The sequence below is a fragment of the Mus musculus genome, chromosome 8 (genome assembly GCF_000001635.26).
Source record: "Mus musculus strain C57BL/6J chromosome 8, GRCm38.p6 C57BL/6J".
Classification (NCBI taxonomy): domain Eukaryota; kingdom Metazoa; phylum Chordata; class Mammalia; order Rodentia; family Muridae; genus Mus; species Mus musculus.
In genome coordinates, this window is record NC_000074.6 from 93,438,776 (window position 1) to 93,560,671 (window position 121,896).

The following is a 121,896-nucleotide window of genomic DNA, read 5'->3' on the forward strand; positions in this document are numbered from 1 at the left end:
CATATTGAACAACACTAACCCTGGGCAGTACAGTTCTGGGCTAGATGAAATATTACAGCATTCAAGGACTGCAGAGAGAGGAGGAATTAGTCTTCCCTAGAATGGAACTCCCTAATTGATTACTCAATATCCAATGCTTTGAGTTAGCTCTAAAAGCATATACATACAAGCAACACTAAATGGACCCAGTAGGCTTTATTTACATATTTTCATAATATGTATATATTATATGTTTACATATATAGGTATATATACATACATGTATTTTTGAGTGGATAGAAAGAGTAGGAGAGAGGAGCGGATAAAAGATGTAAGTATATTTTACTGAAAATAAAAAGTTTTTAAAAAGATAGAGTCCAAGTGACAAGCCATGGGGAGCAGGACAGCAAGCAGAGATCCTTCAGAATTTTTACTTTGGCTCCTACCTCCAGGTCCTGCCTTGGTTTCACTGAATGAGACTGTCACAAGTAACCCACATAGAAGCTCTCATTTATCAGATGCTTTTGAAAGGTCAGCATTTTATCACAGCAACAGAGGAGGAAAAAAATTAATACAACTTACTTCTGTATGCATCCCGCCATTAAAAGACAAAAGTAAACACTACAGCGTATGCAAAAGATAAGTTGTTACAATACCTGGGGAAGGCAGACAGTCACGAGTAACGGGTGCTTTTTTATTTTCAACTTCTGTGTACATACATCATGTATCAAAGCCATCAATAGAAAAGCTAAGCCACGTTTCATTTTGGGACAAGCACTCCTTACATAGCCGTTGCCTTTCTCTCATAGATGTACACTATGACCACATGAACCATTAGAATAAATCCTTTCAACACATATCTACTCTGTGGCTGAGATGTACTGTAGTGCAGTCATCCAATCCCATCTCCCTGGGGTTGAGATGAGTGTCACTCCTGTGGGGCTATTCCAAGAAGCACATGAACACCTCGTCTTAAAAGGTAAGATTCTAATGGTTCCACATCCAAAAACTTGATCCCCTCTGTTGAGGAGACTCTGGAGAAGCTTCCAGTCACAAAGCTGGAGTTCCTTGAAATGGTTGCAACAGTATCCACGTTTCTCCTGCAGAAAATGACCCAATAGAGCCGGCATAGCTCCATTTTTATACTTGTTTTGCTGAATCAAAGTAACTATAGCATTTAACATATTTTTGTTTTCAAGGAAACCCAGTGACTAGATGACCATTGAGGATGTGTAGGTTTGTGTTATTTTTTTTTCTCTTTTCACCAATTTCTTCGTGGGTAACTCATGGGCTCTTCTCCTATCTATCAATATCTTCTCTGGTTCCGTTCAGCCTTTCCTGCCTCAACTGTCACCAACTGCCTTCTCTTCTCCGTTCTCAGACCCTATTCCTCTGTCTCCTGGAACCTCTTGAATCCTACTCCTAGCTCTCAGCCTCTGCTGGTTTTTTTAGATCCTCTCCTGTTGCCAGAATTCCACAAGGCAATTGGCAAAGGACATAGGGTTCTTTAAAGGGAAAGGCACACAAAGTAAATCCTACCACATAGCCATTTGTTTTAGCTACTAATTATGCAGGTTTGAAGTGGCTTCCCCATTCTTTCCAGTATCTTCTCCAGAGTTCTCTGGTGTCTGATGTGATCTAGCCTACGCACAACTGTGATCAAAACCTAACAGTGATGTTTCTCTTTCCTGTGACTTGGATACTGCTTCTTGAACCTTTATACTCTTGGACTTTCATATGTTCTAGCATCTTGGGTTCTGGACTTATTTGTTGAAGTCTCTTTGTCTCCACTCCCAGCTAACCTTTGGCTTGCAGCTCTCACTTGAGCATGCAAGGTGCGGTATTCAGAATAGTCTGTCCTGTTTTGGGACAATCTGCATAGATGACATTTTTCAATACCTTCCCCAGAAGCATCTTCTATCTCACCCCTTACTTTAGGGATTGTCCTTGCTATTGAAATATTTGAGTTCTCCACTGCTGTAATCATCCCCATAAGTTAATGGCTGTGTCAGCCACATAAGGCCCTAACTTTCCTACTTGACCTTCTGGTCCCACTCACTTAAGTCACCACACACTTTCTTTCATCTGAGATAACTTTCCAGTCTCTAGAAATTGTGTATCAACCATTTGAAGTAGCCATTCTGAATTCCAAGCTTTTTGTGATACTAGGTTCATCTGCTCCTGTATCCACCAGACCTATTTTAATGCTGTTCACTTGCAACTTTACTTTTGACCTCTGATCATCAACAATTGTTTTCCAGAACACACATTTTCCAGTATTTCCAAACCCTCCTGGTCTTTCTACTGGAGCAGCTTTGCCTTTGATATAGGGAAACGACAACAGCTGAGCAACCCTGTCTCCTTTGTTAAACTGCATCTCTTTTTACATAAGCTACTGTTTTAATCCCTCCTTTGCAATCTTCATCTATAATTCCTGGATGCATAATGAATCCTTGGGAAGTCAAACTGTTCCTTCCCAAGATCATTCCTACTGTCCCTGTTAAAAGACCATAAACTCGAGTAGTTATTTTATAACTTTAGAATTTGGAGGACAGTATAAGATGTGTATCTATGGCCCAGTCTAGAACGGCACTGCCTGCATTAGCATGCATTAGAGCTGTAATACTTACTTGCAGCTTTGCTGCCTGCTTGTTATTTCCTAGCTGACAAGAGGGAAACAGCATGTACTTTTTGCTGCAGGGCCTCAAGCCAAGGCCCCAATTTTGCTTCACAATTGTTAGAAATTGCCTGTGATAACTCTCTTGGGCATACACTCATTCAGCCGGTGACAACTTTTACCACATCATCTGCATATCCCTGAAAGCCTAGGTCATCTTCCTGGTTTATATTTAGAAAAACCATTGCCCTTAGAGATGCCTTGTTCACAGTTTTGTTTCAAATGTCCATATTTCCCAAAATTAACAATGGGCCTTTTGATACTGGCTATAGCATGACCTCTCAGCATGGTATATGTTAGAACCTGCCAGGGACTGGGCTCAGTCGGCCCCCCTCAATCCGTGGGAATCAGGGGTTCTGGCAGGTAGACATGGAGTCGGCGAGAATTGACAGACAGACACAGACACGAGAGAGTGTGCTGGATCTGAATGCATTTTGTCCAAATGAACACCAGACTTTTAACACAGAAGAAAAACAAGAAAAGCCAAGCAAACACATCTGCCAAGTTACATTGACACAAAACAAAAAGGAATGCATACATAAAAAGATGGCGGGAACCAGGCTGAGAATGGAGCCAGGTGAATGCTCTGATGCAATGCTAGTCTATTGTTAAACCCACCACTAGGGGTTCTCAGTAAATACTTGATTATGCTATTCCTCTGGGCCTAGTGAAGAAACCTGCACCAACCCCACCTATTCCCTAGGCCATTGTGTAGTCCTGTGTTCGGGTGTGACTTAGCTATTGTCCTAAGTAATTAACTATGCAGACTAGCCCTGAGCTTTTCTAACTCTGTTTTGAGTAAATTGTAATGCCTAATTAGCTTCACAGTCTCTACTAGAAGTGAATTTGAATGTTACTCAATAGGTAACATTCTTACTGAATTCCAAGCTCTTGGTCGGCTTCAAGGACTTTCTAGGAACCATTGGAACACTGGTGGAGGCTTAGCTATATGTCAAAAATCAATCCTTAAAAGCACTTATAATAAAACAATACTGAAAAAAAGCACATGGATCCATATACCAAATTAATTCGGGGACAGGGTTTGAGTGTATGGGCTATTGAAATGCCAAGGTTCCAGGACGCTGTTTCCTTAAAATTCTTTGCCTCGGGACTGCTTTTCAGGCTTTTAGGACTACCAACCAGACTGCAGTGGAGTGGACATAGCAAGAACCAATATTGGTTGTGTTCTTTATCCATCATCCACAGATGATGCCTGCACCTTTGGTAGCCTAATAACCTTTTACATTCTGAATTTGCATTTTTGAATGCTAGGGTCTCTATTAATACCTCTCTTGCTACAAGGTCAGATATGGTTTTGTTCACTGCTGAGATCAATCTTTGTTAAAGAGAAAGAAGGAAAAGAAAGAAAGAAAGAAAGAAAGAAAGAAAGAAAGAAAGAAAGAAAGAAAGGAAGGAAGGAAGGAAGGGGAAAAGGAAAGGAAAGGAAAGAGAAGGGACAGAAGGGGAGGGGAGGGGAGGAGAGGAGAGGAGAGGAGAGAAAAGAGAAGAGAAATCAGTAAAGGCTTCCCCTAAGCCTTGTAAACAATTTTTGTAAATGCAGTAAATATTTTTTCCTGACTCAACTTTGTCCAAAGCTCTTAAAGCTACTAAATGAGGGCTAGAGAGATGGTTCAGTGGTTAAGAGCTCTGATTGCTCTTCTGAAGGTCCTGAATTCAAATCCCAGCAACCACATGGTGGCTCACAACCGTCTGTAATGAGATCTGAAACCCTCTTCTGGTGTGTTCAAAGAAAGCTGCTAAATTACATTGTTCTATGATTGTGTCTTCAAATTGAACCTGTTCTTTTACATAAGCATAACAGCCTTCACCTATCAACTGATCCCTGATTTTAATCCCCCTCACACTATTGTACTGTTCCAAACTCCTGGCTTCTCTCCACCATGACAATCATTGCAATTGAGGGGCATCCTCTAGTACAGCTGTTACCAATCCCTTCCAGTCTTGGGAGATAGTTCTATTTTTACTAGCCCTTTTTTTCAAAGTCTGTTTTTTCTACATAAGTGCCATGGACTGGACTCAGTTGGTCCTTCAACCCACAGGAGAATCAGGGTTCTGGCACTCAGGTGGGCAAGGAGTCGGCAGGGTAACAAACAGACACAAACAACAGAGAAAGTGTTGGATCTGAGTGTAAGTTCTCAAGTAAGCATCAGACTTATATACAGAAGAAAACAAGGAAGTTAAGTGATACTTTAAGGTCATCCAAGGTACATTGAGGTTACTAGATGCAAAATGACTCTTTACACAAAACAGAGAAATGCATACATAAAAGTTAAAATCAGTGTTTTAAACTCGGATAAAAAGCAGCCCCACCTAAGGTCAGCTTACTCTTAGAAGCCAGGGGCAAGGGATTCATGCCCTTGCCTCAGTTAATCCACTGTCACCCTAGGCCATTGTTAATTCTTGAGTGTGGGAATGACTCAGCTGTTATTCTAAGTATTTACTCTAGTTCCTTCTTAGACCACAACCCACCTTCTTCCTAGGCCATTGTAAAATCCTGCACATGGGAGTGACTCGGCTGTTATTCTAAGTTTACTTTGTAGAACTAGCCCTGAGATTTCTAGCTCTTTTCCAGTAAATTGTAATGCCTGATTTCTCTCACTATCTCTCTGTCAACACTGGAGGCTTTTCGCCTGAATGAGTAGCATTCTTACAAAATTCAAAGCCCAAAGTTGGCTCAACAATTTCCTAGGATCTTGGAACACTTGTGGAGGCTAATCTAACTTAGCTATATGCCAAATCATTCCTTGGCGGCACTTATAATCAAACAATATTGAAGGAGAGCACACAGACCCATTCACCAACTGACATAGGGACAAGTTTGGAGCATTCATGCTATGGGATGCCAAGGCTCCAGGAGACTAAGTTTCCATGAAACTTTTTACCTCAGGACTGTGTTCAAGCTTTTGGGCCTGCCACGTAGACTTCACTGGAGTGGGTGTGGCACATAAGGTAAATGCACCTTAAAAGATGTCATTGCCTCTTTAAAACATCTTAGGGTCATCATTTCTATGGGATGCCATCCTATTTTGTCATAACTTCATAGATCATCACCATTAGCAGGCATAGGCTGTAAAACTACTGAGAATGCTTTTGGTGGTTTTGTGACCCAGGATTGCCTGTCCTTAAAAGGTGCTGTGGGTTTAACCCTGATTCCTGTAAAACGGCTATCTTGTCCCCCTACCTCTTCACTTCTTTGACTTGGCTGCCCTTAGACACAGATATGTCCCCTCCTTCTACCTGGGGAAATCTCCCTCTTTGTGGTTCAGCCACTGGGAATGAACCTATTTGTTTTCCCATTTCTTGATTTTTTTCTTGCATTACTATTAGTAGTATTATTTCTCAAACTTCTCTAATTCCATTCATATTTTTTTTTAGTTGTCCCACTAGTCTTTCATAAGCCAAATAGCCCAAAATGAGATAAAGGAAGAAAAAAAAAACTGCCGCTAAAAACCATAAGAGAATGTCCCAACAAGAGACTCAGCAAATACCCTGCCAGCTTTTTGAAACAAAGTATCCATCCCTCCTTTTCCTGCCTCTTTCTCTATGTTACTTGAAATCAAGCTTAGGCACTTAGTGGCCACTTGCTTTTCAATGTTTCTTCTTTCTAAAAATAACCTGCCATGTTGAGCTCTAAATGGAGGTTTTCTGCTCTTTTTGTCTTTTTGCTACATTCTTTATGGGTTCTTTTCCTGTCTCCTAACAATATCGACTTCTTGGGCTCAACTTAACATCCCCCATCTCAACTGCCTTCTCTGTTCTCTGATCCTATTCTTCTGTCTCCTGGAATCTCCTAAATCCTACTCCCATGTTCTCTGCTTCTACTGGCTTTCTATATCCTCTCCTATTCCAAAAATTCTAAAAGGCAACCAACACTGAAGGATATAGTCTCCCTTAAAGGACCAGGCATATAAAATAAATTCTACTACAATGTATCTAAAACCAATTCTAATTAAACATTGAAGTCATTGTGCCATGTTTATGGAGAACTTAAGTATTGTTGATGGCATGCTGATGGTCATGGATGACAATTTTCTAACTCAAATAATGTATCTCAGAATTGATACTCCATTGCTTGTGGTTTCTGGAATAAGGAAATAATTTCAGTACAACACCTATATTCTACAGTAAAAAGTTGTTATTGCCTGTAAAAGATTATTTACTGTTTTTACAGCTATCAAAGTAAAATATAAATATAAAACAAGATTATACCAAGATGAGTATATGAACTTTAACCCAAAGTAGGGACAGTTTTTACATTTCCTAGTTTTGTTATTAGATAGACTCAGAAAACAGAATTGTTGGGTTAATTTTTGTTTGTACTATTTCTTATTTTATGAAATTTTAATTTACACACATAAAGTATGGATTCGATATCTCATTCTAGCTCAGGGGAGATGCTCAGTATGTATTTTTAATTTACATATACCTATTTAGTGTGTGCCTTTTGTGTGTGTGTGTGTGTGTGTTTGGTTGTTTTTTAAGTGTGTGAGTGAGTGTGTGAGTGTGTGTGTGTGTGTGTGTGTGTGTGTGTGTGTGTGTGTGTGTGTGTGTGGTGTCACAGAATAAAAGTACAAGTAAGGTGATTTGCTGCAAGTGGTTCTCTCGTACTTCATGGACCTTCAGAGATAAAACTCAAGTTGTTAGGCTTAGAATCAAGCAACTTCACCCACAGAAATGTAATTTTGGCCCAAGATGCCTTGTTTTGTTTTGTGTGTTTAACTTGGCACTTGCTACCCAGGCAGTTCTGGCCTCTAGAAAACGATGATTGATCCTTATATCTCAATGTGGATAGAAGGGCTAGTAGGTTATATTGGCATAAATTTTTTGCAACCTATTTTAATATGAGTTCAACTTCTCCTCTTGCCCACCACCAATGGGGGAAGTAGACCTGTTTAGCAATAGTTCTTTGGGGACAAATTCAATCTTCTTTGGCAGCAGTTCAGTCCAATAGCAAACAGCAAATACTACTCAGCAGCTGCAGACCAGTCCTCTATGCAGACACATGAACCAGCAACTTCAATCCAGTCCCTTCAGCAGGCAGATACCGGGCACACATCAGCAGCTGTAGTTCAATCCTGAAAAATACCAAAAAGCTCACCAACCCACCTGAGGTGAGGCTGCAGAAGTCTCAAGGTGCTGCAGGAACCTCACAAGCAGTACTTTGACAAGTTTCTCTCAGTGGTGGCATTATCACAAATGAAGCTCAACAACACTATGTAAGATTGACCAATACATGCATGTCATTAGCAAAGAATAGCAAGGTGGGGTAAACCAAACCAATGCTCAGTACAAATTTCCCTAATTTCTTTCTCAGCCTGTTTATCCTTTGTGTAGAGAAAGGCCACTGATTTGTTTGAGTTAATTTTATATCCAGCAACTACACTGAAGCTGTTTATCAGGTTTAGGAGTTCTCTGGTGGAATTTTTAGGCTCACTTATATATACTATCATACCATCTGCAACTAGTGATATTTTGACTTCTTCCTTTCCAATTTGTTTCCTCCTGACCTCTTTTTGTTGTCTAATTGCTCTGGCTAGGACTTCGAATACAATATTGAATAGGTAGGGAGAAAGTGGGCAGCCTTGTCTGGTCCCTGATTTTAATGGGATTGCTTCAAGTCTCTCTCCATTTACTTTGATGTTGGCTACTGGTTTGCTGCAAATTGCTTTTATTATGTTTAGGTATGTGTCTTGAATTCCTGATCTTTCCAAGACTTTTATCATGAATGAGTGTTGGATTTTGTCAAATGCTTTCTCAGCATCTAAAGAGATGATCATGTGATTTTTGTCTTTGTTTATACAGTGGATTACGTTGATGGATTTACGTTTATTTAACCATCCCTGCATCCATAGGATGAAGCCTACTTGGTCATGATGGATGATTGTTTTGATGTGTTCTTGAATTCGGTTTGCGAGAATTTTGTGGAGTATTTTTGCATCAATATTCATAAGGGAAATGGGTCTGAAGTTCTCTTTCTTTGTTGGGTCTTTATGTGGTTTAGGTAACAGAATAATTGTGGCTTCATAGAATGAATTGGATAGAGTACCTTCTGTTTCTATTTTGTGGAATAGTTTGAGGAGAATTGGAATTAGGTCTTCTTTGAAGATCTGATATAACTCTGCACTAAACCCATTTGGTCCTGGACTTTTTTTGGTTGGGAGACTATTAATGACCACTTCTACGTCTTTAGGGGATATGGGACTGTTTAGATCGATCCTGATTTAACTTTGGTTCCTGGTATCTATATAGAAAATTGTCCATTTCATCCAGGTTTTCCAGTTTTGTTGAGTATAACCTTTTGTAGTAGAATCTGATGATGTTTTGGATTTCCTCAGGTTCTGTTGTTATATATCCCTTTTCATTTCTTACTTCATTAATTAGGATACTGTCCCTATGCCCTCTATTTAGTCTGGTAAGGGTTTATCTATCTTGTTGATTTTCTAAAAAAAAAAACAAAAAAACAAAACAAAAAAAAAAACCAGCTCCTGGTTTGGTTGATTCTTTGTACAGTTCTTTTTGTTTCCCTTTGATAGATTTCATCCCTGAGTTTGATTATTTCCTACCACCTAGTCCTCTTGGGTGAATTTGCTTGTTTTTGTTCTAGAGCTTTTTGGTGTGCTGTCAAGCTGCTAGTTTATGCTCTCTCTAGTTTCTTTTTGGAGGCACTCAGACCTATGATTTTTCCTCCTAGGACTGCTTTCATTGTGCCCAATAAGTTTGGGTATGCTGTGGCTTCATTTTCATTAAACTCTAAAAAGTCTTTAATTTCTTTCTGTATTTCTTCCTTGACCAAGGTGTCATTGAGTACAGTTGTTCAGCTGCCAAGTGAATGTTTACTTTCTATTATTTATGTTGTTATTGAATTGAAGATCAGCCTTAGTTTGTGGTGATCTGATAGGATGCATGAGATGACTTCAATATTTTTGTATCTATTGAGGCCTATTTTGTGACCAACTGGCCTCACAAAATAGGCCTCAACTATTTTGTGGCCAATATGGTCAGTTTTGAAGAAGGTACCATGAGGTGCTGAGAAGGAGGTATATCCTTTTATTTTAGGATAAAATGTTCTGTTAAATCCATTTGTTTCATAACTTTTGTCAGGCTCACTGTGTCTCTGTTTAGTTTCTGTTTCCAGGATCTGTCCATTGATGAGAGTGAGGTGTTGAAGTCTCCTACTATTATTGTGTGAGGTGCAATGTGTGGTTTGAGCTTTACTACAGTTTCCTTAATGAATGTGGATGTCCTTGCATTTGGAGCACAGATATTCAGAATTAAGAGTTCATCTTGGAAGATTTTACCTTTGATGAGTATGAAGTGTTCCTCCTTGTCTTTTTTGATAACTTTGGGTTGGAAGTTGATTTTATTTGATATTAGAATGTCTACTCCAGCTTGTTTCTTTGGACCATTTGCTTGAAAAATTGTTTTCCAGCCTTTTACTCTGAGATGGTGTCTGTCTTTGTCCCTGAGGTGGGTTTCCTGTATGCAGCAAAATGTTGGGTCCTGTTTGTGTAGCCAGTCTGTTAGTCTATGTCTTTTTTTGGGGGGTGGGGGGGATTGAGTCCATTGATATTAAGAGATATTGAGGAAAAGTAATTGTTTCTTTCTGTTATTTTTGTTGTTAGAGTTGAGATTCTGTTCTTGTGGCTATCTTCTTTTAGGTTTGTTGAAAGTTTACTTTCTTGCTTTTTCTAGGGTGTAGTTTCCATTCTTGTGCTGGTGTTTTCCCTTTATTATCCTGGGAAGGGCTGGATTTGTAGAAAGATATTGTGTGAATTTGGTTTTGTCATGGAATGCTTTGGTTTCTCCATCTATTGTAATTGAAAGTTTGGCTGGGTATAGTAGCCTGGGCTGGCATTTGTGTTCTCTTAGTGTCTGTATAACATCTGTCCAGGATCTTCTGGCTTTCATAGTCTCTGGTGAGAAGTCTGGTGTAATTCTAATAGATCTGCCTTTATATGTTACTTGATCTTTTTTCCTTACTACTTTTAATATTCTATCTTTATTTAGTGCATTTGTTCTGATTACTATGTGTCAGGAGGAATTTATTTTCTGGTCCAGTCTATTAGGAGTTCTGTAGGCTTCTTGTATGTTCATGGGCATCTCTTTCTTTAGGTTAGGGAAGTCTTCTTCCATAATTTTGTTGAAGATATTTACTGGCCCTTTAAGTTGAAAATCTTCATTCTCATCTATACCTATTATCCTTAGGTTTTGTCTTCTCATTGTGTCCTGTGTTTCCTGGATGTTTTGAGTTAGGATCTTTTTGCATTTTGCATTTTGATTGTTGTGCCGATGCTCTCTATGGAATCTTCTGCACCAGATATTCTCTCTTCCATCTCTTGTATTCTGTTGCTGATGGTTCCTGATTCCTTTCATAGGATTTCTATCTCCAGAGTTGTCTCCCTTTGGGTTTTCTTTATTGTTTCTACTTCCCTTTTTAGATCTTGGATGGTTTTGTTCAATTCCATCAGCCATTTGGTTGTGTTTTCCTGTAATTCTTTAAGGGATTTTTGTGTTTTCTCTTTAAGGACTTCTACCTGTTTAGCAGTGTTTTCCTGAAAATTTTTGAGGGATTTTTGTGCTTCCTCTTTAAGAACTTCTACCTGTTTAGCAGTGTTTTCCTGAAATTCTTTGAGGGATTTTTGTGCTTCCTCTTTAAGGACTTCTACCTGTTTAGCAGTGTTTTCCTGAAATTCTTTGAGGGATTTTTATGCTTCCTCTTTAAGGACTTCTACCTGTTTAGCAGTGTTTTCCTGTATTTCTTTAAGTGAGTTATTAATGCCCTTCTTAAAAATCTTCTACCAGTATCATGAGATATGATTTTAAATCCAAATCTTGATTTTCGGGTGTGTTAGTATATCCAGGACTTGCTGTGGTGGGAGTACTGGGTTCTGATGATGTCCAGTGTTCCTGGTTTCTGTTAGTAAGATTCTTACGTTTGCCTTTTGCCATCTGGTAATCTCTGGTGCTAGATGTTCCAGCTGTCTCTGGCTGGAGCTTGTTCCTCCTGTGATTTTGTTAGCCTCTGTCAGGACTCCTGGGGGTCCAATACTCCCCTGAGTCCCAGTGGCCAGAGAACTCTCTGCAGGCAAGCTCTCCTCTTGCAGGAAAGGTGCACAGGGGTCTGGAGCTCAGCTGTGCCTCCTGGCTGAAGATGAAGGCCCAAAGGGACCCTGTCCAAGAGGCTGTGTTGCTTCTGTGGCACATGTGCTCTTATGTTTGGACTGGTCTCTGAGAGACCTGGGATACAAGATAGCGCTCTCACCTGAGTCTCTGGGTCAGAGCCTTCTCTGGAGGCCAACTCTCCTCAGTGATCCTAAGATCCTGGGTGTGCTAGGGCACCTGTGGCATAGAGAGTCCTCTGGGGACCATGTGACCATCTGCTGAGTTCATACCCTAGGTGGCCCGGGGCTGGTGCCGACTTGAACCCGACTTTAAATTTTTATTAATACCTGATCACAACCAATGACAACTTGCTGTCTTAGATGATAATAACTATGACATATCAAATAACCCAATCTATCCACCCCAACTTAAAGGACCAGGGTGGCAGTCTCCATAAAATTACTTCTTGCTGAATTGAGGTGGAGAATTTATGTATGGGCCCCAAGAGAAAAAGAGTTAGTTTTTTAAAAAGCTAACTGTAGCATTTGTTGTCCAATCTCTGTGTTTATCCATTCTCTGTATTGTCTGTCTAGGCTCTATGTTGTCCATTCTCTGTGTGATCAATCACTAGGGCTAGTTGATTTGCATGAGTATCTTGGAGAAATCAATAACTGAGACAGTCTATGAATCACCTGGGTTATTTGCTTTGTAATGACATGCACAACTCAGTTGATAAAAGGTTTTCCCTGGTCAAATCTAAGTTTTGTTGGTAACCATATTTTCTCATTCTCTGTAGATAGATAGACATAACTGCGTCCCCATCTTAATACTATTGCAGGTTTCCATTCTAATGTCAACACATCCTTATAGTATATTGATTGACCTAGTTCCTCGTTTTTTTTTTTCAATAACCCAGTGTCTCTTGGCTGCTGCTGTTCCTTTTTCACCAACAGTAAGAAAATTGAGCATTCACAATGCATTATTTAAGTCTGTCTCTAGGGGGGGTTGCTCTTCTTTTTTGTTTAATAAACGTCTCTTTTAAGGTAAGATTGGCTCTTTCTATAACTACTTGTCTGGTTTTTTGACCACAGGCATACAGCTTGTGTTTGTTCTCTAATGCCTGTATCAATACCTTCCCCAGGAGTATCCACCATATCACCTCTAATGTCCTTATTTGCTGCCCCCAAAACTGCAGGAATATTCCCTTGATTACCCCATTGTTGTAAAAGATCCTATTCCCATAAATGTATGGATATGTCAGCTACATAAGGTCTCAACTTCCCTGTTTGCCCTGCTGGTTCCACACAGGTAATCCATTGAACACTGGCTTCTTTGTGATATTTTACCAATTCTTATGAATTGTGTGTTAATCTTCTGAAGTGGCTAATCTGGACCCCAAGGCTTTGGGAGAGTATATACTAAAATCGGCTCTAGTATCTATCATCTCTTCTATGTCCACACCATTCATTTGTACCAATAATTTAGGTCTCTGGTCATTGACCATTGTTTATCAGAATACAAGTTTTCTGGTGCTCCTAAAAGCCCCTATTTTTTCAACTGGAATGGCATTGCTCTTTATGTAAGGAAATAAACTATTGAGCCGTGCTAGCTCCTGCTTCAATTTGCATCTCCCTTTTCACATTTGCCACGAGTTTTGCTTTTTTCTCGCTATCCCCATCTACTACACCTGGATATACAATAAATCCTTGAGAAGTTAATCTACTTCTTCTCAAGATTATTCCCACTGTCCCTGATGGTAAGGAACCATACACACTAGAAGTTAACATAATATTTAACTTTTGGGGATAATGTAAGAAGGGTGTCTGTGGCCAGATCCAAACTGCACTTCCTTCTGTAGCATGAATAAGATCAGAAATACTTAAATTTTTGCCTTCTTGGTACCTCTTGACTGACCAAAGGAAAACAGCTCATATTATTTGCTGCAGGGCCTTGAGCTGACAGGCCCTCATATGTCTCATATGTCTCTCTTGGACCAGCAATCCTTTGATCAATGTTTGCCCTTTCTATAGTGGCTACAATATTCTGGAAGCCTTTGTGACTCACAGCAACCAGAACCAGCTTGCTCTCTTCTACAACCACCATATTTTTAGAGTCTATGGACCTGTTATTTTGAGCTCTGAATCTTTAAGTCTTACAATTTCTTTGGAAATGGCCAAATTCATCGCAGTAAAAACATTGAGCATTCTGATTCCTGATATTTCTACCTACAATTTACCTTATGATATTTGAATTAAACTCCTGAGAACCAATACCAGTTGTTTTCCTTCTCCATTCATCTATAGAACTCCACATGCTTCCCACAGTCTAATTACTCTCTTATTCTTATATTTAATGTTTGCATTCACAAATGCCAATATTTCTATCAATGACTGTTTGGTTTCAGGGTCTGTTATGGCTCTATTCTCAGCTGAACCCAACCTCTGTAAGAATTCTGTGAATGCTTCTCCAGACCCCTCTTATCTTAGTAAATGACATGGATTCCCCCCACCCCAGGCCTCCTCAACCAAATCCAAAACTCTTAAAGCTGCAACAAGATATTGTTCAATTATCCCATCATCAAATCTGATTTGTTCTTATAAGTCAGCATAAGACCCTTCACCAAGTAGCCGGTCTTTAATAACATTGCCACATTTCATTATTCTGAGGCTGTGTACCTTCACCATGACAACCACTGTAATTGTTGACCAGCTTCTAGAACAGCTGACACCAATCCTTTCCAATTCTGTGGGATCAATCACTCTATGATGTGTAGCTCAGTTATTTAGCATTTCTTTAACATAAGACATACTAAATGTAGGCCATATGATACAATAGACTCTTTAAACCTCTTTAAATCTAAAATCTCTATCAGTCACCAGGTCAATTCATTATAAGCAGGAATACCATTATTAGCAGCCATATGTTACACAAAGACTGGGAAGGCTGAAGGTGCCTGTGTAGGTCCAAGCAAATCTTCTGGTGGTGCATTTGGTTGCACATTAACCCTTTGCCCATGTGCTACCTCCTCTTTCTGGCCCCTTGTCTCACTGAGCTGTTTTGGGCACTTGGTAGTGAAAGTCCATGGAGCAGAGCAGGGCAGCACTGTACTTCCAGCCTCTTTAGGCTTTCATTCACCCTTTCTTTCACCAAGCCTGAATTCTGTTGTTCTCCTCCCCAGGGCAATTTTGCTTTTCAAGCATTTTTCCTCTAGTTACAAACTCTTACGCGTATACCCAACTCTGCAATCCTTTCTCACAGAGAGAATTGAGTGAACTTTCTGGGTTTTCAGTCTTCCCTCCAATCTTTTTAAAAATGGTATATATGAAAACTACAAAGCAAAACCAGAAAATGCCCCCCGGGAACACAGTAGACCACCCAGCATTAGTAGCTGCCATCCTTATGTAATGTTGCTAACCTCTCATAATCTGCTGTTTCTTCTACCAATTAGAAGCAGAGCTACCCATTATGTCCCATGTTAGGTACCACCTATAGGCATACATTTTTTTGCTGTTTACTTTAATAAGCGTTCAACCTCTTTTGCCCACCACCCAGCAGAAGTAGTTGAAGAGAAAAGTTATCAGGATATGGGGGCAGTGTACCTGTTTAGCAATAGTTCTTTGAGGGCAGCTCGATCTTCTATGGCAGCAATTCAGTCCCATAGCAAACACCAAATATGACTCAGTCCTCAGGCAGGCAGACACTAGGCATGAACCAGAAGCTGTAGCTCAGTTCTGAAGACACTGCAGAGCTCCCCAATGACCCTGAGGCAAGCTTCCTCAGTAACCTCACCAGCAGTTCTTTGGTTAGTTTCTCTCAGTGGTGGTATTACTGCGGGAAGCGGGTGTGGGCACATGGGCCAAGATGGCACCCTGGCCCATTGCCAGGCCCTGTGAACCCCCATGTTTACTGCCTTGCCCGAACATGCGCAGTGAAACTGCATGCATAAGCTGTCTGCCAGGTTAGACTATTCCTCGTGATCCGGACCTGTCAGCCTATCTGTGACCAACCTGAGCTCGTGCCTGGAGCATGTGTGATTCTGATTGGATGAGGTGGTGTGGAGCAAGATGAGGTCAGCTGCCACTACTATATGAAAATAGCCCTTGCCTCAAGTAAAAGAAGAAGCTGCTGCGTGAACCTGTCTTGGTGTCCATGTTGGTCTTGTCTCTGCGGGTAGGAGACTGCAGCAAGTGGTGGCCCGTACGGGGAACTCATCGCATTGGTCAGCAAAGGTAAGTAAAGAAAGTACAGGCCTGTCAGGTTCCCAGGGAAAAAAGGAACAAAGCATTAAGGATCTCAGATATAGAGATGGAGGGAATTTAAATGATATGGGTTCAACTGCATCTAAAGTGAAAGTAAAAATGGTGTTGACCTAGCTTCTTAAAAGAAGCGGTATTAACATGAAAACAGAAACAGTGGACGGATTTCTGGACACCCTCTCCAAGGAAGCCCCATGGTTTTTAGAGGAAGGGTATATTAATCAACAGTGCTGGGAGCGTTTGGGAAGGGATCTCCAAGCTTCTGATATGATGAACCCTCTACCTGTAGGGATGTTAGCCATCTGGAACTTGGTCAGGGCGTGCTTGAGGGATGCCAGTGGAAAGTACAATGCTGAAATAGAGGAAGGAGCGGTGGCACTTGAGGAGCCTAAGGAGATTGCTTCTCAGGCTAGCCGCCGAAAACCTAAACAACTTAGACAACAAACCAAAGATAAGAAAGAGAAGAAGGAATCTAGCTCTGAAGGGTCTACTAGTGACAGCAATGGGACTTATAGTGACAGTGATGTCTGTAGTCGGATGTCCCACTTGAGCTTGAGGCACGGTAGGCCGCCTGAACCATCAGCCCCTCCATCGCCTTCTCCTCCCCCCTATAAAGATGAGGGAGACAAAAGGGGAAAGCGTAGTCTTCATGTAGAAGTCTGGAAAAATGTGCCCACCTTTGCGAGGGCCTTCCCAGTATTTCAGGATCAACAGGGGCAACGGTATCATGAACCCCTGGATTGGAAGGTTGTACAAAGATTGAAGGAGTCAGTTTTGACTTATGGGGTCCAGGCTGCCTTTACCGTAACTCAGGTTGAGTCCCTACAGTGGTACTGTATGACGCCTTTTGATTGGCAGAACCTCTGCAAGGCTGTTCTTTCAGGAGGAGGTTATTTAACGTGGAAGGCTGCTTATATTGAGCATGCCGTTGAGCAGGCTGCGGCTAATGCTGCGGCTGGACTCCCCAATGCAGCCTGGAATATAGACATGTTAATAGGGCAAGGGAATTTTGCCAACAATCAAACAGGTTATCCTATACAGGTTTATGAGCAGATTAATACTGTGCTCTGAGAGCTTGGAAGATGCTATCAGGCACTGGAGACCTTGGGGCCAGCTTGTCTAAGGTGATACAGGGACCCACTGAGAAGTTTGCAGACTTCCTAGAACCACTAGTGGAGACAGCCGGGAGAGTATTTCCAGATGTTGATGCTGCAATGCCATTGGTCAAGCAATTAGCCTATGAGCAGGCCAATAAACCCTGCAGAGATGACATATGCCCTTATAAGAGCAAACTGCTGGATGTATGGCTAAAGGTTTGCTGAGATGTGGTGGACACTCCACTGACCAACCAGGGGTTAGCGGCAGCCATAGTTCAGGCTCAAAGGCAAACTCCTCGTCAGGGTGGATGGCAGGGGGGAATCCATGTGGGATGCTTCTCTTGCGGGCAGCCAGGTCATTTTAAGCAAGACTGTCCTAATAAAGGAAGTCAGGAGATTCAGACAGGCCTGCGGCAGCCCAAGTTATGTCCTTGCTGTCGCAACGGAAATCACTGGGCTGGAGAATGTCAATCCAAGTGGGATGTAGATGGTCGCCCCCTAGCTTCTCACTCCACAGGTGCTAGGTCAAAAAATGGAGTGCGGGGGGGGGGGCATCCTCAGGGCCTACAAATATATGGGGCCATGCAGCAGACTCCCACACCGTGGCCGAACCTTCAACACATTCCCCAGCGTAATCGTCTACGGGTGTCCCCAGAAGAGCCACAACAGGAAGTGCAGGAACTTTGTGGAAAGTACAAAACAAAACACTTCAGACCTTGATCAACCTCTCTTCTGCTTATGAGTCTTGCCTTTTGGGTCACGTAGAACACCATTCAGACCACAAAACTCAGCATGTAGATAGTAGCACCTGCCAAAGTGAAAACAAAGACCTAATCCATCCAAGTCCATAGTTCTGGGAAATATCTCTACATGTAACAACCTAACTCTCTGGCCTCTGCAGCTTCACTTCTGGTTAACTGTTATTGTTAATTGAAGTATGTCAAGCCATAATATAGATGCCAAACACTTACTAAAGCTGCCACTGGCTAATAAAGACTCTATTATCCTAAACCCATGTCCAAGAGGACTTCCCCACAACATTTCTGGAGGTCACACTGAGACCCCAAGAGATCAGATTTTGAGACACTAGGTATCTCAGACCCCCTCAGAATGGGAAGAGTATAGTGGTTCAAGGGGATTCTAAGGGTGTACAACCTGAGATGTTCCAGGGCCCCAAAGCACCCTTTAATCAATCACTGCCTAAAGCTTCAAGGGAATTGCATACTTCCACCCTAAAAGAAAAAAAATTAAAATGTTGCCTGCTCTGTCACCTCTGCAGATAAGTCTGGTTTAAGGCACTGTCTATTTGGATACATAGGAGAGGTCACATGAGTCCAATAATCCAGTGTTTGGGGCTCATGTGAGATGTCACCAGATTTCCCGTTGTCTATTCAGGTGTGTGAATGTTTGATGATCACCCCTGGTTGACTTTACTGTGTGTCTGTCTCTGTATATTTGTGTTTCTGTCAGTTTTGTTGAGCAGTAGCTTTCTCTGGTGAGACACCCACACACACTGGTTTAAGAGCTGTGCTCTCTACTCTTGGGGACCCAAATCCTATTGGCACTGCCAAATAGCCTAAAGAAATATACCCTGCCCCCAAAACAAACAAATGAAAAGCCCCCTGCCTCTCTCACTCCTGGAGCTCAGGCTTCTTACCTTGGAAGAGTCTGGCTCTCATTCCTGGTCCATCCCTGTGTGGAGGGAAGGGTCTGACCTCTCAAGGTGGCCTGCTGAAACAGAAGGGAAAGAGTTCCCCATGGGATGCATTCCTCTCTTCCCACTTGCTCCAAGCAGCTTAGGTAGGGAAAAAGTTTCTAGCCAAGAGGAAGAGAGGAAGATTTACTTCTTTCTCTTTCATCACTTATGGATTCTGCTCAACCAATGATCCTTAGAGTTGGAAAACCCAAACCCATCATTTTCTGAAAAAAGTAGAAACCCTGCTTCCAGATTGAGTGAGGGGAATCACCGCTGGACAGATGTTTCCTTCTGGCCAACATTTACCAAGGAGACCGTAAACAATTTTCACTAGACCCTTCTTAGTATGATTAAAGACAGGCGCTAAAAAGATTTCCCTTGCCACTCAGTTGGCCCAAGATAGTGTTGGGTTCTGGGTGGAAGCCTAGGAAACTCATTTTAAAGTTGGAGCTTAAAAATGAAAGCTTCCAAAGCTTTCCAAAGCAAGGGTGTCTGAACTATCCGTATTTTGACACAAGGGGTTAGTTAAGCAAAGAAGTTAACATTGGTGACTGGGCCTTATCCAGGTCACCTGGTTTCAGGATTCCTGCTTCAGCTTTTGCAGCCAGATCCCCTCCTGGTCTCTGGCCTGGAATTTTAGAATGATAAGGAGGCAAAGGAGTGGGTAAACTGCACATAGTCAATTAAGTCAAGACAAGCAACACATTTATCACTTGTATGGCTTAGTTTTGTAGAGAGCGTGCAAATAAGAAATAAGAAAAGGACTGAGTTGGATGTTACAGCGATGAGCAGCCAGCTCATGTCAGCTGTGTGTGGAAGATAAGAGTGAAGTAGTATGTAATGGTGTAATGCTAGAGTGTGATGCATACAGTGTGACTGCCCCCTTGTAGCTAATAAAAGCAGGGGCTCACAGTGAACAGGCAGAGGTCTTCATGCTGTGACAGTGAAGACCATTATGTTGCCTTGCTCTCCAACCAGAGGACAACTCACTGCTGCCCTGGCTGTGTAGAGATAAAGGATCCAGAGGAAGGAGCTGCCACCCAAGACACAATGAACATCTGATAGATTGTAAGCCTCTCTACTGCTTATTTCTGAGTCAGGTATCGTGTGTGTGTGTGTGTGTGTGTGTGTGTGTGTACGCGTGTGCACGTGTGTGCGTGTATGTGTGTGTGTACTGATGCTTGTCATTGTAGTGACTAAACCTTGAGATCAAATGGTATCTGGACTCCATCTCTCCTTCCTGGCCTTAAGCTGGTCACAACTCAAGACAGTTGGCATAGTCAGCAGGATTCCACCTTCAAAGTGGGATCCTGAGAAGGACACTGGACACTCTGAGGACCATAGTAGTTCTAATTCTAAATTTCACCAATAAGCCTCTGGTCATACAAAATTAATTGCAGGCCAGGTGCAGAACTAGCCAGAGTGCTAAGGGAGTTAGTGAAGAAGGGACCACCACCCAAAGCCAACTGGTGCTGAGGCGGTAGGAAGAGCAGGGGTGAGGGAGCTCCTCATTGGCTGATCACCACACTTGAAGCCAATGCTGCATATACATGCTAGGAAAAGCAGAAGGTTCAGGGAAACCCTTGAGAGACTGATTGGTCAAATGACTGGTGAGAAGGGCAGGTAAATCATTGGAAAAAGTAATAAGAACCCCATCCCAAACTAACTTTGGATGGTACATAGAGAAGAAAACCATTAAAGCTCTAGACTCCCTATCATACTTAATTAACGTCAGAATGGAGAAACTGCTTAGTGGCTTTAAAGCCATGAAAGTGAGTCCAGATGCCATGGATCACAGAGAGAGGAAATGGCTTGAAACAAAGAATAAGGTCAAAATGAAATCTGGGTTTAAAGAAGTGAAGATTGAAGTACTTCTAACGAATCCACAAGGAGTGTAGAGAACCCAGCTAGTAAAGAAGAACCAGCAATTCTGATGAAAACTGTAGCGAAGATAAATAAAGAGAATAATGGGTACTGATGAAAACCACAATGAACATAGATAAAGGCAGACTAGTGGGCAACAGGTAGCCACTAATATAAATAAGAATGGGCAGGGGTGGGTGTATATATATACCAGACCCTATACCAAATAAGGAAAAAAATCATTACACAAGGAATGGGAGGAGAATCTATAGTACTAATACATAAATTAGAATTAATGGTATATGATAAAATAATTCCCTTGGATTTTGCATGTTGCAGTGCAACAAAAAAAAAATATTTCAGGCTTCCTATTGATCTTAAATTGTTCCTGATTTTCTAAATTTAAAAAGATTGCCAAAGTAAAATGTAATCTAGTAGAAATAAAAATAGAACCTATAGGCTACCAACAATTAAACCCTCATTTAGGACACAATAACCAATTAAAGGAGGAAATGAGGAGATATATGAAACCCTACTAAAGGAAGGAGTACTTGAACCAACTCATAGCTTCAGTTTCAACAGTCCAATTTGGCCAGTTTTAAAACCAGATGGTAAATGGTGAATTTGTCAGACGTGTGCTTTGGCATACCACTGCACCCACAAAGCAGGGAATGACCACATTCACGTGGCAAGGAAGACACTACCACTTTCCAAGACTACCACAGGATGCATAAACAGCCCAATCGTGGTCCACAACATTCTAAGGCAGTCACTAGATAAGGTTATGCCAGCACCTAGCTGTATTATATACTCATGTGTTGATGACATTTTGATAATAGGACAAGAAAAGGAAAATATACAAAAAAAAAAAAAAAGCAACAAAACAGACCAAACCATGCAAGTGTTGAGAGATGATAGTTAGAACATAAGTAAGGTTAAGGCTAAGGTATCAGGACCAGATACAAAGATCAACTTCTTGGGTGTAATGTTATCCACTACAGGACCAAAAATACCTACCGAAGTCATAAGTAAGTTAGAACAGCATTAAACGTCAACCAATAAAACAGAGGTGCAGCATCTTATAGGATTGTTTGGATAACGGGAGACAACACACACCATATTTACAGGTCATTTTGCAACCCTTATGTAATATTACAAGGAAAGAAAATTATTTTACTTGGGACAAACCCCAAGAACAAGCTTTGAAGACAGTACTAGAATATATAAAGGAGGAAATGGCTTGAAACAAAGAATAAGGTCAAAATGAAATCTGGGTTTAAAGAAGTGAAGATTGAAGTACTTCTAACGAATCCACAAGGAGTGTAGAGCACAATATATTCTAAGCTTCTATACATTCAAGCAGATGATATAGTATATTTAGACATACTGTACCTAAAACAGTATGGAAACTGCAATATCTTTGCCAAAAGAAATGATAGCGACTGTCCAGTAGGCTTCTGTTGTAAATGCTTCCCATGGTCGGAAAACAAATTCTCTCTAGCTGAGGAAACAATTTGGACAGCATAAGAGGCCTTAAAACCTTGCCCCAGCATGCTGCAGAACGGTCAGGTAATACTCAGAACCGCCATCCCGATCCTAGATTGGATCAAGGCACCAGAGGAAGCATGGGCCTGTCTACCCATGGAAGGAAAGTACTATAGTGAAAATGGTACTTAGCGGAGCTCCTTCGCTCCGGTACCCTGTCTGCAAAGGGGTCAATGCCAAAGGCATCGGAGTCGATACTTCAGACCGACTGCCCTATGACTCCACAGGGATTATCAATCATCCCAAATGCCACCCCTCCCCAGAAACAGGTACCACTAGGGCACTGGGAGACAGGAGAGTACCAGCCTTCCCTGGCTAATGCCTGGTTTATGAAAGGCTCCGTAACCAGTAAACAGAATGTGGTCTTGTAGAAGGCAGCAGCCTATAGACCCGGGGATGGAATGGTGATCACAGAACACGGAGCAACTAAATCTGTACAACGCACAGAAGTAGTCGCAGCCTCACTAACAGTAAGGCAAAGCCTCAAAGAAAACCAAACGGTTTCCTACATTTGTTCACTGACTCGTGGTGTGTTAGCAATGATTCAGTCGTTTGGTCAGGAAAATGGAAAATGAACGATTGGAAAAATTAATGGCAAAGATGTATGGTCCAAGAAATTTTGGATGGAATTGTATAATATAGCCAATGAAGTTAGGGTGCACATATATCATGTGGACACCCATACTAATAAAGAAAGTGACCAATATAGACATAATTATACAGAGGATAAATTAGCCAGCTTAGCAATTAGATTAAAATGAAATTGGAAGGCAGAAAAAATAGATTCCAACAAGTTAAGGCTTAAAGCAGAATAGAAGCCGATACCAACTAGAGACCTGGAGAAAGAGATTGCCACTGAAGAAATATTAAAAATATGTGAGACCCTGGGACATGCATGAATGCATGCCATGGTCCATTGGTTTTCAGGTAGAAATTTAAAGGCAACATGGAAAAGGATCAAAGATGCAATAAACCAATGCAAACTTTGCCCAAGAGATAAAACTAGATTCACAAACAATTACATGAGTTTCAATCATACTTCACAAATAGACTTTATAGGCCTATTAAGTCAGTGGAATGGAACATGCATGCACCTTGGCAGACATATGCACCAGATTAGGATCCAGCAAAAGGGACCACACCCAAATCAATCTTTAAACATACATTATAGGATTGGATTTCCCATTATGGGACCTCAACTCTCATACAATCTGATCAAGATTAAAATTTATTGTAAGATTATGAATATGCAATGGGAATATCACATAGTTTATCAGCCAACAGCAGCAGGAGCCATCAAAAGATTTAATGTCCTGCTCAAAACTAAGCTAGCAACTAGAGATTAGAGTAGCTCCCTGGACCAAGATCTAATGAAATGCATATATGAGCTAGACTGAATAGGGAATCCCTTATACAAAGGGCAATAAAATATAACACAGATATAAATTACCCAATGGAACAGGATAAAAAGTACTAATTAGGGACTATAAATGCCTTCATAGGAATAAGAAGGATCAGACACTTGAAGCAGTAGAAGGTGACCCAAGGACAGGGAACCACCTTTCTGGATTACACAAGGTAAAGCCAACCTAAAGTTATCCCGACTGGAAGACATTGCACAACACATGGTATCTTAGTAAAATTTTATGCAAAAGCCTCTATTAGACATGCCTAGCAATAATTATAATTACTTATATTGTAGTGCTGGTGATAAGTTTTGCAACACACTGGTGTGACCAAATAACAATAAACGTAATTAACATGAAGTGGGCAGGAATAAAATTCACCAATTGAACTATTTGCTGGAGCTAAGGCGCCCTGGCAGTCCTCTTGGTATTGGTACTGATTTCACAAGCATAGTAGTGGTACTTATTATAACCTAAACATAGAAATATCTCAGTACACCTATCCTGTATACCCCGCTGGGAGCAATAGCAGGAATAGCCATAACTACAATGGCCTCCCCACAGATGATTACAACCACAAGCATGTTAGCACCACTATACTTGTGGCTCTTATTATTTTGAGATTATGTCAGGGAACATCAGGCAACAATACAACTGGAAGACCCCAACTAGTGCGCCAACAAATGTAGGAGCTACATCCCTAGCACCATAGGTTCAGGCACAATGGTTAGCATAGGAACCCCAGAAACCAGCAATGCTAGCTCTCTCAACAAAACAAACCACTACCATACCAAACATTGCACCCATCAGAAAAATTTTTATTGGATATTTTCTTTACTTACATTTCAAATGTTATCCCCTTTCCAGGTTTCCCCCGGAAACCCCATATTCCATCCTCTCTCCCCCTGCTTCTATGAGAGTATTCCCCCACCCACCCACTCCCACCTCCCCGCCTCTCATTCCCCTACTCTGGTGCATCCAGCCTTCACGGGGCCAAGGGACTCTCCTCCCATTGATTACTGACAAGGACATCCTCTGCTACATATGCAGCTGGAGCCATGGGTCCCTCCATGTGTACTCCTTGATTGGTGGTTTAGTCCCTGGAAGCTCTGGGGGCTCTGGTTGATTGATGTTATTGCTATTCCTATGGGGCTGCATGACCCCTTCAGCTCCTTCAATCCTTTGTCTAACTCCTCCATTGGGCACCTGGTGTTCCATACAATGGTTGACTGTAAGCATCTGCCTCTGTTTTTGTCAGGCTCTAGCAGAGTCTCTCAGGAGACCACTATATCAGGCTCCTGTCAACATGCACTTCTTGGCATCCACAATAGTATCTGTGTTTGGTGACTATATATGGGTTGGATCTCTGGGTGGGGCAGTCTTTGGATGGCCTTTCCTTCAGTCTCTGCTCCACACTTTGTCTCCGTATTTGCTGCCATGAGTATTTTGTTCCCCCATCTAAGAAGAACCAAAGCACCCACCCAGCTTCATGTGGTCTGTGAATTGTATCTTGTGTATTCCAAGCTTTTGGGGTAATATCCACTTATCAGTGGGTGCATACCATGTGTGTTCTTTTGTGACTGGGTTACCTCACTCAGGGTAATGTCCCAATATTGCAGGACCAGATAGATAAATTCCAGGTTACTGGACAGATGAGAGATACTGGACATGGTTCATTGGCAGCACCCACTCCTTTTGGCAGAAATGTGACTATTGTTTAAATTATGGATGGTTTAAAAGATGGGGCCAGCCAGGCGGTGGTGGCACATGCCTTTAATCCCAGCACTTGGGAAGAGAGGCAGGCAGATTTCTGAGTTAGAGGCCAGCCTGGTCTACAAAGTGAGTTCCAGGACAGCCAGGGCTATACAGAGAAATCCTGTCTCAAAAGACCAAAAAACAAAACAAAAATAAAATAAAATAAAATAAAATAAAATAAAATAAAAGATGGGGCCAAATAAGAGCAGTAACCAAACCACATCCCTTTAAGACCTACATGTTAGATACCTCAATGGAAATAATACTAATATTCCTGAGCAAAATCCACTAAAATGTCATAAGCTTTGACTGTGATAAGACCATCAGTTCCACATTCTTAAAGTTGTGCTTGCACCCATAACCAAAGATGGCCTGGAGGAAACCGATCATCAGTATAACCATACAACTTTAACACTGGAAGAACAGAATTGTGATTATTATAAAGAAGAGGTAGATGAGAAGGATTCTGGCAATATAGTCAACCACAAAACCCACAGCCACCTCCACTACAAAAAATCTATATAAACCAATAAACAATATAAAGATGTTGAATTGAACAACCCACAAACCTAAAGCAAATGAAAAAATTATGTTTGGAAAATCATGGGATATATTTATTATTTGCCCAGGACCAGTAAATTATGGCACAATTCAGAACACTCAAATATACCATGTATAGCAGACAAAAGTAACATAAAATGTAATGATATTATGCAGATTAAATTCCAAACAGCCCACTGTCCTAGAGGATGGATTATGCTACCTCTGGGTAAGCCAAAACTAGTAACAACACCATCTGTTGAACCAGACCCAACATTACCAGCAAAAGTCATTCCCTTGCAAAAATTAAAAATTAAAGAGCATTAAAACCACCAAAAACATATTGCCAAGTGGATTTTTTATGAGCTACAATATTCCTCACCAAATAAGCTCAGAAGAAAACCGCTACAAGCGTTAGCAGTAGGAGCTTCTGTGACTGGAACAATCCTTGGAGGTATTATGGGCAGAGAAGTAGCAGCCATTGTTCAACCTGTTAAAGCAGATCTCTATCATATACAAAAAAATTAATGCAGACATAGCCAAAGCATTATAAACAATATCACAATCAATTGATGCATTAATTATGGTAGTTAATACCATGGAAACAGAGATACATGTATTCAAGGAAACATACAGTCAGGAATACAAAAGGACATTGAATCTCATTACCACTAATCACTGATTGTGAGCCAAATTTATTAATCTAGTAAGTTTAACTAGGGCGTTAGACATTGTTTACAACAGGAATGGGCAGACAAGCCCCAGAATATCAAACTCTTTTGGACACTGAAAAATATCTTAGTGTGCTGAAGGCATATGTGAATTAAATTTAGTACAAATATTTTTAGATAATGCATAGGATTGATCTTGCGTGCGCCGGACTGGCCAGCAGTAACAACGCTGCAACAGGATCCTTCTGCACATGTTTATTGGGAGAGCTTGATTGCAGAGGTGAAGAGACCCCGAGCCCAGAACTGGTGCTGCTTATATAGGCCTAGGAGAAGCGTGTCTCACACCCGGATTGGTTATGCACTATGCCTCATTTGCATGTTCCTCATCTGATTGGCTATATTCTCAGTACCTCATTAACATGCCCAGGCCAGGCAGTGACTTGGCAAAAAGCTTTACTGTATATGTACACATTGGTTGTTTGTCTAAACTTATGCGTGGTGGCCAGCAACAGCCAGTGCCACTCTGCAATGGCACATGTGGCTTCCCACATCTCCCCCTTTTTGTTTTAATAAAATGAGGCTGGACTAGGCCTGTGCAATTATGTCCATCCGCTGTGGCTCCTGTTTTAGGTCGTTCCTCTAATGTCACAGCCTTACCCATCATAGGGTAACCCTATCGCCACCGGGCCCCGTGTCTTAGGTTGGACTGTGCACGAGGAAAGTTGCCCGTCTCTGGATACCGCAGTGCTGTGTGACAGTAACTGCTAAATGACCTAGGGCGAACTCTGCAAAAGAGGCCAGCCAAAAAATGAGTTAGTGGGGAAATCATGATCACCCTATCGCTTGCAATGAGGAAACCTCAGTGATGTGCAAGGGCTGATCAATGATCGTTGAGTCTCTCTCATCTCAGTGCTGTGGAGTGCAAGAGCAGAGAACTCAGATGCCGACTAGTTCTTGAGCATAGATAACCAAATTTCAGGGGAGGAGCCGTTTTCAATAGCTAAAAGTGCCTGAGTTATAATCACCTTGTCACGTTTTTGTTGGGTTCTGAATTTGCATACCAACCAGAGCATGAACACCAGTCCACAGCATATGGCAGTACCAAACAAAATCACTCCCACCCATTCCTTAAAGTAAGAAAAAGCAGAGGTAAGCCAAGAGGTAAAGTCTCCGAGGGTCACTGGTTCCACTCTGGTCCCATTAAGGTTCAGGATCTGTATCTGCAGCCTCGTCTGCAACCTTTCCACCTCCTGCGACCAGTTCCCCTTCAGGTAATTCGATAGGTCTGTACTTTTAATAAAAGAATTATTAATGTACCTATTGGGAGTGATGCACACATGCAAAGTGGATGCCACACAACTCATTTGTATGACATCCATCATCTGTTCCATGTCATGTTGTAAAATATCCACTCTGATTCACTAACATTAACCCTGAGGTGATATGAGAATCCACCTGACCCACGCTACCGTCTCGCCAGCAAAACGCACGCAGGACACTCAGATCCTTCTGCAGTACAGCTTTAATACATCTCGAGAGATAGATGATCAGCTTCAGGAGAGGAGACCCAGAGAGCAGAAAACCCTTCCCTTTTATAGGCTGCGAAAAAACGGTTGGAGACGTGCACCACTGGGATTGGCTGCCCACTATCAGTCAGTTAACGCCACGAGAGAGGCAGGGCTCAGGTAATGGAACGATACCCTGACGCCTGCGCACATTTTACTACGAGCAACGGATGTCAGCGCCATCTTGTAAAGGTGACTGTGAGGGCGGCTCCTCACATCTCCCCCTTTTCTTTTATTTTAGAAGCAACAGGCCACCCAGTACTGAGAGTGGAGATAGAGGTCAAATCCCCAGTGTGCAAGCATAGGGGCCTTACACAAAACCTCCTCCCAGACTTGTCACCCGGAGGGGTTTTGGTCCACTCCTGTGTCGTTTTTCCTGGGGGAAGGACACTTGGACACTCAACCTTCATACAAGATGACATGTCTCCCCAAAATAGGCTCATCTTATGCCGCAGAGCCTTTCTACTGCAGTGCTTAGCCGTACAACTCTCCCAGGCTGCTGAAGCACACTCACTCTATCCCATGCAATGAGACTAGCCTCGTGGGGTGCAAGAGCTGAGCGGCCAGCGACCTATTGCTTAAGTATCAATAATCATATATCGGGGGAGGCACCATGCTCCAAAGCAACAAGCGCCTGGGTTACTACCATCCTGTCCCTCCTTGTTTGGGCTTTAAGTTTGCAGATCATCCATAGTAGGAGCAGTACTCCACCGCACACAGCCACTCCAAACAAATCCACCCCCACCCATTCCTTGAAGTAAGAGAATGCTGCAGAAATCAAGGTCCTTCCGTCAATGACAGGTCAAGACGTGTTGAATTGACTTGTAAGACAGCAATCCTCAGCTCCCGGAGTGTCTGTTCAAATTCTATGGTCCAATTCTGTAACAAATAATGAAACAAAGCCTTTGATAGGTTAGTTGCTCTTATAAAATTCTCAAATTGTACTGAGGTGATACAGAGGCTAGGCAGCTTATGTTCGCAACTCAGCTAAGCCATTTGCCACAGGATATCCACCTGTTCTTGGACCAGATCGATCCGTTGGTTTACCAACATGAGGCCTCCCTATATCTGGGAGTTGGCCATGGCCTGCCTGTCCAGGGCTGATGTCACTCTTGCCAAAAGGTCATTGATGGTTTGCGTTGTCTGAACCGTAGCAGACAAGGCAAGGGCCGAAGCAGTGATAGAGGCAGCTATTGCTACTGTTGCTACCAAGCCAACTATAATAGCAGAGATTCTAAAATCTCTCTTTTCTTTAAATAAGCTTAAACTGCTCACTTGTGCACTGTGCATGACAGGCATGGGCAGGGGAAAGATGGACATAATACCCAAGGCAATTCCCCTGATATACTAGGAACCAGGATCTCCAGTAGAAGGGTCAGTATCCATCGTTGTTTCAGTGTTCCCTCTTTTGTCCACATCTTCTGAAGGAGAGATCCTTCGGGTGAGGCATTCTGGAACCCAAAGAGGATTGTCTTCTTCCTGTGGAAAAACACAAATAGCTCCCCTGGATCTTATTAAAATAGGATCCGGGCCTCTCCATTTTCCGGTTAAGTCATCCTTCCATTTGATCATTTCTCTAGGTCTGTTTGGTTCCGAACAGTGACGATCAGCCGCAGTGCGGCCTTGTTCATCAAGATTCAAAAAATTAAGAGTAAAGAGTGCCAAGGAGACGGCCACTCTCGGTGTTAAGGGCAGAGCCTCGTCGACTCCCCCTTTTCCATTCCATATATTGTCCCATATTAGGGAGTGTAGCCTTTGCTATCATTTGCCAATCTGTTGGGGTCATGGCCATATTGGCGAATCTCTTGACCTGAAACAGAGTAAAATTGGCACTGACCCCATAGTTATGGACAGATTCACCAAGTTCTTTAAGTTGTTTACAGTCCACTGGGGCATGCATACGCCCTGCCTCCCCAGTATCAAAGACTGGAAATGCCATCTGTATCTTTTTTAACTCTTCCTGAGGAAAAAAAGAGTTAGCACTATACTGCAATTCATAAAGTGGTGGCGCTGTGGGCACAGTAGCTGATATGCTACCCTTTTTGTTACTTCTTGATCGCGACCATCGGTCAGGGTTATACCTTTGTTCTTTATATTTTGCTGCCTCCTCCTCTAATTTAGCCTCCTCACTGGGGTCTAGATCTTCGGACCCTGAACTATCAATCTCTAAGGCCTCCAAGTCATGGATAGGATAAAAATTAGTATAAGGCTTTTTCTTAGTAGAGGGCTCAGTTTCACTGCCCTTCTTTTTCTCTCCCCTTCCTTCTGAATCCCGGGGAGGTCCTTTTTTTCTTAGACATGTCTTTTTTTGAGCTCTTATTCTCTCGCTCCGTTCGGTTTCTGACATACTGTCCTGAACCTCTTCTAGTGTTCCCTGTCCCTCCACAATGGCGGGTCTGCAGGTTTCATCCTCTAGACAGTTTTTTATCAGCTTCCAAATTGCCTTGGTGCCTAGGCGTAAGTCTCCCTCTTCATGCTTACGGTCAAGGTCCCTTCCTAGCTTATTCCATGAGGCTACAGTTAGAGACCCGGAACAGGCATACCAGGGATCAACGCGATCCACTTCCTTAACAAAGTTCTGCAGTGTACGGGAGGCAACCTGCAGGTCGCATTGCTTTAGCACTGCCTGTAACGCGGTAATCACATGATAGAATGAGTACCTGCGGCTGATCTACGCCCGACTTATGGTACTCCTTAAGCAAAGCCGAAAGTAAACACGGTGCTCCGCTCCCTTATCTACGGGAGGCTTACAAGATACCTCGGTGCTGCCGCTTATCTACGACGGACTGACCACACCTCAAATTTCAACACCAGCCTCGATGGACAAAATAAGAATTTCAGCACCAGCCTCGATGGACAGAAAATTTTAGCACCAGCCTCAATGGACAGAAAATTTTAGCACCAGCCTTGATGGACAGAAAAATTTAGCACCAGCCTCGATGGATAGCAATTTTCAGCACCAGCCTCGATGGACAGCAACCAAGACTAGAGCTTCTACCGCCCCTTCTTAGGGTGAAGACCAAAATCAAAAGGGATAAGAGGTTCACGATCAGATATATCTCTCCGAACTCACCTTTTCCCTGCAGTTCTGAATCCGCCCCGTCTCCGGGGGATCTCCCCAACGCCAGCGATGTTAATTCCCGGGATTCCGGCACCAGATGACCCATGCTACCGTCTCGCCAGCAAAACACACGCAGGACACTCGGATCCTTCTGCAGTACAGCTTTAATACATCTAATACATTTAATACAGCTCCTCACATCCACCCTCTGCAGGGTAAGCAATGCCTCAGACGTTTTTTCTGCTATCTGACTTATAGTGTCAGCAGTATTAATTTGATCTGCTCAATTAGAGATAATCTTTTTCTTAAAAAATATACAGGGTGTAAAAGGTTTATCTACATTATGCACAAAGCATAATGTATAATTTAAATGAAAACTAGTACTCTGATACACCCGTGGCTCTTGAGGAGTTTGTCGTGCATAAGGCACATCCAAAAAACATTCCTTTGCCAAAAACAATGGCTAGGTAGAAGAATTGGAATGTACCGGTAAAGGTACTGGCCATGATCTTACTATGGCCCACAAAGGTATACTTATCCCGGTCTCAATTATCAGGAGCAGGAGGAACATCTTGGGGTTCATCTTGCTCTTTCACGGTCCTTGTCAGTCGCGTCGGGACCCAAAGTGGATTTTCTTCACCCTGTGGAAAAACACAAATAGCTCCCCGGGATCTGATTAAGATAGGATCTGGGCCATACCATTTATTATCAAGGACGTTTTTCCATTTGACCATTTCATTGGGCGATTGAGGCCATTGTCCATGCCTTTGAGCTGGTGATCTTCCAGCATCATCCAATTTTTAAAAATTAAGAGTAAATATTGTAAGGGATAGAGCCATCTTTGGCGTTATAGCCTCTATTCCCCCTTTCTGTTTTTGCAAATATTGTTTCAGAGTGCGATGGGCTCTCTCAATGATGCCTTGGCCCTGTGGATTATAGGGCAATCCAGTAATATGTTTCACTTGCATTTGTTTGCAAAATTGGCTAAATTTAGAAGAAGTATATGCAGGACCATTATCTGTCTTTAACACTAGGGGCTTTCCCCATGCAGCCCAAGCCTCTAAGCAGTGAGATATGACATGAACTGCTTTTTCCCCTGTCAAGGGAGAGGCATGTAGGACACCAGAACTGGTATCAATGGATACATGTACATATTGTAATTTCCCAAAAGATGGGATATGCATGACGTCCATTTGCCAAACATCTAGGGGTCGCAATCCGCGAGGATTAATACCCACGGAAGGTGCATTAATAAATTCTACACATTTACCACACTGTAGGACAATATTTCGGGCTTCTGTTCGTGTAAGCTTAAACTTTTGTCGTAATTTAGAAGCAGGGACATGATAAAGCTGATGAAAATTCTTAGCACTTTCTATAGAACTTTGTGATAGGAAAACCATGTCTCTGGTGGCTGAATCAACAATTGCATTTCCCTTAACCATAGGTCCAGGTAATGATGTATGTGTTCTAATATGTTGAATATAAAAGGGATGCTCACGCATCAAAATACAATTTTGTATTTTCATCAAAATTTCAGATACAGGACTAGATTGCTTAAAATTTCCGGCAGTCTCTAATGCTAGAACTGCATTAACTACATAAACAGAATCAGAGATAATATTTATGGGCATAGGAAATCTTTTAAAAACTCCTAAAACCACCAAACATTCTACCAGTTGAGGGGCTCCTGGTGTAAATTGCAACCTTACAGCCTTTTCATTGATTACATAACTTCCAATTCCTGTTTTGGATCCATCTGTATAAATATCGATGGCTCCCTTTATAGGGGTATTAGCCGTTACCTTTGGAAATATTACTGGATGTAATAACATGAAATGTAATAACGGATGTTTAGGATAATGATTATCAATTAAACCAGAATAACTGCATCTAAGAATGGCCCATTTATCTATAGTAGCACACAATATTTGCATTTGTGTGACAGTATAAGGGACAATTATGCTATCAGGCATTTTTCCAAAGTGAGTAATTGAAGTTTTTATCCCTTTGTGTGCCATGTTTGCTACCATGGTGGGATAATGCTCTATAGTCTTATTAGGGGATATATGTGGATGTATCCATACTAAAGGACCATTTTGCCATAACACAGCAGTTGGCAAATTTATGGTTCTTAATATGCATAGGTACAAAGGTTCTTGCTCATTTATATGATTTAACTGTGCTTTTTGGATAGCTCTTTCCACCTTCCTAAGAACATCAGAAGCCTCAGGTGTTAATTGTCTCAATGAGGTAATATGTGATTCTCCTTCTAAAATTTGAAATAAAGGTTTTAATTCCTAAGTAGGGATCCTTAAATAAGGTCTAATCCAATTTATATCTCCTAATAATTTTTGAAAATTATTTAATGTCTTTAGATGATCTTTTCTTATACTAATCTTTTGTGGGGTGACACATCGTAAAGTAATAGTGGCTCCTAAAAAATGACTAACATTAGACTGCTGTACTTTTTCTGGTGCAATAATCAAGCCATTATTTTTTAAAGTTTCATTAAGCAAGCCATAAGCTTGCTGTATACTTTCTTCTTCTGGTCCACCTGATAACACTGTGTCTCCTTTCTTTTTCCTTTTTCTTTTTAAGCCCTTCTCCTCTTCCGACATACTTTCTTGTTTCTCTGTAAGGATTTTCTGACCTGTCTTGACTGCCTCTACACACAGTTTCAAACAGTAACAGAGTCCATATATCAGAACAAACAAGACCAAAACTATCAGACCTACCCACAAAGGGTCAATGGGAGAAAAAAGCATAACTCATGAACCTTAACTTGTCCCAAAGCCAGGAACCTTATCGTCTCAATCCTTTCTTTCCTTCTCTTCTCTCTTTCCCTTTTCTCTTTCCTTTTTTTCCTTTCCTTTCCCTTTTCCTTTCCTTTACTATTTCCTTTTCTTTATCACTGATTCCTTTTATTTTTCCTCCCTTTTCTTTTTCTTAAAAAACATATCCCCCTTTAACCTGGGGATCAATTTGGGAGACTTACCAGTACCACCGTTCTCCAACTGAAGAGTTCTGAATCCATGCCGGATCCTTCTCAGCAGTCTGTTTTACGGGAACCTTTATTAACCGCTCCTTCCCCGTGATGCAGTTCTGAATCCTCCCTGTAGCAGGGGGTCTTTGTTCGTGCCTGAAGATGTTTCTTGTCTCGGGTTCTCGGCACCACTTCTTGCATGCGCCGGACTGGCCAGCAGTAATGACGCTGCAACAGGATCCTTCTGCACACGTTTATTGGGAGAGCTTGATTGCAGAGGCGAAGAGACCCCGAGCCCAGAACTGGTGCTGCTTATATAGGCCTAGGAGAGGCGTGTCTCACACCCGGATTGGTTATGCACTATGCCTCATTTGCATGTTCCTCATCTGATTGGCTATATTCTCAGTACCTCATTAACATGTCCGGGCCAGGCAGTGACTCGGCAAAAAGCTTTACTGCATATGTACACATTGGTTGTTTGTCCAAACTTATGCGTGGTGGCCAGCAATAGCCAGTGCCACTCTGCAATGGCACATGTGGCTTCCCACAGATTGATATATGGGTAAAAATGTAACACAATCATATAAGTCATGTAAAACAACATATACACAGGAGGAAGCCTGGGTAGCACCAACTGACCATTTTATATGGATGTTAATTACACACATGCATCCCCACGGAACAAGCTTATAGACTAGGACCCAACACATATGCATATCCACATGTACCCAAAAGAAAGATGAAAGAAATAGCATTGGTGTGTTCCACTATGCCACAGACTGTACAAACCCTGGGTGGCTATAAATTCTTGATATGCACCAATCATCAAACTGTAGCTAATGCAATCATTTAAATGAAACAAGCATGGATGATAAGCATGTGGAATGGCATATAACTACAGGATGCTATCTAGTACATAGTTGTACACAATCAGACAAGAATAATCACAGTAAACTAACAGCAACAACAAAAAACCCCACCACTACTCATCTGATGAACAATTTGATTTTGAATTGGAGAAAGGCCACATGGATGAATTTGTTAAAACAGTTAAGAGAAATCAATGAAAGAACAGAGCATAATGAGACATACCTACAGAGCATATATCAAATACCCTTGAACCAAGAAAAATTATTAGTGCATAGGACAGCAGAATTACACAATATGATCGGCCTACTCAGAGCAGACACCTATATTCATAGGTACTGGAATAAGGAATGGAAAAACTGTGGCATATGGGACCATTTAGCAAAGATTGCTCAGTTGATTTTGTGTGTTATCCTGTATATAATTGGTTTCATTGGTTGAAAGAAGTATTTTGGTTCATGATATTTTGCATTTTTCTTGTACTAAGCATAAAAATAAGTTTGTTTCTTTTTAGACATGTCTGTAATAAGAAAAGCAAGAATTCCTAATAGGAAGAACTTGGGAATATACTCAGGATGTCAATGCGACCTGGCAAACTCCTCCACAGTCAGATACTTTGTTGTTGTTTCCATAAAACTATGGAGCCATTGAAAGATTTGTTTAGCAGATCCCCAAAATTGTACTTCCTGTATGTCTCAATTAGGCATGATATACCTCAGAGGTCCACCAGGGGAAGACTTACTTTGTATGTTAGTAAGTATTTGTTTCCAATTGCTAATGACCCACTATATAAGGAACCAGTTAGGCCATTCACTGCATAACCTCCATGTTTCTAGCCTACAAACAAAGGCAGCCATTATCAATATAATCTTTGCAAAGCTCTGATCATACATGATGCTGAATCTGCATAAGACTTGCTCCACGGAGACTGGAATGGAGCTAAATCTTCCAAACCACTCCATGATCCCAAAACATTAGAAGCACATTGTACTAGACAATTGGTAAAAACCATTTTTAGAGGAAAACCTGTTCCAATTTAATTCATATGTTACATAGAAAATCCTCCAGTCCCAATTTGATAAGTGCAAAGGGTGTAACCTGCTGCTAAGACTAGAGAGGTTAACTTTAAGATTAGACCACTATCCAAGCTTTACCAAACTGAATATTATAGAAAATGTAATAAATGTGTGACTCTGGTACCCTGACCTGTATGCCCTTGGGAGTCCCTGTGACCCTAAGTGCCACAAAGACTTCGGGGGTGAAATGTAGAGAGCACAGAAATAAGAACAGAACCAAGTTGGATGTTATAGCAATGATCTAGCTCGTGTCAGCTGTGTGTAACAGATAAGAGTGAAGTACTGTGTAATGATGTAATGCTAGAGTGATACTGACTACCGTGTGAATGCCCCTTGTAGCTAATGAAAGCAGAGGCTCATGGCAGGCAGAGGTCTTGATGCTGCAGTGACTGCCACCCTGGCTGGCTGGAGGCTCCAGAGGAAGGAATCACTGCCTGAGACACAGAGTAACAGACAGACTGTGAGGTTTGCCTTTGAGACTCTCTGCTGCTTGCTTCTGAGTCAAGTACCCCATGCATTGTTTTTTGTTGTTGTTGTTTTTGTTTTTGTTTTAGTGGACTGATGCTTGTCACTGTAATGAATCTCCTACACAAAACCACTTCCTCAAGGACTTGAGAGCAATCCTTTTTAGAAAAATACTTTTAAAATACTTTGAAATATCTTTGAATTCTCAGTATTTGGGGAGATAAGTCTTGTCCAAATTACCAGTCTCGGCAGAAAAATGTTTGAATTTTCTGAGGACCTTACTTCACAGCTCTGATGAAAAAGGGTTTGATAGTTCCCCTACAGGTGATCCTTGATTAACAAACACTGCATGCAGCCACTTGGACTCACACCTGGACTCATACCTACAGTCCCCTCTTTGAGCTCACCCCATTCTTGAGTCGTCTACATCTTTTAGTGTCAGAAATTTAGGCTCAGGTCATGCTTATTTGCTTAACTTACTGTGGTAATATTACTACATAAAGTCTATCTTACTATTTTAAATAGCTTCTTGCTTAACTGTCCACTGAGGTGCCTGCAATTATATGTGGAGACCTATAGGACCTGTGACTCCACACGCAGGCTAGAAAGTTAGGCCAGTCCCAGCTCTCCTGAACCTTCATGCCAGCTCCTTCCCCTTTCTAGATATCCTTCTGAGAAAGTCACGATTACTATCTCTATGGGTTCATCCATCATGAACATCTCAGAACTCTTTAATGGGAAGACATTTATGAAATTCGTGACAGTAATTCCTAGGGATGAACTCCCCAGGAGCTATTGGAATCATGCTAAAGTAGACTTTCATAGCAATGTCTACTCATGACAATGAGCACAGCTTCTACTCAGAGATGAGGTAATAAGGGAAGCCAGAATGACCCAGAGTGGGGTTATCTGTGTATCATCTGTACTTTCTTACCAATGGAAGGAGCCAACCAGACTCTTCTTTGTTAATCCCCACCATGTAGGGAACAGTGCTGAAATTCCTCTGAGTCAGAATCTCTTCTGAGGCCACTCCATCAATTGCCACAGGCAGGAAGGGGCACTGCCTATGCCTAGGCTTTTCTTTATCTTTTGTACCTACTTGGTTTCCTGGTAACAACAGCCCAGCTCTCCTTTGGAGGAAAGGGAGGAACAAAAATGGCTTTGGTGGTAAGGATGTAGTGGCCTCAAGGTGGTATAGAACAGGAGGTAAGAGGACCATCAAAAGAGAGGCAGTTTGTCCCTTACCTGCCCTTCCCCACTCTAACTTTATGAGTTCAGGCACCTGACTGTAAGTTGGGACACCATATCTTTGAACCTAGAGACTAGTCCAAAGATGGATATATTCAACTGTCAATCTAACAGAATTGAAATCAAATGTTGGGACTAGACAGTTTCTAAGGAGATAGAATGTATGTGTAGTGTGCTCTGTCTTTAACCTGTCAAAAAGATAAATGTGCTTCAGGGAGAAGTTAATAAAGAAGCGGGGAAGCTGTGGAACTGATTCCCAATAACATCTGCAGAATGCCACATCCCAGGACATGAGTCACTCGGAGACTCTGTTGCTCTGTCCTTTCTCTGTCGAAACCTCTTGCCCTGGGTGTCCTTTTACATTATTAAACCTAGACCTCAATAATCTCATCCAAGCCACACTTGTCTATAGTGTGTTCATCAAGACTACAGTGTTTGTAGTGTTATACCTTAGCTATTATGTCTGGGATCCTGAAATCAGTCCTAGGAACCATCCACTGTGTGCTGTACCCTTATAAGCCAGGGCCTTATTTGTGTGGTATGGTGTGTGCATGGAGAATGGGTATGGGGTATAGTTAGGATAACCACTGATAACAATCTATAAACATTTTTCCCATACCCACAGATAAGTATAGTCTTGACCCGTCATCAAGAAAACTTCTCTTTGCAACAGATGAGGCCCATTACAGAAACTCACAATCAATCAATATGCAGAGTTGTGGAGCCCCAGTCATAGTGGATGTATCTATAAAATACTCCTTATCTTAAGAAAAGATACAGGCACCCAATGTTGGGAGCTATTAAGACAACACTATTGTCCTGATCTCTGAATTGGGCCTCTCCCCCCGAGAAGAAAAGGGGGTCAAAAGAGGGCCACCGACGTACCGCTAGTCAGCGCTGGATGTCTTGACCTCAAGGTGTACCCTGATACCACCAAGTTCCTGCTTCCCCGTGTAGTCGACAAGAGAAAAATTTCCACTGCCCCATCCCTCCTGCTGAGAAGTACTTCCTCTTTTGCTTGTGCATTTAAACCTTGAGCCTTGCTAATACAGACCTTGATGCTACTCAGACTGCTTCTGTGTGTCGTTCATTGCACAAGGTTCTCGTCTCTCTCTATCCCCCATTTGGTTCTTAGGAGAAGGTCCCTTCGAGACCCTCGAATAACTGGACCTGCTGGACGGGTCAACCCAAGGCTCAGGAAACATTGCAGAAGAGAAGGAGAAAAGATTGGAATAGCCAGTAGATCAGAGAGTTTCTGTGAGGTTGTTTCTGCTAGTATTGTGAGAAGCTACACCCATAAAGTCTCACCAACATGAATTCCCAAACAAGCTGAACAATGATAGCACCAATACTAAAGTGGATGGGATAAAGCCTATAAGACCCCACAATACACAAAGAACTAAAGGCAGCTGGAGAAAGCTGGGAGCTAGGGAGGTGATTCTCCCCAGGGAAGGACACACCAATTGGTTGTCCAGTGCCAAATGGTCTGCCCTGAAAACTTATATACAATTAGCATTATATGGGATAAACAGGATATATTTAGGAATATATTTATGTAATATATTTAGGAATGTGGGATCTTAATTTCTTAAAATAGCTATGAAATATTAATTGGATGACTAATGCTTTAGGATAGATTATAGATTATTATATAGTTGTATTGTTTTAGTTAGGTTTGGTTGAAGAGCTGAGGACTTTGCCCATGCTGAACCAAGGCTGTAACACAGGGCATATCCCCTGCCCTCTTACACAATTTTCATCCTGTTGCTTTTGGACTTTTTATACTAGTGGTGTTTCACAATAACACTGAATAATAGAATTCCAAATTTCAGTAACAGAATTCAAAAGGTTTCTAATCGGTGATAATGTGCCCAAATTAGATCATTCAAAGCAAGGTACGCAAGGACTCGGGGTGGGACCTCTCATACCTACCAACTTCAGTGTGGCTTCCAAGAGCTCATCCTCGGTCTTCTGGCAAAGGCAGTGAACCATGGCAGCTGAGGTGGTGGTTTTACAGTAAGCAGCACCAGCAACTTGCTGTACAAAATCAAAATAAGAGCAGGGGTCAATGTCCTCCATCAATATAGACAGAGGTGTTTGATACCATCCATGATCTCTGAAGAAGAAAGGGAGTACTGAAAAATTCTCTAGACCAACAACAGGAGTGTGATCAAAGGCTTGCATCTGTTTCTAATTGAAATGACGGTGTTATATCTATATCTGTGGTACCTTAGAACTTTAAAAATGGACACTTCATTGTCAAAGCAGGGGTCCTAATAGAAGCTGTGTTTAGCACAGTAAAGAGGAAGACAAACAGCCTCTTCCTCTCTCTGACCATTTGCTTTTAATTTTTCTAACACTAGATGGGGGTGATTATTGCACCCGTCACATAAGGAGAACTAGTGCTTGTGATATGTGAAGGAAGGTTTCCTATCTCTATGCATCAAAACTTACAAGCGTGTTAGAAGGTCCAATTTACATGAACATACTTCCAAACTCAGAGAAGATGGTTTTTGTGGAGCCCTGCAGGATTGATTTTCTGCTCATCCATTCTCACTTCTGGGATTCCTTGGGCATTCTTACTTTTTTTCATATATTAGATTCTGATTACGACTTCTCCTTTCCCTAGCTCTTCCCAGGTCTTCCCACCCCTGCACCCACCAAAATCCATACTTTTTTTTTCTTTTTTTTTTTCTTTCCATTTTTTATTAGGTATTTAGCTCATTTACATTTCCAATGCTATACCAAAAGTCCCCCATACCCACCCACCCCCACTTCCCTACCCGCCCACTCCCCCTTTTTGGCCCTGGCGTTCCCCTGTTCTGGGGCATATAAAGTTTGTGTGTCCAATGGGCCTCTCTTTCCAGTGATGGCCGACTAGGCCATCTTTTGATACATATGCAGCTAGAGTCAAGAGCTCTGGGGTACTGGTTAGTTCATAATGTTGATCCACCTATAGGGTTGCAGATCCCTTTAGCTCCTTGGGTACTTTCTCAAGCTCCTCCATTGGGAGCCCTGTGATCCATCCATTAGCTGACTGTGGGCATCCACTTCTGTGTTTGCTAGGCCCCGGCATAGTCTCACAAGAGACAGCTACATCTGGGTCCTTTCGATAAAATCTTGCTAGTGTATGCAATGGAGTCAGCGTTTGGATGCTGATTATGGGGTGGATCCCTGGATAAGGCAGTCTCTACATGGTCCATCCTTTCATCTCAGCTCCAAACTTTGTCTCTGTAACTCCTTCCAAGGGTGTTTTGTTCCCACTTCTAAGGAGGGGCATAGTGTCCACACTTCAGTCTTCATTTTTCTTGAGTTTCATGTGTTTAGGAAATTGTATCTTATATCTTGGGTATCCTAGGTTTTGGGCTAATATCCACTTATCAGTGAGTACATATTGTGTGAGTTCCTTTGTGAATGTGTTACCTCACTCAGGATGATGCCCTCCAGGTCCATCCATTTGGCTAGGAATTTCATAAATTCATTCTTTTTAATAGCTGAGTAGTACTCCATTGTGTAGATGTACCACATTTTCTGTATCCATTCCTCTGTTGAGGGGCATCTGGGTTCTTTCCAGCTTCTGGCTATTATAAATAAGGCTGCTATGAACATAGTAGAGCATGTGTCCTTCTTACCAGGTGGGGCATCTTCTGGATATATGCCCAGGAGAGGTATTGCTGGATCCTCCGGTAGTACTATGTCCAATTTTCTGAGGAACCGCCAGACGGATTTCCAGAGTGGTTGTACAAGCCTGCAATCCCACCAACAATGGAGGAGTGTTCCTCTTTCTCCACATCCTCGCCAGCATCTGCTGTCACCTGAATTTTTGATCTTAGACATTCTGACTGGTGTGAGGTGGAATCTCAGGGTTGTTTTGATTTGCATTTCCCTGATGATTAAGGATGTTGAACATTTTTTCAGGTGCTTCTCTGCCATTCGGTATTCCTCAGGTGAGAATTCTTTGTTCAGTTCTGAGCCCCATTTTTTAATGGGGTTGTTTGATTTTCTGAAGTCCACCTTCTTGAGTTCTTTATATATGTTGGATATTAGTCCCCTATCTGATTTAGGATAGGTAAAGATCCTTTCCCAATCTGTTGGTGGTCTCTTTGTCTTATTGACGGTGTCTTTTGCCTTGCAGAAACTTTGGAGTTTCATTAGGTCCCATTTGTCAATTCTCGATCTTACAGCACAAGCCATTGCTGTTCTGTTCAGGAATTTTTCCCCTGTGCCCATATCTTCAAGGCTTTTCCCCACTTTCTCCTCTATAAGTTTCAGTGTCTCTGGTTTTATGTGAAGTTCTTTGATCCATTTAGATTTGACCTTAGTACAAGGAGATAAGTATGGATCGATTCGCATTCTTCTACATGATAACAACCAGTTGTGCCAGCACCATTTGTTGAAAATGCTGTCTTTCTTCCACTGGATGGTTTTAGCTCCCTTGTCGAAGATCAAGTGACCATAGGTGTGTGGGTTCATTTCTGGGTCTTCAATTCTATTCCATTGGTCTACTTGTCTGTCTCTATACCAGTACCATGCAGTTTTTACCACAATTGCTCTGTAGTAAAGCTTTAGGTCAGGCATGGTGATTCCACCAGAGGTTCTTTTATCCTTGAGAAGAGTTTTTGCTATCCTAGGTTTTTTGTTATTCCAGATGAATTTGCAAATTGCTCCTTCTAATTCGTTGAAGAATTGAGTTGGAATTTTGATGGGGATTGCATTGAATCTGTAGATTGCTTTTGGCAAGATAGCCATTTTTACAATATTGATCCTGCCAATCCATGAGCATGGGAGATCTTTCCATCTTCTGAGATCTTCTTTAATTTCTTTCTTCAGAGACTTGAAGTTTTTATCATACAGATCTTTCACTTCCTTAGTTAGAGTCACGCCGAGATATTTTATATTATTTGTGACTATTGAGAAGGGTGTTGTTTCCCTAATTTCTTTCTCAGCCTGTTTATTCTTTGTGTAGAGAAAGGCCATTGACTTGTTTGAGTTAATTTTATATCCAGCTACTTCACCGAAGCTGTTTATCAGGTTTAGGAGTTCTCTGGTGGAATTTTTAGGGTCACTTATATATACTATCATATCATCTGCAAAAAGTGATATTTTGACTTCCTCCTTTCCAATTTGTATCCCCTTGATCTCCTTTTGTTGTCGAATTGCTCTGGCTAATACTTCAAGTACTATGTTGAAAAGGTAGGGAGAAAGTGGGCAGCCTTGTCTAGTCCCTGATTTTAGTGGGATTGCTTCCAGCTTCTCTCCGTTTACTTTGATGTTGGCTACTGGTTTGCTGTAGATTGCTTTTATCATGTTTAGGTATGGGCCTTGAATTCCTGATCTTTCCAGAACTTTTATCATGAATGGGTGTTGGATCTTGTCAAATGCTTTTTCTGCATCCAACGAGATGATCATGTGGTTTTTGTCTTTGAGTTTGTTTATATAGTGGATTACATTGATGGATTTTTGTATATTAAACCATCCCTGCATTCCTGGAATAAAACCTACTTGTTCAGGATGGATGATTGCTTTAATGTGTTCTTGGATTCGGTTAGCGAGAATTTTATTGAGGATTTTTGCATCGATATTCATAAGAGAAATTGGTCTGAAGTTCTTTATCTTTGTTGGATCTTTCTGTGGTTTAGGTATCAGAGTAATAGTGGCTTCATAAAATGAGTTGGGTAGAGTACTTTCTACTTCTATCTTGTGAAAAAGTTTGTGCAGAACTGGAATTAGATCTTCTTTGAAGGTCTGATAGAACTCTGCACTAAACCCGTCTGGTCCTGGGCTTTTTTTGGCTGGGAGACTATTTATAACTGCTTCTATTTCTTTAGGGGATATGGGACTGTTTAGAAGGTCAACTTGATCCTGATTCAACTTTGGTACCTGGTATCTGTCCAGAAATTTGTCCATTTCGTCCAGGTTTTCCAGTTTTGTTGAGTATAGCCTTTTGTAGAAGGATCTGATGCTGTTTTGGATTTCTTCAGGATCTGTTGTTATGTCTCCCTTTTCAGTTCTGATTTTGTTAATTAGGATTTTGTCTCTGTGCCCTCTAGTGAGTCTAGCTAAGGGTTTATCTATCTTGTTGATTTTCTCAAAGAACCAACTCCTCGTTTGGTTAATTCTTTGAATAGTTCTTCTTGTTTCCACTTGGTTGATTTCACCCCTGAGTTTGATTATTTCCTGCCGTCTACTCCTCTTGGGTGAATTTGCTTCCTTTTTTTCTAGAGCTTTTAGATGTGTTGTCAAGCTGCTAGTATGTGCTCTCTCCCGTTTCTTCATGGAGGCACTCAGAGCTATGAGTTTCCCTCTTAGAAATGCTTTCATTGTGTCCCAAAGGTTTGGGTACGTTGTGGCTTCATTTTCATTAAACTCTAAAAAGTCTTTAATTTCTTTCTTTATTCCTTCCTTGACCAAGGTATCATTGAGAAGAGTGTTGTTCAGTTTCCACGTGAGTGTTGGCTTTCTGTTATTTTTTTTGTTATTGAGGATCAGCCTTAGTGCATGGTGATCTGATAGGATACATGGGACAATTTCAATATTTTTGAATCTGTTGAGGCCTGTTTTGTGACCTATTATGTGGTCAATTTTGGAGAAGGTACCATGAGGTGCTGAGAAGAAGGTATATCCTTTTGTTTTAGGATAAAATGTTCTGTAGATATCTGTCAGATCCATTTGTTTCATCACTTCTGTTAGTTTCAGTGTGTCCCTGTTTAGTTTCTGTTTCCATGATCTGTCCATTGGTGAAAGTGCTGTGTTGAAGTCTCCCACTATTATTGTGTGAGGTGCAATGTGTGCTTTGAGCTTTACTAAAGTTTCTTTAATGAATGTGGCTGCCCTTGTATTTGGAGCATAGATATTCAGAATTGAGAGTTCCTCTTGGAGGATTTTACCTTTGATGAGAACAAAGTGCCCCTCCTTGTCTTTTTTGATGACTTTGGGTTGGAAGTCAATCTTATCAGATATTAGGATGGCTACTCCAGCTTGTTTCTTCATACCATTTGCTTGGAAAATTGTTTTCCAGCCTTTTATTCTGAGGTAGTGTCTATCTTTTTCTCTGAGATGTGTCTCCTGTAAACAGCAAAATGTTGGGTCTTGTTTGTGTAGCCAGTTTGTTAGTCTATGTCTTTTTATTGGGGAGTTGAGACCATTGATGTTAAGAGATATTAAGGAAAAGTAATTGTTGCTTCCTGTTATTTTTGTTGTTAAAGTTGGCATTCTGTTCTTGTGGCTGTCTTCTTTTAGGTTTGTTGAGGGATTACCTTCTTGTTTTTTCTAGGGCATTGTTCCCGTTCTTGTATTGGTTTTTTTCTGTTATTAACCTTTGAAGGGCTGGATTCGTGGAGAGATAATGTGTGAATTTGGTTTTGTCGTGGAATACTTTGGTTTCTCCATCTATGGTAATTGAGAGTTTGGCTGGGTATAGTAGCCTGGGCTGGAATTTGTGTTCTCTTAGTGTCTGTATAACATCTGTCCAGGCTCTTCTGGCTTTCATAGTCTCTGGTGAAAAATCTGGTGTAATTCTGATAGGCTTGCCTTTGTATGTTACTTGACCTTTTTCCCTTACCGCTTTTAGTATTCTATCTTTATTTAGTGCATTTGTTGTTCTGATTATTATGTGTCGGGAGGAATTTCTTTTCTGGTCCAGTCTATTTGGCGTTCTGTAGGCTTCTTGTATGTTCATAGGTATCTCTTTCTTTAGATTTGGGAAGTTTTCTTCAATAATTTTGTTGAAGATGTTTGCTGGTCCTTTGAGTTGAAAATCTTCATTCTCATCCACTCCTATTATCCGTAGGTTTGGTCTTCTCATTGTGTCCTGGATTTCCTGGATATTTTGAGTTAGGATCTTTTTGCATTTTCCATTTTCTTTGATTGTTGTGCCGATGTTCTCTATGGAATCTTCTGCACCTGAGATTCTCTCTTCCATCTCTTGTATTCTGTTGCTGATGCTCAAATCTATGGTTCCAGATTTCTTTCCTAGGGTTTCTATCTCCAGTGTTGCCTCACTTTGAGTTTTCTTTATTGTTTCTACTTCCCTTTTTAGGTCTAGTATGGTTTTGTTCATTTCCACCACCTGTTTGTATGTTTTTTCCTCTTTTTCTGTAAGGACTTCTACCTGTTTGATTGTGTTTTCCTGTTTTTCTTTAAGGACTTGTAACTCTTTAGCAGTGTTCTCCTGTATTTCTTTAAGTGATTTATTAAAGTCCTTCTTGATGTCCTCTACCATCATCATGAGATATGCTTTTAAATCTAGGTCTAGGTTTTCGGGTGTGTTGGGGTGCCCTGGACTGGGCGAAGTGGGAGTGCTGGGTTCTGATGATGGTGAGTGGTCTTGGTTCCTGTTAGTAGGATTCCTACGTTTACCTTTCGCCATCTGGTAATCTCTGGAGTTAGTAGTTATAGTTGACTCTGTTTAGAGATTGTTCTTCTGGTGATTCTGTTACCGTCTCTCAGCAGACCTGGGAGACAGATTCTCTCCTCTGAGTTTCAGTGCTCAGAGCACTCTCTGCTGGCAAGCTCTCTTACAGGGAAGGTGCGCAGATATCTTGTTTTTGGACCTCCTCCTGGTCGAAGAAGAAGGCCCAAAACAGGGCCTCTCTCAGAAGCTGTGTTGCTTTGGCAGTTCCCAGAAGCTGTCAGCTTCTGTGGTGCAGACTCTCACCTGTGCAGACTAAAATCTTAAGTTCCAGGGAGTCCTGGAACCAAGATGGTGACCGCTGCTCCTGAGGCTGAGGCCGTCTCCCGAGCCAGGCAGACACCTGTCCTCTGGTCCGGACGGTGGCCGGTTGTCTGCGGCCCGCCCAGGCTGCTGCCTCAGCGGTTCTGTGCTTCTGCCCGTCCCAGAAGCTGTCCGGTTCTCTGGCGCACCCTCTAACCTGTTCAGACTAATTTCCTAGGTCCCGCGGAGTCCCGGAACCCAGATGGCGACCGCTGCTGCTCAAAATCCATACTTTTTCTGGCTTTCTTTCATTAGAAAACAAATAGGCAGCTGAAAATAACAACAACAAACTGACCCGTCCAGCAAGTCCAGTTATTCGAGGATCTCGAGGGGATCTCCTCCTAATAACCAAATGGGGGGTAGAGAGAGACGAGGGTCTTGTACGAGTAACAACACGGAAACCGTTCTGAAGTATCAAGACCCCAAAATGTATTAGCCAGGCCCAAGGTTTAAATACACAAGCAAAAGGGGAAGTGCCTTTCAGCAGGAAGGATGGGGCAGTAGAATTGCACAAGGAAATGGGGAAGTACAGATACTTATCAGCGGGAGGGATGGGGCAATACAAGCAAAAGGAGAAGTATTTATCAGTGGGAGGGGGGCAATAGAATTGCACATTCTTAGGCAGTTACACGGGGAAGCAGGAACTTGGTGGTATCAGGGTATCTTGAGGTCAGGACATCCGGCGCTGACTTAGGGGGGCTAGAACAATCTGTGGTTGTTCTCAGAGCGGTGTGTCGGTGGCCCGCTTTTGACCCTCTTTTCTTCTTGGGGGGAGAGGCCCAATTCAGAGATCAGGACAATAGCGTTGCCTTAATAGCTCCCAACAACAAACCAAAAAAAACAGGGATAAAGGGCCAAAGAAAAAGCACAAGAAACACATACAGATGCAGATACATACATATTCGAAAATAGAAATCCCATAAAACCATAAGTGTATAAGCAAAAGATCTGTAAGGTAAAAAATATTCCCAGACAAAGTATTATGAGACAGAAAAAATACCCCTCAAAATATGTCATTGGGCTTCTTTTGTGTTAGCCATTTATGGATCTGTGGGGGCTCCCCTTAATAGTAGATTACATGCCCGGTGACATTCAAGCAAAGAACACTAATTTTTCCTTTACAAACAATGCTTCTGGAGACTTGTGTCCACTTCCCCTCACCGTGCTGAGACCCCATCTGTCTTAGGGATTCTTTTCTGGATCCCTAGGCAACAGATACTTCCAAGGACCCCAGAAGAGCAGAAGAATGGGCATGAGAGCTGTACAAGATAGGTCTTCACTCAGCCACAGGTATGACCTCTTTCCTGACCATACCAAGGGTGAAGGTCACACCTCTCTCAGAAATGGTCCTGTGGAAGAGGTTCTTGGCCAGAGATGATAAAACCTGACAAGAAGAAACAGACTTATATTCACAGAAGTAGCCAGTGACTCAGTTGACCTTTAAGACTCCCTCTATCTGCTCCTTGGCCCTGGCTGTTCTCTTAGGGACTCTGGTGCTCTATAGACACAATCATCTATCGCAGCATGAATCTCAAGCTCCCTTTAGGGACAGATCAGACTTTGGAGTAAGAATCAGAACAGGAAGTATGTGTTAAGTATCCCATCATAACGACAAAAACTATAGGGAAAAGAGTTTGCAACACCTAACTTCAAATTCCATTTCAGCACTTCTATTACTAGGAATTAACCTTGTGAAGAAAATCATTTTGAACTAGAGAGAAAGAGCGGAGGGGCCAGGGACATGGACAGGGAGAGAGTATAGAGCTAAGGTTGTAGCTCAAAGGTATGCCTGGGGTTCTGGATTTGAGTCAAAATAAAGAGGAAAGAAAAGGGGAAGAAGATAATAATGGAGCTGCAACAGAGACATCTAAGGGTCCTCACAATTTTTACAGTAGGAAATTTTCTGTTTTCAATTCCTTAAGAATTTCATACAATGAGTTTTGGTCATATTCACTGACCCTCTTCCCTATCTTCCCAACTTTGTGTCCTTGTTCTTTAAATCTATAAAGTCCACATAGTCCTGATGGTTTGGTCGTCCACTGGAGCTTATCCTACCTACCAGGAGTCAACCCCTTAAAGAAAACTAACACTTTTTTGTCCCAGCAAATATCAACTGCCAGCTCCTCAGGTCCCCACCACCAGTGTACTGGGATTTGGTCTGGCTTGAGCTTGCAGGGGTTTGTGCATACTGTCATAACTGCCATGGTTTAGTATGTGCTACTGCCCTGCTGTAGTCATCTGCCACCTCTGACTTGTATGATCCTTCCACCCCTCCTCCTCCTCCTCCTCCTCCTCCTCCTCCTCCTCCTCCTCCTCCTCCCCCTCCTCCTCCTCCTCCCCCCTCCTCCTTCCCCCTCCTCCTCCTCCCCCCTCCTCCTCCCCCTCCTCCTACTTCTTCTTCACCTCCTTGTCCTCCTCCTCCTCCTTCTCCTTCTTCTATGATCCTCAAGTCTAGGGAGCAGGGCTGTGATGTAGATGTCACATTTGTGACTGTGTATCCTATAGTCCCTCATTGTCTGCACCTTGACCAGTTGCAGGTCTCTAATCACCATCTACTGAAAGAAAGAACTTCTCAGATGAGGGTTGAAAGATGCGCTAACTTATAGATATAGTGGTAAGTTTCCAGAGGTTGTTTTAATACTATGTTCATTTAGCATTTGAGTCCTCTTACACAAAATGAAGAAAACATTTCTTTGTAACTTGCAAGAATAGTGGAATGAATGAATGCTAACTGGGGGTATAAAACTATCCAGGCAAAGTGGTTGCAAACAGAACTTCTAATGAACAAGACTTTTGGTTTCTCTCTTTAAAATCCTCTGGAAGCACTTTCTGTCATGATCCCAGTGCATGCTGGGTGAGAGGTCTCAGGAGAAATGGTATGATAGGCAAAGGGCCACAAACACACTTGACCTGATGCTGGAGTGAAAGTAGTTTTGTCCTGAGACAAGACAGGAAGGGCTATTGGCTGTCAGAAGGAGGGACACCTACCAATTGGTGAGATTGCAAAGGAACTGGGATTTGCAGATGGGGGAAGGAGTAAGGCAAGATGGGAAGAAATCATACAAGGCAGAGAAAATGGACTTGCAAAAACCCAGATAGGCCAAAACACAGGGCCTGGCTGAGGAGGGCAAGTGTCTATGATGTCACCAAGTCTGAGAGAAGAGGAAAATGGCTCTGAGTGCGCAGGTGGAAAACCATCATATTGAGATTATCTTGTAGACAATAAACTACAACAAGTGTGCTGGAGGACAAAATATATATTTCTAGAACTTTCCCATGTTGGCTCTAAGGTGAGGCATGCAGAGAGTGGAGACTGTGTATTGGGCTTCTGAATGCTCATTAACTTCATTCTCTCAGAGGAAATGCTTCTTTGCTTTAATATTTCCACCTGCAGTGAACACTGAATCAACCTGATCCTTTTTCAAGACTCCATTATGGTCACGCCTGACCTGTCCTTGTCTGGCTTCAATACTCTCTGTATGCATCAGGGCATCCTTCACAGGGAACGCCATCCTGACTCCCATCCTACCAGCTTAAAGTTAGAGCCTCCCAGTTCCTGCTGAGCTAGAACAAAGGCCACATTACTTAATCCCCCCCCCCCCCCCAGCTGCCTGCTGTTAGGCTGCAGGTGTCAATCGCCTTAGCCAGCAGCCTTTTACCCTCAGAAGGAGCAAGAAAGTTTTTAGGACTTATCATGAGCATTTCAGTATAGTTAGGGAGCTAGAACGTCTGGGGACCATCAGTTTTTAAAGTCACACCAGAGTCCTACTCTGTGCCCTGTTTCAACCTGCTCCGGGCCAGGACACTCCTGGCAACTGATTATCCCTGGCCTCTCTCTAACTGTACTGGGGGATAGAAGCTGATGGCTTCTGGAAACTTAACACTCTCTTGCTTGTTCTATGGCTGAAAATTCCTGGATTCTTTTCTCTTTAACTTTCTGTTTTATTGAACACTGGGCACTTAACTCTTTGTGCTTAAATAAGCACTGGGGAAACTTAACTTTTTATCTCTCTTTTTAACTGTGCTTAAATAAACACTAATATCTGGCAGTTAGCACATATTATTTGGCTACAGGGGATTAAGTCCCTTTCTCTGGATACTGGGTCAGGAGCCCCTCGCTGACCAGGCGAGAGGCTTAGAGCTCATTAACTCTTTTTGTACCAGAGAGAAAAGAAAAGAAATGAAAGAAGTCACTCACACAGACCACACACACATACACACACACACACACACACACACACACACACACACACACACACACACACACTGGGTGAAGTGGAAAAACAGCCATACTACCTTTCCTTATTGTTATCAGTCTTTTTATAGCTTTTTAGACCAAAAAACAAAACAAAACAAAAAATCGCTGTGTAAGAAAGGATTACCTCATAGATAAAATGTTACATAAAAGGGGGGTTACAGAAAGGTATCCATAACAAGTTCAAAGCCGTGTTTCATACTGTAAGCTCATAAGTTCAAAGCAACAATTTTTTACATGGCCTTGACTATCGTGGAGAATATTTTTCCTTGAATGCAGATATGTCCCAAGCCTATATCTCTTTTTAGTGTAATGATAAAAGCTCACTATATTTCTTATTATGCAGCCTTTACTTACTATTTATGAGGAGTGGGCACATTCTATTCTTGATTTTAACTTTACTACATCTTTCTAGAAAGATAAGGAAGACCGTCTTAAAGCTTTCTTCCTAAAATTATGTGAATCAAATCAAGATTCTATGAAATCATTAATTCATCTAAACAGCATTAGTTTGTGAAAGTTCATCTTTTGTTGATCGGCAGGAAATCTGCTCAATAGGGTAGGTGGGCCAATGCCCAGGAATCCTTGGACTATGTAATGGTGACAGGAAAGACATATAAGCTTGAGGCCTTGCCCCTTAGAGCTCACCCATGGCAGATCATGCAAAAACAAACAGTAGGGCGCTTGCTAGCCTTAGCCTTTCCTAGATGACTCCTGATAGGAACATATGTGTGGCCAGAGACAAAAATAACACTCTAGATATGGCCTAACAAAATAATAGACCACATAATAGGAATGCCTTATGGCATCTGAACCTCTAATTCTCTTATTTACTCAAAATTTTTCTTGAGTAATTATTAGTAGTAGTAATTTATAGTGATGAACTACACTCCTGATAAAGAAAATATTACCTAGTATATAGACTAATAGAATGTGTTGAATAAACTATTTAGCATAAATTTGTTTCTTTAGTATAAATAAATAAATAAATAAATAAATAAATAAATACACTATCCAAGTGTCATAATGCCAGTGGCCAATTCCATGCTGTGTTTATTCAGGTTGGTTTTTATGGTGGCTGCTAATATTATAAATATCACTGCTATGAACTTTCAGGGGAGTCATGTCCAGATAGTGCCCAATTTATCATGTTCTGACTCAAAATGATTTTAATCTAAGCTAGAGAACATAGCCCCACCATAACATAATCATTAACACTAAAGACTCCAAAAATGAAGCAACAAACCCAGATTCCTGCTTTCAGAGTCTTCACCACAGCTCCTGGTGACTGTGGTCAGCAGCCCTGCGGCTTGCCTTTGTGCTTGGTGAATTCCATGGGGAATAAACTCCATGAGGAGGGGCAAAGAAAAGGCAGTGAACAATTGCCATTTACATAATAGGAAGTGTACACAGGTAGACACATCAGGCACTTATTGTATGCCAGGTGTGGGTTCCAATCCCTTTACAACTAATGCCAAAAACAAACAAACAAACAAACAAACAAAACAAAAAAAACTTTGCTAGGTGCTCATTACCTGATGAATTATGCTTAATTAACTGATGAATGAGCAGGGTTTGAAAGCAGACCATATGGAACTCCTGAAAATACAAATAGCTCAGCATTGCCAGAATAGCGTCCCACTTGAAGTCTGAGTCCTTCTAGCTCTGCCTTGCACTCAGCACCAGGCTCTCATGATGTCACATGTCCAGAAAGAAGACACTCAGCACCAGGCTCTCATGATGTCACATGTCCAGAAAGAAGACACTCAGCACCAGGCTCTCATGATGTCACATGTCCAGAAAGAAGACACTATCCAGTAGAGGCGTCCGCTGTCACGGCTCTGATAGATGAGCCTTGGACTAGATCCTGGAGTCAGAGATGTGTCCAGAGGTGATTTTCAGGTGACCTTGGGCAAGTACATTTCCATAGGAGCCTCAGTTTCTCCCTCTATGTAATGACAAGGCCCCTCATCACACACTCCTACTGACCATAGATTCTGTTTTCCTCCTCTTCTGCTGCAGCTTGGAGGGTCCATCATTCCCTGTATCCACCCACTCCAGAATCCACACTCCCGTCACCCAAAACTAACCAGAAAACTGGGAACAGCCCATGTGCCCCAAAGTCATCTGAAATAACCCCACATAAGCAGCCCTAGATACCAGCTTCCTCTACCTCCCCATTTCCTTTCAGCAAAAACACAATAAAGACCTTTGCCCACAGACTATCAACCCGATACTTCCTGAATGACCTGATACCTTTGGCCAATACTCATGTCCTGTGTGTGTACCCTCCTCTAGCCTATACTAAGTGTTCTAGAAACAAGCACTGGTTTTCTTCTCACTACAGCCTAATAAGTACTTACCCTAATTTAAACACAGGGTCATCCAACACATAAGGACAAATGCCTGCCCAAAGGACACACAGACAACAGCCTGAGCTGGACTTAGACCTGTGTTCCAGCTGGAACTGGTTAATACTTTAATATTCTGCTCAAATGTTTTTGTTTTTCTGTTTTCTTGGGGGGGGGGTTGTTGTTGTTGTCTTGGGTTTTTTTAAAGATTTATTTTATTTATATGAGTATACTGTAACTGTCTTCAGTCACACCAGAAGGCAGCATCAGATCCCATTACAGGTGGTTGTGAGCCACCATGTGGTTGCTGGGATTTGAACTCAGGACCCCCAGAAGAGCAGTTGGTGCTTTTACCCGCGGAGCCACCTCCCCAGCCCCTGCTCAAATGTTTTAAAGATCTATTTTAGATATTTTAGATCCAGCTAGAAACAGACTAAGAATTGAGAAGAAAATTAATCTAATCTCCTTTAATCCCCCTGTGTGACGCCTACAGTTAGTACACTGGCCTTCTGAGCCTGATGCCTGCAGAGATCTCAGGGATTTTATGGTCTTCTGTGTCATCTTTCACAGCTGAGACTAGTTGGACACAATTCCTCCAACGTCAAGTCTGAGTTCAGAGAGCACGGCATGCTACAGAACCAAAACCATCATCCCTTACATTTCTTCCCACCTCTTCTCTGGAACAGGGCTTCTATATATTTGTGTTTCAGGGGACTCACCATAAGCCATGGAGAGGAGAGAGGAGAGAGGAGAGAGGAGAGAGGAGAGAGGAGAGAGGAGAGAGGAGAGAGGAGAGAGGAGAGAGGAGAGAGGAGAGAGGAGAGAGGAGAGAGAGAGGAGAGAGGAGAGAGGAGGAGAGAGAGGTGTGCATCATGATACTGCAACAATTCTCTGACTTCTCTGTGCTCACTTTAAGGATGTGCTGTCCCCGCCCCAAAACTCAATCACTGCCCTGCATAAACAGACCATGTTTATGTCTAATGTAGCAGAAAACACCACCTTCCTTCAAAGAGTTTCTAAGAAGTCCTTTAGGGCCACCAAGCCATGGTTATTCTCTTTCATCTGAACAGTCTGTAACAAATCCATGGCAGATGTGCATAAACATATCCAACTTTATATATAAGGCTTCCTCCATTGTAGAACTCCAGCCTCAGAGTCAGATATAATTGGCCCTAAGAAGAAGGTGCAACAACTGTAGAGCAACTTGAAGCCACAAAGTTGCTCAGCTAGGATATTAGGATACATCTCCCAGTTTCTGTGGCCTGGTATCCCTGATGGTGCTAGGCTTTCAAGTTCAGACGTGATCATGCACTTCCCCAAGCTGCTGACATTAGTTCCCTCATCACATGGCTAACTAAATCTTTTAAGTGTTGAATACTTGGCCCCAGGTCACAGAGCTATTGAGCTGAGTGGATCATGAAGGGACTGACTTCGGCAGCTTAACCACCCTTTGATGAAGCCACAGCCGAATGCACTGCAAGGAGAGGGGCTCTGGGGAGAGGAAATAAGTTGCTGGGCATGCTTTTCAGAGGGGCATCTCCTCCCTAAACTCAACCCCCTCCCCCACTCCCGCCCGTTCTGCTTTATATTTGAAGGTTCACACTGTATCAGCAGACCATTTCCGTCACTGTGTCTTCTTTAAAGTTCTTTAAAAGCACTAATTATTTTTTCAATTTCAGACACTCATTTTTATAAATGGAAAGCCAGTATTACATGCAATAAATTAAAAGTAATTGTGGGAAACATGTCAGTGTACTAAAAAAATAAATGATGACAAAATAAAAATTAGTTAAGTAGGGAAACATTAACAGCCTACTTCTCTGTCTGCAAAATGATCCATACCTGAAAACAGACTACTTGTGTGGGAAATGCACCATCGATAGTCACTTGGTAACATACGACAACTATCTTGACCACTATCGCCAGCTAGGTGACAGGCACTAGATTGATCAAGAGTCACGGTCACCGCAGTCACCTCCTGAGCTTCAGTGATCGATCGCTGTCAGAACCTAGGCCAGGTGCTTAATTCTCTGGACAATTCCAGATTCTAGATTCTGTGCTGGGCACAGTGAAGTTGCTATTGCAACTGTGTTAAACACCTTCAACAAAAGCAAGTTGAGGGGGGGAAAGCATTTATGTCAGCTTACAACTTCCATGTCCCTGTCCATCCCTGATGGAAATCAGGCCAGGAATTCAAGGCTTAATTAAGCAAAGCAAGACTTCTCTCTGGGTCTGCTTCCACCCAGGAGACAGAATTTGGACAGGGTATCCGACTCTCCAACTCTTTCAGCTGTGGTATTTGTTGAACATGGAAGGACAGAATAGATTGATGTTGCTGTTCACAGGTGAGACTATCTTCCCGGCAGGAGCTCTCTTCTGAACGTGCTCCCATGACTGCAGTGTCATCTACATCTACCCTGAAGTCCTCACCAAAGCCAAGCAGTTGCCAACACTATGCTCTTGGACTCCATGACTGTGGGTTCCATAAGCTTTTTTATCTTTGCGAGCCTCTCAGCCTCAAGTATGTTGTTATGGCAACGGAAGATGGACTAATAGGACTTTCTGGCTTTTTTTCCTAATTATTTCCTGCAGATCAGAGCATGAAAGCTGCCCCCATAGATTCTCACATGTATTCCGGCAACCTTATCTTCGCAAGCACACTGTGCACTGCTCAGCTGCTTCCCCACACTTGCCTTCTCCCTCTCACAGCGCTATTCCTGGCAGGTTCCCTTAGTAGTCACCCTTAAGTCTACACATGAGCTCCAATCCATTCCAGCCAACGCTCTTCAGTAAGAGTGTCCTAATTTGACACACTCGAATGGCAACGTACATCGTCGTTGTTGTTGCTGCTGTTGATGATGATGACAACGATGTCCTCCTCCTCCTCCTCCTTCTCCTCTTCCCTCCTCCTCTTTCTCCTCCTCCTTATATTTATTCTTGTTTTGTTGCTGTTGCCGTTCTAGTTTTTGTTTGTTTATTTGTTTGTTTGTTTGTTTTTCTACCCTTTCCTTCCCAGGGAACAAATGAGGCACACTTTTTAACTTTTGCAGGAAGCAAAGGTTATGAGCAAAATGGCCTCCCTCTCAGCTGTGGGCAAGATGTCTGGGGAAGTACCAGGCATGGTATCTTCCCCAGTGTAAGACTGAGCACAATCCTTACTCTCTCCCCACCTCTAAGAAAGATGGAAGCTGCTATGCATCTCTGGCCAGAGGCTGAGGAGAGGAGAACTGGGCTTTTGACTTGAGCAAACGATCCTCAGTTCGGAGGCCGTCTAGAGAACAGAAGAAAAGGTCGGCCTGGGAGGAAGCTTGGCCTCACCTGAAGCTCTTCCGGAACTTTGCAGAAAGTACAAAACAAACCACTTCAGACCTTGATCAACCTCTCTTCTGCTTGTGAGTCTTGCCTTTTGGGTCACGTAGAACACCGCTTCCCATGCCAAATGTTACAGCAAAAATGAAAGACGAAGATATTGCTCTTTCTAATTCAGTGTGCCTGTTTTCCATCCTAGGTGTGTACAGTGTTGCTCAGCTGCCCTGAGCCTCCAGCAGGAGGAAGCACCTTTTCCTTGTTTTCGTGCTGCCATCTGCTGGACACTACGAGATTCACAGGCACAGATGAGTTTTGTTCCTAAATCTTGATCTTGTTTTGATTTAATGAAAGGGGCTCAAGATCGGGAGTGGGATAGCTAAAAAGGCTTTCTAGAAGAAGAAGAAGAAGAAGAAGAAGAAGAAGAAGAAGAAGAAGAAGAAGAAGAAGAAGGAGGAGGAGGAGGAGGAGGAGGAGGAGGAGGAGGAGGAGGAGGAGGAGGAGGAGGAGGAGGAGGAGGAGAAGGAGAAGAAGGAGGAGGAGGAGGAGGAGGAGGAGAAGGAGAAGAAGAAGAAGAAGAAGAAGAAGAAGAAGAAGAAGAAGAAGAAGAAGAAGAAGAAGAAGAAGAAGAAGAAGAAGAAGAAGAAGAAAACGTATTTAGCTTCAAATAATAAAATTATTACATTTTGTACAATGAGGGAAAGCATAGATGGCTGCTATGAACTGCATACTGTATTGCAGATGAGAAGGAAGGTTTGTGGTCTTCCAGTTGGTGAATTAAAATAGCTCACAGGGCTGGCAGTGGTGTCACACGCCTTTAATCTCAGCACTTGGGAGGCAGAGGCAGGCAGATTTCTGAGTTCGAGGCCAGCCTGGTCTACAGAGTGAATTCCAGGACATCCAGGGCTACACAGAGAAACTCTGTCTCAGAAAAAGAAAAGAAAAGAAAAGAAGAGAAGAGGGGAGGGGAGGGGAGGGGAGGGGAGGGGAGGGGAGGGGAGGGGAGGGGAGAAAAGAGAGACCATGTGGTTGCTGGGATTTGAACCCAGGACCTTTGGAAGAGCAGTCAGTGCTCTTAACCACTGAGCCATTCAGCCCTTAAAAATATCTTGATTCCATAAATATTGTTTTAAAATGAAATAATAATCATTCCCAAAATAACTCATGAAACTACATCTGCAAAGCTAGGAGTGAAAGCACATATTGATAATCCTAGCACCTAGGAGGTAGGAGTCCAGAGTCACTCAATTATGTATTGAGTTCAAGGCCAGACCAGGATACATGAAACATGTCTGAAGACATTCATTCTAGTCCAGGATTTAAAACAGACTTCTGAAGAGGAAGTATACGTAGACCGAGCATGGACTTGTGGATTCTGAATCAAAGTGAGCATCAAATATCAGTGAACTGAAAATAAAGATGTCTGGGGCCCATGCAGGGAGCTTCTACTTCATTGTACCTGGAGATTGGTCAGCCACTGGATACTAGAATATTCATCAAAATGATTCCTCTACAGCCCAAAGAGGGGAGTCACAACCAAACAACCAAACAAAAAGACATCATGAGGTGGTCTGAATTTGCTTGGTCCAGGGAGTAGCACTATTAGGAGATGTGACCTTATTGGAGTAGGTGTGGCCTTATTAGAGGAAATACGTCACTTTGGGGTAGGCTTTGAGACCCTCCTCCTAGCTGCCTGGAAGCCAGTCTTCTCCTGTTTGCCTTTGGAACAAGATGTAGAACTCTCAGCTCCTCCATCACCATGCCTGCCTGGATGCTGCTATGTTTCTTGCCATGATGATAATGGGCTGAACTTCTGAAACTGTAAGCCAGCCCTGATTAAATGCTGTCCTTTATAAGAGTTGCCTTGGTCATGGTGTCTCTTCACAGCATTGGTAACCCTAAGATACACAAACTTTCGTGTATATGTCAACTTCAAATCCACAACACATCAGATTGCATGTGAAGAGAAAGGGATAGGCCTCTATGTCTGGGTGACTTGGAAATGTCACTAGAAAGACACTTGCCAAAATTAGAACCCTACTCAAGGATGCTGGACATGGACAGTGTAAATGAAGCATGCAATATTGTTTTATGTAGTAGTAACATAATGCATTGTGTTCACATGTGTGTTCACATGTGTATACATGACACATGTGTGTGCATGTGGAAAACAAAGGACAGTATCAGGTGTCACCCTCCCTCAGGAATGCAGCCCATGCCCTTTAAGACAGGGTCTCTCACAGTCCTGGAGCTCACTGATGAGACTAGATTGGTTGGCCAGTGACCCAGGGATCCTTTAGTCTCCACCTCCCCAACATGAGGATTAGGGGTGCTTACTACAACACCCAAAATTTGTATGTGGAGTCTGTTGCTCACACTTGGAAAACAAGCACTCTATTGACTGCCCCAACCCTGTAACTTTTTTGTTTTGTTTTGTTTTGTTTTGTTTTGTTTTGTTTTGTTTTAAATAAGTGCTTCTAGCTGATAGTTTTTCCAAACATCAAGATAAGAAAGAGTTCTCAACAACTGCAGAGGTCATGAAATTTTCCATTTCCCTTACTAATGGAGGGACCTCTTTCTAGAACCATAGAGAGATCCAGGTATCTCTGATCTACCTATTCCAAAACCACTTGAGCTAGAGACAGCCCACAGTGTTGGATGGTGCATTCAGAGAGTAAGTAGAGGCAGAGAGAGACTGGCTCTGGAAGAGCATGACAGCTTCCTGAATGATATCAGAGACAGTCTTGAGGAAGACCTGTCTTCCAACGTGTACCAAAGCTCTCCAAGGGTTCCCAGCACATGCGATCAGGACTCTGCTGACTCCAGAATTTGTTTTTATTTCCTAGAGAAGTTGAAATGACAGCTTTGAATACAGAGTTCCTCCAATAAAATTAGCCCACTACCAATTACATTTTTTTTTTCTTTTTTTGGCGTGGTCTGAAAAATGTACTTCTGGGCAGTCCGAGCCAGTCTGTCAGTTGGAGATGTTTGAGCCAGATAAACCCAAAGTTACTGTCATCACAGAAACTTGTTTGTACATCATGTATAATCCTGAAGCGGTCACAGCAAAAACAAGACACTGGGACCAGTTATCCAGGTATACAGGAGGGATATAAAGAGTAAGAGTGTCACCTTACTGTTTTCGAATGGTGACAAGAACACACAGACAGACAGACAGACACACACACACGCACACGCACACACACACACACACACATCTCTGCCAGGTGGCTAACTTGATTCTATCCTTTTTCTCGTAAATGTGAGTTCTCCAAAGGGACCCTACAGCTTTGCTCTAAATCAAGTTCCCTCTCTTCTAAATCTTAACACACCTTGCCTTTCCTGAGTAGCACTCACTAAACTTACACCATAAGATCTTCAGAGATGTGGATCTTTCCTAAACCCCACTGTACCCATTGGGGACATACCTGGCATATATGATGCACTTGGCGTAGCTTTGATGAATTGGGGAATCACCTTTAACCACATCATCGAAGCCTCCTTTCTTCTTGTCCTTGGCCTGACCCTTGCTGTCTGGCTTTAGACCTCCACACCCCTGGACCTTGAATGATGTCAGAGCAGAACCTTCCCAGCAGGTGCCCCTCCCCCACACATCCCACTAAGACACAGCTCAAACCAAGAGGTGCCAAGACGTGGCTCATACTAAAAGCTACACTACACTGGGGCTAAAGGACTCCTATTGTATCCGATAGCTGCATCCTGAGTGCTGGGGGAAGGGGTAGTAGAAGGGGATTTATGAGAACAAATTAAATTGTGTTCCCTGCATACATTTTGCATTCTGGTTTTATTTCATATGAGTAATGGGATCATTCTGTGACAAGTAATGGGCCAGCCCTCCTCCAGACTCATTGAGAAAATTTCATTACCTTCCAAGACAAATTGAATTTTTCTTTTCTTTTCTTTTTTTTTTTTTTTGATGTTGAAAAGAATTTTATGAGGTTCATCCCTAAGCCCATAAAACACCAGCTAAAGCAGATTAGCGCACAGAAATCCCCAGGAAAGCAGCTCAGCTGGGAACAGGGATAATGGCTGAGGGAGAAACTTCGACAGAAGAAAATCAGAACCAAATACTGATGACTTCTAAGAAGCAGCGGAGAGAAGGACAGGCGACAGTAGTGATAGGAGGATTAAGGAGAACGTGGGACTGAGCAGCGCTTTGGAAGCAGACAGGATCAGGGGGAGGGTGTCTGTCCAAAACTCCACCCTCTGGTCTTTCAGTCTCCGCCCAGTGCTGATGTTCACATCCAGTTCCAGGTACTGTTCATTCTCATCATAGACTGGCCACGGAGGCAGGTCGGCACCGTTAGGATCCCTGGAAGTGAGAGCAGTCATCCAGTAAGATAGCCATCCTCAGACAACCAACTGCAGGGAGGCTGGCTGGCTCACTCACCCGCTCCTGGCAAAGTTAGCCCAGTATTTCATCATCTTCCTGCTTAGCAACTTCTCTTCCTCGGTGGCTTCCTCTGGAGGAGATGAACAGAAACAACTGCTTACCTGCTTCACAACGATCCCAAGACGCCTTCTATCCCTGAGCCCAGTCCGGCACCTCACAAGGAATCCTGGTTTCCATACAATGCAGGCTGAGCACACCTTTCTCATTGGTCCTCTGCTCTACCCATTCCCATTTGGACGCAGAGCTCTCTCTCTCTCTCTCTCTCTCTCTCTCTCTCTCTCTCTCTCTCTCTCTCTCTGTGTGTGTGTGTGTGTGTGTGTGTGTGACTGTCTCTGTTTCTCTATGTCTCTCTGTCTCTTAGTTTCTTTGACTCTCTCTGTCTCTCTCTGTGTCTCTCTCTGTCTCTCTCTGTCTCTCCAGCCATTCACTACTATCTGCTAAAGGTTGTTTCCAAGATGCCCCAGGACAATAATAAATTCCAAAGATATTACAGACTATCTATAAAACAATGTCATTTTACATATAGCATCGGCAACCCCTTCCCCTACACACACACGTAAATCACTTCTCCCTCACTTGCTATAACTCACACGGGACAGGTAAATCTTATCACTTCCCTGCAGAAACTTAGCTGCCAGATCAAAGGCAAGCACTGGTATCAATGTTTTGGATCCATTTAGGAAGATGGGCACATGGCACAGGTAGACACACCTCTCTATGCATTTGTTCCTGCATGGGCACGTTCTGCACCTTGTTCTTGTTGTGATCATAAAAAGAGAAAGAGCTATAAGAATGTGTTCTGGCGGGGTGTGGGGGAAAGAGGGTGCCCATGCTGAGGCATCCCTTCCCCCTGAGGGACCAGACACACACCAGAATAGTATAGTATAGTATAGTATAGTATAGTATAGTATAGTATAGAGTTTATTTAGGGCATAGGTAAGGGAGTTAAGAGAGTAGTAGAGGCAGAGAAAAGCAGAGAGAAGAAGAGAGTAGAGAAGGAGAGGCCAGCCAAGGCCACGTGGAGAAGAGGGGAAGGGAATGGGTTGTAAGGGGGCAAGAGGCAAGAGGAGAGGCAAGATGTATGAGGGAGAGGAGGGGCCAAGCAGCCCCTTTTATAGTGGACCAAGTCTACCTGACTATTGCCAGGTAATTGTGGGGAGGAGCACACCTGGCTACTGCCAGGAACTGTGGGGGTGGAGTTTAGACAGAATACCAACAGTTCTCACTGTAGAAGTTGGATCTGGAAATTGTATCTAAAGTTCTACATTGTCAGCTGTTAATCTGCCAGTTGTTTTTACAAACTTATAATATGCTCAGTGTTCAAACATGTGTATGTGCAATTAATTGCACATAAGTATAAAAGGTAGCATGTGTATCCAACATTCCACTGGTATTTACATGATATCTCATCTTTATTGGAGAAGGCAATTTTTTGTGTATGTTTTTATGCTTTCGCACATGTGGATATAATTACCCAAAACCTCTGCACACAGAATTGCTAGGCTAAGGACTGTTCACACTGTAAATGTTGATGGTTTTCTTCTAACATATGAAATTGTCTGTTCCCCGCACCTGCTAGAATAGACCAGCTAAAATGTACCATTCTTCCAAACCAGAATTGATTTAGGATAGAATGATTCACCAGCCAAGGATAGCCTGCTGCTCTCCTGCCTTGTCTGAAATTGAACGGGCTGCCTACATTAAAGGCCACCCACATGTCTACTTTTCCATTCAAGTTCAAGTTTTTATTAGCTTGTTTTTGTCGTACAGACTTCATAGACTCTAGAGTCTAAGGAATTTACCTCCCCAACACTAAGGCTAATCATTGTTTCCAGCTTGGAGAGGCCTCTCTTCACCCGGAGTGTGAGGCCACTGCTGAGGAAAAGCATGTATTAAGTTCCCACTGTTTGCTTTATGGCAATCATTTAGCTTCATCCTTAAAAGACAACAACAAAAAACAAACAAAGAGAACAAACAGAAATAAAAAACACCTTAGGGGTAGCTCCATCACCATTATCTATAAAATGAGGATGGATAGATAAACAAAACGACTAAACCACAATCCACAAATCTCAACGAAAGCTCTATCCTCCGTCAAACGTTGAATTAAGGGCCTCCATTTCATGGTGTTTTAAACTAAATGTTTTAGCAATCCTCCTATGGGGAATTTGCTTGTAACTTTTCAGTATCTCCCTCCCCTCCCCTTCTTCCTCTCCTCTTCCACCCTCTGTGTGTGTGTGTGTGTGTGTGTGTGTGTGTGTGTGTGTGTGTGAGTGCGCGCACGCTTGTGTAACATGTATACACTTGTAAACCGCTGAGCATATGAAATCCCATCCGCTCAGCGCTCAGCTCTTACTGACTCTTGCACAGAGGGGTGGGGTGGGATGAGCAGGGCACTTTACATAAGCAGTTCAGGAATTGACTCTTCTCACAGCTTTTCAAACATTCCATGTTCCTGCGAGAAGAGCCCACAACCACCAAACTCACCAAACATGACCACGTCGCCCTTCAGGAAAGGGCCTCCAAAAACGAAGCGGATTTCGTCTGTGTGGTCAGCCTTCACGAAGGCTGGCCTTGAGTTTTGAAAGCAATGGGGTCTGTGCTGAAACTCATAAAAATAGACAGGTCCACCAGAATCTGAAAAAAAAGGCAAAAAACATCAGGCAGGCATGGCCCTGCATCCCTACCTGTCAAGGCCAAATTTACAGACCCATAGGTGTTCTAGCTCAGAGAGGTTACATAAACCAGCCTGCATGCCTGCCTGCCTGCCTGCCTGCCTACCTTCCTTTCTTCTTCTCCCCCTTTCTTCCTTATTTGAGGCTGAAATTACCCTCTATGGCAGTCACCTTACCCCTAGTGACAAAGATGTGACTGACAACCCTAAGTACAAGCTGAGAAGGAAAGAATTCCAAAAAAACAAAAAAACTAAACAAACAAACAAACTTCCTGTCATTCACCCTGGTTCAGATGATTGGAAGTATCCAGAATTTCCCTCTTTCCAAAACAGTCTACACATATGCAACCATCCCATCTCCTTCTACTAAGGAGACACATCTACATCACACAGACATACTCGAGCACACAGGCACTCACATGCGAAAACACACACTTGCTCTCAAATTTTCCTCCAGTTGCTGGCTCACTTCTTGGCATCTCTTCCAACAAGACAGCATGATACATCTGCCTTATGCTTATTTCGTTCCCTCTCCTCATGTTTCCTTCTCAAATAGTCAAATGCACCTACTTCAAATGTAGAATTTGAGGAGCTTTTGTAAATTTATGCATAATCATTTACTCACCATACAGAATATGTCCATTAGCCCAACACAGAGAGAGAGAGAGAGAGAGACAGAGAGACAGAGACAGAGAGAGAGAGACTCTCTTTAATTCCTGCTGCCTTGCATTTGGCAGTGGTTTCTAAGATACAACATAAAATATACAGTTAACAAAGATAACATCAGTGAGGCAATATGCATCAACATTTAAAATCAGCATCCTGCTATACATCAACAGAGAAAGAAATCAACCTATAGCACATCTTATAAATTATTGCCAATACTTGCAAATCATATCTCAAATGGAGTTAGTCTGTACAAGGATTTATACAGTAGTCTGTACAATAGAAATATACAAAGAATTTCTAGAACAAAAAAAATTCTCAATTAAAAGAAAAGAAGAGCAAAGAAATTACACAGACATTTTGCTAAGAAACATGAAAATGTTTGGAAAATATTCCACATTTTCTCTTACATGTGGTGTGTGTGTGTGTGTGTGTGTGTGTGATTCTTTATAAACACACACATACATATGGAGGGATATCAAAAGAGAGGAAAGGTGAGGAGACAGGAGGCATAAGAGCAGTTGTTTAAGGGGAGGAAGGGAGCAAGCTACAGAATAGGATAGGGCAGGGAGATGGATATGTGTGGGGGGAGAATCAATGATATTCATATATGGAAATCTCACCATGACATCCATTGTTTTGTGGTTTGTTTGTTGTTGTTGTTGTTGTTGTTGTTGTTGTTGTTTTTGGTTTGGTTGGGTTTGGTTTGGTTTGGTTTGGTTTGGTTTGGTTTGGTTTGGTTTGGTTTGGTTTGGTTTTGGGTCTCTCAGTGTATCCCTGGCTGTCCTGGAACTCACTCTGTAGGCCAGGCTGGCCTCGAACTCAGAAATCCACCTGCTTCTGCCTCCCAAGTGCTGGGATTAAAGGCACCACTGCCCAGCCAGTGTATTTTTTTAAAAAACAAACAAACAAACAAAAACTTAATTTGAAAATGTCTGAAAAGCATATGGGAACATCCCGACCTTGTCTAACCATTGGAGAAACACATATCAACACCATAGTTGAACAACAACACTTCATCCAGGCATACATGTACATGATACTTATTCCTTCAGCAACTGCAGGAAGCAGGTGTTGGTGCAGCAGAGGGGCTGCTGTTCTCATGCTCAGTGGAGGGTATGAAAATCATCACAGCCATTGTGAGAGTAACACACAGTTCTTCCAAAGATAAAATGATTGTGAGGTCCAGGAATATGCATCTAAAAGAATGGGTAGCTCTAGACTCATGATAAAACAGCATTATTCACCATAATCAAAAGATAGATCCGCTCAAAGGACCATTTATGAGTGCATAAACAAACATGGTATATATAGGCAAAGAGTATTTCTCAGCCTGAGAAAGAAATTCTCATATGTGGTAGTGCATAGATGAACCTTGAGGCATTATGTTAATAAGCTAGACAAAAATGACAAATTTTGCATTTCATTTACAGGAAATATATAAAATGGTTAAAGTACTAAATGTTTGGTCGTACCTATTTTGACATAATACTTTAAATATGAAAACTATGTTGTTTGATTTTTTTTGCATGTTTAAGTTTTCATATTTCTTCTTGTTGATTTCTGATTTCACACCACTGTGATCACATTCCACCTTCTTGGATTCACTGAGATTTCTTCTGTGGTCAAATGTGTAGTTTATCCTGTGTATTGCATGTACAAGAGAGAACTGGAGACTCTGATAGCTGTCAGATGAAATGTTCTTAATGGCTGATTTATAGTTGTCTCATCTATTTCCCTCTTCAATACCTTGCATAAGTGTTCTGTCACTGGAAGTCAGATGTTAAGGTCTCCAACTATTATAATAAAACTATCCCTTCAAGCTTTTTCTGTCACATTCACTTCATATATTCTTTGGCTCTGTCCTACAATGCATGAAGGTTCTTAATTGTGATGCCTTCTTGGTGTAGTTGCCCTTTTATAATGTCCTCCACTATGTCTTGCCCTATTTCCTGTTCCAAAGTTGTTGAAAGTCTGGCATCCAAGAATGCCAACAACCCCCATAGAGGACAAACTTAGAGACCACCAAGAGACGCATGGTATCTAAAGCCAGAGATAAAATAAAGGCACTTCAAGGACACAGGATGAGTTGGTACTTGTCATCTGCGAATCAGATTATCATAGGATCTATCAAATGAAACGATGGTGGTCAGAAAGCATGGGGAAGACATATTTAAAGTGCCATGGCTGCTAACCAAGAGTCAAATATCTGGGTAAAACTGTCATTCGGAAAAGAAGGAGAAATTATGACATTTCCAAGTATACAGGATATAGCTAACAAACTTACCAGAGAAGGAAAGGGAGTCCTTTAAAGATTTTAAGCTGCGACGAAAGAATGCAGAAAGCATTTCAAATCCACATGAAAAGGCCAATAATACAGTAAAACTAAGTGTGTAAGTAAATGTGGAAGTCGCTCTTAACCCATTCTTGTTCACAACATCCCCTTACCTAAATGATTTTAAAGACAGTCTCAAAAAACAATTGTAAATTGTTTGTTAGAAAGATATGATATAGGGAGATATAAATTCAGTCTTGATAGCATAAAAGTTTTCTGCTATCAAGGGTAAATTGATAATAACTTGAATTTGATTATTATAACTTGAGTTGTGAATTTCAATTTTCAACATTAATTTAGAAAATAACTAAAAATTTCCCGGTTAAAAAAAGCAAGAGGGGATGAGAATTTATGCCCTAGAAAATTCTATTGCGAGAGAGGACAGGTGTCCACCTGGATTGGGAGGCGGCCTCAGCCTCAGCAGCAGCGGTCGCCATCTTGGTTCCGGGACTCAGCAGAACTTAGGAAATTAGTCTGAACAGGTTAGAGGGTGCGCCAGAGAACCAGACAGCTTCTGGGACGGGCAGAAGCACAGAGCCGCTGAGGCAGCACCCTTGGCGGGCCGCAGACAGCCGGCCACTGTCCGGACCAGAGGACAGGTGTCCGCCTGGCTCGGGAGGCGGCCTCAGCCTCAGGAGCATCGGTCACCATCTTGGTTCCAGGACTCCCTGGAACTTAGGATTTTAGTCTGCACAGGTGAGAGTCTGCACCACAGAAGCTGACAGCTTCTGGGAACTGCCAAAGCAACACAGCTTCTGAGAGAGGCCCTGTTTTGGGCCTTCTTCTTCGACCAGGAGGAGGTCCAAAAACAAGATATCTGCGCACCTTCCCTGTAAGAGAGCTTGCCAGCAGAGAGTGCTCTGAGCACTGAAACTCAGAGGAGAGAATCTGTCTCCCAGGTCTGCTGAGAGACGGTAACAGAATCACCAGAAGAACAATCTCTAAACAGAGTCAACTATAACTACTAACTCCAGAGATTACCAGATGGCGAAAGGTAAACGTAGGAATCCTACTAACAGGAACCAAGACCACTCACCATCATCAGAACCCAGCACTCCCACTTCGCCCAGTCCAGGGCACACCAACACACCCGAAAACCTAGACCTAGATTTAAAAGCATATCTCATGATGATGGTAGAGGACATCAAGAAGGACTTTAATAAATCACTTAAAGAAATACAGGAGAACACTGCTAAAGAGTTACAAGTCCTTAAAGAAAAACAGGAAAACACAATCAAACAGGTAGAAGTTCTTACAGAAAAAGAGGAAAAAACATACAAACAGGTGATGGAAATGAACAAAACCATACTAGACATAAAAAGGGAAGTAGAAACAATAAAGAAAACTCAAAGTGAGGCAACACTGGAGATAGAAACCCTAGGAAAGAAATCTGGAACCATAGATTTGAGCATCAGCAACAGAATACAAGAGATGGAAGAGAGAATCTCAGGTGCAGAAGATTCCATAGAGAACATCGGCACAACAATCAAAGAAAATGGAAAATACAAAAAGATCCTAACTCAAAATATCCAGGAAATCCAGGGCACAATGAGAAGACCAAACCTACGGATAATAGGAGTGGATGAGAATGAAGATTTTCAACTCAAAGGACCAGCAAACATCTTCAACAAAATTATTGAAGAAAACTTCCCAAATATAAAGAAAGAGATACCTATGAACATACAAGAAGCCTACAGAACTCCAAATAGACTGGACCAGAAAAGAAATTCCTCCCGACACATAATAATCAGAACAACAAATGCACTAAATAAAGATAGAATACTAAAAGCGGTAAGGGAAAAAGGTCAAGTAACATACAAAGGCAAGCCTATCAGAATTACACCAGATTTTTCACCAGAGACTATGAAAGCCAGAAGAGCCTGGACAGATGTTATACAGACACTAAGAGAACACAAATTCCAGCCCAGGCTACTATACCCAGCCAAACTCTCAATTACCATAGATGGAGAAACCAAAGTATTCCACGACAAAACCAAATTCACACATTATCTCTCCACGAATCCAGCCCTTCAAAGGTTAATAACAGAAAAAAACCAATACAAGAACGGGAACAATGCCCTAGAAAAAACAAGAAGGTAATCCCTCAACAAACCTAAAAGAAGACAGCCACAAGAACAGAATGCCAACTTTAACAACAAAAATAACAGGAAGCAACAATTACTTTTCCTTAATATCTCTTAACATCAATGGTCTCAACTCCCCAATAAAAAGACATAGACTAACAAACTGGCTACACAAACAAGACCCAACATTTTGCTGTTTACAGGAGACACATCTCAGAGAAAAAGATAGACACTACCTCAGAATAAAAGGCTGGAAAACAATTTTCCAAGCAAATGGTATGAAGAAACAAGCTGGAGTAGCCATCCTAATATCTGATAAGATTGACTTCCAACCCAAAGTCATCAAAAAAGACAAGGAGGGGCACTTTGTTCTCATCAAAGGTAAAATCCTCCAAGAGGAACTCTCAATTCTGAATATCTATGCTCCAAATACAAGGGCAGCCACATTCATTAAAGAAACTTTAGTAAAGCTCAAAGCACACATTGCACCTCACACAATAATAGTGGGAGACTTCAACACAGCACTTTCACCAATGGACAGATCATGGAAACAGAAACTAAACAGGGACACACTGAAACTAACAGAAGTGATGAAACAAATGGATCTGACAGATATCTACAGAACATTTTATCCTAAAACAAAAGGATATACCTTCTTCTCAGCACCTCATGGTACCTTCTCCAAAATTGACCACATAATAGGTCACAAAACAGGCCTCAACACATTCAAAAATATTGAAATTGTCCCATGTATCCTATCAGATCACCATGCACTAAGACTGATCTTCAATAACAAAAAAAATAACAGAAAGCCAACACTCACGTGGAAACTGAACAACACTCTTCTCAATGATACCTTGGTCAAGGAAGGAATAAAGAAAGAAATTAAAGACTTTTTAGAGTTTAATGAAAATGAAGCCACAACGTACCCAAACCTTTGGGACACAATGAAAGCATTTCTAAGAGGGAAACTCATAGCTCTGAGTGCCTCCATGAAGAAACGGGAGAGAGCACATACTAGCAGCTTGACAACACATCTAAAAGCTCTAGAAAAAAAGGAAGCAAATTCACCCAAGAGGAGTAGACGGCAGGAAATAATCAAACTCAGGGGTGAAATCAACCAAGTGGAAACAAGAAGAACTATTCAAAGAATTAACCAAACGAGGAGTTGGTTCTTTGAGAAAATCAACAAGATAGATAAACCCTTAGCTAGACTCACTAGAGGGCACAGAGACAAAATCCTAATTAACAAAATCAGAACTGAAAAGGGAGACATAACAACAGATCCTGAAGAAATCCAAAACACCATCAGATCCTTCTACAAAAGGCTATACTCAACAAAACTGGAAAACCTGGACGAAATGGACAATTTTCTGGACAGATACCAGGTACCAAAGTTGAATCAGGATCAAGTTGACCTTCTAAACAGTCCCATATCCCCTAAAGAAATAGAAGCAGTTATAAATAGTCTCCCAGCCAAAAAAAGCCCAGGACCAGACGGGTTTAGTGCAGAGTTCTATCAGACCTTCAAAGAAGATCTAATTCCAGTTCTGCACAAACTTTTTCACAAGGTAGAAGTAGAAAGTACTCTACCCAACTCATTTTATGAAGCCACTATTACTCTGATACCTAAACCACAGAAAGATCCAACAAAGATAGAGAACTTCAGACCAATTTCTCTTATGAATATTGATGCAAAAATCCTCAATAAAATTCTCGCTAACCGAATCCAAGAACACATTAAAACAATCATCCATCCTGACCAAGTAGGTTTTATTCCAGGAATGCAGGGATGGTTTAATATACGAAAATCCATCAATGTAATCCACTATATAAACAAACTCAAAGACAAAAACCACATGATCATCTCGTTGGATGCAGAAAAAGCATTTGACAAGATCCAACACCCATTCATGATAAAAGTTCTGGAAAGATCAGGAATTCAAGGCCCATACCTAAACATGATAAAAGCAATCTACAGCAAACCAGTAGCCAACATCAAAGTAAACGGAGAGAAGCTGGAAGCAATCCCACTAAAATCAGGGACTAGACAAGGCTGCCCACTTTCTCCCTACCTTTTCAACATAGTACTTGAAGTATTAGCCAGAGAAATTCGACAACAAAAGGAGATCAAGGGGATACAAATTGGAAAGGAGGAAGTCAAAATATCACTTTTTGCAGATGATATGATAGTATATATAAGTGACCCTAAAAATTCCACCAGAGAACTCCTAAACCTGATAAACAGCTTCGGTGAAGTAGCTGGATATAAAATTAACTCAAACAAGTCAATGGCCTTTCTCTACACAAAGAATAAACAGGCTGAGAAAGAAATTAGGGAAACAACACCCTTCTCAATAGTCACAAATAATATAAAATATCTCGGCATGACTCTAACTAAGGAAGTGAAAGATCTGTATGATAAAAACTTCAAGTCTCTGAAGAAAGAAATTAAAGAAGATCTCAGAAGATGGAAAGATCTCCCATGCTCATGGATTGGCAGGATCAATATTGTAAAAATGGCTATCTTGCCAAAAGCAATCTACAGATTCAATGCAATCCCCATCAAAATTCCAACTCAATTCTTCAACGAATTAGAAGGAGCAATTTGCAAATTCATCTGGAATAACAAAAAACCTAGGATAGCAAAAACTCTTCTCAAGGATAAAAGAACCTCTGGTGGAATCACCATGCCTGACCTAAAGCTTTACTACAGAGCAATTGTGGTAAAAACTGCATGGTACTGGTATAGAGACAGACAAGTAGACCAATGGAATAGAATTGAAGACCCAGAAATGAACCCACACACCTATGGTCACTTGATCTTCGACAAGGGAGCTAAAACCATCCAGTGGAAGAAAGACAGCATTTTCAACAAATGGTGCTGGCACAACTGGTTGTTATCATGTAGAAGAATGCGAATCGATCCATACTTATCTCCTTGTACTAAGGTCAAATCTAAATGGATCAAAGAACTTCACATAAAACCAGAGACACTGAAACTTATAGAGGAGAAAGTGGGGAAAAGTCTTGAAGATATGGGCACAGGGGAAAAATTCCTGAACAGAACAGCAATGGCTTGTGCTGTAAGATCGAGAATTGACAAATGGGACCTAATGAAACTCCAAAGTTTCTGCAAGGCAAAAGACACCATCAATAAGACAAAGAGACCACCAACAGATTGGGAAAGGATCTTTACCTATCCTAAATCAGATAGGGGACTAATATCCAACCTATATAAAGAACTCAAGAAGGTGGACTTCAGAAAATCAAATAACCCCATTAAAAAATGGGGCTCAGAACTGAACAAAGAATTCTCACCTGAGGAATACCGAATGGCAGAGAAGCACCTGAAAAAATGTTCAACATCCTTAATCATCAGGGAAATGCAAATCAAAACAACCCTGAGATTCCACCTCACACCAGTCAGAATGGCTAAGATCAAAAATTCAGGTGACAGCAGATGCTGGCGAGGATGTGGAGAAAGAGGAACACTCCTCCATTGTTGGTGGGATTGTAGGCTTGTACAACCACTCTGGAAATCCGTCTGGCGGTTCCTCAGAAAATTGGACATAGTACTACCGGAGGATCCAGCAATACCTCTCCTGGGCATATATCCAGAAGATGCCCCAACTGGTAAGAAGGACACATGCTCCACTATGTTCATAGCAGCCTTATTTATAATAGCCAGAAGCTGGAAAGAACCCAGATGCCCCTCAACAGAGGAATGGATACAGAAAATGTGGTACATCTACACAATGGAGTACTACTCAGCTATTAAAAAGAATGAATTTATGAAATTCCTAGCCAAATGGATGGACCTGGAGGGCATCATCCTGAGTGAGGTAACACATTCACAAAGGAATTCACACAATATGTACTCACTGATAAGTGGATATTAGCCCAAAACCTAGGATACCCAAGATATAAGATACAATTTCCTAAACACATGAAACTCAAGAAAAATGAAGACTGAAGTGTGGACACTATGCCCCTCCTTAGAAGTGGGAACAAAACACCCTTGGAAGGAGTTACAGAGACAAAGTTTGGAGCTGAGATGAAAGGATGGACCATGTAGAGACTGCCTTATCCAGGGATCCACCCCATAATCAGCATCCAAACGCTGACACCATTGCATACACTAGCAAGATTTTATCGAAAGGACCCAGATGTAGCTGTCTCTTGTGAGACTATGCCGGGGCCTAGCAAACACAGAAGTGGATGCCCACAGTCAGCTAATGGATGGATCACAGGGCTCCCAATGGAGGAGCTAGAGAAAGTACCCAAGGAGCTAAAGGGATCTGCAACCCTATAGGTGGATCAACATTATGAACTAACCAGTACCCCGGAGCTCTTGACTCTAGCTGCATATGTATCAAAAGATGGCCTAGTCGGCCATCACTGGAAAGAGAGGCCCATTGGACACACAAACTTTATATGCCCCAGAACAGGGGAACGCCAGGGCCAAAAAGGGGGAGTGGGTGGGTAGGGGAGTGGGGGTGGGTGGGTATGGGGGACTTTTGGTATAGCATTGGAAATGTAAATGAGCTAAATACCTAATAAAAAATGGAAAAAGAAAAGAAAATTCTATTGCAAAAGAAGGCAGTCATAGAGAAAAACAAAAAACAAACAAACAAAGCAAACTGCTGTAAGGGACATCGAAAACAAACAGCAAAATGGTAGAAGTTAGTCAGTCCTGCAGGACCACTGGGCCCTGCTCATTTTCCTTTCTTCTTTTCTCTTTCAGACGGAGTGTCTCAAATGGCACAGCTAAGGCCTGTGTTCTTTCCCTCATGTGCTCAGAGCTGTGACGGATCCCTGGAATAACTTGTTCATTTCAGCTAGTGTATCTTTCCACTACATTCAGTTTCTTCTCAGTATTAAGAAATAAATTCTATATCTGTATGGCCACTATTGAGTGATAATTTAGATTCATGGTTTCCTTTAGACATTTGAACATATCTTAAAAGGTAAATTTTCACTCAGGCGGTGGTGATACGGCAGTTGGCCTACCTGCCATTCCATATTTAAAATAATTGATTTAGAAGTTTTTGTTTGGTATTTGTCATGTTCGGAGTTCCTCAAAAAATTTGGTTTTCCTGTATGTAAGCAATAAGGTCTTGTTTCTTTGTCTATTTTAATTTAAAAAACAACAACAACAACAACAACAGAAGTTCTGGTGTGGAAGTGATGGAATCTAATCCTACTAACTGCCTAGAATTGTGTTTGGGGGATCTGCAGTTGTTGTTGTTGTTGTTGTTGTTGTTACTGATGCTCTATACTAACTTTATAAAGTGGTTACTGTGGCCTATTTTCTGTTACTTAGTGATCAGCTTATAACATAGTAAGCCAGCTGAGCTTTCCATAAATCTCTGGGACCAATGACACAAACCAAGCAGGGAAAGAAAAACAGGAGCTCACATCACAGTCCTTTCAGTTAGACTCCTTTGAGCGTGCATGTGTGCTTACATGCATTTGTGTGTGCGCGCACGCGTGTGTGCTGAGATTAAAGGAATATGCTTTCCTTTTTTAAAATTTTTCCTCATTTTTGAAAATTTTATACATGTATATAATAAGACTATACCTGCCCTCTCTTTACCTCCCCCAACTTCATATTTTTTAACTTTACAACCTACTAACCCAGTTAGTGCTGCCCATATGTGCCTGGGTGAGGTGACCCACTGAAACACTGGCAAACAACCAGCGTCCACATCCACAAAATTTATTCTCTCTACCCCAGCAACTGTCCCTTAGCCTCTCAGTGAGGAGTAAGGCCTGCTCAATTATCCTAGTTCAAGGATAAGTCCTAAAATCAAGTGAATTGTATCTCCTTTAATTTTGTTATACTTGCTCAAGTTTGATTTGGCCATTCTGGTATTTTCATGTGAATTTTAGAATTAGTTTGTTAATCTCTTCAAAACTGTTACAAAAGAATTGAGGTTGTTTTGAACTGCATCTACAGATACCCCCCCAACCCCACCCGCCTACCTCCCCTACCCTTCATTCCTCTCACCCCCTTCTGCATCCTTTGAACCATTTAAATTAGTCTTCCACTCTCTTATCATTCAGTTAAAGTCAGTGTCAAGGTCACCAGCGACTTCTGTGTAGTCAAACTTAACAGTCAACTCAGCAGTCCTCACCTTGTCTGTCACTAAGAAACATAATGCAGCAGTGACCTCCCATGGCAACCTGGCCCATGGCCTCTGTCCCTCTCTGATGTCACTGCACTTATCACCATTGAACACAGTCTACATTAATTTGTTTATTTCTTTTTTCCGGTCTTTCTCACTAGAACAGTGGCAGGGTATTTATTCTGCTCGCTGCCAAACTTACAGGATATAGAACAGAACCAAGTGCAAAGGAACTCACTGGTAAGCATTTGTTGCAAGAAAAACAGAGGGAAGGGGGAGATGAAGACGAGGGAGGGGGATGGGGAGTAATGGATAAAGGGAGAAGATTACTCCCCAATGATTTTTCTTCCATCTTATTTTCCCCCTTCTCCTATAGCTAAGATGTTTTGAAAAGACAACCAGCTCCAGAGAGAGAAATGAAGAAAGAAAAGGACTGAAACAATAAGTAGTCTGTGTTCTCGAGCCACAAAGATGACTACAGTGTTCATCCACTGTGAACACACCAAAGAGATCCTCACAGCGAAGGAGTCCAGGGATGGGTCCTCAGTAGGCAACATGGACCCCAGGACCTCCTGGCTCACTCTGTCCTTGAAAGGTGCTCTTCAGGGACTTACCTCTGTGATATCGAGCTGTAACCAGCCCGGGAACCACAAAGAACACATCTCCAAACAAGTCCAGTAAAGTGTCTCGGATGTCGGTCGGAGAATGCTTGCCATGGAAGTACTCTTTAGTCACAATGTACAAATGCTGGGTGGGGATATGCTGTGAAAAGAAAGGAAGAAAGGAAAGAAGGAAGAAAGGGAGGGAGGGAGGGAGGGAGGAAGGAAGGAAGGAAGAGGAAAAGTGAAGGGGAAGGAAAAGAAACAGAGAAAAAGAAAAAAGAAAAGTTCACGGTCCTAGGAAAACCAAGTCAACAATGGCCATCCTGTTAATTAAGCATTCGCCTGTGAAGGTCAAGTTGTAAATTCTCTCTACACATTTCTCATTTCACCCACACAGCAATCCTAGTATGCATTAAGAATAACACCATAGATTTGGAAATTTAGACATGAAGAGAATAAATGGTTGATCCAAACAGATAGAACCACAATTCTTTCACAAGACTGTATTCAAACCCCATGCCCTGGGCTCCACACAATACACATTGGTGGTGCTCATGGCAAAATGAAAATCCAGGGTCTTGTGTCCCAAAGTTATTAAGAATTTCTGGGTGTGGACAGCAGAGCATCAAAAAGAAACAGCCAGAAGTGGTGTAGGACACACAGGCCACGCATCCACAAAACTGTCCCTGCCCTGGGACAAGCTCTGCTTCTAAGCCATTCAGTGTCTTGCAGCCTCAGTCCCTTCATCTGTCCTTTTAAAAATTACATTTTTAAAATTCTAAGGACGGCATGAGAGGACAGGCAGAGCACATTGCCTGGCAGATAGCTTGTCTTGGAGCTCTTGGTTTCTGATCACCACTGCTGAGCGCTTACATTGGACAACTGAGTGTCTTCCTTGACCCAACTCCAGCTGCCTCTCTAACCTTGTTCTTATCCTGAGCACCAGTGGCAGACTGTAGAAGGTCAACGTTTTGAGGATCCAAAGGTCTCTCACCATGATGACTGTGTAAAGGGGTCCAATGATCTAGGGAGTCCTTGGAAATTTACTTCGGCAGCCCAGCCTTGGGCACATTTCTGTGGATTTTGGAGGTAAAGCTCCATAGGATACATCTGGGAGTGCAGCTGAGACTCACTCTTCAGGACTTCAGAAGGCTAAGGTTGCTTTAGTCAGGCTCATGACAAGAGAAGACTTCAGCAGTCAAGGCTCTGGTACAAAAGCCTATTCACTTGGACTATGAGATGAACAGACCTTATGGGCCTGGAGGTGTCCAGAGTAGAGAGGCTGTCAGCCACCGAGAAGCCACCAGAAGATGGTCACAAGGTGGACTCACAGGCTTCTGGAGAAAGGCCAGGGAACTGCTCACCATTTCTGAAGCAGTTCTTGCATGTTACCAGGTCTTTCTCAGAGAGGCTGCACATCACTCTTCATTCTTGTGCCTGCCTTTCAAGAAAACCTACTTACCACCCCTGAGATTCAGCTCAAGATATTTTCAGCATTTGAAATGCCTCTCCTCTTCTCCAGTGTCCCTTTCCCTATGACCCAGACCAGTAGACATCTCCTCCAAGGGGACATCTACCATCCAGCTGGAGAGAACCCATTACTCAATGTATCTCTTGAATATTCTTCAATCTTCAGGCTCAGTTCATTCCATTGGATAGTCAAGACTCACTACATATCCCTCTTCCCATTCCAGGGGCTCACCCAGGCAGGTCCCTCTACAGATAGAAGAAGCCTCCTTTGTTTCTTAGCATATCAATGAATTCACACTCCATCTCTGGCATCCAACAGTCTCATGAGTCCTCCCTGGCTGCAGTTACCCCCACAGCTGATCTATCCATATTCTCCAGCTCCCAGTTGGTCCTGCTAGGTCCCATGTTCCACTCACTCGAGATTCCCTCAAACTATTTCTCCTTGCAGGGAGCTACCCAGATCCCCCTGTGGACATCACAGGCCATGGTGCTCTGCATCAATGTCACAGCCATGGTCATATCTGTCCACCTCACACCACATCCCATTGCAAGGGAAAGTGCTAGAGTGTTTGATCTCAGTAAATACATGTTCCATCAACTTTGACAATGAACTTGGGCACTGAGATTATGCTAAATAAATGTCATGGAAAGGAATATAACAGGAGGAAGCAGATAGGAAAGAAATAAGTTGATCGCCACATCCTTTATGTTTAGAGTTAGACCTGATGCAGATGTTATGTTTGTTTCTAAAATCTGAAAAGTTAACACTGTTAATGTTGGAACTTAAAATAATACCTGATGGCCACATAGTAAATATAGAACTTTAGCACCTTGCATATTTCATAATTCATAACTTTCCAAATGATAGTCAGATGATTCAGGACATGTGCTGGTGTGTAACATTCTTGGGGGGAGAAAGTACCCCAAAAATCCACATTAATATGTCCCCAAAACAGATGAATAATGGCATAAATAAAGAAAATGAATGCTTAGAAGTGAAAAGGCCCAGGGGCCACAGCTCACCTTTGGCTAATATGAGGGTAACAAAAGACTTTGGGTTTTTAGAGCTCGTAGGACTTAAGAATTGTGAGAATAAGGGATTGTGAGCCAGCGATGAGTCTACTGAATTAATTCATCAATTAACAAGTCACTGTGGAATGTCTGTACTCTCAGCTCTATCCATGTGTGGAGGGCAGGGATTTTTACCAAGTGAATGAATGACTGGAGAGTCACATCACCCACAGTCACTTACCAGCAAAGTATGTATCAAGGTGAGAGCAGTAGACTCATTGGAGCCGAGGAGAATCTCAGGAGTGTCTCTCTGTGGAGAGAAACAGGGTATCCTCTGTGAGCCATCTGAGCATCAGAAAGTGAAACAGGACCAGGACATGCAATGTTTTCCAGTGGAGACTGAAAAGAGAAGAGCCTTTCAGCCCCAGGTAGCCGTGCATAGTAGCAGCTTCAGTTATCGGTTGGTCAAAAGTGTCTTATTGAAGGAAGCCATCCCCTATCAGACCTGTGGCCTTGTGTAGCTCCAGTGGTTATGGGCTAACAGCTGGATTAAACTCGTATGTTGAAATGCTGAACACCCCTCCCCAACCCCTGTACATCAGAGCATATCAGTATTTTGTATTTAAAGCAGTGATGCTAATTCAATAAGGCCACTAAAGGCACCCAGACACACAGATACTAGAATCCAAGCATAAAGACACACTACACTGAACCCAGTAAGGAAGTGACCATTCACAAGTCAGAGAGAAACCAAACTTGTAACAGCTTGGTCTCAGGCATGGAGGAACTAAGAGAAGATGCACTTCTATGGTTTAAGACATAAGACTCACTTTGTTATACTGATCTAAACTGATACACACTTAACTTTGACCCCAGATTCACAGAGAAGCCAGTGGCATGTTACTCTCTTTCCAAAACCTTTTCAGTCATGATTGGTAAGAAGCCAGTATTAGAGTGGTAAGACTGGGGGGTCAAGGACCTTTCAGGGGGGGCTTGGATGAGGGCTGTGGTGAATCTGCAAATAATTCCTCATGTCTCAGATTCCTCACTTGGGAGATCAAAACAATGTACTGCCCATAAAGAGCGTGATGCTGGAATAGAGAGTTGTTCTTTGGAAAGCATTCACAATGGTGGTCCTTACATGGCAGAAGCTCCAAATAATTGCTTAATGATTATTTCCTGGAAGTACTACAGCTTAAAAACATGAGCAGGTAAACGTCCAGTTCACTAGTCAAATAAATGTACTTGGAAATCTTGTCATCTTCTTCCCTGACAGTTTCCCACCGACATGTTTTAGGAACTGGATTTGGCTTAAGTCTCCAGTAAACAGGAACAGATTTGGCTGAAATCCATAGACATCCATAGTCTCCCCTGAGTGATGCAGATCTGAGTACTGGCTGCCCCCTTATCCTCAGCATTATTCCAAGAGATAGCATTTGCTGAGAGCTTACAATATGCCAGGCTATTTAATGTGTTTCCATCTTAAAAAGCAGTTGGCTAGGAGACAGGAACACTACTCTCATCCTCTGAAGGGCAGTATTTTTTTTTAACTATAAAGTAGAAGAGATGGTGTCTGTTTGCAAGTTCTCATTCAGGTGGTATGTGGAAGGCACTCCAGAGATTGGTCACGGTGGTTACAATCATTGGTTCCTTTATTTCTTAGTACTCTCTCCCTGCTACCCTGATAGTTTAAAACATAGAGGTTGGTCTAGGAAAGTGAGCTTTGATGTCATAATGAATTTGACCTCTCCTCAAAACTTCTAAAGCAGATGGAAAGCTTTTCCCAGATTCCAGAAAGTGTCCCTCCCTCTGCTTACCCAGGCTTCTGTTCAACCATCCAGCACCCTCCTCAGAGGGGCTTACCCTCATTGCTCTCTGACACTCCTGAACATAACTCCTTCCCACCCTGTGTTCTTCATTGCAGTGGACATGCTCTGAAAGCATCTTTTAATTATACATACCTACTATGTGACCCTGGAGAATGTGACCAGACAGGAAGCAGGAAGCTGTGGATGTCCACTATCGAAGGTTTGGGGTTCCTAAGTGTATACAATGTCTCTACATTTCATTATTCTACTGCAAGAAGCAAACTTGGAAAGTGTTCTTGGAAGTCAAAATGCCTGGACCAAGACTGGATATAATTTGAAGGAATAAAGTTTCCCAAATCTGTCATAGTAAATGTAGGGGTATTTTGTGTTTTGTTTTGTTTTGTTTTGTTTTTAGTAAAGCCAAATGGATCCAACTCTCTCCTCTGTATACAGTTGCTTCTTTTGCAGTAAACCAGTATAAGGGTCAAGATGGACATACTGTTGATCCTCCAGTCTCCAGTTCGTCTTGCCTATAGTTTAGAAATGATTATGTCCAACCAAGTGTTCATGTGCTGGAAGTTTGATTCCCATTATAAATGTACTGTACAATGGTAAATCTCTAAGAGGTAGGACTTTGGCGAAAGTGATTAGGTCACAGGAGCACAGTCCTTAGAAGAGATGACTGTAATTCTCCTAGGACATGGTTAGTTTGCAAGAGGGTTATTACAAAGCAGGGCAGCCTCTTTATGCTGGACCCCTTTGCATGCACCCTTCCCCTTTCTACTTCTCCATCATGTGATATCATCTCCAATGCTGGAACCATACTGTTTTTACTTCTATTGGCCAAAATCACAAACCAAATAAATCCCCCCCCCTTAAGCAGACTATGACCCCTCTTCCAGTCAGTGGGAAGGTTATTGTTGCATAAATACCAATGGGCTCCCAACTCTTATCACACAGGGAGTCATCTATGGAAGCAAATAGTTGTCTTGCTATAGAGGCAGAGGCAGGGAGGGCAGCCAGAATCCTTACCACGGGCAATATGTAGCCACACTCCTGGTTATTGACTCCAATGATAGAAGGTACTATTTTCAATGTCTTTTGAGACAACAGTTCTAGTGGTTCTTCGGAGAAGAAAGAACCGTCGACCACTCGAGTGAATGATTTTGCTTTCTGCAACAAGGAAAAGGAAAACCAACAGTTGTTTCTGTTTATGAAATCTACTGTCCTCAGAAGTCCAAATGCAGTTAGAATAAGGATAAGCAAAATACTATTGGTATTGGTTGAGCCAAATGTATTCATTTCTGACCTGGCCTGCAGTGCACTTAAGGGAAAAAAAAATCTAAACTTTTCTGTGCCATGGTTTGTCATCTGCTAAATAATAAAACAATAATAATATCACTCAAGGAAAAATAAGAGCCTAGCACAGTAGTTCTCAAAGGGGTTCATAGGCCAGTATCAATGGCATCTGGAACTTTATTATTAGATACATAAATTCTCAGGTCTGCTGAATAGAGAACTCTAAGGGCAATCTAGCAGGCTGTCGCTGGGGCTGCCCCCAGGTGATACTGATGTCCTGTTTGTTGGGCCTCAGAAAGCAACAACGCTCTGATCTTTTTCCAGCATTTTTTGTCATGGGGGAGTGGTTGTGGCATGTGGCTTGTACATGCCACAGTGTCTCTGTGGGGCCAGAGACACCTTGTGTGGGGCCATTCTCTTTCACCTTTAGATGGGTTCTGGTCTTGGCACTGGTGTCACCAGGCTTAGGCAGCAAATGCTTTTCCTGGATGAGCTATCTCACCAGCCCTGATCATATTTCCTCTCTTTGGGTTTCTGTTTAGGGAGTTAGGTAGAAGGGGCCAAGAAGGAGTTTACATTGGTGGGTTGCTATTAGCCACTTTGTAGACTCTAGACTGCAGATACTTTATCCATGCCATGTAGCTCCAAACATTTGAGTCTGACAAGGAACAATCTTAATCATTCAAGGACTAGCAGCATCTCAAGATTAGAAGGTCTATTAAAGTACACCCAGTGCAATTAGTCATTTAATGATGGAAATGCACAAGTGCCAGCCAGAGTTTGGTTGGATTCCTATAGCAGTGGGCGTCTCTCTGCCCATTCCTTTTCAGGCAACTGAGATTTTAGAATATTCTGTTACAACAAGAAAAATGTTACTTCCAATTAGAACTCCCAGCTCTCCATCTTGGCTTTAGCTTCAGGGTCATGTGGTACAAGCAAGGCCCACTTCCCAGGGGGATGCCTTCAATGTCTAAGCAATAACCCAGGCTGAGCAATGTACCTACCCCATGATGTTCTTTAAATCACTTGTAAGGGTGAGTCTGAACCCCCACAACATCCAGATACTGCCACGAATCTCCAACCCCTCTCTTGTCAAAATAGATCAAAATCAAAAAGATCAAAATAAATAAAAAGGGATAGACTATATAGCCACTCCATCGACTGAGTTACCCACCCTCAGCTGTTCCGTCCCTCTTTACCTGGCTAAGGCTCATCAACTCCAAAGAAGACTTTTCCCTCAGGCACTTCAGCAAAGCCTTGGAGTCTGATACATTGCAATCACAAACATTTGCAACCACCTGCAACTGTTTACAGAGAGGGCAGACACAGTAATACTGAATACATCTAGTGAACAAAAGCCTGGAATGTGACCTCCACCAGGCATGGGTGGTCCATCTGTGTGAGGTCCAACATGCCACCTGACTCTCTGTAGGCCAATGCTGCTACACTGAGGTTAGCTGTGTGCTATTCTAACTCTAGTGACTGCCAGAACTGGTGGAAAGGGGGGTTGTCAGTCTATGGTCATGGATTGGAATCAGGGTTCCTTCCTAGTTGTTGTGTGTAATTTTAAAAACATGCTTGCTCTTAAGAGCTCCTTCCGTGCTCCTAGCTAGGCTCTGTGATCAGCAACCACCTGCCTCACTCAGCTCCACCAATGGCCAGATGACATTTCTTTCATGAATGCTGGAAGCTGTGATCGCTCTACACCGACCAACCACCCGGCAGCTAGCTCAAACTGCCTAGGCTGTGCCCTTTCTTTTGCCCACCTGTGGATGGAAAACACCAGACAGCCTTAATATTATTAAACCAGTAAGATAGCACAACTGCTGGGCAAAGAATCTATAGCCCTAAACACCTCCACTTCCCATATTTGTAGAACTCGTTCATTTACAGTTGACCTTATGCTTCTGGGAGCCATGTATGCATTGAGAATTGAACATAAGTTGCATACATGGCTAGCATATAGCGACTACATGTGACTGTAGGTCCCAAGGACAACCTTCCACACCAATCCACAGACTCCAGATAACATCACAACAAAAAGTTCATGGTCTCCTCTAGTCAAGGATATTTTTGCTCCATTGATAAAGTCACAAGTCCTAATGGAGCCCTGAGAAACTACACAAGCTCAATGACTGCTTTGGGGGTGAATGAATGATGCGTAAGCTGAAAGTACCTTTGCTTAATTAAGCATTACCAAAATCAGTGTTCATCTGCACTGAAGTTAGTTCACAGGCTTATGACATTATTTAGATATTGGGGGTTGTGTGTGCTATGTTCTACATCAAGTTTAAAAAAATGTACTACATGAGCCCAACAGAAGGGGTTCACGATGTAGTTCCATATGCTCTAGAGACTGAGATGGGAAGGTCTTTTCAGCTCAGAAATTTGAAACCTGTCCAGGTAACATAGTGAGACATCCACCTTAAGAGAAGGAAGGAAGGAAGGAAGGAAGGAAGGAAGGAAGGAAGGAAGGAAGGAAGGAAGGAAGGAAGGAAGGAAGACACACACACACACACACACACACATAGAGAGAGAGAGAGAGAGAGAGAGAGAGAGAGAGAGAGAGAGAGAGAGAGAGAGAGAGAGAAAGACCACTGCACTACTTGAGTGACTAATTTCCAGAGGATAACAAATATCTGGGATGCATTCACTTCTGCATCTCCTAAACTCCATCAGTCACTGCACCACACCCCTGAAAACAGCCTCAGAGTTCTTCTCAACATTACACTTGGGTAGCATAAAATATGGCAGTCCCAGAAGATTAGCTGCACAGAATAAGAACACTGAGACTGATTTGTATCCCCACAAGATTATTTAAGAACTATAATGGATATGTGCACTGTCAGGCACAACAGTAATGCCGCATTGTGTAGCTGGACTCCTTTCCTCTATGACAGTGTTTCTCAACCTTCCTGATGCTGTGACCCTTTAATATAGCTCCTTATGTTGTACTGACCCTCCAACCATAAAATTATTTTCATTGCTACTTCATTGCTGTTATGAACTGTGATATAATTCTCAGGGGCTGGAGAGATGGTTCAGCAGTTAAGAGCACTGACTGTGAAAGGGCCATTTGACTCCACCCCACCAAGGGATTGTGGGCCACAGGTTGAGAACCAGTGCTTTATGACATGCATACACACACCCATGGGTAACAACAACAGTGCTGTGCCATGCTGTGTAGCTAGTCCCTTTCCTGTTGAATAGACCTTCCACATAGGCACAAGGCAGCCCTTGGACTGGCATGAGGTTCTTTGGACGTGGCCAGTAAGGAAATCTAAGCATACGATTGAGGAGCAGGCAGCCTGTGGGCTTTGAGCACTAAGGAGAGATATGAACCATCTACCTACATCATGTTTCAGATCATTATCAGAGCTCTTCAGGCTGGGGATGATGGCCACTCCACTCTGCATGATGGCTCTGTGGAATAAGTCCGCACTCAAAGGAGACAGAATCTAGAAAGAGAATGTAAGTGATGCAGTAGCGATTATCCCAGAATCGCACCCACCATGATCCATTCCTTCCTTAAAGACATCCTCCCAGGTAGCCCGCTTTGGAATCCAAGCTTTTGCCTGGAGAGTCCTGCTCGGGAGCTCAAGGCTTAAATGAAGTTAAGTTAAATGGGGACCTCTGTGACTCCCCATTTCCTTATAGTTTTTTCTGCTTTTAAGACAGTATCTTACTCTGTTGCCCTAGCTCCCTTCGTCCTTCTGCTTCAGTCTCCAAGTGCCGGGATTCCAAGCATGTACCTTCAGGAACACTTAAGTCAGCTATTCTGACATGGTTTCTAGTGTCTTTATTCCCTTGTTACTGGCAAGTCACTATTTCCAAGTATCGGTTTATTCCTCTGAAACACTGTAGCAAAAATTGCATCCGTCTCAGATATTTTTATGTAAGGTGGAAGAAGTAATGAAGAAACCTCTGCGGCCAGCCCTTCCGTGGCCAGCCCCTTCCCTCCCTGTGGTCAGCCCCTCCCCTCCCCCAGAGGCCAGCCACTCCCCCTCCTCGGCCAGCCACTCCCCCTCCTCGGCCAGCCACTCCCCCTCCTCGGAGGTTGCCTAATTGCTAACATCTACACAGTACCTGATCAATTGCATTCACGAAAGATGACGTTTATCATACATACAAAGTGGGTTAGCATAGTCCTCCTTAGCAAGCAATATTGAAAACATAAAGGTACCTTGAATACTGGTGGCCCCTGCACAGCAGAAACCCTCTTAACCCACTACTATGTAACTGGTCTCTAATTAGCACGTTAATTTATGTCAGGGAAATGCTGACCAAGTGAGGACAGCCATTTTCTAGCAGGTTCATACATTTCTATTCCCATCAGTCATGTGCCCATAGTCGGGTATGCTTTTCCAATGTTGTATTGTCAGCTGCACTAGTCATTGTGATTACACAATCAAGGGACGATCATAGGAACCAGTGTACTTCACATATAAAAAGAAAGCATTGTGTCTAGGGAAAAATTGGTAAATATGGGTGGCTAAAAAAAATCGCTGTCAAGTTGGTGTGGGTAAGAGTAAAATTTTAGAGAGAACTATAAAAACTTGTTATGCTGCTATAACAGTATAAGAGTGGTTTGCTATGAGATACTTTGCTACAGGCTACTTTGTATATATGTTTAAATGGGTGCTGATTAGAAATAAAATAAAATAAAACCTCAGAAACTATACTCAAAGGCAATGAGTTCTACAGCTGATTTGTACAAAAGGATTCACATCCAAACTCTGGGCAGCAGACAAGCTCTAAAAGGACAATTCCTATATCCTGTTTTTAGGGAGAAATGAAGGCCATGTGTGTGCATCTACAGGCCTTTCGATGTGTTTCAGTATTCGTGTTTAATGAGGTTTTCTGGTGAACAGTGCTATGGTTTTTGTGGCTCCCCCTACCCGCAAGACGGTCCAAATGCTAGATGTTCTGTCTCTAGGATGGCAGTATTGAAAAATAGTGTGAAAAAGCAGAGCCAAGGAAGGGAGCCTGATGTTGGAAAGGCCCTAAGGGGCTCTCAGGAGAGTGGTAACTAAGCAGACCCAACTGTACGAATCTTCCTCTACTACCTGGTTCAAGATGTGTTGCTCTTCCTTCAGGGGCTCTCGCTGTGGGATGCCACCTGCCGCTCTGTGTGTGTGTGTGTGTGTGTGTGTGTGTGTGTGTGTGTGTGTGTGTGTGTATGTTTGTAAAAGAGAGAGAGAAGAGAGAGTGAATCTATCAACAAGTACTTACCAGTCCTGGTGACTAGATTATAGAGAGATTTGACTCTACAAACACACGGATTTTTTTTTCCCCCTCAAATAATCACACATTATGTGACTTTAGGAATTCATCTAAACTCTCCTGGTGACATCTGTCTTGTTCATGAAATAGATTGTGCCCTAGACTCACAAGTTATCTATAAAGCAATATGTATTCTTTAAAATGTGTGTTCTACTTCGGTGGACCACTCCACGTGCATGTAGATATGGACAGCACAAAGTTAACTAGGTGGGTTATTCAAAATAAAAAAGGATGTGAGGTTTGGAGAGGTTGCTCTTGGGGAGTTTAGGAGGGGGATAAGGGAATGGATGAAATAAAAATACATTGTGTGCACATATACAGTTCTCAAAGAATTGATACAAGTTATCTTTTTTAACCCTACGGGAATAAAAAAATGTATTATGTATTCAACACAAGGGCACCAGCCAAATGTAGATGATGTGTCTTGTCTTTATGATTATAAACCACCACCAACCCCATCATCATATCCAAGTCCTAGAGCAGAAAACTCACGAGGCTAGAAATGCTTATGGCTCCCGCTGAGTTACCGAAGATGGTCACGGAGTCAGGGTTTCCACCGAAGTACTTGATGTTCTCCCTGACCCACAGCAAGGCAGCCAGCTGGTCCCAGAAGGCCCAATTCCCAGGGGCATGCTGGTTCTGTGTGCTGGAGCAAGAGGCAAAGTGAGAGCTCTTCTCTGGCTAACATGAGTCCTGCAGTCCCCAGTCAGGTCAGGTCCCCAGTCCCCAGTCACATTCAGGGGTGAGCTGACAGGACAGTGAAAACCAGAGTCCTGCATAAGCTGAGGACACTGGGCCTGGTCCTCATTTCCTGGGACTTCCTCGAGAATGGTGGAAGCTCTGACTTTAAGAGAAGTGCACAGGCAATATTTTATGTCTACTGTTGGCTCCCCTTAGCCCATGGATCCCTAAAACGTTCTGCTGCTAAGAGTTATCTCTGCCTCTTGAGCCAAGCCTTCTTGAACAAAGAAATTCCAATGAATGACAAAATCCCAAACTGCCTCTTTATTAACAATAAAGGCAGTACCCACAGCAACAAGTGTGCCCAGCATGGCCCCAAGAAATGTTCGGCTAAGACTCCTAAAATCTCCACAGCCCGTGTGTGAGACAGATGGCTCTGGACACTGTCCTCTTTGCCTCTTTGAGTTTTCTCTGCCCTGCTACTGAAAGATTAGCTTCTAGAAATTGCATTGCTTGGGCTTCAGCATGTGCCATTGGCAAGAGGTACTGAGGGTTGAGTGGAAAGAGTCTAGGCTGTATATCCCACCATGCCATGCACCCTCCATGCTGGACAGAGGCTAGGGCAGTGACACCCTAACCCCATGACCATGCTTGTGCCAATTCTTTTCAGATAAATCTGTGGAAATGCCACCATGATACTCATCCCTTTGAATTCCTTTGAAACAGGCTGGGAAATTCAGGCACAGAGATATTAGATCGCCTTGTCAGAAAGATCGAGAAAGAATTAGGAGTCAATGATTCTGCCCTCAGAATCCACTCTCCTAATCACACTCCATGAACGTGCCTCAGAAAGTTGCATACTCCCCAGAATTCTTGAGCAGCTCACAAGGAAGCACATGAAAAGTATAACAGAGAACACAGAAACATCGGGACCCAGAACTGCTGAGTGGTTCTCATCCTGGGAGAGGAACCTCAGCATCCTGGGAGAGGAACCTCAGCATCCTGGGAGAGGAACCTCAGCATCCTGGGAACCTCAGCATCCTGGGAACCTCAGCATCCTGGGAGAGGAACCTCAGCATCCTGGGAACCTCAGCATCCCGGGAGAGGAACCTCAGCATCCTGGGAACCTCAGCATCCTGGGAACCTCAGCATCCTGGGAACCTCAGCATCCTGGGAACCTCAGCATCCTGGGAACCTCAGCATCCTGGGAGAGGAACCTCAGCATCCTGGGAACCTCAGCATCCTGGGAGAGGAACCTCAGCATCCTGGGAACCTCAGCATCCTGGGAACCTCAGCATCCTGGGAGAGGAACCTCAGCATCCTGGGAACCTCAGCATCCTGGGAGAGGAACCTCAGCATCCTGGGAGAGGAACCTCAGCATCCTGGGAGAGGAACCTCAGCATCCTGGGAGAGGAACCTCAGCATCCTGGGAACCTCAGCATCCTGGGAACCTCAGCATCCTGGGAGAGGAACCTCAGCATCCTGGGAACCTCAGCATCCTGGGAGAGGAACCTCAGCATCCCGGGAGAGGAACCTCAGCATCCCGGGAGAGGAACCTCAGCATCCTGGGAACCTCAGCATCCTGGGAACCTCAGCATCCTGGGAACCTCAGCATCCTGGGAACCTCAGCATCCTGGGAACCTCAGCATCCTGGGAACCTCAGCATCCTAGCCCCTACCATCCTCCAGTTCTCCAACCTGTTCCTCCTCCTCCATCTCTTTATCTGTAACCATGGCTTGCTAAGGCTTAGTTTTCATTCTCAGCCCTCTCCAAGCCCTGCCAATTTAACCTTCATTCCATAGTGTGCCCCATAATGGTTCCATTCCTCCCTGAAGGAGAAGCAGTTCATGGAAATCACGAAGATCTCTAGGTGTAGCATAGGATTCATTGCTCATCTGGGTAGCCTCGGGCCAGTCATGTAACTGGTTGGCCTCAAATTCCTCATGAAACTAAGAATAAAAACAGTATCTGCTCTGTGGGACTGCTAGAAAGATAGATGCCATGCACACTGAATTACATTTGCTTCCTCTTGCTTCTATGATTCGACCCTCTATAGATTCAGTAAGTCAGCGGTAGCTTCCTTACTGGCCTCCCATTTGTTAATGACCAACTGTCAAGCATGGTCTAGCCTCCAGTCTCTTCCAAAGTATGCTTCCTGCTACACATCTCTGAGCAGGGCACTTCTAGGACACTCACGTCTTTAAAAGATAAAATTCCAAATTCCATTAACACCATGACATCCATCTCTCTGTCCAATCAAGCCTGTCCAGGCTATCAGATTCACAAAATTCCAGGTCCAACCACTGGGCTACATTTCTGTCTCCTTTGCAGCCCTGTGTCCACCTTCTACCCTGTGAATGCCTTCTACCCAGTTGGTAAGTGAACAGACTGGCAAGTGCCTCCTTGAGGCTGACCCAGGAACACTTCTCCTGTGTGGCCCTATGCTTTCTTTGTTGCTGGCCAAACGAAGATCAAGAGTACCTGCATCAGAGCCACAAGATAGAAGGGTCCTAGGGCCCTGATTAACCATGTGCAAGAACATTTGTTCATCAGGGGCACAAACTTGGGCTGACCTCAGTGAGAAAGAGGTCTTTTTAAACTACTAGGATTTGAGGGGGTTTACGATACTGTGCTAAATTGCCGAACTAATTAGGACTTAATTTACTCAATGCCACTGAAGGTTCGTTCATCCTAAGGTAGATGGCCCACAGCTGCTGCACAGCTTCACTTTGTGGTCTGGAGTGGCATTCACCAGAAGAGACTCACGTGAAGAAGCCAAATATTCCTAGGCGGTACTGGATGGTGACAACCAACACATCCTCATAGACAGCCAGGGCAGAGCCATCAAAGATGGAGGCTGAGCCAGTCTCAAAGCCACCACCTGGTATCCACACCATGACCTGAGGGGACAGAGTCACTTCAGTCAGTCCTTTCCCATGGTGGTTGTATTCTTTTTCTTTCTTTTTTTTATTGAGAAACATAAAAGTGTCTCACTCTTCTTTTTCAGTAGACTCCAAGGTCTTGTCTTTTGACTAGACCCAAGGGTAAGCACATAGACTCCTGGAATCTCAGTAAGTAGATTGGATTAGCGGAATGAGCACTGACAGGATACTCAACCACCCTGGGATCCTCCCCCAACCCCTGTAGTAAGAATTGTAATGACTATAACCACCTCACTTAGAAGGTTTCTGTGAGGTCCAAATAAGAGTCTGTAGTCAAAGCCTTCAAAACAGCTTTGACTCAGTCCAAGTGCTCAGAGACTGGTAACTGAAGCCCATTGAGCCTATGGCTCACAGGAGGATGGAAACCATTGTCAAGTTCATAAGAGCAAAAGCTGTGACATTAAAACTGTCAACTTCACAGGCCCTAGAACAGTGGTTCACAACCTGTGAGTTGTGACCCCTCTGGAGTCAAATGATCCTTTCACAGAGGTCGCCTAGGAGCATCAGGAAACACAGATATTTATGTTATGATTCATAGCAGTAGCAAGATTATAATTGTAAAGTAGCCATGAAAGCAATTTTACAGCTGGGGGTCACCACAATACAAGGAACTGTAGTAAAGCGTTGCCGTTTAGGAAGGCTCTAGAGTCGCCTAGAAGATATGCTTCCGAGTGAGTGTGTAAGGGATTGTCTAGGTTAGGTTAGCTCCGGACATGGTTGTGAAAGACTATCTACATTAGGATAACTGAGGTGGAACGGTCCATCTGAACGTGAGCCTGGCGTCCTGGGCTACACTAAGGGAGGCCAGCTTGGTGAGCATCATCGCCTATGTCTCTGGTCCTGGCTGGGGAATCCAGTGGGAGCAGCTGCTCCAGTCTGCAGAGGCTGAAACTTGTCTGCCATGATAGACTGGGCCCCAGAACTGTTAACTGAAATCAACTCTTCCTTCCTAAACTTGCTTGTCTTATCGAGATAAGTCAAATTACTAAGACATCAGATAAAGAGGTTTCTTTAGTTTTTCTTTCTTCCTTTCTTTCTTTCTTTCTTTCTTTCTTTCTTTCTTTCTTTCTTTAAATTCAGAGATGAGTAGTACAGAAATCGTCTCTTATTTAGGAAAAAAGTAGGACCAATGAGCACAAAATACTGGTATGGTAAGGTCGAATGGTATGGTCACTCCATGTCTGAGATGATAGTGCTTGAGTTAGGGAAAGAGAAGAGAGGCATGGAGGGGGTGCTTTGTACAACATAGAGCATGCATATGTGCACTCCTTGTGCCTCAGCTTCCTCATCTGCAAAATGGATTCAACTATTCTTACACACTGTGTTAAATGTGCAGTCTTCAATGCCTGGTGCACAGCAATACTTGACAAATGTTACTGCCATGAGACATAAAAAGGCTCTCTCGTTGCAGAGGCATGGGGAGAAAGGGTGCTGAGAGAGGGGGTGGCTAAAATGCAGACCATAGAAAGCATTCATTCATTCATTCATTCATTCATTCATTCTACAAGGCTCCTTACGATTTAAATGAATTATTGGACATTAGTACCTGACTGTCTCCATTAGATTATGAAAAGTTGATTAATTCAATTATGTTCTTTTAAAAGGGGGTTCTCAAACTCAAAAAAATTAAAATGTATGTTTTCTAAGTGGCACAGACGACTTTAATACTTACCACTAAGGAGTAAAATAAAATAAAAGTTGAATGTTAAACCACTACCACCGAAATATTCAACAGAGACAATGACAGAGGACAGCTTCCATTATAATATGTTTTTAAAAGTTACTTGTGTGCCTGGCAATGGTGGTGCACACCTTTAATCCCAGCACTTGGGAGGCAGAGGCAGGCAGATTTCTGAGTTCGAGGCCAGCCTGCTCTACAAAGTGAGTTCCAGGACAGCCAGAGCTATACAGAGAAACCCTGTCTCGAGGGAAAGAAAAGAAAAAAAACCAACCAACAAACAAGTTACTTGTGTGATGGACTTTTCCTCTTACCCAATGGGAGGCTAGGTCTAACTCCAGATGCCCCATGCCCAGCTGTTACCCATACCTGCTAATGAACCCCAGGGCAGCAGGCAGCCTTACCGGGAGACTGGAGCCGTTATTGGCATGGCATGGTGCATAAATGTTGAGGTATAAGCAGTCCTCTGACATTCCAAGTATAGGGTAACTTACTTTGAGCAGGTTTTGATATATGAATAACCACTCTAAGTTCTGAAAGCACCTGTGAGGGAGGGAGAGGGAGAGGATGAGGGAGAGGGGAAAGAGATGGGGTGGGAGAATTACTCTCTCCGCATCTGTCAGCATGCCTTCCTGGGACAGAAGCAAGGCCAGGCATCCCTTCTGAGCAAGAGGCATGTCAAAACGATTGGCACACAATCTGATTGTGCCCCGGGCTCTTTCCTTCAGAAACAAGCAAGCAAACTAACATATGGGGAGCCCCTTTCCTGGATAGAAAGCTCATTTTCCAAAATAGTTATGTCATTAACCCCAGGCACACGCCCTGTCTGTGCCCACCACTGAGTTGCTTTGCAGAGACTCTCTCCCACCAGTCTCTCTTCTACAGCCAGAGTAACAAAGGAATCTTTCGACAGCCTCCATACCAGGAACGCAGACGGATACAGGAAGGCTCCTGCCCCCGGGCTTTGCACAAGCTATCTCTGCCTGGATTGCTTCTCCCTGTATGTTCTGATTCACCATCCTCCCTTCCTTTCAGATTCAGTCCAACACCCTCCTCCAAGAAGCCTTCTGAGGTTTCACCAGATGACGATAACTCTTCTTTAGAAACACCCACTAGAATGTGGGTTCTGCCCTAGAACTTGCCCTAGGCTTGGACGTGATGTTAGCGTCTTTTCCAGCTCAATTGTGAGCAGCTAAAAAGTCTGTGAGTCTGGATTAATCACTTCTGCATCCCACAGCTCCTAGCACAGAGCCTGACACACACTGGGAACACACTACATTTGATCATTACTACATTAGTCCAAGGCCTAAGGGGTAATTTAAGTGAAACTGTGTGTGTGTGTGGGGGGGGGGGTGTCCCGCCATACTTAAGTGCTCTGTTATTATTGTTTCTTTGAGAGAGGAATGGACACTCGTGAACAAGGAGAAACCACCACTGAAATACATTCCTTTTGGGGGTATTTATGCTCCTGGCTTCTTTGTATGTCATTCATAAATTCAGGCCTCATTGCTTTCCCCTGAGGCATGCCTGACCTTTCCTTAAAGCTGAGATCAGTAGTTCTTCTCTCTCAGTTGCCTTCTCTGACCCCTGGTGGTTGCCTTGGCTCCTTACATTTTAATTATCAATAATTTTTCTCTGCCCTCTACAAGCTCCTCAAGGGAGGCTGTGATGACAGTGCCCATCACGCAATGATCCTGTGGGTTTCTCAACTTTATGACATAAAAATAAATCAATATGTAATCCATAGAAACCAAACTTCAAAAGTTGAGTTTTAGAGGCTGGAGAGATAGCTTAGCAGGTAAGAGCATCGACCGCTCTTCTAGAGGTCCTGAGTTCAATTCCCAGCAACCACATGGTGTCTCACAACCATCTGTAATGAGATCTGATGCCCTCTTCTGGCGTGTCTGAAAACAGCTACAGTGTACTCATATACATAAAATAAATAAATAAATCTTTTATAAAAAAAATAAAAAGTTAAGTTTTGATTTTTATTTGGGTGAGTCTCATGTGGGCCAATACCAGATATATTTGGTTGTATAGGTGAATGGCCACAGTGTCACAGGGACAGATATCCATGTATTATATGGTTGGGGAATGATGTAGGGTAGGGTAGGGTAGGGTAGGGTAGGGTAGGGTAGGCAGGAGAAGTAATTATATTTTCAATTTACAATGTACAAATTACAAAGATGTAATCCTTTATAAACTGAAGAATCTCCTTAGTCCACTGTGGAAATCCACAAGACTTAATGGTATCTTTCTGAATGAGTTGAATGAATAACTGAATGGGTAAACAAGCAAAGAACAAATAAAAAATCAACTAATGAGTTTTGTCATATTATTTCCAGTTCACATGTAAGCCATATGCGGTCATCTTTTGTGGTGTACGGAATATCCTGGTAACGGATCCTCCTTTAGCCTGGGACCCGTATGACTCAACCTGGGGACTTAGAAAATCAGAAGAATTGGACATCCCTGGGCTCTTTAAGGCTTAGGCCAACGGCATTTTTTTGACAGGGGATGTTTGCATACAATGCAAGAGATTCTCTCTTCACTTGCTGCCCCACACAACATTCTATAACTCTTCCACAACTAATGTGGTAACTTGTTACTCTCCTGGCCTTGAGACTCTTCACCGGCTAGGAGCTACTTCCCTCCCAAGCCTTTTGTGTCACAGAGGCATCTGTGACAGCTAATCTTCATTGGTAGCTTGGCTGGATTTGGAATCTCCTCAGAGATGCTGCTCTGGAGGATCTACCCTACATGGATCCTATGGGCTGAAGTCTCTCAGTGAAGGAAAGGGGAGAAGAGCAGAGGCAAATCCTGCTCTCTGTCTCCTCATCCGCCCTGATGTGAGGAGTCTCAGCTGCAGTCTCCTGCTGCCACAGATTCTGCCGCGCCTTCCCTACAGTAGTAGCTCATGCCTGCTCAAACTATGGACCAAAATCAGCCCTTCTTCCCTTAAGTAGCTCTCTGTCAGAATTTGGTCATGGAGACTGAAAAAATAACTAATGCAGCAGCCATTTAGAGAGCCATTCCACAGGTATGTTATGGAGTTCCCACTGTTTGCTCAGCCTTGTGTGAAACACAACTGAGAGTATAGGAGTACACACACACATACACACAGACACACACACACAGACACACATACAAACACAGACACACACACACAGACACACACACAAATACAGACAGACACACAGGCACAGAAAGACAGACACATACAGACATTAAGAGACAAACTTACACACACAATCAGACAGACACAGACATACACACACAGAGACATTAAGAGACAAACACACACACACACACAGTCAGACACAGACACACAGACATTAACAGATACACACTGACACATAGACATTAACAGACAGGCAGACTCTGTCTCTCTGCCTCTCTCTGTCTCTCTCTCTCTGTCTCTCTCTGTCTCTGTCTCTCTGTCTCTGACTCTATCTCTGTCTCTCTGTCTCTGTCTGTCTCTGTCTCTGTCTCTCTGTCTCTGTCTGTCTCTGTCTCTCTCTCTCTCTCTCTCTCTCTCTCTCTCTCTCTCACACACACACACACACACACACACTGTAGTTCTGCTCTTTAAAGCCCTCACCCAGACTGACCACAAAGGTCAGCCCAGGGTGAAGGGTCACATAGAAACACCAGGAAAGTCCCTTTCCCTGAAAGACTTGGGGAGCCCATCACAGCACTTCCTATACCTGCTCAAGACTCAGAACCCCAAAGAGTTTCCAGATCATTAAGATTTTTGGGCAGTGATGGCTCATGCCTTTAATCCCAGCACTTGGGATTCAGAGACAGGCAGATTTCTGAGTTCAAGGCCAGCCTGGTCTACAGAGTGAGTTCCAGGACAGCCAGGGCTACACAGAGAAACCCTGTCTCAGAAAAAAAAATCCTTGGGCTCAGCTCTGGGGAGTCTGATTCAGGAAGCTTTGAAGAGACCAAGGAACACGTTCATTTTTAACAGTGTTCCAGCAGCTCAGCTGAGCAGCCACCGTGGGAGAGCTGAGACAGAAACGCTCACCCAGGTCTGTGTCCCCCCACCTCTGGTTCCATCTTTCCTCTCCTCTGCTCCCGGACTTCATGACCTACATCCCCCTCAACAATCTCTTCAAGTTCCCAGAGACACAAGCCACCTGTGACTTACAAATTGGGATAGGCAGTGGCTTCTCGCAAATTATCCCAGGGGATCGGAGGCTGTGGCTTGGAAAACCGCAGAGGTCCAAGAGGGGGTGCAGCAAAGGGGATCCCAAGAAACACGTTCACGGGTTCCAGTCTTCCCAGCACGGTGGCTTGCTTCCCCTGCACCCATCCCAGCTTGGTGTACCTATGTGGCTCTTCAGTCACAGACCCTGAGGAAACACAAGGGAGGACTGAGAAGCTGTTTGGGAAGAAGAAGACAATCAGCCATGCAGGGGCTCTTTCTCCACCCAGAGGGTACAGTAACTGGAGCCTTCTCTCCGAAACAAGGTCCTCTTCTTTCAGGATTGTTTGGAAACCACCACTATAGGGCCCTGCCTCAGTTGCTTCTGAGAGCCCACCACCATCCCCGAAGAACTTCTCTTGTACCACGCCAAAGTTTCCTTTTATTTGGAACTCTGTAGATGTCAGGACCCTGCCAAATGGATTACGGGGTCTAGTACAATCTTGTCATTTCCACACTCTTGAGAAAACCACAACATGTCAGTCATCCCTTGCAGTTTCTGGATGGTGACATTTTTACAAACTAAGTAAACCACCTTTACATTTTAACCTAGACAGGCCCCTGATTATATATCTACATGTCTATAGTCACTCTTTGGATGACTTAGGCAGCTGCTTTGGTTACATATGAAAATGGGGATATGTCAGTGAGAATGTTTAAAAAAAAATTCTCCTAAAGACAGCCACAACCAGCTCCTCTGCTTACAAGAGTTTAAAGATGGTGCTTTGAGGGAATAGGTATGCAAACATCTTGTGTTTTGCACAGAACACGAGGCCTTAAATTACTTACTTAGCAGGACCCAGGAGTCTTGGCATCATTTGCTCTGTCATTTGGGCAAGTTCTGTCTCCACAGCCAACACCACAGAGCACAGGCTCCAGTCCACAGGTCTAGCCAGTGCCCAGGATGGTACCGGTACCGTTCTTTACAGGGTGTGAAGAACCCAAGGTCTACACATCCTTCCCCATGCCCACCTTCCCAAGACCACTGGGAAATAGGTTCATTTCCCCTAACAGAAACCCTGCCCATCTCCCACAGCCTGAGATCCTTCATCTCCCACCTGCCATTGCACCCTCGATGATGGCTCCAAAGATCCAAATAACCCAGATTAGGGCTTGTCCTGGACGCACCCAGTCCCCGCTCATCTGGTTGGCCTGCCTGAACTGTCTGGATATCCACAGTTCTTCCTGACCTCAGAGAACTTCAATCAGGGACCAGAAAGTATTGTCTGTGAGTAGACAGGGGCTGAACAGGCAAGACACAGGACGCAGAAGAAATCAAAAATAGCGTCAAGGTGAGATTTTCAGAGAATTGACCAAACGGGACTTTCCTGTTCTGATTTACATACGGAGTAGGTAATGATTAACACTTGTCCTGAGAAAAGGCGCCTTATAGATTTGAACTCATAGGATGGCAGAAATTGGAAGAATTCTTAGGATCTGCTAACCCAGAGTTTTCCCACACAGATGCCATGTGGGTCAGATATTCTCTTTGTTGTAATAAAACATCCAATGTAAAGAAATCATAGAAAGATTTGTTTGAGCCTGTGGTTTCAAAGGCTTCATGGCAGCTGATATGTGTGTGGTGGTGGAAGGTTTTACCATGACAAACAAGAAGCAGAGAGAAGGACATAGGAAGAAGCCAGAGACAAGAGACCCTCAATGACCTGGCCTAAGTGAATCACTTCCCCCAGCCATTTGATCCCCCAAAGCTTCCATGGTTTCTCAAAATAGCATCACTAGCTGGGGACACATGATCCTGCAGGAAATATTTGATATTCAATTTATATCAAATGCTAATAGAAGCCAGAAAAGCTGCAAACTTACAGTGAATGAAGATGACCAGGAGAGACACAAATGGGCATGGGAAGGACTTTGGCAAACTGAACAAAATATGTGTTGACTAAAGTTACAGTGACTTTTCAGCTTCAGTACACACTTGTCTTACGGTAGTATTGTAGGTCAGGTTTTTTAAATGCAGTTTCAGTTTTTAAAAATGAATGCTTTGTCCTCAACGGAACATTTTTTTTCTGGCTCAAATTGTGTCTTGAGTCAGCCCTCTGCAACTATAACCTATACCTGGGTTTTCCAGTCTGTATACCAAGGTATACCTATATATCAAGGTCCAAAGAGAAGAAGTTATGATACCAGTGCCTCTGGGTTTGCCTTTAGCATTCTGATTGTTTAGCACAATGCTCTTTTCTACGTAAGTACAGACTCTGGGGAACTGCTGGTAGATCCTGGGGATACCGAGCAAGAGCCAAGAACAAGATATGCATATGGCTTCATACCTCACTTAGTCAAGAGCCATGATTGGGATTTCCCAAGTGCTTGAAGATTGGACTGGTATTTGGTAAAAACAAAAACAAAACCAAAACAAACAAACAAACAAAAAACGCATCCTCCTACCCCTTGGAGACTTGGGTACCAGGCTCTATGATTTGAAAACCATAATAGTAGGTTTCAGAAGCATCCATCTAGTGCACAGGTTTCTGGATAGTCACTTTGTGAACATTCATATGGTGATTCATGAACAAGTATTAAATTCCTGCTGGACACAGAACTCTATTCCAGAAACAATAAAGGATTTTCTCAAGGTCAAAACCAGAAACTGGTAGTTGCACTTTGCCCAAACAAAGGCACTCCATAAATCCATGTAGTTTGGAATTACTCCAGCTGGCCCTCCTCTCCCTGCTCCCAACTCCACTCCTGTGAACTGATAGCTCACCAAAAGTATAGAAAGATGATGGTGAAATCTGTGCAAGTCTGATTCCTGATTCAGAAAAACAAAACAAAACAAAACAAAACAAAACACTCCTATGTTTTAAGTTAACATTAAGAACTAATTGGATAGTCCATCCTTTCGTCTCAGCTCCAAACTTTGTCTCTTTAATTCCTTCCATGGGTATTTTGGTCCCTATTCTAAGGAGGAATGAAGTATCCACACTTTTGTCTTCCTTCTTCTTGAGTTTCATGTGCTTTGCAAATTGAATCATGGGTATTCTAAGTTTCTGGTCTAATATCCACTTATCAGTGAGTGCATATCATGTGAGTTCTTTTGTGATTGGGTTACCTCACTCAGGATGATATCCTCCAGATTCATCCATTTGCCTAAGAATTTCATAAATTCATTGTTTTTAATAGCTGAGTAGTACTCCATTGTGTAAAAGTACCACATTTTCTGTATCCATTCCTCTGTTGAGGGACATCTGGGTTCTTTCCAGCTTCTGGCTATTATAAATAAGGCTGCTATGAACATAGTGGAGCATGTGTCCTTATTGCCAGTTGGAACATCTTCTGGGTATATGACCAGAAGAGGTATTGCTGGATCTTCTGGTAGTACTATGTCCAATTTTCTGAGGAACGACCAGACTGATTTCCAGAGTGGTTGTATAAGCTTGCAATCCCACCAGCAATGGAGGAGTGTTCCTCTTTCTCCACCTGGGGATCCATCCCATAATCATCCACCAAACACAGACACTATTGCATATGCCAGCAAGATTTTGCTGACAGGACCCTGATATAGCTGTCTCTTGTGAGGTTATGCTAGTGCCTGACAAATACAGAAGTGGATGCTCACAGTCAGCTATTGGATGGATCACAGGGCCCACAATGGAGGAGCTAGAGAAAGTACCCAAGGAGCTGAAAGGGTCTGAAACCCTATAGGTGGAACAACAATATGAACTAACCAGTACCCCCAGAGCTGGTGTCTCTAGCTGCATATGTAGCAGAAGATGGCCTAGTCAGTCATCATTGGGAAGAGAGGCCCCTTGGTCTTGCAAACTTTATATGTTCCAGTACAAGGGAACACCAGGGCCAAGAAGCGGGAGTGGGTGGGTAGGGGAGTAGGGTGGGGGGAGGCTATAGGGGACTTTCAGGATAGCATTTGAAATGTAAATGAAGAAAATATCTAATAAAAAATTGAAAAAAAAAGAACTAATTGGGACTAGGAAGATGGCTCAGCAGTTAAGAGCACTTGTTGCTCTTGCAGAGGGCCTCAGTTCAGTTCCCAGCATGCTCATCAGGCCCCTATCAATTGCCTGTAACTCCATTTACAAGGAATTCCACATCCTCTGACTGCCACAGGCACCTGTACTCACACTACACATAAATTCACGTAGGCATGAACACATACAGAAAAATACCAAATGATTATATATACACATATATATGTACCTCATCTCTCTCTCTCTCTCTCTCTCTCTCTCTCTCTCTCTCTCTCTCTCTCTCTCTCTCTGTGTGTGTGTGTGTGTGTGTGTGTGTGTGTGTGTGTGTGTGTGTTTATAGGTTCCAGCCAGAGAAGCAGACCAGTGTCTTTCTCAGTCATCAACAGAGAGGCTTTCTCCTGCAGCAGATGGGAATAAATGCAGAGACCCACAGCCAGACATTATGCAGAGAGTGGAAAACTTTGGAATACTCAGTCCTAGATGAGATGTCTCCATGAAATCCACCCTGCCCAAGACTCAGGGTGCCCCAGTGTGTAAAAGCCAGAGGGGTCGGAGGACATCAAGGAAATAGGGCTCTTAAAATCCACAAGATCGAAGCTCATATGAACTCACAGAGACTGAGGCAGCCTGCAGAAAGATCTACTTGGATCTGCATCAAATGGGGTCCTTCCTAGAGCTGAGAGTAGTGGACCCATAGTGGGAGCCCCCTCAATATTTGCCAATGGGAGAAGGAAGGGAGCTACAACAGTAATATACTGCTTCTCTGAGGATGATTCCCCTATTCCCCGATTCAAAGAGCTGCCTCAAGAGCAGATATCTTGGGGATTTTACATAAATCCCTTTGGACCCCTCTGATTTTGGCTGAAGTTTTAACAAACCCTTCCATGGAGGCACAGACTGACTTCATGTTGATAAATTCTGTGTCAGTCTTCACATTGTAACAAGCTCTGCATTGTTAAATCTTCATAAAATATCATAGAAGTGATTCTTTGGTTCTATTAGATAAGAAACCTAGCACTGTCAGGTTAAAAGAAGGTCCCCCAAAGACCAGTGAGTGGTAAAGGCGGTCTTCAAATACAGATCTGATTGAGGCTACTTTCAACCATAATGTTAGTCAGCCTCTCTCGCTAGGTGTAGTAATTACCTTTCTTGCTACTGTGACAAAATGCTTGACAAACACAATGAAAGGAAAGAAGAGTACATTTCAGCTCATAGCTTTAGAGTGAGTTTTGTGACAGCAAGGAAGGCAGCAGTAGTGTGAGATGGCTAGTCCCGCTGTACTCACAAGGAGAGTCAGGAAGCAGAGAGGGGTAACACTGATGCTCAGCTGGCCTCCTTCTAATATTTATTAAGATATATTCTATTTTATTTTATGTGTATAGTGTTCTTCTGTATGTGCACCATATGTATGCCTGGTACCCACGGAGGTTAGAAGAAGGCATCAGATGCCCTACATGTGGAGGTATGGGCCAGTGTGATCCACCATGTGGGTATTGGGAACTGAACCTGGGTCCCCAGCAATCTCTCTCTCTCTCTCCCTCTCTCTCTCCCTCTCTCTCCAACTCCTGTTTCCAGGAACTTCCAGTGGCCACCAAACACAGGCTCATGAAGGTTACTCACCCTGAGGCACTAGAAGGTTTTGTTCTATGGGCATGATTGATTAAACCATGCATGTTGTTCATTAGCTCAACACTAGGCCCCTTTCCCATCTCCAGACATTGTTGAGGGGACTGATCATTCTAACCTTCTAGTGACTTGACTGAGAGTATCCAGAAGTCCTCATCCACTAGTCATCCCATTGTCATAGAAAGACATGCTGGTGTCATTTTGGTGTCTCCAGGGTTTTAGTGAAAGGAAATAAAACTTGAGACATGTGATTCATGTAATTTATGTCAAATAGCCCAAAGAGTTGTTTGTGAGCTTTAAAACCTGGGGCTGAAAACATAGCAGAACAGGCCAGGTCCTGCCCAGGCAGGCCCTTCGTTACATGTCCTGACTGGCCTAGTGCCTCCCTATCTCCCGCCCTTCTGACAGTCTGTTGATGTTTAAATGGACCAATCATGTAAAACCGTGCCAATTCCTCCCCAGCCCCACCCCTTTTCTATAAAAGTCCCTAGCTTCCAAGCCTCGGGGTTGAAACCACTGTCTCCTGTGTGAGATACGTTTCGAACCGGAGCTCCACCATTATGGCTCCACCATGTGGTCGACACCTCTGTCTCCTGCGGGAGATACCTGTCGGCCTGGAGCTCCGTCATTAAACTACCTCATGCTTTTACATCAAGATGGTTGTCTGTTTGTGATTCTTGGGTCCGTGCCGAATCAAGAATTGAGTGGGGGTTTTCCCACTAGGTTCTTTCATTAGGATCCAAATGTCTCTAAGGCTAAGCGGATCCTGCAAACACCAAAGAGAAACTGCCTTCTACTACATACTCAATCAGACCGAGAAGAAAAGCCATAAAAAGAAAAGAAAGACCATGAAACACAGAAAATGGCTTCCCAAGAGAGCCTGGGAAAAAAATTAACCTGAAGTTATTAATTATAAGAAATATTTCATCTGGAAAAGGGAAGTCATGTTGAAAGACCCACAATGTGAGGACTCCCCCACGTTCTGACTCAGGAGAGGCGACACCCCAAAATCACCCACAAGAAACGGTCTTGCTGCAAACTGCAAGAGGATTTTTTTATTCAAGAGCGCTCTCAGGCCCACGGTCATACACCACGCAGGGGTAGAGGACCTTGGCGCGCTGAGTAGCTGGGTCAGGGGGTATTTAAAGGAAGAAACCACAACTCAAGGAGGTGGGAAGGGCGTTGTTGGAAAATACCAAAAATACTAGTTAAGAGTCACAAGGAAGTGCAAAGTCACAAGAGTCACGAGGAATACCTGGTAATTGTGAGGGTTATTTCTTAAGACAGTTTCTAAGAGCCCCTAACAATAGCACCTTTGCATAGCGGGTTCCAGCAATGGTCAGGGTGGGTCAGGGTGACTTTCTTTGAATGAATACTCCTTGAACCCAGGAAGTGGGTGGGTGGAGGGATGTCGCTATCTGTTTTATGATAATGGTTCTATTCATTAGCATACCTTGGAACATTGAGTTACAAAGGCCACATTCCCAAGCCTGGGCCTAAGGGCCTAGAATTTTGTTTTTTACATTTTACTTTTTCAATGTCATCTAGTCTCAAATCCCAAGGAGCATCCAAGGTGCTTGAGATTCTAAGTAAATAACTCTTGCATTTTTATTGTCTGTGAAATTTGAAAAAGAAAATGTGAAAGAGAATCCTGTAGAGGCATTTTTTTTTTCATTTTATCTTTGTTATGATTTGGGGGAGGGATAAGCATTTAAAGATCAATTATGTCAGCATGGCAGGAACTCTTTCAGGGAATAAAAATATTGAATAGCTTTTTGTGGTAGCAAATCGTGATTGTCAATTTAACTAGATGGATAAATTCCTAAGCGATCGGAAAAGCACCCCTGAATGGGGAGGTGAGATCATTTCCATGGGACATTGGACCATGAAGCTTCTGGCTTAGTGAATGCATTTATTCTTTGATGGATTCATAACATAATAGTGTCTGGGGGAAGCAGCGAAAGGCAGGAACTAGAACTTAAGTAGCCACCGAGGGATTGTTTTCCTTGCTGCTATATTTTATCCCACCTCATTTTTTATATTCTTTTCCTTTGCTTCCTAGACACCATGCTATGAGTTGTTTGGCTTTCCCATGCCCTCCTACAATGATGGACTGGCACCTTCAAACCCGGGAGTCAAAATAAAACTTCTTTAAACTGTTAGTTGGGTATCTGATCAGAGTGATGAAACAGCAACTGTAACACTTGCAAATGCCCTGATGAGGTTATAGAACCTTCCAAACATGCCAAAGACCTTATGGGAGAATAAAAATCAAATGTAGATGGCTCCCTTCAATATCTGAGATAAATCCTTTACTAAATCAGCATTTCAGATCCAGTAATGTATACAATAGCATAGTGTAGGGGTCACAGAGGTCTTTGTGCTCACAAACATGCTTCAGGGCAGGGTTCTCAACCTGTAACATCCTTGGGGGTTGAATGACGCTGTCACAAGAGTCTCCTAAGATGGTAGGAAAATACAGATAATTGCATTACAATTCATAACGGCATCAAAATTACAGTTATGAAGTAGCAATGAAGATAATTGTATGGTTGGGGGTCATTGCAACATGAGGAGCTGTATTAAAGGGTTGGAACATTAGGAAGCTTGAGAACCACTGCTGGAGGGCAACCTGGGACATTAAGCACTCCAGGTTGTTCCTTCAAGGGAAGGAGTACAAACCTGGGTTTCTGCCTAGAAGGCTGGAGCTGGTGTGTTTTCTAGCCTGGGGACCTTCGCACTATCTGTGGCCAGAGACTTTCTGGCAAGGGACCCTCCTCCAGACAGTTCTTGGAAACTTGTTTTTTCTCTGTCACTCTAGGACACATCTTTAGGGAAAGTTGTCACAACTTTACAAAGAGTTTCCATCTACTTATATATGGTCTGTATTTAGCTTTCTTTGTTTCTCGAAAAGATTTAGATATACTTTGTTGTGCTTGCGGGATTATATAGTTGAAATTTTTAATACTAATAAGCCTGTATAAAAGACACACAATCCAGATATTTTATTTATAAGCCATATGCCTAGATTAGGCAGGTCTAGGGCTTTACTAATGTATTCCCCAGCTATAAAGACCCTTGTTACTTGCTATTTCTCCAGGCCACACAGTTCTGGTTCATGGAAGCTTCCTCTTCCATCTTCCTCCTCCCTCTCTCCCTCTCTCCCTGCAATTCCCTCTCAAACCTCCAGTTCAGCCTTTCTCCCTCCACTGCCCAATCATGGGTTCTAGCCTTTTATTGACCAGTTAAATTGAGGGAAGGTTTACATGGCATCCCTTAAGTACATGAGAATCTGCTTACGGGGACAACCACATCATGAACCAGTATTTAGCATTAGAATACAAGCAGCATCAGACCAAACCACTACAGGATTGGGTCAGGGACACAAGATGGCTTTTACAGGGTGGGAAGGGGTGGGGGTGGGGTGGAATAGGGAACAGTGTGAGAAAGATGGCTGAGTCATGCTTTGGGGTCAATAACCATCTCTGACATCCACATGTGCTGTCTCAGGGCACCAGCAGGAATCCCAGTGAGGATCCAGTATTGATGGTACAGCAGATGCCAGGTGACTCCATCCAGACCAATGACTCATTGCAACAGACATTTGCAAGTAAAGCCGTTTGGGCAAAGGGGTATATTCTGTGTCACACTGTGAAACACCACAACTTCCAAGGCAAGATTTGGTTTGTTTTGGGTTGGTTTGGGTTTTTAATTTTTGTTTTTATCTTTTGTTGCAAGGGCAGGGGGGTGAATATGGAGAAACAGGGATTTGAGTGGAATTAGGATGCAGGGTGTATGTGGAGAGCCGTGCCTTGAGCAATCGCCATTATAAGATGGCGCTGGCTTCCACTACGCCTAACTAGTAAACAAGCTGTATGCGCAAGTGCAAGAGTGAACTCACGCCTAGTCACGGCCCATCTCGCGGCGTAGTAATGGGGTGATGGGCGAGCAAGGAATCAGGAGCTGTCACGCCACATCAGGTGCTGAAACGTCACGCTGCGGGCTATATAAGCAGCGCCATTTTCCCGGTTCGGGGTCTTCCCTCCTGATAAGTAAGCAATAAAAGCTTTGCCACAGAAGATTCTGGTTGTCCTGAGTGTGTTCTTGCCGGCGGGGACAAAAGCTCGGGATAGGTGTGAAATTCATAAAGAATCAACAAAGAAAATCTTTAAATGTCAAATAAAGTAAATGAAACAATAAAAAAATCTTACTGTGGCTGACTTCAGACACACCAGAAGAGGACATCAGATCTCATTACAGGTGGTTGTGAGCCACCATGTGGTTGCTGGAATTTGAATTCAGGACTTTTGGAAGAGCGGTCAGTGTTCTTAACCACTGATTCATCTCTCCAGAGGATTGGGTGGATGGTCCCAGAGAAGTCCCATTAAACCAAGTTATACAAAGAGAACAAAGCATTCCTGATGTGTGCATACAAATAAAGACATGGAGAGATTGCCAGGTGGGGATCACAAGCAAGAAGGATAAACTACCCAGACAGGCAGTCTCTCAGGAACAGCAGACCAAAGTCAGGGAAAGAGTCTAATAAGGGCTTTCCTGCTGCCTCTTCCCTCCTGGGCACAGGTTTATGGAGTGAGTATGGTGCTGTGGAGGCAAGGAGAATGCTGGGAAACAGAGAAATGGCACACACTCACAGAACTCCACAGATGGAAGAGACTGCCAGAATTGTGAAACCGGAGTTCAGCAGTATCTAGGCTGACCGAAGGTAAGCTGTTGTTACAATATCTGGTATGAGAGAGAAACCCATGTAAGTCATGAGGAAACAAGAAAACACGACTTGCAATCAGAAGTCAAATAAGGTCAATAAAAGCAGTTTTAAAAAACCAAAATGTTAGTAACTGATAAGAACTTCTAAATGACCATTATCAGCACATGGAGGACAAGCACGTGGGCAAGATGAATGGAAAGATGGAAGATTTCAGGCAAAACTGCAACACTACAATATCGGTAATGACAAGTCTGGAGCACAAAAAATGCTGCATGTAAGACATATTCTGTGTTGGACTGATTCATTAATAAATTCATGTTAGCTGGAGAATGGGTGGGCAAACCTGAAAACAGCAGCAGAAAGTCTCCTAACTAACACACAAATTACAAAAGACAGGAAGAGAAACCCAAAGTGCAACTGTGTGAGATTAGGGACCAGAAAAGGCCGGGGTGGTGGGTGTAATCTCAGCATTTATGAGAGAAAAGCAGAAGATGATAGTTTGGCCCTAACCTGAGTTACACACTAAAATCTTATCTCAAAACAATATTAGAGTCTGGAGGGAAGAGAGCAAAACTGAAAATTACTTGAAAAAACTATTGCCCATAAAACTAATTTTAAAGAGATTCACATATCTAAAAGGCTCAACAAATTCTAGACAGAGTTAATTTAAAGGAAAATATTGTTACTTAGTATACAGAGATCAATGTCTGAAAATCAAAAGCTTTTTAAAGAGGAGACTTAAAAGCAGGCAGAAAATACGAGACACGTTGGAGCCCAGGAGAACAAAGAGTGGGAGCTATTTTTAGCAGCAACAGTGGAAGATGTTCAGAAGATGAGAACAGATGAAAGGGGAAAGAACTGCCTGTCCAACACCTACACGGAGAAGCTAGCCTTCAAACATGAAGAAGAGCAAAGGCATGTTCGGGGAGAAGTAGAGAGAGTGCGTCTCTAGTGATCCATACTGAAAGAAAGAATCAGGGAACTTTATCAGCAAGTCCTCAGCCCACGTCTTGATGTTATCTAAAGGCCAACCATATTGTAGAGCCTAGTAATCCAGAGAGAAATTACTAATAAATAATCTTAGAAGACCATCAAGTAAGGAAGGCCTCCCCGAGCCCATTCTGCCATGAATCAGTGGATATGCTAACAGAACTGTCAGAATACATTTTATCTGAGCTCTGTTGAGCAGCTGAAGCTGCACAAAAACAAAACCAGATAAACATTCAGTCCAGAGAAGAACGCCTAAGTCGTGGCAGGAGAGTTCTATGGCATCCTTTGGCACTCTCTTGCACTCCCCCGTTCTATGGCAAGTTTAGAAGTGTCCATACAAACTCCCAGTAGAGGGCCCTTGTGTAGAAGTTCAGACTTCATTAGCAACGAATTGTGATCATACTCTATTTCCATATATACAGGTCAAGCTAGATAGGCTACCAGCACTAAGATGGGGAAGTGGACACAGGGTCCCACTCCTAACCAAGAAGCTATTTATAATTGATAACTGATGAGAAAGGAAAAACTTGTTTTCTACAATGAAGTGTCACTGGGTGTATCAACCCGATTCCAAGGCATGCTCAGGTGCAGAAGTAGTTGGTCAAAATAAAGCAAATTTTTGTTTTGTTTTGTAGGTTTTTTTTTTAAATTTGGGGGTGTTGTTGTTGTTTTGTTTGGGGGTGGTCTTATTGATTTGTGTTTGTATTGATTTTCATTTTGGTGTTTTCTGAGTTCATGTGGGGAGGGTATGTGAAGTTGAGTGCATAGGGAATTGGGCAGAATTTAGAAGGAGTTCAGAGAAGAGGACATGATCAAACATGTTAGATGAACACTTTTTTTTTAATTTTAAAATATGGAAAAAAGTAATTGCAATCACATAGGCCACAGAATTCAAGTCCAAGAAAACAGCTGTTGTATGAAAGCTTGGGATGACAGCTTAGAGAGTGGGAAACTTGTAAGAGAAAAGCCACACCCCTGGGTGTGTCATCCACAGCTTTCCAGGGGTTCCTGCACAAAACATCATGACCAAGAAGCAAGTCAAGGGGGAAAGGGTTTATTCACCTTCACTTCCACACTGCTGGTCATCACGAAATGCAGTCAGGACAGGAACTCACACAGGGCAGGAACTTGGAGCCAGGAGCTGATGCAGAGGCCATGGAGGGGAGCTGCTTACTGGCTTGCTTCCCCTGGCTTGCTCAGCTTGCTTTTTTATAGAACCCAGGACCACCAGCCCAGGGATGGCACCACCCACAGTAGGCCCTTCCACCTTGATCACTAATTGAGAAAATGCCTTACCAGCTGAATCTCATGGAGACATTTCCTCAAGGGAGGCTCCCTTCTCTGTGATAACTCCAGTTTGTATCAAATTAATACACAAAACTAGCCAGTAAAATGACCCCTTGTCAACTTTACACACAAACACATCACTACTAAGCCTCAACCCTTACTTTCTTATTCATCCCCAAGATCTACATAACTTTAAAAGTCCCACAGTCTTTACAAATTCTTACATATTAAAATTTTGATCCCTTCAAAATATTCAATCTTTTGAAATTCAAAGTCTTTTAACTGTGGGCTCCATTAAAATACTTTTTTACTTCAAGAGGGAAAAAAAATATCAGGACACAGTCGCAATCAAAAGCAAAAATCAGACTCTAATCATCCAATGACTGTGATCCACGCAGAGTCTTCTGGGCTCCTCCCAGGACTTGGGTCACATCTTCAGCCCCGCCCTTTGTAGCAGACACCTTGTCTTCTAGGCTCCAGCTGCCTGTACTGCACTGCTGCTGCTGTTCTTGGTGGTCATCTCATGGGACTGGCATCGCCAAAACACTGCTATCTTCTGCTGCAACTAGACTGCATTTTCACAAATAGCCTCTCACAGGCTCTTTTCATGGTGCCAAGCCTCAACTTCTCTGCATGACCCTTTCAGTCCTGGGCCTTCAACTGCCACTGAGGCTGCACCTTTACCAATGGCCTCTCCTGGCCTCTCACAGTGCCAACCATTAGCTGCTACCTCCTTATGCTTCAAAACCAGTACCACCTGGGTGACTCATATATCACCTTATATATGACTTTTATAAGCCTGGCTGCCAATACAAGGTACAATCATGGCTGCCTCTGAAACACTGTTTCTCTGTGCTCTCAGGAAACACTTCCCAGCAGATTTCACCTCTGTGATGCTGGTCTCTTCCTAAGCACTGCTAATTTCTTAGCTCCAGCTAACCAGCATCAACAGTCCCAGTAATGCAGAGGTTTCACTTAGTAGTTCTGGTATCTTGTTAATCACAGCTGATTCTTCAGCCCCAGCTAACCAGAACCATAGAATCTTCACAATCAAAATAGCAATGACCTTAATAAGAATCTTTGCTCTTCTCCCTGGAATTTCACAAGCCAGGTCTCTATCTTCTGCACTGTTCTCAACATTATCTTCCAAACTCCCGCAGAATATCCCACAGAGCTCTTAACATCACAATGGCTCTTCTAGACCAAAGTTCCAAAGTCCTTCCACAGTCTTCCCTAAAACACGGTCAGGTTGTCACAGAAATACCCCACTCCCAGTACCAGTTTGTCTTAGTCAGGGTTTGTATTCCTGCACAAAACATCATAAACAAGAAGCAAGTTTGGGAGGGAAGGGTTTATTCAACTTATACTTCCATACTGCTGTTCATTACCAAAGGAAGTCAGGAGAGGAACTCGCACAGGGCAGGAACTTGGAGGCAGGAGCTAATGCAGAGGCCGTGGAAATGTGCTGCTTACTGGCTTGCTTCCCTGGGTTGCTTAGCCTGCTTTCTTATAGAACCCAGGACCACCAGCCCAGGGATGGCACCACCCACAATGGGCCCTCCCACCCTGATCACTAGTTGAGAAAATGCCTTACAGTTGGATCTCATGGAAGCATTTCCTCAAGGGAGGCTCCTTTCTCTGTGATAACTCCAGCTTGTGTCAAGGTGATATGCAAAACCAGCCAGTACAGGCAGGAACCTTACTTTGAATGTTGGTGGCCGTGTCCCATATTCTGAGGGCCCGAATGAAACAAGAGTGGATGCAAGTGTTCTCTCTCTCTGCTTCTCAGCCCTGGCTCTGTCATGTTATCTATACTGTGACAGACAGAAACCCCTGTGACTATGAGCCAAAATAAATGATTCCTCCTTTTAAAGTGTTTGTGCAAGGTGTTCTGTCACAGCAACAAGGAGCAACTCACATATGAGAAAGACTTAAAACACTCCCATGTAGTCCTGTGGTGACATGCATTTCAAAGGCAGGGAACATGCTCAACAGATGTCTGTAGCAACAAGGTCTCTGTTGAAGGACCTTCATGATGCCAAGGCAAAGTTAACTGTGAACTGTTGAGGTGAGTGCTGAAGGCAGACTTTAGAGCACACAGCAAATAGCTCCAAAGACTGGAAGATTTTGTTTCTGGCTTTTGTAGTTCCTGGCACTAAATATTTGTGTAACATTGTTAAATGGGGTACTAAACACTTATCTGAAGATAATGATAGACTCGAATGAATTTTCACAGTGGAAACAGATACTATCGTGTTTTGTTTTGGGTAGCTATTTCACAGATATGTTGGCGTCTTTTCTGTTTTAAGTTAGACTTAAGAACCATTTCAAAAATAGAATTTTGCTTAAAGTTTAGAATTTATAAATCACTGGCATCTAACGGACATTGAAAGATCAGAAAGCATCGTGTTTTCCTTTTCAAGGGAAATGATTTTTACAATTGTTGTAAGCCCACAAGGCAATCTTTTAAAGTCTGTTTTTGCCCTGCTGTAACATTTATCAGTGTAGATGTAGATTCTTTACCGGCAGACTCAGTGCTTCTGTATTTGAAGGTGACTTTCCAAAAGCTACTGAGCAGCCCTCAAAGCAGCCTGACTCTCAGGCAGCTACAGAAGTGTCAGGTTATGGAAGAGAATTAAAGCAGCTTGATGCGCTGGGAGTGGGATGGAGGTGAAGGGGGTGTGAGGAGGGTGGAATGGAGAAGGATCTACATGAGGGCGTATTGGGAGGAGGGGGCTGATACTGGGGTGTAAAGTGAATTAATAAATAAATTTAAGCACAAAAGAAATAAAAAGTGTCCCAGAGCTAACATTTTATCTTCTCTCAGTATCAATATAAGTCTGTTTTGTTTTGTTTTTTTTCTAGTTGTTGGTTCATGCCTGTTACCTGTTGTATGAGGAATGCCCTCTGGCCCAGGTCTGTGCGTAGTCAGTCAGTCACCAAATACTTTTGCTGTGGCTTTTTTTCCTACTTATTCACTTTACATTTTGCTCAATGTACCCCCCCATCACTCCCTCCCATAATCCTTCTGCCATCCCCCCTCCTCTTCTCCTCTGAGCAGGTGGGTGGCCCACCCTGGCTGGTATCTCCCAGCCCTGACACTTTAAGTCTTTGTGAAGCTAGGCACATCCTCTCCCACTGAGGCCAGACAAGGCAGCCCAGCTAGAAGAACATATCCCTAACCCTGACCCTGACCCTGACTCTGACCCTAACCCTGACAGCTTTTGGGGTAGCCCCTGCCCCAGTTGTTTAGGGCTCACATGAAGACCCAGCTGCACATCAGTTACCTATGTGCAGGTCCAGCCCATGTATATTCTTTGGTTGAATAGAAATCTGCAACTAATGGGTGAAGGTATGGGGGGGGGGTGAGGTAGGGGCATCTCCAGAGAGAGACAGAGACCTGGGATAGGGGAGGTGCCCAAGAATCAATGGGGTATCCTTAGCTGTGACTTCCAGCATTGGAGATGTGGAGCCTGGGGAGGCCACCTCCTGTGGCCAGGCAGGAATCCCAGTGGATCACACCAACCCACTCACAAAACTTTTTATCCTGTCTACAAGAAATGTAGGCATTTGGGGTAGAGCAGAGACTGAGGGAACAGCCAACCAATAATCAGCCCAACTTGAGACCCATCCCATGGGCAAGCACCAATCCCTGACACTATGAATGATACTGTTATGCTTAAAGACAGGAGCCTTGCACAGCTGTTCTCTGAGAGGCCCAACCCACCAACGGACTCAGACAGATGCAGACACCCACAGCCAAACAGTGGATGGAGCTTGGGGACTCTTATGGAAGAGCAGGGCTAAGAGCAGCCCCTAAGAGGATAGGAACTCCACAGGAAGACCAACAGTCAACTAATCTGGACCCTTGGGGCTCTCAGAGACTGAACCAACCAAAGAACATACCTGGGCTAGACCTAGGATCGCTGCAGCTTTTTAAGGAGCCTGCTGTCCTGTGATGCATTGCTGCCTCGCTGCTTGGTAAACAGGTTGTGAGGACTTAGGACTTGTATGTTACTAGTGCCTTTGTAAAAGTAAAATTAAAAGCAAGGAATGTGTAAATGATCTGGTGTTGTTTTGTTTTGTTTTGTTTCTTGTCTCGGCATTGTTTGGTACTGTATCTAAAGCTTCCATGGTTCGTGCATTTAAATTTTTACTTTAGACTCCACAGAATAAATTAAAATGAAAACAAAAGGAAACAGAAAATCCCTGCCAAATTTCTACCTGACCACTAAGCTGACCAAATAGAGCCATCAGTTGCTGTAGAGGACAAAGAATACAAACTTTACAAATTTAGTATATAAATCACTAAACATATAAGAATTAACAGGACGTAAACAACACGCTCGATGAAGGAAGGGTTTTGGTTTGGATCTTGACCGCCCCCCCTACTCCCCACCCCCTCTGCCACCTGAAGACATTCATGTGCTCAAGGCTTGGTCATCAGCCTACTTGTGCTAGTGAGAGAGGCCAGTACCTCTAGAAGGGGGAAGGGATACAGTGGGAAGAATGAGTTGGGTGCTTGAAGGGGAATTGGAACTTCGATGCGATTAGTTTCCTCTATCATAAAGTCCTGAGATCCTACCATGAGATTCTGCCTTGACACAGACCCAAAGCAACAAGCCCAAGTGACTGCGGACAGGAGCCCCTAAAACCACCAGGGAACTTTTCCTCTGTTTAAGCTATTTTTCAGGCCTATTTTGTTACAGTGACAGAAAGTTGAGTAAAGTAGGGAGAATGCGATTTGCAGATCTTCTGTCTTAGGATATTCAGTATGTCTAATTTTCAACAAATAATGTCAACATATGAAAAATAGGTCACACAAAAGTAGAATGAAAGGAATTAATTAAAGACAACTATCCCAAAAGTGCCTGTCACACAAAGATGAAGAGCTGGGTTTGAACCCACAGCACCCACACAAGAGCTGACACAGCGGTGCACATCTGCGAGACAGGACTGGGAGACGGGGAACTCCCTGTGGCCTACTGGTGCCAGTCTAGTCAACTGGTGAGCTGTGTGCTGAGATAGCACCATCTCTGACATGCAGGGAGTGTTCTGTCTCTTTTCTAATGAGACATTATGATAATGTTGATTTTGTATATTAGGCAGCTCATGTGCACTCTCAGCCTTGCACAAGTATACCCCCACACACACATATACACACATCCTCTCAACAACACAAACACCTTTAGAAAGGCACAGAGAAGAGTATATGTAATGATGAAGGCCCAATCCACCTACAAGAAGCTATAAGAATTATAAATATGTATACAGCTAAACAGAGCTCCAAATTAGGCAGCATAGGAATTTGCAGGTCTTGAAGGGACAGTTGTATGATGATAATTGAAGTTTTTGATGGGCTACTTTGGATAATGGACCATTTAAATATAAGCAATGCATAGAAATCAAAGATTTTAAAAATAGTATAAACCAATTTAAAAATAGTATAACCGACTAGATCTAAGAGCTATGTGCAACATATTCCAACAAACTATAGGAACAGGGCTGGTTGGTTGGTTGGTTGGTTGGGTTGGTTTTTCAAGACAGGGATTCTCTATCTAGCTCTGGCTATCCTGGAACTCATTGTGTAGAGCAGGCTGGCCTTGAACTCAGAGATCCACTTGCCTCTGTCTCCCAAGTGCTGGGATTAAAGGTTTGCACCACCACTACCCAGCTCTACACTCTTCTGTTTAAGTCATCTTTAGGTTGTATATAATGCTCACTAAAATAAAATCTTTGTAACTACTAAGTAGTTGTGTTACTTTATTTTTTAATGGACAATGATAAGAGAAGAAAGTCTCTGCAATTAAAATATATATTACCTGTCCATGCTTGACTGAATCCATACATGTACATCCATAGATAGGACTAGGACTATATATGACAAGGAGCTGCCACACTTGGTTCCTGTCAGAAAGTGCCTCTTGACCACAGCGACAGTGTTGGGCTTGGTGTCTGCAGACATGATGGATCTCCAGGTGGGTCGGTCCCCAGATGACCCTTCCTTCAGTCTCTGCTCCATTTTTTGTCCCTGTCCTTCCTTTGGACAGGAACATTTCTGGGTTAAAAAACTTTGAGGTGGGTGGGTGACCCCTTCCCTTGACCAGGAGGTGGTCTCCACAAGTTCTATCTCCCCCTTCTTTGCGCATTATGGCTAAAGTCAATCCCGTTTGGTCATGGGAGTCTCACATTTCTCTGATGTCTGGGACACTCCTGTGGCTATCCCCACAGTTCCTCATCTCCAAAACTGTACCACTCTCACACGTCCTCCAGTTTCTGATACTGCCACCCTTATTTCCTCCTTCTCTTTTCTCCTTCCCTTGTCTCCCTCTCCTTCCACCTCCCACCTACATATGTAGCAAAGGATGGCCTTGCCCAACAGTAATGGGAGGGGAGGCCCTTGGTCCTGGGAAGGATTGATGCCCCAGAGTAAGGGGATGATGGAGCAGTAGAGCTGGAGAGTGTGGGTGGGTGAGGGAGCACTTTCATACAGGCAAAGGGGAGGGAGTAGGGCAGATATGGGATGGAGGGTTAGTGGAAGGGATAACTGAGAAGTGGGATATCATTTGAGATGTAAACAAGTGGAATGATTAATTAAAAAATAAAATAAATAAATTATGTGAAATTTATAAAAGGCAAATAACATTAATTTTTCAATTTTTGTTGTATGTATCATGATACATAGTTCTATATGTTACATACAGGTATTTTCATGTAAGTATGTATTATGTATTGTGTGAGCATATTACCCCATATCTTACAGTGCCTCCTCTCTTCCCTTCCACATCATTTAGCTCCCTTTTTTACCCCTGACAACTTCACTTCTACTTTCATTTCAGGTTTACAAATACAATTTTATGTTTATAAATAAGATCCAAGAGCCAAAAAAAAAAAAAAAAAACGAGAAAAAAAATTGCCTTTCAAAGACTGGCCTAATTCACTTAATAAGATCATCTCCAATTGCATACAGTTTTCTGAAAGTGAGATGATTTTACTCCTTTGAAGCTGAAAAAATTCTATCATGTGCACATGATATATGCATTTTTGTTCATTATTATTTTTTATTGATTTTTTGAAACTATTATACACGAGTATACTCTATTATGACTATATCTAGCCTCCATTTCCTCTCTGCAACTCCTATACTTTCCCAACATATCCCCCTCCCAAATTTATATTTTTAAATATTCTACTTGGTAATGCCAACCCAATAATCCAATTAGTGTTGCCCATATGTGTGTGGGTGTGGGGCGAGTCACTAAAGCATAGACAATCTACAAAAAATGATTATTCATCCCAACTAGCATAAACTGCCAATATTGCCACAGCTACCAGGATGGGGTCTTGTGAGTACTTCCAACATGCATGTTGGGGTTTTAACTGGCTTGATCTTGTGCAGTTAACAACAGGTGCTCTGTGTTCATGTGTGTAACAGCCATATCATGTCCAGAAGAAGCATTTCACACCACGTATCCATGTTGCCTTGTAGTCTTATATTTTTCAAAACCTTACTTTAATAAGTGTACTTAAATGTTTAACCTCCCTTCTAGCCCACCACGCACCCGAGTAGTAGAAAGGAAAGGTTAATAGGGCAAAGGAGGATGTGGGCCTGTATAGAATTAATCCTTTGTAGATAATCCAATCAGCATTGTTAGGATATCAGAAGTTTAATTCACATGGATCAGCAGTTATAGCTCAATCTACTCACAGACACTATTCACAAATCAGCAATAGCACTTAGATCCAGAAGAAACCTTGAGGCTCTACCAGTCAGCCATAGTCTGTGGAAGCAGCAAGAAACCTCCAGAACACCACCAAAAGTTCTTGGTGTTATTTCTCTCTACAAAGTCACGACAAACAATAACCAGCAAAGAGTGGCAAGGCGAACCAATACCACAAAGCAAACTCTACTGTCAGTTGGGTTATGTTTATATCCTTTTTCACACAGCACATGTTTTTATATCATAGTAACATTGTCTTTGTGAAAAGAGTTTGGTGGTGTCCCTACCTTGTCTAGTTCATGGAATAGTGTAGGAAACTGGAGTTAGCTCTTCCTTAAAGGACTAATAGAGTTCTGCAGTGAATCTATCTGGACCTGGACTATTTTTTAATAAGAGGATCTTTAAATTATTACTTTAATTTTATTGTTTGTTATAGATATATTTAAACTGTTTATCTCATTTTGATTTTATTTTGGTAGGTCGTATACATCTATAAATCAATATATTTCTGTTAGCTTTTCCAACTAAGTATAATACTTTTAAAAAAATATGTACTAATGATTTTCTTAGTTTTATTATTAACTGTGGTAATGTCTCTTCTTTTCATCTCCTTTTCTTTTTTAACATTTAGGCTTTCTTACTCTCTTGATTATTTTAGTTAAGAGTTTGTTAGTTTTGCTTATCTTCTAAGAGAACCAACTCTTGGTTTCATTGGTTCTTATTTTTTGTTTCCATTTTATTAATTTCTGCCATGATTTTAATTATCACTTTCTGTCTACTGATTCTTGATTTGTTTGTTCTTGTTTTTCCAAGGCCGTAAGCTGCATCATGATAAGACATTGGTTGGATTTTGTCAAATGTCTTTCTTCATTCATTAAGATGATCATGTGATTTATGTCCTCCAACCTCTTTATGTGATATATTATACTTATTGATTGCATATGTTGAATCATATCTGCATTTCTATTTATATATATCTTTGTTGATGAGGTACACTTCTTGGAGGCAACCAATAAATGAATACTGGCCTAGAAAGGTCCTTTTTATTATATTTTTTATGCACATGTGCACATACAATTGTGGATGTCAAAGGACTGCTTGTGGGAGTTGTTTCTCTTGTTGCACAATGTGGGTCCACGGAATCAAATCCAGGTCATCAGAATTTACGGTAAAAACCTTTACCGACTGAATCATCTCACTGGCTCATAGATAGATATTTTCCCGATCTTGTCTGGTTAATGTTCTTAACACCTTCTATACATAGATGGATAATTATTTCCCCTAGATTTTGGCAATTTCTTGATATGATTTTATTAAATGTTTTTGTATCTTTAACATTTAAGTCATCCTCCATCTGTTCATATACTTGGTCTTCTCATGGGGTCCCAGTGATCTCAAATGTTCTGTTCATATTTCATATTATCTTTTTCATTGTTTGAATGTTGCATATCTACTACCATGAAAAATCAAGACAGCATGGCATTTCCAAAACTTAAGCCTGTAGTAATGTCCTCTAGTGAAAATGAGTTAGATGAACTCCCAGGCAAAGAGTTCAAAAGAGCAATTACAAGTCCTGGGTTTTGTTTGTTTGTTTGTTTGGTTTTTGTTTTTTGATTTTTGGGTTTTTTGTTGATTTTTTTGTTTTTTGTTTGTTTGTTTGTTTGTTTGTTGTCCTTCCCTTGATATATTGTATTGGCGAGACTTTCCACAGAGCTTTTTTATTTGACTTATTTTCATTTATTTTGAGTTATTTTTTCTTAGTATTTCTCATCCACTTTAATATTGACTTCTTTATTTCATTTAGTTGTTTGTTTGAACTCTCTTGGGATTAATTAAGTTTATTTGTGCCCTGATTGATTTCTTTAAACATACTTGTAATTGCTCTTTTGAACTCTTTGCCTGGGAGTTCACCTAACTCACTTTCACTAGAGGACATTACTACAGGCTTAAGTTTTGGAAATGCCATGCTGTCTTGATTTTTCATGTTTCTTTTATTTTGCACTAGGACTTGTGCATCTTGGATTAGATCATCGTTTTACCTTTTTAATACCTTATTGTTTCAGTGGAGATGATTGCAGTGTTCCAGTCATAGTGGGGATAAGTTGTTGATTTACTTTAAATGAGAATTAAGGCTATCAGGCTCAATAACCTCTATTCCCTTGAGAGTAAAATATTGTCTACAAAAACAATTATCATTAAAGGGTAGGCCCACTATGAGAATACAGTAAAAATATAAAATGTCAATCATTTTATGAAGGAAAGAAACACTGAGAGTACTATGGGCATTAATTTATTGGTACTATATACTATATACTTTATGCTATGGGTTCAGTCAGTATCTGCCATACACCTGAGCAGTCCTTTACCAAGTCAGGACACAGTCACTAGCCATACTTCTAGGATATTCTTAAAGAGTAGAGTTATGAATGCTGTTCTTATCTTTCAGCAGACCTTTGGGAAGTTAGGTCACAAATGTGGGTGTCTGAGACTTCTGGAGTCTGGTTCCAAATTCTGGCTTTGTTCCTGAATGGTCTTTCTCATTAGGTGTAATGCCTGAACCTTGTGTCTATGTTCTCCTCAGACTTCAGATCCAACTGAGTTTCTATGTTGCTGAATACTGCTTGCGAATTTTGTTCTTCACAGTCCCAAGGTATTCTGCTAGGCTGTCTCAGGGTATAATCCCATGGCATTTGATTTGCTGGAAGTTTGTGAAATAAAGGGTCTGATATTTGAGGCCACCAAGCCACTGACATAGCACAGGTCTTTGTTAATGACATCTTTCCACTGCTATAGTTGGCCACCAAAATAAGGTGCTTCCTGGTGTTCTGCCTCCCTCCATTGCAAACTCTCTTCTCTTCCTTCTTATTATTTATGTTTTTATTTGAAATGTCCTTTACTGAGAATACAGTGCTGATTTTCTAAATCAATCTCTCTCTCTCTCTCTCTCTCTCTCTCTCTCTCTCTCTCTCTCTCTCCTGATCCTGTTCAATCCCTCTCATTTGGGAAGAAGCAAGTCCCTAGAATCTCCAATCCTTTCAAGGTAGACCTTGATTTATCCATGATCTGTTTGCCAATGTCCTTTGTTTTCCTTTCTTTTGAACTGGAAATTTTAGCTACCACCCACATCATCTGACATCAGTTATCCAACTTTCCCAACTTTGTCCTCTGGAAGTTTTAACATATCATGCCTGCATGTCCTCAACCACCTTCTGATATTTTCCTAAAGCAAGATTTAATGAATCATAAAATCTTAAAATTATGCAGGTTATACTCTGTCACAACAATATAGAAATCAGTAACAAAACATAATAAAATTTCTACACCTTGAAAGCTAACACATTTGTAAATTACCCAAGAATCATTGGAAAATCTCACAAAGAAAATTGTGTAAGGGTTCAGGGTAAAATGGGTTTTTAGATAGAATAAATGGATTTAATTCTTCTGTAAAAGTATGCTTGCTCAGGTCTGCCTGCTGTTCATTTGCTGACACTCAGAGGTGTGTTTACTGCAGTGAATTTATCCTTGGTTGGTTGATTTTCAGAAACAAAATATTAACAATAATTTCATGGTTTGAAATGGTATAATCACTGCAATAAGCAATCATTGGCCAGTTGAACAAACTTATAACCAATTCTGCTAACTACTTATTACCATAGATGAAAAACAATCCTTACTAAATTTATGGGAACATTCTTTCCATATGAAAAGCAATTTTCTATTCTTTATAAACAAAGAAGCTGAGCATTTCAAAATTCAAAGTATGGTTGAATCAAAATATAAAATATTCAATATGTTAGATAGAAGATTTGAATGTTTTCTATGCTAAAATTCTATAATATCGCTAAGAGAAACTAAAGGAGATCTCAGTTAACAATGGAAAAAATGTGTTCAAGGGTTCAAAGACTCAATATTAGTAAGAGGCTTATGTTTCATTCTGACCAAAATATATATCACAGAAACAAGTTGAGGAAGGAATGATTACTTGGGTTCCTAGTTTCAGAGATTTCCATGTGCCATGGAGGGTAGATCATGGTAGAGCACAGATGCTCACATCCTAGCAGGCCATGAAGCAGACAGGAGAAATGCATTCTTGGAAGTGCCCCTTTCCTCCCTTCTATTTCATCTGGGACTATAGCCACCTGCATTGGTCTTCCCTCAGTTAAACTTGTCTATAAACACCCTCCCAGACATTCCCAGAAATGTACTTCCCCAATCTCCTAAATAGTTCTAAATCCTGGCAAGTAAATGATGAAGATTAATCATCGCAGACGTCAATTTTCTCAGACTAAACTATAGAGTAAGTTGAATCCGAATGAAAAGTCCAGCTGGCTTGTTTCATTTTGTTTTGTTGGAAATTGAAATGGTGATTCTAATCTTATTTGGAAAAACCAAGGCATGTTGGAAAATGTTTGGAGACTTATGCTACACAGTGTCAAGGCTCACTTACTATAAAGGAACTTTCACCCTAACTCATCACATACAAAAATTAGTCAAAGATGAGCTGTAGACTCAAATGTGAACTTGGGGAGAATGTATTTGTGGTACTAGAACAGGCAAAAATTTTCAAAGGAGAATATAAAATATAACATCCAGAAAAGAGAAACATAATAAATTATACTTAAGAAAATTTTAAAGCTTCCTCAGTAGGAAATTCTATTATAAAATAGTTGCAAACAGTAACTACATGGTGGTGAGTATTGAGGAGTGAGAAGAACACAGGAGACTGTTTGAGATTCTATGTTTTGAGTTGTGATCTGTTGATCACATGCTTACAGATGTGTGAAGATATCCCTTGAGCTTGACTTCTTCGCTCCCTAAAGTCAATGAATTTACATTTCAGTGACCTGCAGAAGGATAAGTTAATAGGATGGGTCTCGTTTCTAGGTGGTTCTGATGACTATTTATTAGTATAAATGAAAAATAGTCAACTCCTTGGCCATATACCCAGAATGATGGAAGTCAGGGCCATGTCCTCATTCATTCACTGTCAAGCACAGATGACCAGTGCTCCAGCTGCTACTCAACATCTGCTCGTCTGGACACTTTCCTAACACTGACTAATATGTTTGGTTAGCCCATTGTACTCATCTAGTGGCCAAAGCCCTAGCTCAAGATTTAGTCCTGAAAACACTGTCAGCTGATGATATAAGCTCTTTCATCCAGGTGAATCCTCTCTGATTTCCACTAGGAAAGAACCAGTCAGAAGGGAATCTGTCATAGATAAGAGTTGTACACCACAGGCTTAGCATAGAAGTGGGAATCCTGGTCCACAAACTCAGAAACACCACAAACAGAGCCCTATTCTTCTCCAATTCAAAACATATTTTTACATCAAGCACATGACACCACATCATGGAGTTGACTTCCCTATCACTACCACTTGATTTCAATCACAAACTTACTCATGAGTATAAGATTTCTCTACTCTACTGGAGTCTAAGGCTTTGAGACTTCACACTTCTACAACTGACTCTCATTATTTTTGCTGTTTTATGCTGAACCCATTCTTCCTTGAATTGATGGATACAGGATAACGGCTAACTGAATGAGAAATGGCCAGCGGGGAAGGAATAGAATGGGATGCATTATCATCATATATCAATATATTGTTTACCTGTTCATTCTTGGAAAGGACTGAAACCACATGCCCATTAACTTCACGAAATGGCTAATAAGTGAAAACTAGATGGAGGTGGGAAGCATACAAAGAAACTGAGGCATAAAGATTACCCGATAGAACTTAGATTTGGGCCAGGTGGTTCATGCAAGTGCTGGTAACTTTAACAGAAGACAAGCTGTGATAAAGACAATTG

The 121,896-nt window shown here is 42.5% G+C and overlaps 1 protein-coding gene across 4 annotated transcripts; it reads right to left on the reverse strand.

Annotated features, from left to right (window-relative positions):
* Positions 1 to 60,287: 60,287 nt before the first annotated feature.
* Ces5a (carboxylesterase 5A) lies at positions 60,288 to 97,104 on the reverse strand. 4 transcript variants are annotated; one of them, NM_001003951.3, is made up of 13 exons: positions 96,860 to 97,065; positions 95,733 to 95,937; positions 91,984 to 92,122; positions 89,726 to 89,859; positions 86,771 to 86,924; positions 84,349 to 84,453; positions 82,195 to 82,299; positions 80,729 to 80,869; positions 78,130 to 78,198; positions 75,420 to 75,567; positions 63,403 to 63,552; positions 60,913 to 60,985; positions 60,288 to 60,834 (listed from the first exon to the last, which is right to left on the reverse strand). In NM_001003951.3, exons 1-13 carry the CDS (start codon positions 96,930 to 96,932, stop codon positions 60,603 to 60,605), a joined length of 1,728 nt encoding a protein of 575 aa, NP_001003951.1. In that variant the 5' UTR covers positions 96,933 to 97,065; the 3' UTR covers positions 60,288 to 60,602. The 4 variants fall into 4 exon arrangements, with proteins under 4 accessions (NP_001003951.1, NP_001368779.1, XP_006531385.1 ...); NM_001381850.1 differs by having other exon boundaries at positions 96,848 to 97,065; XM_006531322.4 differs by lacking the exon at positions 96,860 to 97,065 and adding an exon at positions 96,579 to 96,731.
* Positions 97,105 to 121,896: the final 24,792 nt, after the last annotated feature.

Bases quoted from the DNA above. Each gene is read 5' to 3' on its own strand.
- Ces5a (NM_001381850.1), bottom strand. From the start codon at position 96,932: ATGAGCGGGGACTGGGTGCGTCCAGGACAAGCCCTAATCTGGGTTATT. The intron at 92,123-95,732 runs GTAAGTCACAGG...CCTCCCTCACAG, and splicing joins GCCACTGCCTATCCCAATTT to GTGCTTTCAGAACTTAGAGT. The intron at 78,199-80,728 runs GTAAGGATTCTG...TTCTCTCCACAG, and splicing joins GTGGCTACATATTGCCCGTG to AGAGACACTCCTGAGATTCT.